This window comes from Amphiprion ocellaris, chromosome 7, assembly GCF_022539595.1.
Source record: "Amphiprion ocellaris isolate individual 3 ecotype Okinawa chromosome 7, ASM2253959v1, whole genome shotgun sequence".
In the NCBI taxonomy this organism is placed as follows: Eukaryota; Metazoa; Chordata; class Actinopteri; family Pomacentridae; genus Amphiprion; species Amphiprion ocellaris.
In genome coordinates, this window is record NC_072772.1 from 21,087,284 (window position 1) to 21,231,462 (window position 144,179).

The following is a 144,179-nucleotide window of genomic DNA, read 5'->3' on the forward strand; positions in this document are numbered from 1 at the left end:
GCTAACAGACAAATAAACAGACAAACCAACGCTGATCATAACATAACTCCACTGTGTTCTTTGGCAGAGTAAAAAAGTGAGTGTTTAACCTGCAAGATTTGGTGACTAACTTTGGCTCACTGAAACTGTAGACAGACAATGGAATGAGGATATTCTTCAAGAGACAGGCCAGTGTGGATGAAATATAAGGTCAAAAAAGCCAAAAAGGCAAAAGAGGGCAGCGACAGAAAGAAGAAAGCAAACAGTGAATATATAGTAAAGAAATATTTTCAACTGTGAAAACCGAAAAGAGTAAAAAAGTAGAAATAAGGGAGAAGCGGTGTGTTTATGTGCTTGTGTATGGATCAGTGAGCTTGTGTGTGTGGGTTTGTATGTGTGGGGGTGTGTAATGAATCACCATGCAGCATCAACTGCATCCTTTAGGCGAAACTGTATTGACAGGTGTCGTCAACGGGGGGTCTAATCTTGTTTGGATTTTTTGCCAGTGGCGTTTGTACCTGTGTGTTGCTGTGTGTATGTGTGTGGTGGAACGACAGACGTCTGTGGATGAATTTCAGTGTGCGCTCTACGTGTGTGGTAATGCAGCAGGTGTGAAGTTTTTTGACCGTCCGTGTGTGTGTGTGTGTGTGTGTGTGTGTGTGTGTGTGTGTGTGTGTGTGTGTGTGTGTGTGTTTGCGAGTGCTGATGCCTGTGGCGCTCCTCCCTGGCTGTGTTAACACACAGTTTGCCAGGTCTGGATGCATTTGCATGCAGCAGCAGAATGCTGGACATCAGTTAAATCTCCGTCTCGTCTCCAAAATACCAGACACGCTTCGACTGAGAAACACTCAAACTCCTCTTTTTAACGTAGCTGTTAACTTTTCCTTTTTATGTTGATTTTACACCCAATTAGTCATCGAGAACATTCAAACAACACCTGAGCTGAATTACTGACGAGGAAATCATGAGACAATTAACAATCAACAGGGGAGCAGAGTTATTAATTATTGGTATTTGGAGATTAATTGAAGTCTATGAGGGAGAGTTTGATCATCCGCTCTGCAGTTCCACCTAGTGATGCTCCATCTGAAACCACGGGGACCAACAAAGCACGGCAGGAGGAAGGACTGCAGCTCCCTGCGGCTTTGATCACCTCTTTTTGTTTGATGAGACTGAACTGAACTGATACAGATGACGGATGAAGAGGAGAACAGAACAGTGGCAAACACTGCCTGAAAGAAGCAACACAAATAGTTTAGAGATGAGCACTCTAAAACATAAATGACATGCTGTGAAGAAACTGTGTATTGATTATGTTTCGGCACCCTTAACCAGCTTCATCCTTTCAGGAGTCAGCACATTGTCATTATGCATCAAACAAACTGTTTGACATCTAATTTCTGGGAATTTCCAACAATCTGACAAACATTGCCCACTTCCAATATGTCAGAAAGGACTCAGGTCGCAGTACCATGAAAGTTTCCAAAGAAAGACTGTTCAAAACAGTGGGTCGTTGTCACCATTTGTGCAGTCCAGAGACAACAAAGATATGCAAAATATAGCAGGTTTTTGAAACCAATTAAAACACAGTGACATTTACTACTTTGTAAAAAATACACTGAACCAATAAGATCTCCACATACACTACCAGTCAAAAGTTTGGACACACCTTATTTTATACATTGTAGATTAATACTGAAGACATCAAAACTATAAAAGACTACATATGGACTTATGCTGTAAACGAAAAATTGTTAATCTTCAGTATTAATCTACAATGTAGAAAATAGGAGGGCAATAAAGCAGACTATATAAACCACCAACAGAATAAAGTCCTACAACAGTCAGATTTCTGATGGACAGTTAAAACATCAATAATCAATAAAGCAGAGCCAGCAATACTGTCTAGTTTAACCCATACATTCTTTGTCCCAGTCAAATCCTAGAGGAGACTTTACCCATATTACAACTACTACAGCTTGGTTGGAAGTGTGTCAAGCTGCGAGCCTCGAGGAGAGGAGATGGAAAGCAGACTGCAGAGGTCTGCTAAGCCGTCGTTCAGGTTATTAAGTGTAGATTTTAGGGGAAACTTCCAGTTTTATGCATTTAAAATTCTACAGCAAAATATGTGTAAAAGGTGAAAGGGTCTTTCTGAGGCGACTGTACACAAGTGAGACACAACATTACAATTAGTGACAGATGAAGTGAGAAACATCAATCATCTTGTTGCAAAGGCATCAAGTGAACAGTTAGTTCTTGAAGTTAAGATGTTGGAAGCCAAAATAACTTGCAAATTTAAAGAACAACTTAACAAGGGCCAAATGTTTAGGATGATTCTCATGAATTTCAGAGCATCTCCAATCCTGCAGGTGTTGTTAGGTGTTGCAGCAGTTAGTACCTACCAAAAGTTATCCAGGGAAGAACAACTGGTGAACCAGCAACACGGTCATGAGCTTACAAGACACATTTTTACTTTGCCAAGGAACATGGCAGAGTTGTGACAATCAGTCTGTTAGCAACATTACTGAAAAAAGGATAAACAGATTTGGATGAAATTTTCAGGGAAGGTCAGAAATGACACAAAGACAAGTGATTAGATTTTGACAGTGATGCAGCTTATAGTCTGGATCCACGGATTTGTTAAAGATTTCTGTATTGTGAGATAGCGGCACGGCATCACTGTAACTATGACAAGTGAACACTACATCAGCTGCCTGCTGACGATCACAAGTTTGTGATCCTACTACGAATCCACCACTGTGGACTTATCAGGAATTATCCGTTGGAAATGATACAAGGAACAACTCATTCAATTGTGGGGGGTTTTCTGAGTCCCATCAGTTTCCGCCACCTGCTACATATTTAGGTCACACGATTCGGTATCTGTACATAACGTACACATGCATAACACACGCCTGGGCTCACAAGCAAAGCTAATTATTTATTACAGATTTCATCCCTCGGAAATGATACAGCGACTGAGCAGCCTTGGCAGAGTACTGCGCTCTCCGAGTGCTTTCCTTGTTTATTATCTGTAAAGCACTTTGTGTTGCATTTTTGTTTGTATGAAACATCCTAGAAATAAAATCTGATTGATTGATTGATTGATTGATTGATGTGGAGAGCAAAAGCTGGCTCACGTGATCTGATCCTACAGAAGAACTATTGTAGCACATATTGTTGAGCGTCTTAATACTGAAAATGACAGAGAGGCGTCAGAACATCCAGTAAATCTGCTGCATGTGGGGCTGTGTAATCACTGATCAGTCCAGTAGGTTATGCTGACCCCTGTCTACTGCTAAAAGCATCTAAAATCAGCTCAGGAGCATCAGAACTGGACCATGGAGCAACAGAGGAAGGTGGCATGGTCTGCAAGATCACATTTTCTTTTACACCATGTGGATGCATGTGGGGAACAGATGACAACAGGATGCACTGTAGGAAGAAGAGCAGCCTACACAGGCTGGGAAAACCCGGCAAGGTTCACAAAACTCAGCACACTGTTAAAAAACAAATGCTATTTTAACAGTTTTTAATGGTAATTTCTTGAACAACTTACTGATGTTTTATAGATTTTTCCTGTTTTATTAAATGACACATAACTAATAAAATTGAATGAAAAAAGTATTAATTTATTAATTATTTATTTACATGGTAATTTGTTCAAAACAATTGACATTTTTATGTATTTAAATCAGCAAAAATATTATTTTGCAGATACTTCTCCATTATTTGATAACAAATATTAATTCAGTAGTGCAAAAGACATCATTTTTAAAGCTATTATTTTACAGATTCTCACAACTTTTTTTTTTTTATAAAGTTACAAATAACATCTGGCAAAATCACAGAAAATGTTCACAATTTTTAAAAAAAATGTTCACCAGAAAATCTATATTCTTATGGTAATTTGAGGTTTTACAATGTTTGACTGTAAAATTACATATTCTCCTAAAATGGAATTGAGAATACAGTTAAGTTCTATCAGAACATAATTTTGTGCAGACTGGGTTGACTGATCTGAGTTAAAAGGGTCATACAAAAAGTCATAAAAGCGTGACATAAAGGTCCCTCTTAAGGAGAGGAGCAGGATGATGTTTGCCACATTGTAAACATTGTTCAAGAATGGTTGGAGGAACATGTCGAGATCACGTTTTTGACTTGGCCTCTAGTTCCTCAGATCTTAGTCCAATCAAGCATCTGTGGGAATAAACATCTTGATCTATGAAACCCTCACCTTGCAGCTTCATGCACTTTAAGGATCTGCTAATAATGTCTTGGTACCTGATACCACAAGACACCTTATCTGTAGCTTTACAAATTTTCTTTCGGTGTTGAAAGCACTACTGAAACCATCTGAAAAACCTTGTGATGGTTTATTATCACACCTTACTGCAGTTACAATGAAGTGTACTCCAGAGTGTGTCGGTACACTGTGACATCACACAGCAAAACACTGCTTTGTGATCATTTATTCTGTGAGGGTCATCAGAGTTAAAATGTACTCTAATGTGTGTGCAGTGTTATACAAAGGAAGTCCCTCACAGGGGATTTCACAACATTCTTTGTAATGGGATGTTGAATTAATGATCAGCATCACAAATAAAAATATAAAGTAAATATTTACAAAATGGAAAGTAAAGGCAAAGCTAACTGACATTTGGCAGTACTTTCAAAATGTGAAAATTATTTTGCAACCTTTATGTAACAGTTTTGGTAAACATGACATTTATGTCTTGAATGTTTATGACTGTGATATAAAGTCCTGCAACTCTATGGAAACAGCACAACCATAGCTAGACGTAATAGTAGAGAGGGCTCAAAAAATGTTTTTTGTGCAGTAAAACAAAATTACAATACCATAAATCAGAAAATGTAAAAAAATAAAAAAACAAAAATTAGATAATTTATTTTACACAAATGTGCAACATTTTCCCAGAGAACACGTGTTATATATACACTACCGTTCAAAAGTTTGGAGTCACCCAGACAATTTTATGTTTTCCATGAAAACTCACACTTTTATTCATGTAGTAACATAACTGCACAAGGGTTTTCTAATCATCAATTAGCCTTTCAACACCATTAGCTAACACAATGTAGCATTAGAACACAAGAGTGATGGTTGCTGGAAATGTTCCTCTGTATCCCTATGGAGACATTCCATTAAAAATCAGCCATTTTCAGCTAGAATAGTCATTTACCACATTAACAATGTCTAGACTGGATTTCTAATTCATTTAATGTTATCTTCATTGGGAGAAAAAAACTGCATTTCTTTCAAAAATAAGGAAATTTCTAAGTGACCACAAACTTTTGAACGATAGTGTATATTTTACTATTTATATTTTAATATCTACAAACTAAGGACTTTTCACATAACTATGAATATTACATGTAGAAACATATTTCACCATGCTGAATGCATCTACGAACAAGTTACTGACAATTTGCTGATTTTTCTTGTTTTTTTTATAAATCCAGGTGGCTCAAATGCTTCATTTTTTGTATATGTTTAGATGAGATGTGTGGAATAAAATGATTTTCATGAACTGTCACAATTTTAAGTTTATCTTTGATTTGTTTTTTTCTGATGGAACCACAAATCACACATGATTAACTGAAAGACTGAAAGTTGAAGATCCAACGATTGTTTCTGTTTTACAGTTTCTGCTTCCAACAGGTGGTATAATTTTTGCAATTTATTTACAGACAACAAGGCTTTAAAACTTGCCAGCAGGTTCAGGGGGTTGAAGGATGATGCCGGTTTTTTGAACACCAGGTTATGTACCAGCCACTCAGTCTGGTGTCCCAAGTAATTACATCCATATTGAAGGATTTTTGCATCCCCTTTAGGTAGGTACAAGGCAAAATAAGCATGACAACCTTTATTGTTTTAACTGATTCCAAACATACCTTGAGTATAGTTTGTGGCCACAACCATGACCTCCCTCCAGCCTTAACATTACTGTAGTTATGTGCAGATATTACAGAAAGTGAGAATTGTTGCTGGCACTGGATATAATCCCATGTTTTGCAGATCTGTTCAGTGTTCTTGTCTGTCAGTAGGGCTGTAATCCATCACCACTGCTGGTTCTACATACTTCCTTTCATGGTGAAGACTTCTAACATCACTTTGATGGTTTCATGAAAGGACCAAAGAGTGAGTGCAGACCATCAGTTAAGATTATGATGATGCATAAGGTGCACACATATGTCAAACGAATGAATGCTTTCCTACTAAATATAGTGTTTCCTACACTCTTGCTGTCTTGCTGCCATGGGGAGGTGTAATGGCAGGTGATGTGGAATTAGAGTGGCGAGGAAATTGAATAGAAGTCTTGAAGGTGGCTCTTCATTATCGAAAAGGCAATTCCCATCCAACATAATTAAGGCACAACAATGCAATAACTGTCAGCTCATTACGGAGAATAATAAAATTCACATCACAGTGTCACTCCTACAAATGCCAACTTCAGGCGCCAACTGTGATCATGGAGCCAATCCCTCCCTCTTTAACGGAGAAATTACAATGGAGCTTTGGGTGGAGGCCCATCTGCTTAGATTTCTTATCTCCCAGTCCTGGCTGTCACTCTGTGAGGACTGGGCTAGACGAGAGGATGAGATGGTGTTAAGTTGGTATGCCAATTGTAATTAAAGGTTTAACTCCAGTGATTATGAAAAAGGAAGGAAACTAAGCGATGAGTAAGCAATATGTGACTTAAGTGTTTCCATCTATCTTTATCATCATAAATACTGCAGAACGAATCATTTGTCTTAGTAGTTTGTTTTTCCTCAAGATGTGGAAACTGGCTTTCACAGTTCACAGTGTATATATCTGTTTCTAGCCTGGGTCTATGTGTGTTCAAGCATATTCTTCATTTAAGGTTAATTATTTTTAGTGTGTACAGTTTCTCACACAAAAAATGCCCAAGCTTTTCAAAAAGACAGGTTGGCTTTAAGGATAAGTTTGGACATTTCCTATATTCTACTTACTTCTAATAAATCCTATAAATCCTAAATTAACTCCGAGGCTGCTTTTGAAAATCTCCACCTGCAGAAAAACATCCTCAGATTCAGTCAGCAAGAGTCCCACAGCTGTAAGGCCAAACGAACAACCTTGGGCTCCATGAATAAGAGGCACTTGGTAAATTTTAAAAAACAAAAACAAGAAACCTCCTCATTATTATCAAAAGGGGAGAGTGAGATCTGAAGAACATCACCAGATGTTTTTGCTTCTGCTTCTTTTGCTTCAAGTCACAAGTCATAAGTGAGGTGAAGACCAGACGTATTTTGTACTGAGAACACGAGCAAATCCTATGTACCTTTGGATTCCTTTTGAGCAAGCATTTGGCAACAGTGGGAGGGAAAAACTCTTCTATGCCTGATCAAAACTCTACCAAAATTCATGCAGTAGAAATGAACGCTACATCTATTTTAATCATCGTAGTACCAGATGACCTCTTCAATGAACTTCTTCTTTAGCTCCATTTCTGGTCTCTATTCACTCCTGAGATAAATGTCTGGCTCTTTAGCAGCTGAGTGCTCCTCTCTGTTCTCCCCCCACAGCAGGCAGTGTACAGTGGGGCTTTACAGCTACTCCACTGAAAACAGAAAACTGCCTGCTGTGGCAGAAAACAACTCTATGAGAGTGGTGGACCAGAACAGTACAGCTGAAACTCACTATGAAGCTCTGTAATGCCGATGGGAGCAGCAGATTCAGCCGATAATTCTCTGAGGGCTCATCACTATGAACGACGCCTCTCACATTACACATTGTCTTTTGATACATTGTTATTACAAAAGTATCCATTATAGCTGCTTTAAAGGGCGCACATCTGCAGAAGGACTGACATATTCTAGGATTTAGGTTGTAGACATTAAGAGGAATACAGCATATCACCAACCTTCATGCTCAGCAAAATGATTTTAAAAATCAATATATGTTCAAAAATGGGGTAAAGTTTATTTGCTCTGAGATGGTAGTGCTATAATCCAGTGTTCAACTTGATTTCTGTATCATTGATTTTTTTCTTTTTTTTATTGAATTCCCCTTTTTCAATTATATCTGCAACTAATGAGCCCAAAGTATGGAGTTTGTGTGTAATGTAACGTGCACTGTAGCTTAGATGCTGCATTACGGTTTGTATGATTCTGTTTCAGGACAAACAGAATAAAAATCTGTGCACACCAGCAATGTGACTATGGTCTGCTTAGAAAGAGAGAGAGAGAGAGAATAAAGGAGAGAGGGAGACGTGATCTCTGGAAGCACATACAATTTAATTATAGCTGCCATCAATCTGATTTACACACACACACACACACGCACACACACACACACACACACACACACACACACACACACACACACACACACACACACACACACACACACACGCACACGCACACACACACATACAAACATTCACACAAGTGCACCCAATTCTCTCTTTTGCTTTGCATAACATTCAACTTCTTTCTCACTTTTCCTTTTGTCTTTGGAGTCTCTGCAAAAACAAAAAGGCAGCTCTGTTTTCCTTTGGTTTCTAATCATAAAAGCTCCAAGTTAAAATAAGCATTCAGACACACATATATGCATACACATCTCCCAAGGGAGCAAAAACAAATAAAATTTGATGGATTGATTGACACATGCACACATGTGGATACACACACACACACACACACACAGAAGTATTGTTCTCAGCAGTAATGTAATCTTGCCTCAGCTGCTGCCTTCATCAGACTGATGTAATAGGAAACTGGTATTTATGTTTTTCAGAAAAGATGGATTGAGTGGAGGAGGAGAGGAGGGTGTGAGCAGGTTACAGCCCTGAACTGACTCCACTCAGCCTATCAAGCCTGGGGAGGAGAGAGAGGTGACAGAAAGAAGGGGGGAGGCACAAAGGGAAGATTGGATGAGAGATGGAGGATGGGTAAAGAGTTGTAAAATGGGAAGAGAGATGGACGGATTAGTTATAAAGGGAGAAAGATGGAGAGATTGCATCGGGAGAAATAGAGCGAGGAGATGAAAAAGAGATTGGAAGAGGTGTGGATTAAACAGATTAGAAGGCAAAAGATTGTTTTTCCTTTTCATTTCATGTTGGTTTTACTCGCCAAGAGGAGCTTTCAGGTCCAACTGTCTGTGTGTGTGTGTGTGAGTGTGTGTGTAGCCCTGAGTGCAGTGTAGCATTGGAGTGTGGTGTGATATGGAGCGAGGCTATTACATGCAGGAAATCCCCCCAGGAGGGAATTGTAATGTAATGTGTAAAGTAATGTAACACTGTGTCAATAGGAGCGCAGTGAATAGAACTATGTGTTACACAGATATAATAATGACAACGAATACAGGGAGTGAACATTGCTATCATCAGCCAGCTGTGGGTTTTCATATCTATACATACACATATATGAGTTATTGTTATTGTGTGTGTGTGTGTGTACGTGTGTAAATCTGTACTTGTGTGAGTGTAAAAGCATGTACACAAAGGTTCTTTGGTTTATATAGCTGTCCAGGTGTGATGATTCCTGAAGCTTCTTCATATGCTCTAATAAAGTAAACTGCCAAAGCATGATAGTAAAATTTGTGTGGTTCTTTAAGAGTTCTTTTATTGCAGCTGATTCGGAGCCCATAACCCTGCAGTAAACAGTAATTATTATAGCGTAAAATGGTCTAAAGGTTATTTATTGCATCAAAGGACAGGTCTGGATATGTAAGTCTATGTTGATACAATACACATGGGCCAAATGTACAACTTATGTCCATACTAGTCATGTAGGATTAAGTCTTTACTCAAAACAAACGCGTCTGAATAATATGTTTTCCAAGCACATCTGAAGATAAAAGTGTTGGTATAAGAATTTTAAAAATGGCAATCAGACCCTGCTTACTGGTCTCTACTATCCTCTCACTTTCATACATTTGGCCATTTGCTGTGTGGGAGAGCTTGTCAGTTTCAGAAAGTTGCAGAAAATGTCCTCCAACTTGATCAGCCACACAGGTCATTTGTCCCTGTCACTGACTACAGCCCATAGGAACATTTGCTGAATGAACATCCCTACTGGTTGCAGGTAATATAACATGCAGCTCTCTTTAGTTTAGCCATAAAACTAACTTGATTAGGTTTAGAGAAAGATTGGGGTTTGGGTTATAAGAGAGGACATTTATTACCATTGTTGCAATAATAAACACATGGTTTGAAGTCATGGAACAGAAATTGGTTGAACTGAGAAAGAAAGTCTGATGTTTTGTCGACCCATCCATCCACCCCAGCCTCCATCCTACACTGACTTTGTGGCTCTATATGTCATAGTTAAACCTGTGAAGGAAAAATCATGCTTTTCCCTTACCAAGATATTTCCTTGCAGCTGTTAGCTGACATCCTCCCAAATTATCCTACAGGTTAGAGCATGTTATCACCTTTGGTCCCTGTTCCCCTTTTACCTCTGCAGGCCTGACGCTGTGTTAAGGTTCAAAACTTATCTCGCCCTAATATGGCCATGTGACAGGCAGATGCTGTAGGAGGAAGATAAGCCAGGACTCTCTGCTCTGGTCAAGATTAGATATTGTCTATTCTGACGTGACGAGGCAGACGAGTTGTCTCCGTATTTGTCTGTAATCTAAATCTGACCCCTCTCCTAATTACAACATATACCCAAAGATCATAGAGAATCTTCAGAACTGATGCTGGCATTGCCTGTATGAACTGCTGCTCTGTCGCTGTCACTTCTCCTGATATCAGTAAACCTTACTGCCAGCCTAAGTCATCTAAGTCTCCAGTATGTCTCTATGTGTCTGCCTCCTCATCCTCACTTGACCTCGTTGAACTTCCACAACAATATCCATATTTTCAAACTATATAGTATGTCAGATAAAGATTTACTATGTCAAATGTAGTGTGCCAAAAAATTACCAGGATGTCCTATTATATCCAGTCAGATTTTGCAGTGTGCAAATCAGCGTGTCTTTCTGGCCATTCTGACCAACAATCCAACAAGTAAGTCATGATGGTGAAACATTATGAACAATAGCAGGACCTTTAAGTCAGCTCACTGACATGGAACACGGTTGTTATTAATGTTATCAGTTACACCTGTGACTTCCTGGCTATGATATTTCACAATTTTTGTATTAAAGCAGGTTTTTTTATAATTCTTTTACTGTACATATTTGCACAGTGTTCAATGACAATACATTCAATTTTGCTTTCTTCACTCAGTACATCATTAACATTTTACTTGTACATTTATTTAGGCAGTATGTTTAAAGTTAATGCAAATAGAACATGTATTTTTGCAATAACAACATATATGAAATGACTATGACAACATGAAAGGGGCAACTCGCTGCAATGAAGGTATCCAGATTTATCACTGAAATCCTATGAAGTTTTATAGAATCCATGTCAGCTCATCATTTAGCTGTAGGGTCTGCAACTTTTCTGTTTTGATTAATTTCGTAGGGTTGTTTTCAGCTGCAGCCAGCAGCTGTTTTCAGAGAAAAACTTCTAAAAATGTACTGTCCACTACTTGCTCAGGGTCAGACTGCTGACAGACACAGTGAGATAGTAGATGGTGAACATAGTGGAGCACTGAGCACCAAAAAAGTCTGATATGTTGTTTGTAGAGACAAAAAAGACAGTGAATATTGGACTTAGATTCACCAGGTGGTTAGAAACACAACTCTAAATGAATGATAATGCTGCTAATAAATTGCAGGAGGCACAAATACAAAAGTCAGATTATTATAAAGCCAGAATGTGAGCTTGATCAAATCTTTCAATGGAGTAAATGAGACATGGCTTCTTTACTTTCTCCATATCGACCAAAACCACCATCACTACCTCAACAAACTTTTAGTAGCCTAAATGTACCCTCATGCAGGATGTATGTGGACCCAGATGATTACCACAACTCTCTCAATTTACATATTGTATGTGAGTATTGTATTAGGACAGTTTGGGAAAATGACACACTTCCCTTTAAAGCAGATTTTGCAGTGCTGTCATTCAGGTAATTCAAGATTTTCCTGCCAATGGCACCCATGTTCTCTTTTTCCTGTATTTGCCCTTAAATAAATCAAAATAAAGCTGAATGGAGCAAGTTGGGATAATTTGCTGCTCTTTCTCTTGTCTGCACAGCTGAGCTCGGGGGCTATTTCTACTTTAAATAGTTGTATCTTTGTTCAGCACAGTCAGCATTTTCTCCTCTCACACTCCTATCTTTAGAATGGTGTTGCCCCTGGCCTTGTTTCATATAGTCTGTTCATTACACCATGTAGTGCTATCGACTGGCTAACACACCACTGGCAGGCGAAAACCCATTCAGCAAAAACATGGCAGGAAAAGTCAGGTGGGTTGCCATGGACACTGTGACAGCCACAGTTTGTAGTGCTTGTGCAAAACCAATGAAAGTAAATTTTCCAGCCACTTTTTTTGGCGGCAGCAAATCTGTTTTTTGAGATAGAGAGTCTTTAGGGTTTTTTCAAACACATTATCTCATTTTTATTGTTTGTTGTTCAACCAGCTTCACTCTCCCGTCTCCCAGTTTTCCGTCTGCTGCAGTCATGGAAAACAAAAAATACACGCTGAAGCCATGATTTATAACACTGAGGGTACAAGGTGCTTTTATGTATCCACAAGATAGATTTTCTACTGACATTTTAATGGGAAAAACTGACTCATGACTGCAATGTGTTGTTTTGTCATGCTGAAGCAGGCTTCAAATTAAGGACTGAGCCTTGTTAATGAAGTTGCATTTACCTGCAGTAAAAATTCACCTTATGAGTTTTCTGCACCACAAATCATTACTGTAACTGAAAATAACACACATTTTTTTCAATTTAACCCAAGTGGAAACACCAGAAAGTCTCAAAAATGAGAGAAAGCAAGATATAGTCAGATCCATAAATATTTGGATACTGACGCAATTTTCAGCATTTCGGCTCTGTACACCAGCACAATGAAATGAAACAATCGAGATTTGCTTTAAGTGCAGCTTTAATTTGAGGGTATTTACATCTAAATCAGGTGAACAGTGTAGAAAATACAACACATTTTAGATGTGTCCTCCACCTTTTTAAGGGACCAAAAGTAATTGGACAATTGGCTGCTCAGCTGTTCCATGGCTAGGTGTGTGTTATTCCCTCATTTTTTCATTTTACAAGGAGCAGATAAAAGGTCTGGAGTTCATTTCATGTGTGGTATGGTTGTTTGGAATCTGGTGTGGTCAACTTTGAATATGAAGACCAAAGAGTTGTCACTATCAGTGAAGCAAGTCATCATTAGACTGAAAAATCCAAACAAACCCATCACAGAGATAACAACAACATGAGGTGTGGTCAAATAAACTGCTTGGTACATTCTCAAAAAGAAACAATGCACTGGTGAGCTCAGCAACACCAAAAGACCCATAAGACTACAGAAAACCAGAGTGGTAGATGACAGAAGAAACCTTTTCCTGGTCAAGAGAAACCCCTTCACAACAGTTGGCCAGATCAAGAACACTTCCAGGAGGTCAGCATATCTGTGTCAGTCAACAATTAAGTGAGGTCTTTGGGGTCTTTTGGTGTTACTGAGCTCACCAGTGTGTTCTTTCTATCAGTGGATAGTGATGCTCTTTGCACTTCATATTGAGAGTTGACCTCACCAGATTCCAAATGCTACACTTAAAATGAACCCTAGACCTTTTATCTGCTCCTGGTACATCTATATTAAATGGCCACATTCTATGTTGCTGTGACATCTGCCACAATTTTTTTCAAGATTTCAGCTGTTGGAAATGATCTGATGGCCTTAGAAGTACTGCGCTCTGAGTGCTTTTCTTGTTAGTATTTGTAATCAATGAATTTGTTTTGTCAGAAACCAGCTGCACGGCCATGACAAACAAAGGGGAGATGCACACAAAACCATTGTAGCCAAACTTTTATTAAGTAACAAAGGATTAACTTAAACTAACAATGTGGTGGGTCATCAGTAAAGTCAGTAGTGTAGGTGAGTGCATGTGTGAAAGGATGGTGTATGCAGTGTTGAACGGTGCAAGAAAGCAAATCATACCAACGCAAAACAAGTGGCCATCTCAGGAGAGGGAGAGAGGGAGACTGATCACCAGGAAGGCTTTATAAAGGCCCTGGCACACACCAGGCCCAGGTGTGGCCAATGGCTGATTATCAGGCACAATTACTCCACCACCTACAGGGAGAGAACCACACACACACACACACACAGAGGCAAGATGGGGGAAGGGTCGTTTTCTATCCCTGCCATTGTGGTTACTCCTTAGGCCCAGTAACCAGAACACAACAAGCCAGAACCAACAGACAGTGACACTTTAAGTCCTTCAGGACACAAAAGAGGACAATAAATTTGTCCCTTAAACAAATGCAGAAGTCTCTTCTATCTAACCTGCTCCCTAGTCTTCATGTGGGTCAGCAGTGGGATATTTAAACACCAAGCCCAGTAGTGCAGTTAGGCCCCCAGCGAGCTGGTTACCCACCTGACAACTCTAGAGGTGTACCCGAGACAACTGCTCTAGCCACACCCCACACAAAAATAACTAACAAAAAAAAAACAAAACAAACCAGCGAGCCCAGATGGAACACATTGCTATACCTGCAGGGAAACTCCACAATGTTGAAACGTACCACAGTAGAGGACCATGCAATCACTGCTGATAGCTCAGGCCTGCACAAAAATTACCTCACAGCTAAATGCAGGACCAGCCTCACCTAATTGAAACAACCATCAAACAAAACCATCAAAGCAACATTTTAACAAAAATGCATCTCCCACCCAGGACACACCCAATACGAACTGCAGCCCAAATTCAATCCAAATCTCACAAAAGTCTCCAACAGTGACAAAACAATCAAATTAAGATGGACGAGCCTCCACTTGTCATAAACCAGCTGCACGGCACATGACAAACAAAGGGGAGATGCACACAAAACCATTGTAGCCAAACTTTTATTAAGTAACAAAGGATTAACTTAAACTAACAATGTGGTGGGTCATCAGTAAAGTCAGTAGTGTAGGTGAGTGCATGTGTGAAAGGATGGTGTATGCAGTGTTGAACGGTGCAAGAAAGCAAATCATACCAACGCAAAACAAGTGGCCATCTCAGGAGAGGGAGACTGATCACCAGGAAGGCTTTATAAAGGCCCTGGCACACACCAGGCCCAGGTGTGGCCAATGGCTGATTATCAGGCACAATTACTCCACCACCTACAGGGAGACAACCACACACACAAACACAACTAGAGGCAAGATAGGGGAAGGGTCGTCACAGAAACAGTTTTCAATAGAAAACATATTTCCTTTGTCGACAAAGATAAGGGCTCTTCCCAAACATTACCAGATTGTCCACAAAGTACATGCAAAAAGCAAAATATGACATAATTTCACTTACAGGCGAAAGTCAGGGTGAATCTCGAGACACTAAAAAGCCTGACTACAAAAGATGTTTCACCTTTACAGACTGAGGAAACCAACACATTCAAGTTGACACTCCATCAGACACTTGGTCAAAGAATTCACCGACATTCACAAGTATGCAGATCAAAAACACCATGTGAATGATCAACTTAATCTGCGCAGAAAAAATTCAAATGGATGGTCAAAATGTGCACTAAAGCACTGCTGCACTTATATCTGCGAGGGTTTGTTCTTTAATAAGCAGCAGTGTGACTGGTGAAGGTGGAGAGACGAGTAAGTGGTAGGTGTGAATGTGAGTGTGATTGTTTGTCTCTATGTAGACCTGTGATAGACTGGTGACCTGTCCAGGGTGTCCCCTGCCTTCACACTAAGTCAGCTGGGATAGACTCCAGCCCCCCATGACCCTGATTAGGAGTAAGCAGTGTATAGATGATGGAAGAATGGAACAACACTATTAACTTTTTGAGGTATTTATTTTTTTCCCCTAACCACTCAGTGGTAAATGAAGTACTCATTAAACCCATAATTTTCAGGCAGAAAGGAGCCTGTGGTAGAGGTTTCTACTGTACGAATGCACTCTTTTTTCCTACTGTAACATTTCATAGATACAATTAAGTAGCTATTAGAGAAGCTTACATGCAAAGCTCTGATTAGTCAGTTTCTTTAACCATAGGAAACTCCAGTTCATCTTATATCTGAGTTAGTTTTCTCTCTTATGAAGAGTATTTACATCAGCATACAATTACTAGTGGGAGGGTACATTTTTCCTGATAGCTCAGTTATACTTGGGTTGGCACCAAAAGCACTAAAGTGCCAGCATAGGTAAGAAAACATGGATGTCTCATGTTAAAGACTGTTGTCAAAGTTAATATGATGAAAATGAATAGATAGCACACTATTTTTTAATCCTCACACATAATATTTGTCTTTCTTGTTGTTTTGTTAGTGTTGACTAAGATAGCTGCAATATGCACTGCAGAATGAACATGAGCATGGCACAAACATCCATCCATTATCTATACACCACTTAATCCTCATTAGGGTCGTGGGGGGCTGGAGTCTATCCCAGCTGAAGGTAGGGGACACCCTGGACAGGTCATCAGCCTATCACAGGGCTACAGGTTAATTACCAACTAACCTCAGCGTGTTTTTGGACTGTGGGAGGAAGCTGGAGAAAACCCACGCATGCACAGGAAGAAAAACATGCAAACTACATGCAGAAAGATCCCAGGTCCAGATCGGGACGCAAACTGAGGATCTACTAGCTGCAAGGCAACAGTGCTAACCACTGAGCCAAACACACCAGACATATTAGCATTGCTAAACAAATCAAATATGTAGGTGTGTGATTCAAAAGTGAGTAATGTGTCTAGCACTGAGCCAAATTGGGGAAAACCACCCACAAAGAACTATCAATGCAGCTTTAAAGTTGTTCCGTGGCTCTTCCTAGTTAGCCCCAGATATGTGGCTGTAGTGTGGGGAGGTGTTGGGGGGAGGGAGCAGGTTAAGCCCTCGCTCTGGTTCCTCTACTTGTCCCTCTGGGCTCTTTAAGAAGCTCAAGGCTTGCACAGCCGAGAGCCAGAGAGGAAAACACAGACACACACACACATGCACACATGCACATACTTACACACACACTCACACACACACACTCACACATTGTCAAGGTGGTGATAAGGAGCTACTTATGGGTACTTGAGCTTTCCCACTTGAACACTTGTTTATAGGCTGTAAGCACACCTAGTCCTGCAGCTTGGCGCGCTGTGTATTCTTCAGAGTAAACTAAACCAGCACAGGAAGAAACAGAGGAGTACAACTGAATATACACATGACTGATTCTTATACACACATATGCTTACACCAGTTTTCATGGAAAGAGGAATTTAGTTCCTGGCAGTACTTTAACCTCTACTTTCTTTGTCTCTGTCTCTTAATGAGACGGTGAGCAGCGATCTGCTTAGGCTTTTGCCAGTAGGTGGCTGGAGCTGCACAGACAAATTAAAACCCAATTATGTTTTCATTTCACGCTCTTTTATTGGGCCTGATAATAAAAAAATTTGGAAGCAACTCGGGAGGGGAGACAGAGAGAAAAGGGGCAGGCTGGAGGAGGCTGAAGGGAGGAGAATACAGAAGGGGCTGTAACTGTAAACTCCCCCCATATGATTTTCTTCTATATTATACTCTCTGTTTCTATCTGTGTGTGTGCGATTCTGTCCTGAAAACTGCCATAAAACCTGCTAGGACGTTAAAATGAGATATTAAGGCCATACAGTCCTACACAGCTATAATGAAAATAATGTATAGTTGTACTTTCATCCATGGAAAATCATCATTCATACATATACTGTGCATCTGTGGCTCCAAAGCTTTTTTGTTGTTGTTGGATGGATTCTAGAGTTATTTCAGATGAACCCAGATACCCCGTCATCCACCACCCTACCTCGTTTCAAATTTATTCAGCTGAAATGACTTTAAATTCTATCTATTTTACTTACACAAAAGTAAATTTGTGACAATATTTTCTCATAAATATATCAGACAAAAATCAATGTTCAGAATGAACTGAGGAAGTTTACATTTGTGTTTACATTTGTGAATATTTTTTATTGTAATTTTTAAAATTATAATTATAATTATCAATGTTTTAGCTTGTACTATTTTGAAAAATATTGTACAGTTTATTACTTTGAGGGAACTCGTTGTGCATAAATTTTTTGGTGTTCCTTTACATTACAAAGCAATTCTCACCATAAATTGATGCAGGAAAGGCATCATTGTGTGAATAGAAATTCCCTAGAATGCAGAATATTAAGTGTTTCATGCTAGAATTTCCTGGGGGAGAAATAAGATCTACACCCATGAATTCAGCTAAGTTATTAATTTATCTGTTGCTTTTAGCTAACCACTAGCTGTGACCAAAATGTTATAGGACTGTACCTATAAAAAACAAGAAATGCACTCAGATAGCGCAGTACTCCGCCAAGGCTGCTCAGTCGTATGATTTCCGATGGATAAGTCCTGATTAGTCCGCAGTGGTAGATTTGTAGTAGGATCACAATCATGCAATCATCAGCAGGCAGATGATGTAGTGTTCACTTATTGTCATAGTTACAGTGCTGTGGTGCCGTTATCTCGCAGTGATACAGAAATCTTTAACAAATCTGTGGATGCAGACTATAAACTGCATCACTGTCAAAATCTAATCAGTTGGTCCTTGTGTCATTTCTGACCTTCCCTGAAAATTTCATCCAAATACGTTGGTCCGTCACAGAAAGATTAACAGACAGAAAAATGTATGTTCATCGCCACATAACTCCGCCGCGTTCCTTGCAGAGTAATAAAACTGTGTCTGAATAAAATTCGGCCACTATCTACTTTAAAATAGACTTCTTGTGCAGTGATACACTGCTCCCAGTGCTCCAGCCACATTAGGAGTTCTCTCTGGAAGCCCTGTTCTTAATACAAGCACCATTTCAGATGTACACTGGCTGTCCTGCACTGTGTCAAACCAGTGACCTTTCCACTTGAATTTTGTTTTGAGGAACAAGAAGTAGCCACAGGGAGCCAAATCAGGCAAGCAGGGTGGGGAGGGATGACTACTTTGCATCTGCATGCTTTTAACATGCTGTGAGCAGGTACATATTAGCGTGATGCCCCACAGTTCAGGTTGTCTGTGTCTAATATTCCCGCTGAGGTGCCGAGATGCTTACAGTCCAACCATTGAATTAACCAGTAGTTTTAGTCAGCTAAGTATTCTGTTTGTCCAAGACTTTTATCTGACTATTTCAAACATTTATCCATTACTTTGATTTTTAGCAACCGTTTCAAGTATTTATCCATTACTTTTAGCTAACTAGTAATTAACTGATTACTTCTATCAAAGCATTTAAGCCATTCATTTATTATGTTAGCTAATAATCAACTTATTCTTTACTTTTAGCAAACTATTTTAGATCTAAACATTTATCAAACACTTTTAGCTAACCAACCATTGCTTTTATTTTAACCATTTATCGTTACTTTATCTATTTAGCTTACTATTTGCAAGTAATTTAGCCGACTCAAAATGTGTATTTTCTTTGTTGTTGTCGTTTGAATTTTCAAAGCTGCTGAGCTGTTTCAAAATGGCCATGTAATCTCTCTGGCACACACTGCATTTCCCTTGGTGTACATGTATTTCTTGTTGGGAATCGCGGCTGTAAATTACATTGATGATGGTGATAAAGAAGCACAAACACACACACATCGTACAGCATACACTGTAGTGGTAAAAAAAAAAAATCAAAGTGTATCTTATGAGGAAAAAGGGATCACAGACACAGATGCACAGACACACATTTTCCTGTTGCCCTCCAGTACACTATCTGGGGTAACTGATTGATTGCACGAGACGACACAACAGACACAATTAGTTCACCCTGGTCATCTAGTTAGTATTTCCCTGGGGACCCTGTCGACATGTTAGACACCGTGGCTCTTCACACCCACACACACACACACACACACACACACACACACACACACACACACACACACACACACACACTGGCTTTTTTTTGTCATTCTTCGTCCACATTCCTCTTTCCAATCAAACCTGGTTCATGCCCCGCCCCCTCTCCGTCCATCAATCAATCACCCCACACCTCGTCACTCAGCACCTACCCATCATTACGTCTCTTCCTCTGCTGTTGCTGTAACACTTTTAATTACGAGGAGTTAAAAATTACGAGCCTGGAACACCGAGTCGCTTGGCAGGTTGGCTTTAATTGCCTCGTGTTGTAATTCTGGACAGAGGAAAGGAAGGGAGGGCTGTAAGGGTGGGTCACACATGGGTGGCAGAGAGAGAGAGAGAGAGAGAGAGAGAGACTGACTTTCAGATGACCTCCTTAATCAATCGACAGCCGATAGGGAAGTGGAGCGCTGTGGCTGTTTCCTCCCTGTCACTTGGTGTTCCCTGCCCTTTATCCAACACAATCCCCACAACACGCACTCATGTACACACACACACACACACACACACACACCTACACACACACACACACTCCCAGATCACTCCGTCTGAATATTGGCAATGCAATATGAGGACTTCCGGATGATCTGGTGGATTTCTTCCCCAGCTGATGTGAATATGTGAGTGTTATGTTTTTGCCTGTCTTCTTGTTGGCTGACAGTGTCTTGCAGCTAGAAGCTACTGTGATTATTTTATACCAGTGTTTGCTTACTGACACCTCTCTTGGTGGTCTGCGTGGTAATTAAACTGAAATCTCGGTGGCAGGCGCCTTTGGCCACCCTCCCTTTTTAACTCAAAACACAGAAAAGCAACACATGGCACCAGCCTCCTTCTCCCAACCATGAATTCATAATGATTTGAAATGATTTATGACTCCACCCTCCCTCACGTGGACGTCCCCAGCTGGAACCACTCTGATATATTAAAAAGGAACACACCCCTCCACCGTGGCTGTAAGTGGTACAGTTAGCCAGCCTAAACAAGCCATAAAGCTCTTCTCGCTTCAGTAGATCTCTGGCCATGGACTAGTGCAGCTCGATGAACACTCCACTCCTACCCGTTCTCTGCAGACTCCACCCCTCTAATAACACAGATATATTTGTGTCCTTTGCAGCAAATGTGCATTAAGATGTAGGTCGCTGTGGGGCTAAGTGGTTGTGTGTGTGCAGATGGTGACAGTGACAGAGATGTAAGCGACGATGGCATCTGACCAAAGGATCCATATAGGGATGACATCACCTTTGGAAGAAAAAAAAGAAGAGGAAGAGGAGGAGGGGTTCTTTAGCAAACTATGAGTTCAGAATATCAATGTAGGAGGACAGCTCTGAGCACTCCTGGCACTGAAGCTCCAGCCCTCTGCATCCCTCCACCCTCACACCCATCGGTGTCTATAACTCCTCTACTGCCAGCCTTTTATCATGGGGCCCTGACACCTGTCCTTTTCCCACCCCTCCCTCATGTTCACCCGTTTTTCTCTCAGAATTCAGGTTGCCGGCTGCTAATCTGGTCTGTGCCTTTTCTAATCACAGCGGTGCCACTTTCCCTTCAGCTCCAATCCTTGTTCCCTTTTTCTTCTTCTGGTTGGTTGCACTCATTCTGCACATTAAGCTCATAGAAGGACTCTTGCTCTGTTTCAGTCACTGACACAGGTACATCTAGATGCACCTCATCAGCAGAGCTCAAACTTATACCAAATTATTTTATTGCTTATTTTGGACATAATATTGGTTTTGTTTATTCTTCTGTTGGGACAGTGATTTGTTGCTTGTACGTGTCTTATATTCAGAACCCAGTAACCTCTCCTCTGTCTGAATGATTATAAAAGCCAAATTGAATGTATGCCCAATGATTCTGTCATCTTTGTGCCCAATAAAATCTAAGTTGGAAAGCTTCTTTGCCAGTTTGGTGTGGGGGACAATGACAAAGATTAGTTTTTCCGAGTATGTATCTTGATCCTAACAATGAGTTGGCCAGTCCGTCCACCACTTTCCACTTTTCTAGATTGAAATATCTCAAGAACTATTTGTGGGAATTTTCTACATAATCATGTTGCCCAGAAGATGGATCCTATTGAATTTCCAATGACTTTTCTAACCATGAAGTTGACAGTTGCGGTTTTGAGTAAAATGTCTTAGCTACTACCGGACAGATTGCTACGACATTTCGTGCAGATGTTTATGTCCTAGTTACGATGAACTGCTAGCACCATCATCACTTAATATTTATCAAATGTTTGCATGTTAAAATGCTAAAGGCGAAAGAAGGCAAAAATGGTATTATACCTGAACATCAACATGCTAGTGTAATCATTTTAAATATATTAGCATTTAGTTCAAAGCACCAGTTTACCTGAGTGCATCCTCACAGTCTATAAATCTGCTTTTTCTGATTTCTACAGTTTAGCACGAGAGAATGAGAGTAAGACCAGACATCCACTAATTCTTAGCAAAGTGGAAGATAGCATGTAGACAAATTAGTTTTATCGTCCAGAAAGACGCATGGAAACAAAAACATTTTCAAGCTGTTTTTAGTCGAAGTCCATTTGCTCACTTTTTTTCCCCCCAGAGCTTTACAATACATGGTCTGCTGCCTTCAAAATCATAAACTAGAAAAGTACTAAGAGAGCGCAGTACTTCACCAAGGCGGTTCATTCCTCCATATGGCATTGTCAGAAATGCAGCATTTATTAGTTATTGATGATCAGAAATCATGGCACCATAGAATGTGGCCATTTCATCTAGATGTACCTACAAACAAAATGACCTGAGCACAGGTGTGTGTTATGCATGTGTACATTATGTACGGATACCGAATCGTGTGACCTAAATATGTAGCGGGCGGCAGGAATTGATGGGACTCAGAAACACCCCCACAACTTAATCAATTGTTCCTTGTATTGTTTCTGACAGATAAGTCCTGATAAGCAGAAAGATCACCATCATGTGGTCGTCAGCAGGCAGCAGGCAGCTGATGTAGTGTTCACTTGTTGTCATAGTTACAGTGATGCTGTGACCCTATTTCGCAATGATACAGAAATCTTTAACAAATCCGTGGATCCAGACTATGAGTCGCATCACTGCCAAAATCTAATCACTTGGTCCTTGTGTCATTTCTGACCTTCCCTGAAAATTTCCATGATGTCCATTTTTGAGTGATGTTGCTGACAGACAAACCAACGCTGATCATTACATAACTCTGCCGTATTCCTTGACAGAGTCACAACCTGTAATACTGTGACAATGTGACAACAGGATGCCGGAATTATGTTCAAACAGGTGACAGTGTGAAGTGTTACCTAGGAGGACATCTGGTAGTGGGACCTGAAATAATCAAATTCTTCATCTACGATGTCCTGCAGCAACATCAAACCTGTTCACTTGATGCAAAATTGAAACACCGGAATGTTCCCTTTGTTTCAACAGGGACCCTCAAACACATCCTGAGCAGAAGCTCCAGGATATTAGTAAAGGGATTACAGACAGCAGATAGTAATAGTCTACATGCAGGACAATTATGTTTGTCAAAGAGGAAGAGCAGCCAAAGAAAAGACTTGCTATCCACAGCACAAAACTGGAAGATGACAGTTGAACTGGAGAGGCGGCTTAAAATTTAATCAAAAATTGAAACCAGATATATCAGATATCATCTCTTTATTTGAGCAGCGAACTGGGAGGAGAGGTTGGAGCATGTGGGAGAAAGAAAGAGGGTAAAGTACCATGTGGTGGTAGAGGAGGATGCCTTAGAAACTGGTAGGTGATGAAGTGCTGCCTCTGGGCTGGGCTGCCGTTTGCTCAGAAAGACCCACAGAACACTGGGCATCATGGGAGCCAGCAGGAGAAAGGTAATCAACAACAACATGCAGGCTGCAGAGGGAGCATCGACACAGCTCTGGTTGATGAGGAGTGTTAAGTGGGGTCAGTAGAACACAACTTGGGCACAGGCCAAGACTTGATCAACCTTGGTTGGATCTCCTGAATGAAGGAGACTCCCAGTAACTGCAGGAAACAACATAGATGATGTGTACAAGTGTGTGCATCAGAAGATGTATGTAAAACTGCATTGTTTTCATGCTTTTCTACATTCTTATTGTTGCTCCTCTTCCTTCCATGAAACTCTCTTCCTATGTTTTATCTCATGAGATGTTTTTTTTTTTTTTTAATTTTATGTGATGCTTTAGAAAACATTCATATGTTATTAAATTCATCACGATACCTTTCTTAAATGACTGGCAAATGCATTACAATATGATGAGTTTTACCACTTAATCACAGAAATTAAGAGCAAATCCACAGAAGAATGAAGGATGGTGCGTTCTTGTTTGGTGCAGTAAAGCCAGTCGAGCATTAAGTGGTTTTCATTGTGAAAGTCAGGAGGCTGGTGGAGGCTGCCAATCATCTGGAAAATCGGAGCATTTGTTTATACTAATTACAGCAACATCTCAAAGTTAATGTGCTGCTGGTTTACTGAAGTAAAAAGCCTACATGCACACCTTAAAGTTGCTCGCTGTGATTTTCTTCGCAGCTTCCTTTCCTGTGTTGTGAAGTCCGTTTGTTCTGCTTGTTTCTCCTCCACGCTCTCATCCACCCCTTCATCTCTCCTTCTCTCCATCTTCTCTCTTCGCAGCCGTCCAGCTCTTTCCATCCATCTCTTTCCCTCCAACCATATCTCTCCCCCTCCATGCTTCCCTCACTCCCTGGCTGTTTGAAGGAGAGCTCTTTGAGGGTCCACTGACTTAATTACTGTAATGGGGTTTCTGACACTTGAGACTAAAGAAGTAAAAAATATGGAGAAGAGGGACTATGGAGGGGGCAAATGAAAGGACATTGTTATTAGTTTTATATAGAGGGCTTGGTCCATGAGCAAATAGAAAACACTCCAGGGCTCTACAGAGACTTTTCAGAATCTTTTGCAGCAGTTTGTTGTACTTTACATCAGTACTTCATTATTGTAAATGCTTAATTGCATGTTTGTGTGTGGCGGAAGGAAAACACAGCTGTGTGTGTAGCTGTGGTTATGTGCACATTTGCATAACAGTCCACAATAGTGTTCAGAAGGGTTTTCAGAAAAATTATTAATTAAGCAATTATTGAACATTGCAGCTGTGACTCATGGGAGATAGTCTGGCGTGTTTTTTGAGGTTCTTGATTTTCAGGTTGTTTTCATGGCAGCAGTTCTTAAATTATGGTTCAAGGATTCCCAGAGATCCTTGAGGGGTTCAGTTGGGATTTTTGCAAGTTTTCTCATTTTAGCTATTTTAGGAGAAGTTAGCTCAACATTTTGGGATTTCTCCAGGGAAGAAACTACCACAGACGTCAATCCGAGAATGAGTTATTTGGTTTGTGTTCTTTACACGATGAAGCTTGAGATTCCTCTGGTTGATTAAATGAATCCAGCATCCCAGAGACACGGGTTCCCATGTTTGGCAGGAAAATAGAATTGACCTGTGTTGCCACCAGCTACACAATCTCAGGTTCGGACACAAAAGGAAGGAAGAGAAAAGGAAAGGAGGAGGAAGAGAAAGATCCACACGAGAAAAAAAGGAAGAGGCAGAAGAAAGCTGAGGAGGGGGAAACGAGAGCCAAGTTCTTGTCCATCTTCATTATAGTTCATTTCAATTTTTATCAGTCACAGAGACATCTCAGACGTCTGGCTCGATATGCTGGCACACACACAAACATGGAAAAGCACACGGATATTTAAATGAGGCTTAATTCAGTTTCAATTTAATTAAATCAGAAAGAAAAAAAATTCCTCGGGATTGTAAAAAGTGCGAAACTTTCTCCACAGAAAAAGCTTATTTTAATCTACAATTCCACAACTAAGTAGGAATTCTCTGCCACAAATAGGAAATGACATGCATGTTCAAACTAATTTTAAATTTAGGGAACTGATGGAAAGCTGGCTGTTACACTAATACACCAAATATTTACAGTCACACTACATTTCTGTTATATTGAATATAAAAATGCAGACACAGAGGCATTTGTCCTCATGCTGTTTCCATGGTAATCAGCTTCACTAGATTATGTCGATATGTGTGATATATGTTGTGTGAAGTTGACATTTAGGCCCGGTGGTGGCAGAGTAAGATTTATGAATTGTCCAAAACAATTTCATTGCAATCTACCCTGTAGATTTCCTGTTAGTAAGCGTTCCTCACAGTGACACCAGAAGAAAGGGCACAGTGTCTTCATGAACGTAAGAACTTGACCACTGGAGACAAAAACCATCTACATTAACTGTCATGAAAAACCAGAGTGGTTTTCAAGAAGTCTTGTCATGGAAACACTGGTTAAAGGTATGTTTTGACAGTGGATCAACAAAGGGAAAGGTTATATGGACTCCAAAGTCTTTGGAAATCGTCGTCTAGGGCCCATGGATGTCGATATCATGTACTCTTGGATTTTACATTCAGGGTCTGGAGCAGGTCCCAGGTCACTGATTTTTCTTTTTTTCCTTTTTTCAGTGAGGATAAATGCAAAGAATGATGAAATCAAGCTCCCACACATGTTGCATTTGTAGTTAAAATGAATAGTTGTGACCCTCATGGGGTCACAATATGAAAATTTAGTAGGCGTAATTTGTTTTCATGGAGAATGTGGAGAATATAATTTTCCTACCTTTAGGCTAGAGTAGAAAAATGGATATTTTAGATGGGCAGATGTCATGATGTGCAAAAAGCATGAATGTCAAAGTACAGGATGCCAACTGTGCAGGTCCTGTCAGAATAAGTTACACTCATTGAAGCCTAATTCTAATTCCTACCATAGCTGGGCTGTGGTTGATGTCAGTACGTTTTTGCTTGATATGCATATACGTCATTAACAGACAGAATGAGGCAGTACAGGCCCACTGACGAGTGTCAAACGTGTTGTCATTAACAAAATTACCAAAATATACCATTTATCAGTGGTACAAACTATAAAAACAGAAGGAATCATTTGATTTTCAATTTTTCAGCTATATTTCTTTAATTAATTAATCACAATTAATTAATTGCAAAGCCTGTAGTTAATTAGATTTTTTTAAAATCACATCTCACCACTAGTATATATGTATATAAAAAACATAAATAAAACTCATTACAGTATATATTTTTGGGATGTGTAAGTTTGAATTATTGTGATCCGTTTTGTATCTTTTAAATACTACCAGTGATTGCTTCCTTGATAAAAACTGGTTGACGTCTGAAAAATGAATGAATATAACAACGAGCCAGTCTTTTGAACGGCTCTTTAAAAGGAACAGCTCCTCTAGATCTGGCTCCCTTCAAAGAGCCATCAATCCCATCTCTAGCGGATAACTTTCTTGTACTGCAGACAAGACATTTTTGCCTTGTGTCTACTTCTAGAGGTGCAGAGCTTTATATTGCATTGAAAATGAGCCTATAGTGAGTGAAAATGTGACAAGAGCAAACAAACAACCAAAAAAAAAAACACACAGAAACTGCTTGAGGTTGAGAATGTTAATAAAACATTAGGCAATGATTAGTTGAAAAATATCCATCCATTATCTATACATGCTTAATCCTCATTAGGGTAGCAGGGGGTTGGAGTCTATCCCAGCTGACTTGGGGTGAAGGCAGGAGACACCTGGACAGGTAACAGTCTATCACAGGGCTTGATAAATATCTGTAAAGCATAAAAAGAATCACATCATTACAAATTTCTAAACTAATGCCCAGTCAGTCATTAGTAATTACTTAGTTTTTGTGCATTGCAGTGACACAACATACTGAGATATTACTAACTAGTTTCTCACCACTTCATGATATCAGAGTCATCATTTAATCAAGTACATGCTGAACACAAAAAGTGCAAAAATGTCTATCTATTATATAGTCCTCAGTACAAAGTGCAAAGAACAGAAGCTCCTTCTTAACGAATAATCACTTCATACTTCATTCACTCCTACTTTCTCTGTACCATAAAGCAAAGTGATCCCCAAAACGTATTTCTTTAAGATCAGAAGTAGAAGGACACACACACACACACACACACACACACACACACACACACACACACACACACACACACACACACACACACACACACACACACACACACACACACACACACACACCTATTTAACTCCTCTGGGGGGTAGAATCGGCCTATCAGACAGCTGAGGTAGGGTGCCAGTAGGGGGACGAGGAATATAAATGGTGCTAGAAGCTCCCCATTAGTCTGTCTGAGTGGAAGATGTAGGGGGTGGACACATGGGGTGGGGTCAGGCTCAGGTGCTGAGCAGACAGCAGAAAAAACATCCCCTCGTCCTCCTCCCTTCTCTTCTTATCTAACTTGTTGTACCTTTTAGGCAAACCACCTCCATCCATCTTAAGTCTGGCTGAGCCTGTGAGCTACCTGGAGGGCAGCTCTCTAATTCTATTACTGCCATCCCAGAGGAAGGTGGAATATATATATATATATATATATATATATATATATATATATATATATATATATATATATATATATATATATATATATATATATATATATATATATATATATATATATGGTCATACTGACTCACACTTTCCTGTGAAATCAGCTAACTTTCCACTGTATATCACTTAATTATTATCATCTGTGTCTCTGCTTTGACTTGCTTTGTGAGATGTCTGCTTCATCGGGGACCTTGATGAATCAAGTGAACCAGGACGCAAAGGATATTTTTAGATGTTCAAAAATAGAGTTGCTGTCTGCAGCTCATATAGCCTTCGATTATTATCAAGAGGAAGTGTTTGGGGAAGTTAGCGCGGATGTGTGTTTGCTTGCTTGCTGTGCTGTTGTTTGTATATGTGTGTGTGCATTAGAGCCAGAAGAGAGCGAGCTTCCTCTCCTGTCGCCGTGGCAGCAGGTGTGTAAATAACACCCTAATATAAAATGAGGACGAATCAAAGCGCTGAGGGACCGGAACGCCACTCATCCATACACTTCTTCCCCTTCTTGTCGTCAGACTCCGACATTGATCCCGGCTCATCTGTTCATCATCAGTGTCCCCCGGCTGCACAAGGCTCCCTCCCTTCCCCTCTTGTCTGCTGGGGCACTTGTTATAATTCTGGGTCTGTAGGCCGCGAGTGTTGTGGCATAATTTTGCCAAGTGTCCTGCTTCTGTGCAGGCTGACAGCTGAACCCAAATCCACTGCTTCACTGAGCCGAATTATGGGCCAGTGTGCCTGGTTTGCCTCATTTCCTTCACTGTTGTTACCTGTTAGTGAAATGAGCCCAGGAACTGGTGGGGAAGTGGGATGAAATGGCCCTGAGCTAAAGGTAAATTAGCTGAGGAAATCACATCTAGAAGAGGAGAGAAATGAAACACTCTGTACAAAGTCATTTGTAATCCAGGTAAATGAACAGGTGGGCAGAAAGTCAGTGATCACTAAGGTTTGTATCTTTTTCATTTTACAAAGGCCCAAATGTTCTGTATGTTAAAAGAAAACAGGCTTTCCTTTTTTAACTGTCTACAGTAGGATGGCATATACTGACTTCCTATAGACAGTGTGAGCCTTAAAGGTGGTGAACTATATGATCTGTAAAGCAGAAGGTAAACTGATTAGCTCAGTATCAACATCAAGCACTGAGCGGACTCAAACAGCTACATTTCTCACTGGACTATGGCAGTTAATTTATTATCTAGCTGGAGTTATTCAACACTAATTATATACAAATGCACAGTATTAATCCAATTATATTAGGACACATACTACATAAGTGCAAATGTTTTGGAGGTGTGATTGTTTTAATTCCCTGACAGATGAGACCTTCCCTCATGTGACTCCTCCTGTTCTCTTTTCCTGCATTTCCTGTCTCTCTCCGTTGTCCCTTTATAATAAACACAGACCGATCAGGCATAACATTATGACCACCTGCCTAATATTGTGTTGGTCTCCTTTATTCTGCTAAAACTCCTCTGAGCCACTGGGGCATGGACACAGGACCTCTGGGGATGTCCTGTAGCACTGGGATGGTGGCAGTGAATTCTGTGGATCCTGTGGGTTGCAGGGTGGGATCAACCTAGATCAGGTTTATCCTGGAACATCCCACAGATGTTCAATGAGATTTGGAAAGTGTGGAACCAAGGTGAACACCTCTGTCGTATTCCTCGCACCACTCCTGAGCAGTTTTTGCAGCGTGTCAGGGTGCATTGTCCTGCTGAGGGTGGCATCAAGGACTGCTGTTGCCATGGGGGGTGGAAGTTTGGGGGGTTGCTTGACCTGTAATGTTTAGGTGGGTGGTGCATGTCAAACATCCACATGAATGTCAGGACTCAAAATTTCCCAGCAGAACATGGCATTAAAACAAGATGATCAATGTTATTCACTTCCCCTGTCAGTGGTCACAATGTTGTGGTTGATCGGTGTTTATAGTTTAAATTTGTATTCATTTTTCTTTTGGCCACTAGGGGGCAGCATAACAGCAATTGTACCTTAACACGTTTAAAATGTTAGCAAAAACCTACCTGTATGGAGCCATGTTTCTGGTCACTGGATGAAGTAAGTGTGGTGGAGTAGGGGGAGTGAAACCTGATTGGAGCACATAGCTAATGTGAACAGCATCATCGGAATGTTAGTTAATGGACAGCATATACTGTATCCATTGCACTTAATATGAATATTGCATAGAAATCTGTATAAAAACTCTGAACTTTTTAAGCAGATAAACATTTACTTACAAAAAAAAACTTGGATGCTGGAATCCCTTGAAGGTATTTAAGTACAATTAACTAAAGGGAATGAGTCATGAAATAATAAAACAAGCTAACAATAGAACTCTAAACCTCCCGACTGCCTCGTCCAAACAGCCTGTCAATCACTTCAGATCCGACATGATGATCACACCCACACACAAACACACACACACACACACACACACACACACACACACACACACACACACACACACACACACACACACACACATACCTCTCTTTGAGGCCTAATATCTACCTAATGATAGGGTTATGTTCTAAATGACCAGCAGCTCACTGATCAGAAGGAGTGGTTTTAGTTAAAGACACCATTATGACCTCTTGGATGGAAATATTGACATAGTATTCCATGAGAGAAGGTGACACTTTCTGAATGGGATTCTCTTACTGCTACAGATGTTTTGTGGAGCCAGCCCCTGGTGGCCCTCGGTCTTATTGCACTTTAAAGGTACTTCTGGGTTGGTCTCAGTTTTGAAGTTTTTGGGGTTTTTCGGCCTTTTTGCCTTTATTATATAGGACAATGGAGAGAGACACAGGAAACATTGGGAGAAGAGCGGGGGATTGACATGCAGTAAATGGCCATGGGTCAGACTCGAGCCCATGACCACTGTAGCCCTTGTTTTTGGGTCGCCCGCTCAACCAGTTAAGCTATCTGGGCACCCGGTTGGTCTCAATTTTAAGCCAAACAAAGCTTAGTTGAGAGCCATAAAACTCAAACAGGCGCTGAGGGGATCTGCAGCGGCAGGTAGTCATTTTTTGTACTTATTCCCACCAAGAGTGACCTCTTGCACTTTTGCATGTAATGAATATTTGAAAGTTTTTTCATATAAAAATATTGCCTGGTGTAGCTTTAAATGTAGTTTAAATTGTCTATTCACCAAGCATTTCTGAGCATGGTCACAGGCCTTTCCAGATTTTGTCATTCATCATCTGCTCACCAGTTGCTTTCACAGAGTTCCTAACTTCATTACCCTTCAACACCAAAGCTCTGCAGCCTGTTTTGGTCTCTGTTCTATAAACTTGCTTGTTGCTTAGAGCCCGTGTGTTATTCTTAATCTTTTCTGCCTCAGCCTGTTGGATCTGTTTGTGTGTTTGGACCTCCCCCCTGTTGGTGACTGTAATCCTGTTCATTTACCACAGATTTCAGTCTCTCTATTGTGAACTTCTCCACGTTGGTGTCTGGTTGGGTGTCCTCTTTTTTCTCAGCTTTGCCTGACTATTACACACTAACGTAACTCCTTCTCCTCTACATTTTCATTTATTCTTGTGTCATTTTACCAAGCTTAAAAATGGCCACATTAGCAATTACATGCAATTTTGAAAAATGGCACCTTCCTTTGAGCATTTTCTTTTGTATTTATGAGTCAACACACAAAAGGTCAAAAAAAAAACAGCAATGTGGTTTCAGTCTTCAAAATCCACCTGTGCTCTTCCCCTTACAAGCTCTCTCCTCCTCTCACAGACCAACAGGGGTAATGAAATGGCCAGTTAGTTACTCAGCTGATTTGCATAATAATATTAGTCGACCTTTTTGGTTTGATTAGTTTGGTTTGTGTGACTTTCAGACTACATGGAGATTAATGTCGCCACAGCTAATGTTTAGCGGTTGCTTAGAACACAAGATTTATTAAAACAGACTTTGTGATGTGGTGGGGGCACAAAATGTTGCAGCCCAGTGATATCAATCAGTGAAATAGGCTCACTCATTTAGGAATGAGTTGATGTTCCCTCGCTGAGCTGCTCGCAGTGTGCAAATTTAATTCAAATCTCCTTCCACACAATAAGAGGGGAACTTACATTGCGATTAATATTACAGCAGGGACTGTGTCCAAGCAGCGTGAACGGTATACAGGAGGTCTGTTTTTGCTTTTAGCTGGTACAGATGGAATCATTTTAATGTGGATGAAACTGTGTGCAAATGCATGAGTCAGCAGCGGCTTTTCCTCATGAACTGAGGATGTTTTGATGCTCAATTGAGCATCAAATGTGCCAATTTCAGGTCCATCTTCTTGCAAAACAGAACATAAAAAAACAATTACAATTCAGCCAGTATATTAAAGTAAAGCATGTACCTAAATATATAAGAAAGAAAAAGTGCTTTTGGTTTAGTAATGACTCACTCACCAATTATGTTAAAGTGCCAGAGAGAGAAAATCTATTTTTTTGAAAAACAACAATTGGGCAACAGGATGAGCGTCTGTTTATGAGTGAGTGTGCACGCGTGTCTGTGGGTAGCTTACCTTGAAAATGAAGGACCCCCCTCCTCCTCCCTCCTTCCCCTCCTCCCTCCCTCCCTCCCTCCCTCTCCATACATCGGAGGCTGTGAGCTGCAGCGGCGGCAGAAAGCGGTGCGGATCCCGGTGTGTGCCGATCTCCGGAGGGGGGTCGGATAATCCAGTCGGACCCTCAGCGGTGTGGATCTGCTCCTTTTACACACACAGCAAAGGCATTTTTTACATTCCCACTGGGGATTTTGCTTCACTCGCCGCAGGTAAGGTCTTTTTGCACAAGTTTTCATCACTCAGTGGATATCCACACCAGCAATGAGCGAAGTGAAGCTGCTCCTCCTCCGGCCAGTGCACACTTCAGGCGTTTGGCACGGAAGGCTGAGGGCTTGTCTAATTCCAAATGGGATCGTTTAGTTTCTTTTTTTAATGAGGGAGAGCGGGGATAAAGCGGGAAAACTGTCACAGATTAACTTGGGAGTCACGTCTGAGCAGCGCTGAGGAGGGTTTCTCCTTATTTCTCCACGCACATGGTCCCTCAGCTCGGTGTCCATGTGAACGCCTTTAGAAGTTTTGATGGGGGACACTTTAAAGAGAGAAATGATGAAATTGGATGTCCGGATGCTGAGCCAGTCTGTCAGGGTGAAAATTACCCAAACTGGCTGCTGACTGACTGAGTGCGCTTTATTAAAGATAAATGATAATTCTGTGTATGTGCGTCTACTGTTCACTTCCACCTATTTACCACTTTGTTGCTGCTTCCCCGTAGCTTGTTTGCGTCTTTGAATGATGCTTTACTAGACAAACCGTAACCTATTTAAGGCTACTGGAACTCATTACTTATAAAAACTGGGATATAATAGGCTTAAAGATGCACAAAAGTAGGAATAAAGGTTTTTCTTTTTCTTGCGTCTTTACGCACAGAGAGTTTTGCATCACCAAAAGTTTGCATTGTGTATTAGCGCCTATCTGACATTCCCACTCTGCTTGAGTGTCTGTTAGAGAAACGCTGCTCTGTTCTGCGCATAATTCCATGTAAAATCATAACAAATGAATACTTCTTTGCGTACTGAATACGCGTAAAACAGAACCCAAGACCTTTCACGAAAATGTAAGATTATGATTTATTCGGCACGTAACAGAACTTAAAAAGATGCTTTTATCTGGATAAGATTGAGACTTTTTGCTTTTCTTTATTCTTTCCCTTTACAGAAATAGATCAAATTAATCATCTTAATAATTAAAGTAAAATAATAAATCAGGTTGAAGGTGTTGTTAAATATCAAAGCCGTTTAAATATATATATATATATATATATATATATATATATATATATATATATATATATATATATATATATATATATATTTTTTTTTTTTTTTTTTTTTTTTTTTAATTTATTTATTTATTTTTTATATAAATTATTAAAGTATTTGAACTGTATTTTTGCATACTGCTCTATCTAGAAAAGGAGTCTGGGGAGTCATTAGGGATAATAGAGTTACAGTATGTGAGCACTTTATACCTGCCAGTGTGTGTGTGTGTGTGTGTGTGTGTGTGTGTGTGTGTGTGTGTGTGTGTGTGTGTGTGTGTGTGTGTGAGAGAGAGAGAGAGAGAGAGAGAGAGACAGACAGACTAATAATTGTTCTAGAATATGACTCAAATGCTCCTGTTTTAATAATAAACTAAGAGTAAAGACCCCAGCATGCTCCTTAAAAGTTCTCCTATATCGCTGATGTGGGATATTTAATACATACACACAACAGCTAAATAGTTTTTAAGAGCGCCACAAAAGAGGTTCTTGTTGGGTACAAGTCTAAGTCCTGCTACTCTGCTGGACCATTTAGCTGTGTGTCCAAATCTGTAGCCCATACAAACGCACCGTAGCCCTCTACTGCAGCCTCTGGCGACCAGTGATAAGGCTCGAGGGGGCTGACTCTCACGCTCAACCCTCTGAGTGCCGTGAAGCTTGTGGGGCAGGCACTGTGACCACTTTGATTAGGGGATAATAAACCCATTTATAGAAGGATTTCAGATGATGTAACTCGTCTGAGAGGAAATAAAAGCAGAGGGTTTGCCTCTAAGCTGTTACTTCTGGGTACCACCAAATATCATCACAAACTGCAGTGGAGGGAGAAAAAAGTTTGCTGTGTAAATTTATGGTAATGTGAAGTTGGGCTGTGTGGAAAATGACTGTAACATCCAGGCGATGGATGCACATTGTTGTGATGAGTTTTTGAGGAGGACAAGTGAAGGATCTCACACTGATCCTATGCAAACAGTGTGTTTTCTGTGAGGCGATGAATGTAAGGGTGTGGCACTGAACAGTAAATAATACTGGCAGACTTAGTATTAAAGGCTTTAATCTTTTATTGTCTTTGTAGTGTGCCTTCTGGTAATCATTTTAGCAAATTTGCAACTCTGTTGCTAGACAATGTTTACCCCAGGTGACTTTCCATCTCTCCAGCAACAAATCTGTCTGCTTTCTCAGACCATGGGGAACAATTTAGATGTGTTGATGTGTTAACTCCCAAAGCACTGAGAGTCTCTGGTGATAATTCGTCACAGCTCATGCTGATAGATACAGCTTTCATTTGTAATGAGTATTTGATATGCAAATTTTAGGAATTAGAGTTTTTTTGGAAATAAATTGCTTCCACAATACTGAATTAATCAACTCACATCGCTACCAGCTCTACATTTAAAATAGGCATTGACTGATGTGTTTATTGTGGGGCAATACTAGCACATATTGTTACAAATCAAGGAAACCCTTAACCGTTTTTTGGAATTGACATGCATTTGTAGTAAAAAAAAAATATTGATGTCATATTTAGAACAACACAAACTACTGTGCAAAACTTTGGTGAAATGCCTTTGAATTTATATCCGTTTCATTAACCCTTAGATGCATAAGTGGATCAAAAATGACCTGGTGAGATTGTTTTCTTTCAATGTCTTTGTAATGAAAAGTTTTTATTGCTTAATTTTGCAGCTATTCCTCAAGAAACATATTTTTGATGTCATTCCATTTAAATTTTTAAGGTACCTTTATACGTTTAAAGAAATTGTAATATTTATATTACTACCCCAAGCTCTTTATCACTGATAATTTCATACAAGAGGTGATGCACAAACTTGGAGGGACGGAGAGCAGCAACAGCTGGAGGAACAGAGTGGAAAAGTGTCAACAAAATGGACATTTACACTCTTCTATTGCTGTTCTGTGTAATATTCTTCTTTTTCAATGATCAAAATCTGTTATAAAGTGAAAAATAAACATGTTTCAAACATGAAATCATTCTTATGTGGACAAAAATAGAATACAAACATTAATACAAATTATTATTCTGAACCAAAATGATAAAAATGACATAAAAACACATTCATTCTTAAACGGGTAATTTTTGGCCCACTTATGGAAGAGTGTAGGATCCAATCACTGGAGCATCTAAGGGTTAAAAGAGGATTTTTCATGTAATCAATCAGAATGGTCTGTGGGTGGGACTCTGCTTGAAACTACAGATTGGTGATTGCAGATAAAGAGGCAGCTTCATCAGAGGCTAAGTAGTGCAGTTTTAAATGGATTTATTTTATTGGGAATGCAGTAATTGGTGATTCTAAATTGTCCGTAGGTGTGAGTGTGAGTGTGTATGGTTGTCTATCTGTAGGTGTAGCCCTGTGCTGGACTGCTGACCTGTCCAGGGTGTCCCCTGCCTTCAGAGCTTAATCGCTGTGTATAGATAATCCAGCCATCATCTATACACCACTTAATCCTCATTAGGGACATGGGGGACTGGAGTCTATCCCACGTGACTCAGAGTGAAGGCAGGGACACCCTGGACAGGTCACCAGTCCAACACAGGGCTACACAGAGAGATAGACAACCATACACACATTCACACCTACGGTCAATTTAGAATCATCAATTAGCCTGAACATGTTTTTGGACTGTGGGAGGAAGCTGGAGAACCTGGAGAAAACCCACACATGCACAGGGAGAACATGGAAACTCCATGCAGAAAGATCCTGGGAAGTCTGCGAACCAAGGATCTTCTAGCTGCAAGGAGAAAGTGCTAACCACCAAGCCACTGTGCAGCCCTGGATAGATCTAGTAACTGAAAAAATAATACCACATCTAATAATTGGTTAATCCCTACTTTAAAGCCCAGATATAGTCCATTGAGCCATTTGTGCACAGCTGATCCTCAAACTGCACTGCCTACATTTATTGTAGGAGAAATGTGATCCATCTGCAGTGTTTGTAACAGAGATGTCAAGCTGATCCATCAGAGCTCTCTGTTTATTGAATACCCATTGATCATCTCTAAGAATTTATTATTTGTGGTTAGAGATGCCAGAGAAAGGTCCGTGTAGCTGTCAAAGTGTGCCGTTCACTTAAAGATCAACTCCATCAATTCAAAATATACAATCCCAATGAGCGCTGACGGTTCGGCCGTGAAGGTCATCAAACATTCATAGTTATAGAAGTAACTCCCGTTTTTGTAAAGACTGACATTTTTTCTCAAACAACCCAAAGCATTTTTTTATTACCAGCTAAAGTTAAAAGCAGCAGCACTGACAGTTCCGCCGAGCCTGCATGTTCACTGAAAGCTACAGGCCGAGGGCTTCAGGGTATACTTTAGAACTAGTTTGAACAACATGTTGTCTGGCAGCAGTAGAAATCAGTCGAGTTTATAGCTGTTCTGAACCGTCATTATAGAGAAGGAGGACATGGTACTGTTCAAATATGGAGAAACAGTTACATTTGTCTCATGGAAGACATTCTTAGAGTTGCAGAGACAAGTGAGTGACAGAACAGGGAACTTGATGTTTTCTTTGTGTTCCTGGGACAGGCTGTCTCAGAGTAGATCAATGATTTCTCACAGACTTCTCAGTGGCCAAGAACACATAATGGCCTGATTTTTCAGGAAAAAGAAATATAATTTCTACTGTAATTTGCAGGATTAATAGATATTGTCAGAAAGTGACTCCATAAATAGGTTACTGACTTAAAAGGAAAGGATTTAGTTTAAAGTTAAAGATCTTGTGGTTTGTTTGGATTAAATAGGACTGTCTGTCCCATTGGTACCATCTGAAGGACCCCTGGAGGTCCCTGAACTACACTTTGAGAACCGCTGCAGTAAGTGAACAAGTGACTGTATTTTGCCTGAAAGATATATGGGGAATGTTTGACAACTGACAAGGTGCGATGCATCAACAGGGGCGTGTTTCTGATGCATTTTAAGTGTTCATGCACGTGAAGTGTGCAAGAGAGAAAGAAAGTGTGTGTGTGTGTGTGTGTGTGTGTGTGTGTGTGTGTGTGTGTGTGCAGCAGCATTAGTATAACTCTCAGATATTAGGCCCTGTCATGTTCAGTAAATAGCCATTTATCATGCATGCCTTTCCCTGCGATGGTTCCCACTAGATCCAATCCATTAGCCGTACGCTGGATGTCCACTCAGTGTGTGATCGCATATGTGCGCATATGTGTATCATAATTTATTATAATGTTTAAAGAGTTGTGACACAGCTAAAGCGTTTGTGCATTCAAAAGACAAAAGGAGAGAGATTGCATTAAGAGACTGCAACACTTCGGGCAACATATCAATTTTATTTGCATTTTAATGAATTTCGTGCATGAAGTGCAAGAGGCTGACAGTGACCGGATACGCTTTCATAGATCGGGCATGTTTCTAATCACGTGGGTGTGTGTAACAAAGCAGAAGATTGATGGATGATATGCTGAATTGATAATGACACCGCACAGAGACACACTATCCTTGACTTTCCCCTACTTTTCACCCTTTTTCACTTACTTTGATAAGTTATTTCTGTCTGTGTCCACTGCAGCTATAAAATACACATAGAATGCCCACATAATAGTATTTTAAAAAAAACAGAACCATCCAGCAGTCTATACATCAACTATTTCAATGATTGATGCACATTGTCCACAGACCTGGACAGTATGGACACTTCACTCAGTCTTTATATTCTACTTTAATATGTGATTTGGGTGCTGCTTGTTGCATTGACACTGAACTAGAATCATATTTAAATTATCCAGTGTGAAGGTATAATAGGGTGATACAAGGAGAATCCCTGTCTGTCTTCCCACCAACACAGTCAACTGAATTGTATTTGCTGGAACATACATCAAAGCCAGAGTTATCCCTACTGGGACTGTAACTCCACATCTCTGCAGTGGTAGACAAGAATTTTGTCTCTGCACCACCTATGCACCCCTTTCCCACTAAAACAAAACACTTTAAGCCACTCGTCAGCCACGTGCCATTTGTAAAAGATTTGTAACTCCACCTCTCACAGTACAAGGAACTCACGACTCTGCTTTCCTATAAATACTGAACTTAAGCTTCCCTCATTTTTTTCTTCCTGTTCTGTTTTTTTTCTTGTACTTATCTACATACAGCACTCTCATAAGGCGAGGGAAAGCTTGTTACAGACATCAGAGCTGAAGCTTGCTGTTCTCAGTGGAGATAATGGGGATCAATTCTCACAGATAGCCTTCACAGCTTTCAGCAAGTTCACTGCAGCCAGACGCTGAACACACACACACACACACACACACACACACACACACACACACACACACACACACACACACACATTGGGAGTATCCCAAAAAATATTTAACCATCCGTCTCTCTGTTTAAAGGCTGGTGTTGTTGCTAACAGGCTACATGTAGAATGCAAACAATTCTGAAATATATATATAATATTGTGGGTCCAGTGTACTGTAATTCTTTGTGGAAAAAGATAGTGAAGCTCAGCTTAAATTAATTTACTTTAGGGTGTATGTGTGTATATTTTAAATTCTGGCAGCTGCTTGTCATGTAATAGCCTGTTATTCCTTTAAAAGCTCTGTTGAGGATCAGCTGATGCCCTCTGTGCTATACGTGTGTGCATGTGTGTGTGTGTGTGTGTGTGCATGTGGACCTCGTCGTGGTTACACAATCACTAACAGGCTACCGTTGAGCCAACACAGGACTTTCTGCCAGCACCCTCTCAGTCATGCTAAAATGCTAAACAAAAACAGTTCATATTTCCAGTTATTGTCGGGCGTGTTCGTTAATTGCTATTGAAGAACCAGTCAGGGTCAATGAAGACTCAGAAACAGATATTCAATTAAGAATATTTAGTAGCATTGGATAATCAGAATGTATGCATACAGATTCCCACTTGGTCTAGCTAACAGAAGTTATCTAGTCTAGCAGTGCTGTCACAAGAGGGAATGAAAACGTGACATCATACAGAGGTTTATATGAGGAAATGTGCTTCTATCTAATTGGTCTAGGCTAACGTCGCTCCCGCTCGTGTCTTCAGTCTTCGTCCAATCCGGTGCGTCTTCTTCCTGTAATGGCAATACTTGTGTACGTGTGGGCGTGCTGATTGTAAAATAACTTTAACCTAGTTGGTCTTATGCGTACGTGACCTGCTTCATATGGATCTGATGCTTCTGTGAACTATTATGCAGAAGTCATTTCCACGAACTGGCCTGCTGTCGCTTCTTCTCAGTCTATTTTGAGTGTGGGTAGATCTTATCTTGGGTAAGCGCTGAGTAGCATCTTCTTGTCTTTCTGCATCTGGTATGTGATGGGTCAATTACACAATATCCTCATTTGCACTCTGGTATATGCTTGTCTTTGCACAGTTTATTATAAGCGATAACACATTAATATTACTATGATAAAATATGTTGTGATTAATTGCGATTAAAATATGATTAAATGTGGTTATATGTGATTAAATGCAATTATAATTATATGTAATAAGAATATTCCCAACATTATATTATGGAAAAGATCTTTTAAAATGTTCTTTTTTATTTTTTGTTTCTCCAAAATGACCAGAAACAATGGTCCACTCTTAATTAATTAAAGTCCCCTGTATGTAAGGTTGGAAAGTGTGTGTTTCTTTAGTTTGGAAATACAGAGGTGATAAATTCTCGCTGTCCCTCTGTGATAGTACAAAGTTTCACATCAGTTTACACTGTCACAAGCTAAGTTATGGTGATTGCCGCACCTCTCCTTGCCCAGCTGATGCTCAACTCTCTCTCCATTGATCTGTCTGAAGCCGCGAGTCGCTCGGAGGACATCATCTCCCTGAGGGATGACTATCACCAATCAGTCCAGCAGCTTTAGCTGACAAACAGAAGGAGACAAAGTGGAGAAAAATGTGGCAAAACAGACACTATTTTGTCATTCTTTACTGCTGTAATCGTAGATTCAATTTCGTATCTCTCAACTTACAGCCCTCCTCTATCTCATTTCTATTTTTATCGACAGGTGACCTGTAACTGGTTGGAGAGAGGGAGGAAAGGAGAACAAATGGAGCAGAGAGAAAGAGGATGAGAGAGAGCAGGACCCGAGAGATTCCAAATGCACAATGGGAGTCCCTTGCTCTGCTGACTTTTGAATTGAAAAGAATAAAGGGAACTTTGCCTAAAGAAGGCCAACAGATTTTTGACATCACTTCAGTGTTTTGCCCTGTAGTGGGAATTCTCCCTTTTGTCTCAGTAGGAGTAGTCATGACAGCATTCTGAAAACAGAAATAACTCATTTTCATCCCTTTCTCCTTGAACCCTTCTGCTACTTCTTACCTACAAACATTTCTTTGCCATGGAGAAGACATACTCATTAACTGCCCACTATGATGAGTTCCAGGAAGTGAAATATGGCGGTCGCTATAGCAGTGATATCCTCAGCAATGGCATGACCCTTCACCTCGGAGGCAGCCTGGACCGCCATGTGGGGCGAAGCCGGGGAGGGACCTGGTCAAATGGCCGAAACAGAGATCTGAGCAGCACCAGCAGCAGCGGTGGCCTTCCCCGCTGGAGCCGGAGGGAGATCTGCCTCCTCTCGGCACTGGTCTTTGCAGCAGGTATGTGCGTCATTTTGGGAAGCATGCTGGCGCTCAAGTACATTTCCCTGGATGCCCAGCAGGACCCACAGTGCCGACAGGACTGCCAACGCAGGCGCTCCCTACTGCGGGCAGCTCGCTTTGTTCAGGCCAATATTGACCCAACCATCCAGCCCTGCCAGGACTTCTACTCTTTCGCCTGTGGTGGTTGGCTGAGGCGTCACGGCATTCCCGAGGACAAACTTAGCTACGGCATCATCACCGCTATAGGAGAACACAATGAGGAGAAATTACAGCGCCTCCTGCTGGAGCCAATTAGGAGGCATGGTCCCAACTCGGCAGAGCGCAAGGTCAAAGAGTTCTATCGATCCTGCATCAACATTAAGGAGATTGACAAGCTGGGGTCGAGCCCCATGACGGAGGTCTTGGACAGCTGTGGAGGGTGGGACCTGGTGGGTGCTCCTCCTGGTGCTGCTGGGTGGGAGACTGAGGGTGCCCCTCAGAGGCCAGACTTCAATGAGCTGCTCTACAGGACACAGGGCGTGTACAGCACTGCCGTATTCTTCTCCCTGACTGTCAATGTGGATGACAAAAACTCCTCCAGGAACGCTATCCGGGTGAGAACTTATCAAAGAACTGAGTATACTTTTCTAAATGCATGATGTGTGTTTTTAAGGACACAGTGTTTTAAGTCTGTGTATTGATTATTGTTGTTTTAAAACTTTCAGAAATATTGTGGTAATGACAAAAAAGTCTGGTGGCACTTTTTGAAGTGTATTATCAGTTATGTAAGTTAGAGACAAACTTGACTCCCTCCCCCTCATAGTCATGTGACCATCAAGGTCCCTGCTCAATTATGTAAGATCACGTCATTACATTTTAGCAAGTTCCTGCAAGACAGCAAGTGAGGTCACTAGACGCAACTCTGTTTGGGCCTAAAGATTAGAAATAAAAAACTGGGGATGTGGTGTTAGAAATAAGACCTCTGTAGCCCAGTCCTCATGTTTGTTTGAAGATAGCAGCTCAAGACTAAATTAGCAGCTAATGGTGATAAGACATCAATATCTGTGTGTGAATAATCAGCAGCCAAGTTGAATAGTTGGTCATGTGGGTACCATCTCTTGAATAATAGCAAAATCTGCGGTTTTGAACTTTTAGTTTAACATATTTTAAAATAATCTACTAGGTATACCCACTTGATCCTGTAGGGGGTTCCAAACGTTGGAGCCTACCTTAGCTGATATGAGGCAAGGGGTGGCATACAAAGATTAAACCTCTTACACATTAACCCAGCATGTATGTGTTTGGACTGTTGAGTGAAGCCACAGCAACAGAAAACCCATGCAGGCAGGAGGAGCACATGCTAATTCCACACAGAAAGACCCCAGTGGACAAGCAGGTTCCAACCCAGACCATCCTTGCTGTGAGGTGACAGTACTAACCACATGTTTATAACATCTAATATTATACCCACAAGCCCTGGGACAGACTGGCGACCTGTCCAGGGTGTCCCCTGACTTCACCCTAAGTCAGCTGGGAGAGACTCCAGCCCCCCCGTGACCATAATGAGGATTAGGCGGTATATAGATAATGGATGGATGATACCCACAAGACTTAAAATAACCAAAACATATCCAGTACCTTGACGTAGCTGTACGTAGAATAATCAAGGCATAAAAATGTCAGTTTTTCAGAGAAACAATCATGTTTATATAGCTTTGTGGCACATTTTAAGGTGTTTTTGAAATGGTTATCTTAGCTTAAGTGTTTTTTTGTTAACCAACAACACACCCCTCAATGATTTAATTGGTCTGAACAAACAAATCAACACACTTAGAAAGGTACAGTTTTCACAAGACAGTGTCAATATGAAAGTCGGGTAACATTAGTTGGCTTAATAAAAGATGAATGGTCTTAATAAAAGATGAATGGTTTTAGGTATATGAATTATTCATTAAAGGTTATAAATAATTCAGATGTTAAGCATGCAGTGTGTTGAATGGTTTGTAAATGTTAGCAATAGTGCAGAGCATTAAAATATTAACTAACCCTTTGAATATACATCTGTTGAATGCTTAGCAGCACATGTATGACTCCAGACCAGTTACAGTCTGAGCTCTGACTGTGTGTGTTTGTGCAGATTGATCAGGAGGGGCTCACCCTGCCGGAGAGAAGTCTCTATCTGGGACAGGATGAGGATAGTGTGAAGGTGAACATTCCTCCTTGCCTCTGTCTTTCTCTCTCTGTCATCCCCCAATACCCCTCAATTTCTATTTTTTTCCTTCCTCCCTTCTTTTCCCCTTCTAGTCCACCCTTTTGCCAACTTTTTCCTGTTTTTTTCTCATTTTCTCCCTTACTTCCTTCATAACATTGCTTTCTGTTTGACCTCATCCGTGCACTTTATTGCTCTTCTCTGCCTCCCTCTCTCCTTCCCACCTTCCCCTATTCCTTACTTTACCTCACTGACCTCCTTTTCCTTCATTTTCTGCTTTCCACCCTCCCCTCATCTGACCCGTCTTCCCCCCCTTTCTTCCCTCAATCCTTTCCCCCTCGCTCCTCTCCTCTTCCCATCTGTCCCGTTTACTCTTCGCTCGCTCCTCTTCATCAATCCACCTGTTTTCCTCTGTCACCCGTTGTGTTTTTGTTATCCTGTCCACTTTGCCACATGTCACCCCTGTCACCGGCTATTACTGATGATGTCGCAGCAGCACCTCATGTCCGTTAATGCTGATGTCACTGCGCTTTCCAGATCTTGGCGGCGTACAAGGCTCTGATGGAGCGCTTGCTGAGCATGCTGGGAGCTCTCAACCCTACAGAGAACTCCAAGGAGATTATAGAGCTGGAGACCCGACTGGCCAACGTGAGCCGTTCCCGCGTATATGTGTGCACAAGCACATGTGTGTGCGTTCATGTGCATGTGTGTGCAGTGTTGAGTAAAATCTGCTCTCTCTCCAGATCACTGTGTCAGAATATGACGACCAAAGAAAGGACATCAGCACCATGTATAACCGCATCACCCTCAGGCAGCTACAGCGCATTGCTCCCAGTGTAAGTACTGCACGTGCACACACACACACACACACACACACACACGCACACACACTCACACAAACATCATTTACAAGTATGTGTGTGTGCACATGCATCTGGGGTAGAAGCAGACGTGATGGATTAAGATTTGAACTCCAACTGAGCATTTTAAGTAGTGTGGCGAGTGTGTGAGCGTGTGTGTGTTTCAGGAGGGAGCGGCAAAGCACTGCACACACACACACACACACACACACACACACACACACACACACACACACACACACACACACACACACACACACACACACACACACACACACACACACACACACACACACACACACACACACACACACAGAGAGAGAGAGGCCTAAGTGACTCACAAAAGCTGTCCGCCCTGCAGGGGTAGGCGAGCAGATTGAGGGACGGAATGAAAGAAGTAGGTAGAGAGAAAAGGAGAAAATGAGGAGACATTGGGGGGTGTTTGAAATGAGGGAGGGAAGGGACAGGAAAGAGGGAGAAACACTGGAGTTGGAGGCAGGGAGAGAAACAGAAGAAGAAGGAAGCTCTTCTCTGAGGCAGCGCTAACAGTGACAGAGAATCTCAAGGCGTTTCATGGTCGAGGGAGGGATAGATGAAGAGTGAAGCGGGAGAGATGGAAATTGGGCATGTACTGAGAGGAAGATCAAGAGTTCGATTTTTACTTTTTCAGCCAAAAAAGGGGGTAAAAAAGCTATACACACAATGTGAACATGAGTGAGAATAGAAGGGGTGTGAGCGAGACGCATGGAAAGAAGTAGATTAGAGGATGGAGATTCGATCAGAGAAGGACAGAATGCTGCTAAATGGCTTCAGTTTGTTCCTGCAGTTTATTTGCTTTTACTTGAATCTGAAGCCCAATTACATGAAAAACACTGGAGCTCCATCACTTGAAATTAGAACTCGGGATAAAAAAAAAACACTACATACAGTTGGGATGCTGGTGTGCAATTAAGTAAGAACCAACACACACGTTGTGGAAGGCCTAAATTGACAAACCTAAACAAGCATGAATGAGGTGTTGCCAGAAAGAAGTGTCAGAAAACCTGGAGGTGATACAGAAATGGAGGATTGGACTTTTGAAGTCATGATTGAAGTTTTTTTGTCTGCTTAAAACATTTCTCACTATAAATAATTTATATACTGTTTGTTATCTTGCTGAAATTGACGGTATTTTTGTGGAGACGAGGGCTTCCTGAATCATGTGATTCCAAACATGTCCATGTTTAGTGATTAGTGTGCATGGGAAACCACAAAGAAGGGGCGGCGAGGGGACTGTGGATGTGGGCATCCTCGGGGAGTTACAGCGGTTAACATGGACGATCTAAAGCAGCTGGTACAAACCCCTCTGGCATGAATGCAAAATGTTTGGATATTGACTGCGCTTTGGTTGATACCGCACACATTATTTATGCTTTATTGAGCCACCAACAGCATAGAGATGACAGGGAATGACAAGAGAGACAGAGAGATGAGCTCTGACATGAATCAAAGGCCCCTCCCAGATGACAACAGTGCTGTTCAGGGTCAGCACCTTAACCTTCTGTACCACCAGGGTGCCACATGCTTTGTGTATTTTTTACATTTATTAACAGCTGCTGTGTACTTCATGACCCTGTGTTGCTTTTTTTTCTACTGTAGGCCTTTCTCCAGTAGCAAGCTCTGAAACTATTTGGTTACAGATCACATCACAGATCTCACATTAATGTATTTGCACTACAGTTGACTTAAAGAGGTCAGTTTTAGTGCTGAGATTTGAGTTTACAAGGTTCCTGTCTGGAGATTATAAGTAGTATTAGTATTTGGAAGTTGTATGTTTTTCATAGCAAGTAGGATGTTTAAGTACAGATGAACTGACTACCATAAAAAAAAGACTTTCCCATAGGCTGTATGTGCACCCAGCTTATTGCAACCCATCTTTGTGCAGATTCTCAGTCATCCAGGTCATGGTAACCCTAAGTGCTTCAGTAGAAAACAACTCTTTTGTGGTTGTTGAAAATATTTCACCTCCCATCCAAGAGGCTTTCTCAGGTCTGACTCTAGCTAGTAACCAGTTAGAGCTGAAAACGCCTCTTGAATGAGAGGTGAAATATTTTCAGCAACCCAGAAGGGAAGGTCCAGTTGCTTTCTACTGAAGCACTTGGATTGCGACCCATAATACCGTCTTGTTGTGAAGTGGCCTCTAGCCGCCATGTCAGACAGCATCAGTAATGCCAGCAAAACCAATATGCCTACATTCAAGTAACAGTGCTGTCTAGTGGCTGTAATGAGTTTAATGCAGCAAAGGAGGAATTTAGATAATATTGTTGTAGAGATACAAGTCAGGATGGGGAGGAGGTCAGGTGGATGGATGGGTTGGCTAAAAATACGAGACCATTGTTACGACTGTCCACGACTCTTCTTGAACCATAACCACAATATTATTATTGTGGTTACTATGGTAGTTACCATGACAACAAAAGTCACTGACCTTTATGCAAACCGCAACCTTTCCTTAAGCATAACCAAATAGTTGTTGTGCCTAAACCTAACCAAAGGCTTACCATTACATTGTCACATCATTCATGTTTCAACAGTGATTTTGACCTTTTCTCTGTGGCATACCTCCTGCTAGCAGTAAGGCTCCTATGCACTATTGTCCATGACATGTGAGTCCCCACACTTCCACACTGGGTAAAACTAATCTGCATGTAACAATTAAAAACAAGAGAGAGACTATGAAAAAGTCTGATCAAATGACCATTACACTGCTCCAGTTCAAGCAAAAAGATGTTGGGTCATTTACAATACTGCCTACAATGAACGTTTTGTTGCTGACAGGGTAAATTGTATGACTCTAAAATCTAACCCAACGTCATTTCTCCTCTCATGGCAGCTTCACTGGAAACGCTTACTGGACAGAATTTTCAATGACAGCTTCTTAGAAGACGAAGAGATTGTGGTGCTCGCCACCGATTACATCCAGAAAGTCTCCGACATCATCAAGACCACTTCGAAGAGGTAAAGAAATGGAGAATGGGTGCTGGTGGTGGGTGAAGGTTGTGGGTGTGGAGCGAGGAGAGAAAGATGAGGGTGCTGAAGTGTATGGAAAATCGATGAGATTAGATGCATGCATTTTTGAAGCGGTACTTTTTGAGCATGAGTAAGCGCTTTAGTTTGAGGTTGTTTTGTATGAGTGTGTGTGTTGGCTTTGGTTTGGGGCTGTCACTGTAGTTTGGGCTACAATGCAGTGTCATGAGGTGTATGGATTGGTTTTTGAGTGCTGCTGTGCATGTATTTGTGTAGGCATTTGTGTGCGTGCGTGTGTGTGTGTGTATGTGTGTGTGTGTTTGATGTGAGTCACTGTTGGGTGAACTTCCAGTTCTACTGCAGCTGATTATTATTGATCTACACCCACACCTTTCTACCTCCTGCAGACTCAGACAGACGCACATGGATGGAGATGGACACACACACACACACACACACACACACACACACACACACACACACACACACACACACACACACACACACACACACACACACACACACACACACACACACACACACACTTTCTTTCCCCTTCTTCTTCTTGACAGACTCCAGGGGAGGCCTTAGAGGGCTGCTGCACGTCAGGATGTGTGTTAAAATCACTGACAGCTCGCCAATAGTCACTGTGCTCTACACAAATACACAACAGCTCTCAGCCTGCATGCATGGCTGGCTGGCCTGATGAGTGGCAGGTGGATTACTTGCTTGTCATTTATGTCTGGCACTGGATACATGTCTGTCTGTCTAACAGCGTAACCTATTCAGACATTTTGGTAATTTCATGACTCGCCAGTTCATGACATTACGGCGACATTCAATGTTGGTAATTTCATTGTCTCATCTCGCCGTTTTAGATTTACCAACTCAACATATTGTATCTTGCAGCCTCTGATTGATTTTGTGCAAATCTAGGCCTTCACACCAGTGTGATATTGATCAGTCTTATGCAAGATAGGGTATGTAATCAATTAATCAACAAAACTGCAACAGATCCACTTTATCAAAGGTCATGAAATTACATTCCCCGACTGACAAAGATCTGATTTGTTTGTATGAGGTCATATCATTGTGTTTTTATGAACCTAAGAAATCATACTGTGGATAATTGAGATTATGGTGGGGATGAATGAATGATTGCTTTTGTTTTGTTTTGTTTTGAGACAGCTCTCATACAAAGTAATCTAATAATGAAATAATAGAGTACGTGTTGGGATCAAGTTTTTTCTTGATCTACACTATTGTTCAAAAGTTTGGGGTCACCCAGACAATTTCATGTTTGCCATGAAAACTCACACTTTTATTCGTGTGCTAACTAACTGCACATTGGTTTTCTAATCATCAGTTAGCCTTTCAACACCATTAGCGAACACAATGTAGCATTAGAACACAGGAGTGATGGTTGTTGGAAATGTTCCTCTGTACCTCTATGTAGATATTCCATTAAAAATCAGCTGTTTCCAGCTAGAATATACATTTACCACATTAACAATGTCTAGACTGGATTTATCATTCATTTAATGTTATCTTCATTGAAAAAAACTGCTTTTCTTTCAAAAATAAGGACATTTCTTAGTGACCTTGAACTTTTGAACGGTAGTGTACATAGACTTGATATGAGTCAGTGCAATTCAATTCAAATCAATTCAATTCAATTTTATTTATAGCGCCAATTACAGTCAAATTGTCTCGAGACACTTTACAGAACCCATATGCCTGACCCCCAGAGCAAGCCAAAAGGCGACAGTGGCAAGGAAAACACCCTTTTAACAGGGAAAAAAAACCTCGAGCAGAACCCGGCTCTAATGTGGGGGGACCCATCTGCCTGAAAATGTTTCTCATATGAGGACATTTCCCAGAAACTCCACTTTGGGCAGGTCAGCTGGTAGGTCGAGGTGTTATGTTCCCCTAAATCAGTAGCAACAGACCTATTTCTTCTGCAAACATCAATTTCTAGTTTCACACTTAGATTTTTCATCATAATCCAACAAATGTATCAAGGTAAGACTTATTGTATTGACTTAGTCTTTACAGCTGAGTTCCTCATACTCTTCATCATTCTTGCAGCCATCCTAGCAGCTTTAGTGAAAAAGCCACTCGGACTTGTCTTAGGTTCTCCAAGACATTTCACCTCTTGCTTCTTCGGTTTGTAAAAGAAGTGAAAGAGAATCTAAAGGAGAAATCCAGCTGCTTTTTTTCATGTGGCTATTTTTACATTCTTGATATTCTGCTTTTCACAGTTGTAGCAAATGGATATGACACTTAATGCTGATTACAAAGCTTTTACTGAGTAACTGCTGCTCTGTCTCAACCAGATGTATGAGGCTGGCAAAGTTCTGGAATCAGGGACTCCCACCTACTGCAAAACAGTGTGACATAAATATTATAGGTGGTACAGTTACATATAGTTCATACTTCAAATTCAGCTTTGGGGGAAATAATTTGATTGTTAATTTATCTGTTGCAAGGCTATTTAGTTCTTGACTATATAAACCAAGACTAACTGGCTATGAATTCTGAGTAAGATCATGTTTTTGAACCCAGTAATTTGGCTGACTGTGCCACAGCCTCAACCTGCTCATCTTTGAAACACTTCTGAGGATATTTTCCTTGGAAAATTCAACAAAGACTGTAACCATCCCAAAAAGCCCTCAAAAATATTCAGTAAAACTTCAAAAAGACTCAAAGAGAGATCCAAAGTCTTTCAGCTGAAAGGCATTGATGATGATACCACAAAAACAAGCAAGTACCACAACAAACAAAACAGTTCTCATCAGTGCTGAGTGTATCTGTGTGTTCAAACGCAACTTCGTACAAAAAACATGGCTGAAGGGAAGCTGTGTTTAGGATGAAACTAGTGAGGTTTTTTTTCCATAATTTTACACAAAATCTTTAACTGCAAACAAGTTTCTGTCTTTCTTTCTTTCTAGTCTTTAATGTAATAACTACAGAAGAAATCATATTATAGATGGACTGAAGACCAAGTCCAGGCCTTGTTAGGCATTTATGCAAAAAAAAGTCCAGCATTAGCAAATCGCGATAAAAAGGTCAACCTTAAAGTTTTATCAGGGTCATTACTGTATTTTGAAGTGACCGCTGATGAATTTGTCTTACCTTTACTGAACTTTAGACTGTGATGGAAACACAGATGCCAGAGGGCTGAAGGAATTCTTCATTTCTTGAAAGGTTCCCAGACTTTAAATTGAAAGATGCAGTTCAGTCCAAAGTAGGGATCAAGCTAAAAAAAATAGTTCCCACAACTCCCACAGTGCAGCTCAGCAGTATCTAGACACTATGTTCCATCCAAAGGTTGTCACGTGGGAGTTTTAGGTCTAATATGAAGTAACACTCCTAAATTGTCTTAGTGACTTTCTCAGACTTTCAGAGACCTGACAGATTTGGAGAAAGATCCAGACATACACTACTGTTCAAAAGTTTGGGGTCACCCAGACAATTTCCTTTTTTCCATGAAAAATCACACTTTTATTCATGTGCTATCATAACTGCACAAGGGTTTTCTAATCATCAATGAGCCTTTCAACACCATTAGCTAACACAATGTAGCATTAGAACACAGGAGTGATGGTTGCTGGAAATGTTCCTCTGTACCTCTATGTAGATATTCCACTAAAAATCAGCCGTTTCCAGCTAGAATAGTCATTTACCACATTAACAATGTCTAGACTGGATTTATGATTCATTTAACATTATCTTCATTGAAAAAAACTGCATTTCCCTTCCAAAATAAGGACATTTCTATGTGACCTTAAACTTTTGAACGGTAGTGTATCCATAGACTGTATATAAACAGTATATCAAGTTAAACAACATCAATAATGCCATAAAAACATACTTTTTGTAAAACTATGCTGCAACAGTGTAGTACCACTATTTTCAGATGCCCACAAACAGCCTGTGCTTAGATGGAAGTTTACTTTACCTGATTCTTCATGCAACATGCAAAATAGTTGTTGACCAAATATTTAGGAACCTTTTACTTAAATTATCTTCTGTTTTTGTTTCCTTTTTCCATTCACATTTTTACACAATACAAACAAAGGTTACTCTGTACTGTATGACTCTTTTGTGTGTTCTTCTGCTTACTTTCATCAGCACAACAAAAGATGAGACCTTGTTGCAGTGATTTAGTCAAATTCCCATCAATGCAGACATCTCTTTCGTATCGTATCAAATCTATTTGCTCCGTCTTTTTTTAAAACAGGTTCTTCGTGTACTCTTTTATCTGGTCTACCGCTGCTCTCTGTTCTTTATGAAATGCACTTTTTAATCACAACACTCCAGCATGCATACGCTTTGAGTTAGGGTTATATCATTAAGGGATTCTTAATCCCCTTTGTAAAAGTACGGTTACCCTCGCTATAGTCACATCCATTAGCCCTGGTTCACTTCTCCTCAGGCTGCAGAAGCCATGTTTGATGCTCTGTCTCTTCCCCTGTTGTTTACCAATCTTCCATTTCAGTTGTGTGTCCATCCATCCCCCCTGATGGCTTTAGTAATAGATTCTACACAATGTTCCAATCATCCCCTCTCCCTGTCTTTTGTTCCCTCCACCAGTGTCCATATGACATCCTGTGTTTTTTTCCTTTTATCACTCATTCACTCACTCAGCTATGATATTTGGCAGATATGTTCGTTGTTGGAGAACTACACACACACTACTCTGTACTCAAAACATGCAGTATTTATCTTGGAAAATCTGCCTCAGTCCATCCTCCACTGGTTAAAAAGACCGACTGGTGTTGAACAACACTGCGTTAGGGTTATTTTATTTGTACAAAAAAAGATCCAAACTTAAGCTCACTTGACCTAAAAAATTGTGACTTACTAGCTACTCCTCACTGATGCATCTCATAATTTTAACTTTGCATTTAGAATTGCACTTTTAATGGGTTTGCTGCTTGACTCAATCTGACTAAATGTCACATTTCCATCACAGAAACTTTCCCCACAGACTGGGAGGGATGTAGCCTCTCTACCTTCATTTGCACCAGAGGAGCCAGGGTCTAAATGCATTCACAGGGACATTGTTTTATCTGCTAAAAATTCCCTGTACAGAGGATAATAATTCCTGGAGACTCAGGACCTTTTGGAACCAGGGCTTCAGTGCTGAGCGTTGTGAAATGGTTGACTGTAAGTTCCTTTTATGACATGACATGGAGCTGCAGCAGAAACTCTGTGATATACACCCATCAGGCATGACATTCTGAGCACTGATAGGTGATGTGAACAACACTGATTATCTCTTCATCACGGCACCTGTTAGTGGGTTGGATATATTAGGCAGCAAGTGAACAGTTTGTCCTCAAAGTTGACGTGAAGCAGGAAAAATGGGCAAGCCTAAGGATTTGACCGAGTTTGACAAATTATGATGACTAGATAACTGAGTCAGAGCATCTCCAAAACTGCAGCTCTTGTGAGATGTTCCTGGTCTGCAGTGGTCAGTATCTATCAAAAGTGATCCAAGGAAGGAACAGTGTTGAACCAGTGACAGGGTCATAGGAGGCCAAAGCTCAGTGATGTACATGGGGAGTGAAGGCTGACACATGTGGTCCAATCCAACAGACCAGCTGCTGTTGCTCAAATTGCTGAAGAAGTTAATGCTGGTTCTGATAGAAAGGTGTCAGAATACACAGAGCATCACAGTTTGTTGTGTATGGGGCTGCAGACCAGTCAGGGTGTCCATGATGACCCCTGTGCACCGCTGAAAGCATCAACAATGGACACGTGCGCATCAGAACTGGACCATGGAGCAATGGAAGAGTGTGGTCTGGTCTGATGAATCACATTTTCGTTTACCTCACATGGATGATCGGGTGCATGTGCATCGCTTACCTGGGAAACACATGGCACCACGATGCACTATGGGAAGAAGGCAAGCCGGTGGAGGCAGTGTGATACTTTGGACAATGTTCTGCTGGGAAACCTTGGGTCCTGCCATCCATGTGGATGTTACTTTGACATGTACCACCTACCTAAGCATGGTTTCAGATCATCTACACCCTTTCATGGACACGGTATTCCCTGATGGCTGTGGCCTCTTTCAGCAGGATAATGTGCCGTGCTACAATGAAAAAATGGTTCAGGAATGGTTTGAGGAGCACAACAACGAGTTTGAGGCGTTGACTTGGCCTCCAGATTCCACAGATCTCAATCCAATCGAGGATCTGTGGGATGTGCTGAACAAAGAAGTCCGATCCATGGAGGCCCCACCTGGAACTTAACGGATCTGCTGCTAACATCTTAATGCCAGATAGCACAGCACACCTTCAGGGGTCTAGTGGAGTCCATGCCTTGACGGGTCAGAGCTGTTTTGGCAGAAAAATGGAGACCAACACAATATTAGGCAGGTGGTCGTAATGTTATGCCAGATCAGTGTATGGTCATCACTGTTTAGTATTGTTGACTGAAAAAATTATGTAGTAAAACAATCTCCATTTTTTGACAGTTGTAATGCTAAAGGAGCCCTCAGTTGCTTGAAAAGTTCTTGAACATTACAGGCTTGGTGGAAATGCAGCTATAGTCCTTAGTAAGGATCAAGCTGCTAAACGATTCCCATAATGCACATCAGCTGCGTCTTCCACTAGACACTACACCATGTCTCAGGTTTGTAAAATGGACTTTCTGTCTCAGGTCCAATCTGAAACATCCCTGAAGATTTGTCAGGCTTATTTTCTCAGACTAAAGGAAGCTGCTCACAGAGCCACAGAGGACATCTTCCCAGACCAGGTAGTTAATAGATCTGTACGTGTGTAATCAGTGGAGTGTTCAAGTAAGAATGCATAAAGATAATTGTGACAGCGTGTTTACTATTTTTGACTATGAAAACCAACTTTTTCTCTCAGACTATTATGATACTGTAATACATTACCATGAATCTTATTTTTGCCTCTATCCTGACAGTGGAAGCAATTAGAACTTTTATGGCCTTTTCTCTAACTCTGTCTCAAACCCTCTGACTCACTGTGTTTTTCCTTCTCACTCATTCTTTCATCACCAAACTCTTTTCTCTTCAGTCCTCTCCTCCCCCTGCTCTCTCCATCTGTCTACTTCTCTTCCTCCTCTGTCAGTGCATCTCTTTCTAAACTTTGCCTGACAACCATTTCTTTCGCCCAGTCTCAATCTCCCAACACCTCTCCGCTCTTCCTTCTCTCCATCTGCACCTTGTCCATTGTTCCCCATCCATCTCTGCCTCTGTCACTTCTTTACCACCTCCTCAACTGTTCCTGCTCTCTCACTTCTGCTTTGTTGTCACGCTTTTTTTTTTCTCATTCTCATTCTCCATCTTCCTCCCACCTCCAGTCCATCTCCAGGTTCTGTCTCCCAGGAACTTTATTACTGGGGTTTAAATAAAGGTTGACATTGCTAGTTCATGCACACACAGTTATATCCATACAAATGGAGGAATAGAGCGAATCCATTTCCTGAGAGGTGTTGCTCATTAGCACAGCTGATCAGACTTGGTTTAAAAAGCTCCATTTCCTCACATCAAGGGGTCTCTCCAGTCCTGCCTGTTATTCACCAGTTATTCGGCTTGTTGCAAACAAAAAAACACACAAGCATACTAATAACAAACACAGGCACCAGGAAACTGAAGTTAGCACTCATTCTGGGAAAACACTGATCTGAACCTGAACTTCCCTCTTCTACTGCTTCATCTGTTGGCTTGTTGTGTGAACAATATGTTTACCAACCATAGTCATTCACTGTGTCTGGGTCACTACACATTAATTTTGGAAAATGAAAACAGAATGTTATTGTCTCTACTACGAAGGCCATAGCAACAGAAGGCCATTTTACACTGCAGAAACTTGCAGGCCGGTCCCAAACGTTGAGCATATTCTGATGGCAAGAACTGTCACTGTAGAACCTCTTTGAGGCCAGCTTTTGTAAGAAAAAAAGTACAGAATAGGTACCTTGGAGCAGCCCTTAAGAAACTGTTTTGTTCATATACACAAAAATTGGTTAAATTTCCAGAAGACAACAAGTGCCATCATTCTGCCCTCTCAGTGTCTTTATCAAGTAGCGGTCTTCTCCTCTCTAGCATCACCATCAAAAATGTAAAATTCACCATGTGGGCTAACATAACAAAGTTCAACTCACCATTTCCTTTGTGCTCATAGAACTGGAGTTATGCACAGTAACCATTACTGGTTGTTGAAATTGTGGTTCAAGCCGTCAGATCCTAAACTCAGACTGCTCCTGTAAACATCAGTGCCACCTCATTCAAACTCCAGTCTTATGACTGCAGGGCACTGAATTTTTATATATATATATATATATATATATATATATGTGTGTGTGTATATATGTTACGTTTCCCAAGCGGGACCCCAGGAAAATACCCAGAACCCCAAACTTTATTAAAGTATCAAAAGGAAAACCGTAACAAAACAAAGAACCCCAACACAAATAAACCAAACAAAAGGTCACAAAATGGGTTCAGAAAGGTGATAGAGGTAGATTGCCTCTATCACCCACTAAGCCAGCCAAAATGGCTGGAAGAATTACAATAAACAAAACCAAACAAAGGAGGGGAGAGTGAAATAAATGTGCTTAGGGTGTAAACACAATTCAAAGGGGCTTTATTTCTCACAAGAGAGCTATTTGACACACGCTCTCAAACGAACAGAGAAATATGATGTGCAGTTCTCTGAAGTCGGAGTCCATCTGAACAGCTCAAGAGTCTGTCTTTTAAAGGAGTGTCACCAATCACTCCAGCAGGTGCATCGGATGCAGCAGCTGTAGCCACTCAGCCTAATCAACCAGTGTCCCAACAGTGATCACATAGACACATATGGAAAAACAGCAAAACAACACAAATTTGCAGTCACAAAGCCACAAAACAAGTTTGAAATGGCCAAAAATACAAGACACAAAACTCAAGTGAACTGATCAATGTGTTTTAAGCATTATTTCCTTCACTGTGGTCACTCATGAATTAAAAAGTCCCCTCACAAACATATGGCCACCAAAATTGGGCAAGACACCACACAAGCTCATAACATATATATATATATATATATATATATATATATATATATATATATATATATATATATATATATATATATATATATATATATATATTTACAGGTTTATTCACAGGTTGACAGCAATGGCCTTTGACAACAGGCTAGTATTTATTATCCAAACTACAGGAAGCACTGTGGCTCCTAGCAAGACTACGCCAGGTTACTGGTTGATTTTATTTTTTATTTTACCTTAAACCGAACAGAACCTTGAGGACATCCAAACCAAATCATGCTTTGACAACAAACTTAGGAAATTCAATGGCTTTTTTTAAAAAAAAGAGGTTATAGTCACTGACTGCGGTCATCTCAAAAGATGTCATTGAAGATATAATTTACTCATTAATAGCAAATCAATAGTTGATTTTTCAGAACGAATATTGACATGCTTAGCATAAAATGAATAATTAGACTGGCTCCATATCAGCTCTATAGTGTTTAAAAGTTTAAAAATGGTATTTCCACATTATCATACATTTAGGAGGTTTTAAATCATCGATCAGACAAATGCAGTAATTATTGTACAGCTGCTAAAGTTTGCGAATTTATACCAAACACAATATGCAGCTGAGGAACATAGTGATATCTTCAGCTTTGTAGGTACCCATCAGAAACCTAATTATTATGTAATAAAAGATTTGACCTGACCTAAAATGAAAAATTTAAATAACCAAAGTGATTACCATCCATACTGGGAGGAATATACAGTTACACACCCAACTACATGGCAAGCCACTGTGTGTTTGTTGGGATATTTCTCTAAAAAAAACACAAATGTCTCTCTCATGGTAGCCCCATAGGAAATGTCAGTGAATCATCAAAGTTATCAAGATTCATCCTATATTTTTAAAATGTGCCAATCCATTCATTGTGGATTAGAAGAGTTCTTACTTGAAACTCAAAATTTAGAGGAAAATCTCAAAATTTTAAAAAAATTGTTTTTTTTCCCCCCCTGAATAAATAAACATTTTGAGCTGCTGGAGGCATCAAAAGTCATCAAGGGCCATTTGAATCATCATGGCTTACACTTGGCCTTAAGCGAAGTTTGGCGTAACTTGGCGTTCTGAGTCTGATGTAATAGTTATGCCAGCTGCTTCATCAAGTCTTAAGACCTTCTTTTTGCAAAGACATAAAGGTTATTTTTAGTAATGGTTGGAGGTAAAGTCAAAATGTAGGCATTTCTAGGTCTATTCCTGGGAAATAATAAATTACTGTAGAAAAAAATGGTGCTAATCAATCCAGGACTGTCAATGTGGACATATTTCACTATGCAAAAATGCTGCTTCTGCTGGGTGCACCAAAAGTCACCTGATAACAAATGTCATCAGGATTCACCCTCTGAGAACAATGAAAACTGTGGATGTACCATTATTTTAATAAATAAGTAAGTTTGAACCTTTTGAAGGCACAAATGTAAAGTAAGACAATCGAAAAAGTTTTTAGGGTTTATCTTCTGACAACCATAAATATATATTTTAAAAATGGTGCCAATCCACCGAGTACTGTGGATATAGTGTTACAGTATTTTTTTGAATAAGTAAAGATTTTAACCTGCTAAGGGGAATGAAGTGTAAAGTCAAAAGATAACTAAAGTCATAAGGATTCCTCTTGTGAAGACAATATCTGTAGAAAACTTGTACCAATCCATTCAGTGCTGTAGATGTAAAGATACACTACCGTTGAAAAGTTTGTTGGTCAATTAGACATGTCTTTATTTTTGAAAGATAGCATTAAATTAATCAAAAATCCAGTGTAGACATTGTTAATGTGGTAAATAACTATTCTAGCTGGAAATGGCTGATTTTTAATGGAATATCTACATAGGGGTACAGAGGAACATTTCCAGCAACCATCACTTCTGTGTTCTAATGCTACATTGTGTTAGCTAATGGTGTTGAAAGGCTCATTGATAATTAGAAAACCCTTGTGCAGTTATGTTAGTACATGAATAAAAGTGTGAGTTTTCATGGAAAACATGACATTGCCGGGTGACCCCAAACTTTTGAACGGTAGTGTATGTCAGTGAATAAGTAAAACATTTTACCTGTTAAGAGTGTCAAATGTAAGTCAGAGGATCACAAAAGTCGTAGGGATTCGTAGGATCCTTCAAACGCATGGCAATCTGTAAAAAAAACAAAAAAGTAAAAAGAAAGATGTGCCACGATATACTCGTGTGGGTGTAGAGATAGTTGACTGAATATGAAAAAAAATTATTTGCTGGGGTGACTAATGTAAAGTCTTAAGATCATCTTAGTACGATTTATTAAATAGGGAGCACACGTGTCTAGAAAACATCATGGCAATCCATTCAATAGATGCTAAGAGATATGAGCTTTCTGACCTTAAAAAGCAAACACCACCATTCCTAAAACCATGCTGCTCTCATGTCAAAAAACATGGTAATGGCAATCACAACATGAAAACTGTAACCAAAGCCACATCTGACAGTTGTGTTCAAGGCCAATCACCACAGTGAAACAGCTTTCAAAACAACTTTATTTCCCACAAGTACAATTACATGAGCACTGTGTTGTAGAAAAAGCAGACCATGTTTTCGTCGTATAAACTCTTGCACTTGTATCACACTCAAAGTCTGAGTCCTGTTAGCCCACACAGAGAGCCATTGTGTGGCTTCTCGCAGCAGGAGTCAGGGGTCGAGGCTGAAGTGTTGGTCCGTTGTAACATTGTCCAGTAGAGCGGATGGAGAGGAGGTTTTGTTTCTCTCAGGGCCACTAATGGACCACAGAAACACTCTTTTGTACTCTTCTACACTCTGATGGACTGTCACTCACTGACACGCACACACAGTCCAGAAGTACAGTTGAAGATGACACACAGCTGAAGAAGCCAGTACAGGCTGACATTCGTATAAACACAGAAACACAGAGGAAGGTCTGGCTGCTTGTTAAAGTGGAGGAGCAGTGTGAAGACTGACTCTGAGAGGTGAAAAGGTGACTGATGAATAAGAAGAAGACAGCTTCATCTGCCTCTAGTGTGTGTCAGATGGCATCATGGTTGTTTAAAAATGAAAGAACCATCTTTCCTTCTATTATATCTCACAGTTTTCCTATGTTACTTGGCCCATTCCTTCCATTTTCACCTGCTTCTTTCCTTCATCGATTCTTGCCATTTCAACTCCCTCCTTCACTCTTTTTGCTGCCTTTCTGTTGCTCCATTTACTTGCCAGTCTTCCTCACATCCTCCTTTTCTTACCTCCACCCAGCTCTCTCTTTTTTAGTCGGCCTTTCACTCATTTTCACTTTCCCTCCCAGATGTTTTACTTCATTCATCCATCCATCCGTGCACCTTTCACACTCCGTGCTCCAACCTGTTCTTTTACTACCCATCGTTTTCCCTTTCACTTGTCTCCTGCTCTGCTCTTTATTCTCGGGCGGCTTTAGGGCGCTATTGTCAACTCAATCTATCATTTTTTCTCTCTCTAACCCTCTATCATGCTCTGGTCTTTATAGGCACCTATTCACCACGTTCTTCTCTTCGTTCTTGTTTCCATCCATCCCTCCCATGTTCTAGCATCGATTCCTTCCCCATCATACTGTCAAGAGCAGTCAACTCCACGTCTTCTCATCCTGTATCCATGTTTCTTTTCTTCTTCATTCTCCCTCCACTGTGTGTGTGTGTGTGTGTGTGTGTGTGTGTGTGTGTGTGTGTGTGTGTGTGTGTGTTTGTGTGTGTGTGTGTATGTGAGGTCTCTGAGCACTGTGGTGACTGCAGCCAATCCCATTAGCCAGATGAGCAGGCCTCCAATGAAGGGGAAAGCATAATGACAACACCAGCGCCTCCCTCACACACTCTTCCCCTGCCGCTCCCTGTCTTTTCTCTCTCTCCGTCTGCTCCCTCCGTTCATCCGTCACTCTCGAGGGTGTGCGAACGCCAGTGTGGGAATCCAGTGTGTGTTTGGGTCGTGCAATTTAAAGGCGAGCAGTTAGAGTCTGTCGTTTTAGCGTTTATTTAGGTGAGCTGCAGCGCACAATGTGAGCGTCAGCGAGTAATCCAGAGAAGTGGAACAGCCACAGTAGACTGTTCGCTTCCTGCTGGGTCCACTGCCTTTAAAAATATACACTCGATGTCGCTGTAAAGCATTTTCAGATGAAGCGCTTCACCAAACAGTGGATTTCATGGCGCTGTAGCTTTAAGCAGTTGAGGTTTGAATCCCAGCAGGGCCTCCTGAACTGAAAATATGTGCAGTCAAGCTACTATGCGGTACTTTGGATAAAAGTCGACAATAAAAAGCATAAGTGTATGTGATTTTCTGTCTCCGTGGTGTTTGAGTTTGTAATTTGAAAACTGGTGCGCGTCACATTGTTCCACTTTCACTTTATTATTTAACACTCAAATCTGTACATTTGTCCTGACTGTCAGTCTGAAATTACAGTGTTCCTCTTGTAAAGTTTGGAATAGAGGCGGCCCTCCCTCGCCTCTCCATTACCTACAGGGTCATTACCTGCAGTAATGTGTTGATGCAGTGCAAGGGGACAGTGTCTTTTCATCTCCCTAACTAGCCCCATTAAAATCCGTTCAGCTAATGAGCCTTCACTCAGTCCTCCGGTGATTAAGACCTACCACTTGATCTGTACAGCGCTCTCACTCACACTGCTTTCATTTAGCCCTGCTGTGACTCCATTACTGCACAAAGTACACACTGACATATCCACACGTGACCATGAAGGGGAGAGTGGGGAGTTCTGACACTCTAAGGGAGTTTTAGAACGCCAAGGACAAGGTGATCATGTGTTACAGTTCACATGTTTGAAAGAATCAATTTCATTACTCCGCCAAGGAACGGTGGAGTTATGTGATGATCAACATACGTTTGTCTGTTTGTCTGTCTGTCTGTCCGTCTGTCTGTCTGTCTGTCTGTCTGTCTGTCTGTTTGTCTGTTAGCATTATTACTCAAAAACACACCAACAGATTAGGATAAAATTTTCAGGGAAGGTCAGAAATGACACAAGGACCAAGTGATTAGATTCTGGCAGTGATGCAGCTTAAAGTCTGGATCCATGGATTTGTTAAAGATTTCTGCATCATTGCGAGATAGCAGCACGGCGTCACTGTAACTATGACAACAAGTGAACACTACGTCAGCTGCCTGCTGATGATCACATGATTGTGAACCTATTACAAATCCACCGCTGTGGACTGATCATGACTTATCCATCAGAAATCATACAAGGAACAATTGATTAAACTATGGGGGTGTTTCTGAGTCCCATCAGTTCCCGCCATCCGCTACATATTTAGGTCACATGATTCAGTATCCGTACATAACGTACACATGCATAACACACACCTGTGCTCAGCGCAAGGCCATTTTGTTTGTGGGTAAATCTATATTAAATGACCACATTCTATAGTGCCATTTTAGCCATCGAAAATATTACAATGACAGCAGCCTTGGCGGAGTACTTTTCTTGTATTCTTCCTGTGATGTGACTGGCTGTTTTAGTACTGCTCCTTCTTTGTGCATGCTCTGACCTGCCCCTGCTGAAGATCTCGAGGAGCCAATTTCAGGGCAGGAAATGTCCGCCAGGTCTCGTGGCGATTGGTTAAACTTAGGGAAAACTAAATGCTAATTGGTTAAATCCAGAGAAGACAATAAGCAGCATTTTTCTGCCTTCTTTATGTCCTCATCGAGTAGCAGTCTTTTCTCTAACATCACCACCAACAATGTCAAATTAACCCTATATGTTAATAGAACAAACTTCCATTGTTCCTGACACCCAGTTCCTGCAGTGGAAAGCTGTCTACTGTTTATAAAAAAAATCTGGTACTATTACGATTAATTTTGTATGTTGAAGGAAATGTGGATTCCATGTAAAAACAAAAACAAAAAAAACAAAAACATAATAATAGCTCAAATAATTTTAGGTAATTGCATTTTACTTTTTTTTAAATTTCTTTTACTTTGAACCCATCACATTTCAGACACAAATATTGTTTCATACCACTACTTTTATCTGACAGCTGTAGTTAGTAATTACTTGTAGTATTAAGATTTTACATTAAAAACAATTAAATTTAAAAATTGTAAAACAAAACCCCCTTAGAATAAAGCGCTTGGGGCCCTTTGTCACAGGTTTCAGATATCCACAGATTCATCCAACCTTTAGTTTTTCTCTAAACCTCTGAGGTAGTTTCTGTTAAATATGTTTTTGAGATTTCAAAAGGTTAAGTTCAATATTCACAAAAAGTGTAAAGTTCAGAATTAAAATAATAAAAATTGAAAATACAAATTTGTCTTGCAGAACTTTGATTATTTTTTCTTTCTCCAACTCTATGAAGTAGTAAAAAGTACTTTTTCTTCAGTAAACTACTGGATGAAGGGCTTTAACTTGTAATGGAGTACTTATTATTTTTTATTGCTGTAAATGTATTTTTATTTAAAGTTCCTCTTTGGCTGTTGATATAAACCCTAAAACTCATCTCTGTATATCAAAGTTACATATTTAGATAACTCCTTTCTGACTGAAAATGGTTTTGATGTAACTCTACGCCGTTGCTTTCTCTGGAATGTGCAGATCTGTAAAGTCCTTGCTCCTCACTGCAGCTCAGCACACCAGCTCACCTACAACTCAAACACTGTCAAACTCCTGTATGCTACACAATGGCCACTTGTAATACTGGAGTAATTCAGCTGTACATATTTGAACAGGAAACCGATTCTCAACAAGCAAAATGATACAAAAAGCCCCACCCTGCAAGCTGACACGATTGGTTCCTTTGGTCTGTTATATATGAAACCTTGGAGATCAGAATCTGTGATTTAGACTGTCATCAAAACAGTGCAGTTTCAAAGTGGAAATCCTCAGTCATGGCGTTGACTGCTTATTTTGCTTATGATGTGTCTTTCAGCATATAAAAACGCCACGTGGGCATGTTAATAAGGTAAAAAACAGAGGGTGTCTGTAAATAAAGTAGCTGACTTTTTCCAGCACAATGTTCCTCACTGTGCAGCCATGAGGATGACAGCAGCTAACTAGCAGACAGAAGACACAACGTGACCATATCCTCAGAGTTTGTGTTTTGTCTAGCCCGTCTTTCAGCCCAAAACATCCCTTACTGATCTCTTTATGAATGGAGACAGATCAAATTGATACAAATCCTGAATCAAACTTGCAGTGACACAGCAAACAAGGAGCGTTGCTGGGATTAGTAAGAGGAAATATATGCATCACTGCTCAAAAGGTGTTCATGATTCTCAGATAGCAGCCTCATCACTGTTCTAAATGAGTACTTGTCTGGAAGGCTCCACGTCTCAGGGATTACTTGGCTACTCTGTTTCTCTCTTACCTGTTGTAGAAGCTAATCACTATTTAATCCAAGGCTGAAAAATGTACACACATCACAACATTAGGCCCCACTAATGCCTCCAAAACAGCTGGCACATTGAGATATGGACTTTAGAAGAGCTCTGAAGGCATTTTGATGGTATCAGGCTCCAAGAAGTTAGCAGCAGATCCTTTAACTCCTGGAAGCTGTGTAATCCATTGATGGAGCTGCTTTTTCCAACACATCCTACAGATAGAAATACAGAAAAAACTTGCTGAAGCAGTAACTGTGACTTGAACTGAAGCAAGAAAAGTCCGAGGCACTCTGTACTTACTCAATTAAAAGTCCTTTATTAGCTACATGGACACCACCAACATGTTTCGACACCAAGTCTTCGTCAGGGCAACATTTGTAAATGAACTGAACAGCAGGAAGTCTACTTTTAAAAAACACTTAACAGGAAGTCACATGATCGTGTGTGGTCATGTGACTCCACCCAAGTATTCATTCATAAAAGACAAATAAAATATATACACTTTGGAATATTTTCACAGAGCAATAGGCAAGCATATCATCCATAATGCATAAATAAAGCTCATTATGTAACACTATATTTCAATAATAAACCATGATGCATCATGTTAACATATAGAAGAAAATAAATAATGAAAAAAATGAAAAAATTACTGACTGCAAGGCACTGTGTGTAGAATAGGAAACAGTGGCATGAAACAGTGAGTAAACCCTCATCATCAAAGACAATCATTCAGAACACATTAATATATTTACAGAAACGGAGAAAAGTCTATTTCTTCATTTAGTCCAGGGAACACAGTTGCTTTCAAAGAGTGGATCCAGAAGGTTTCCCTCTGCAATAATCTTTTCAACCTGTCACCCCCTCGGGGAGTGTTCTCAATAACTTCAATTGCCATGATTGTGAGTTCATTAATGTTTGTGTGGGTCATGTTCTTGAAATGTTTTGCAATCGGATATTCCATGTTTCCTTTACGGATAGCATATTTGTGTTCTGCAAAACGCTCTTTCAGTTTTCTTTTTGTGCGACCAATGTAAAAACACCCACAAACACAGTCCAGTCGGTATACCACATGTGTTGTATTACAGTTTGCAAAAGAACGACATTTAAAAGTGTAGGTGCATGTAGAGTCCATAAAATGTGTAGAACGATTGATCTGTGTGCAATGGACACATGCCCCACATCTGAAGGTGCCAATGGGTTTTTTGAAAAAAGTCTCAAGTTTTGATGCTGGCAAATAGTTTTTGACGATTTTGTCCTTGAGGGTGGGGGCTTTTTTAAAGGCAAACCTGGGGGGCTCAGAGAACAAGGGGCCCAGTGAAGGGTCACAAGCCAGTATGGACCAGTTTTTTGTAATGGCGTTTTTGATTTTGTATGCCATGTTGCTGTACTGTAAAGTACAGAAAATTCTGTTTTTTGTTTGTGATGGAGCTCGCTGTCTCCTTATGAGAAGATTTCTTCTGTCCAAAGTTTTTGCTCGTGTTAGAGCCCCACTCAGTGTCTTTGCTTTGTAGCCCCTTTGAACGAACCGCTGTTGCATTTCCGTAGCTTGGGTATTGAAGTCCGTTTGAGAGTTGCAGATGCGCTTGAGACGTTGAAATTGCCCAAATGGAATGTTTTCAATGAGACTCTTAGGATGGAAGGATTCAGCATGTAAAACAGTATTTCGATCTGTACTTTTTCTGAACAGAGATGTGTGTATTGAGCCTTGTTCATCCAGTGATATTAGAAGGTCCAAGAAGTTTATTTCTTTGTTGCTGAATTCCAAACTGAGTTTGATGTTAGGATTAGTGCTGTTTAAATATTGATGAAATTCTTGAAGTTGTTCTGTTGTACCAGTAAAAATGAAGAAAAGGTCATCAATGTAACGACCATAGTATTTGATGAGCTGTTTGAAGGGGTTTTCAGTGCTGTGCACATACCTCTCTTCCCATAGCCCCAAAAATAATCCCGCATAGTTGGGGGCGTATGAAGCCCCCATGGCAGTCCCCTTGGTTTGTTGGTAGAGACGATCCTGGAATAGGAATATATTATTATTGAGGGACCATTGGGTGAGAGAAACAACAAATTGTGTCGGAGGAGTCTCGGTGTTTGATCTTTTTTGTAAAAAATGTTCAAGGGCCTCTAGGCCTTCCTGGTGGTCAATATTTGAGTAAAGTGACTCAACATCCATGGTTGCTAAAATAGCATTTGGGGCTTGTTGCATTTCTTGAAGGTCCTTGAGTATATGTGTAGTATCTTGCAAATATGCTTTCAGTGACATTGTTAGGGGTTTGATAACAAAGTCTATATATTGAGAAGCTGGTTCTGTAATAGTGTCAATTCCGTTAATTATTGGTCTACCTGGGGGTGAATGAAGGTTTTTGTGTATTTTGGGAAGAAGATAAAAAGTTGCCAGTTTAGGGTTAGAGGGAGAGAGAAATTCAAATTCATTCTTGTTAATCCACTTATTTTCCAGTGCAGGGTTCAAAATTGCAAAAAGGTCTCTTTTTATGTTCTCAGTGGGGTTCGATTTGAGTGGCACATAATACTGTCTATTGTTTAATTGTTTTTGGGCTTCCATGATGTAATCATTCTTACCCCATATTACTGTAGCTCCCCCTTTATCCGCTCTTCTCACCACGATGTCTTCTTCTTTTTTAAGCCACACCATAGCTCGTCTTTCACCTGAGCACAAATTTGACGTAGTTGCTGTGTTATTTTGTAGAATCAAGTTGACATCATGATCGACTTTCTTCATAAATGCGTTTAAGCATGAGTTGTTACTCAGTGGGAAGAAGGTTGATTTTCGTTTAAAGTAGGATAGGGGCTGTGAAGGGTCCGTGGATGAAGTGGTACAGGGCGAGGGGTGTGTGTGGTACCATGTTTTTAAATGTAGGTTGCGGTAGAATTTATAGAGCTCTATTCTAGTTTGAAAACTATTGGTTATGTGAGTAGGTGCAAAAGATAATCCCCTTGATAGGAGTTTTTGACAGTCTGGTGGGAGAGGAACATTAGATATATTGATTACCGTTTGTGGTGGTGGTGGTAATTTTGATGGGGCTGTCGAGGTCTCAGCTGTCGTTTTCCTCCTCCCCCGTCTGCCCCGCCGTGTTTTCTTCCTGCGCCACTGTGAGGTGTCCGGGTTTTGTCTAAAAAATGAGAAGAACCAGCCAGACTTGTGTCAGAGCGGTCCTCGTCCTCACTTGTGGTGCTGCCCGGTAAGCTGAATGAGACTGTACGGCCGCGTCTCGGTGGTCCCCGGGTGTGCCGGCGCTGCCAAGAATAGATGGCTCCTTCATCATAATCTTTTTTGTCTCTTTGAAACTTATTCATTTTTGTACTTGTGATGGTCTTTGTCAGCTCACGTATGTCGTCGTTTATTTTACTTTCAGTGATAGCTGCTTCCTCCTTCTGTTGTTGTGTCACGTTGACAAGTGACAACTTCCGTTTTACTTCCGGTATCTTCTGTTTGATTTCTTCTCTTTGATTTTTTGCCTCATCAATCAGTAATAGCATCAGGTCAAAAGAGCATTTATTTAGTACGGACTCCCATTTTTGTTTAAATTCAAGGTTATCTTGTCCAAAGGATGGAAATTTATTTATCCGGAGCCCACGAGGTATGATGTTCTGCCGCCAGTAGTCGGATAGCGTTATTGCATGTAACTCCAGTTTCTTTTCTTTCTCAAGAAGTCTTTTAAGTTCATTGTAAGAAGGTAGTTCAGGTGAGCACCTGCTTTTTACCCATTGTTCACACCTGTTTTGGAGCCATAAGCAGCACTCAACAATCCTCCCTTTTTTTGCAAACATCCTACAGATACTCAGTTGGTTTTAGATGTGGAGAATTTGGAGGTCAAGTCAACACCTGGGATTCTTTCTTGAGATTCTCAAACCATTCCTGAACCGTGTTTGCAGTGTGACAACAAGCATTATTCTGCTGAAAGAGGCCACTGCCATCAGGGAATACTGTTTCCATAAAGGAGTGTACATAGTCTGCAACAATGTTTAGGTAGCTGTCAAAATAACATCCATAGGAATGTCAGGATTGAAGGTTTCCCAGGAGAACATTGATCAGAGAATCAAACTGTCTCCCATCAGCTTGCTTTCTTCAGGGCATAATACAATTTAAATGTAATGGTCACTTCACAGCTTGAAGGTTCTGAATTCAAATCTGTTGGTCATCTGGGGTATTTCAGTGTGGAGTTTTCATGTTCTCTCTGTTCCTGTGTGGGTTTTCTGTTTGTGCTCCATCTTTCTCCCACAGTCCAAACACATGCATGGCAGGTTAACTGGTGATTGTAAGTCCACATAGGTATGAGTTTAGAAGATGTTCTGACCCAGTCATGTAGCCATCCCAATTTGCTCCCAGTCAAAGTCACTCAGGTCTTTATTCTTTCCATTTCCCTGCTACCACTACATTCACTTGAACTGACTGTTCACTTGCTGCATAATATATCCCACACCATGACTGGTGTCTTTTTAAAAAGATAATCAAAGTCATTCACTTCACCTGTCAGTGGTTTTCACTCTTGGTGTAAAACAGATAGAAATGTCCCACATATAAACAAGAAAAGCACTCAGCGAGCGCAGTACTCCGCCAAGGCTGCTCAGTCATCGTGTGCTTTCCGACTGATGAGTCCCGGTAAGTCTGCAGCGGTGGCTTTGTAGTAGGATCACAATCATGTGATCGTCAGCAGGCAGCTGACGTAGTGTTCACTTGTTGTCATAGTTACAGTGACACCGTGCCGCTATCTATCAATTATACAAAAATCTTTAACAAATTCGTGGATCCGGACTATAAGCAGCATCACTGCCAAAATCTAATCACTTGGTCCTTGTGTCATTTCTGACCTTCCCTGAAAATTTCATCCAAATCTGTTGGTGTGTTTTTGAGTAATATTGCCAACAGACAGACAGATGGACAAAAGTACGCCGATCGTAACATAACTCTGCCGCGTTCCCTGGCGGAGTAATAAATGTTTGAAAGATTCATAACAAAAGTCATAATGTGATGCAAGTAAGTGCCTTACTCCTCCAGACTAAAGAGACATTACAGGTTGTTTGAGACTGCCTTTCTAAACCATCCATATTAGTGTTATCTAACCTCTACTGGCTGTACATCATTGTCTGACAAGGCCTTCCAACACGCATACTGTTATATTCACACAACTCACTATTTGCATGATTGTAGGACTTTTCTTATTCTGAAAATGTAAAAAAAAGAAAATGCAGTTTTAAGTGTTGTAAATGACCAGCACTTTTCCAATTTCTGCTGAGTACAATCTTGAATAATCAACTCTGATCCATGCTGTTATGAAAAATAACACTCACCACAAATTAATTGGCATTGCGAGTTTGGTTTTCAGCAGCCACACAGCTCATTGTGGATTATCCCCTCTTACTCGGAGAGATTACTGTCATTACTTTTCCTCAAAGATGCCTCAAGTCAAACAGCTCACCCATCTCTCCCACACATGCAGCCAAGTGCTGTAGTCTCAGTTGGTTTTAGATGTGGAGAATTTGGAGGTCAAGTCAACACCTGGGATTCTTTCTTGAGATTCTCAAACCATTCCTGAACCGTGTTTGCAGTGTGACAACAAGCATTATTCTGCTGAAAGAGGCCACTGCCATCAGGGAATACTGTTTCCATAAAGGAGTGTACATAGTCTGCAACAATGTTTAGGTAGCTGTCAAAATAACATCCATAGGAATGTCAGGATTGAAGGTTTCCCAGGAGAACATTGATCAGAGAATCAAACTGTCTCCCATCAGCTTGCTTTCTTCAGGGCATAATACAATTTAAATGTAATGGTCACTTCACAGCTTGAAGGTTCTGAATTCAAATCTGTTGGTCATCTGGGGTATTTCAGTGTGGAGTTTTCATGTTCTCTCTGTTCCTGTGTGGGTTTTCTGTTTGTGCTCCATCTTTCTCCCACAGTCCAAACACATGCATGGCAGGTTAACTGGTGATTGTAAGTCCACATAGGTATGAGTTTAGAAGATGTTCTGACCCAGTCATGTAGCCATCCCAATTTGCTCCCAGTCAAAGTCACTCAGGTCTTTATTCTTTCCATTTCCCTGCTACCACTACATTCACTTGAACTGACTGTTCACTTGCTGCATAATATATCCCACACCATGACTGGTGTCTTTTTAAAAAGATAATCAAAGTCATTCACTTCACCTGTCAGTGGTTTTCACTCTTGGTGTAAAACAGATAGAAATGTCCCACATATAAACAAGAAAAGCACTCAGCGAGCGCAGTACTCCGCCAAGGCTGCTCAGTCATCGTGTGCTTTCCGACTGATGAGTCCCGGTAAGTCTGCAGCGGTGGCTTTGTAGTAGGATCACAATCATGTGATCGTCAGCAGGCAGCTGACGTAGTGTTCACTTGTTGTCATAGTTACAGTGACACCGTGCCGCTATCTATCAATTATACAAAAATCTTTAACAAATTCGTGGATCCGGACTATAAGCAGCATCACTGCCAAAATCTAATCACTTGGTCCTTGTGTCATTTCTGACCTTCCCTGAAAATTTCATCCAAATCTGTTGGTGTGTTTTTGAGTAATATTGCCAACAGACAGACAGATGGACAAAAGTACGCCGATCGTAACATAACTCTGCCGCGTTCCCTGGCGGAGTAATAAATGTTTGAAAGATTCATAACAAAAGTCATAATGTGATGCAAGTAAGTGCCTTACTCCTCCAGACTAAAGAGACATTACAGGTTGTTTGAGACTGCCTTTCTAAACCATCCATATTAGTGTTATCTAACCTCTACTGGCTGTACATCATTGTCTGACAAGGCCTTCCAACACGCATACTGTTATATTCACACAACTCACTATTTGCATGATTGTAGGACTTTTCTTATTCTGAAAATGTAAAAAAAAGAAAATGCAGTTTTAAGTGTTGTAAATGACCAGCACTTTTCCAATTTCTGCTGAGTACAATCTTGAATAATCAACTCTGATCCATGCTGTTATGAAAAATAACACTCACCACAAATTAATTGGCATTGCGAGTTTGGTTTTCAGCAGCCACACAGCTCATTGTGGATTATCCCCTCTTACTCGGAGAGATTACTGTCATTACTTTTCCTCAAAGATGCCTCAAGTCAAACAGCTCACCCATCTCTCCCACACATGCAGCCAAGTGCTGTAGTCTTACCATTATCATATAGATGACTTCCACACATTTAGTTGCACTTCTGGGCACACATTTCCAAACACACACACATACAGAGACTCACATGAATATCGTTAAAATTCAAACTCACACCTGTCTAAGTGAGGCTGTGCAAACGAATATCGTGCAACAAGCATGCGACAACAAAATCAGCTAATTAAGCGAAGCAGCCACACCTGTAACACATGTTGATTAGCGGATGCCACCTGAGTCTCTCATTCATTTATTTACCCTCCCTCCCTCCACCTCCTGCCTTCCTCTCCCTTTTCCCGTCAATTAAATTCACTTCACAAGTGCCATGTTGGCGGGACCTCGGGGTGCTGTTGCCAAGGCGCTTTTGATTTAATATCTGTCATGCATAGGGAAATGATTACAAAAAGGAGGGCAAAAAGAAACAGGGAAAACAACAACATGCCTTGAGGTTTGCATGGAGTCTCGCAGTAGGTGAAGGGGGCATTTGTCCCTGCAGGGCAGATTAGATGTGAGCACCCAGTGGGGGCACGAGGACACACCAGCTCTCCATTGTCTGGGGGAGAAGACACAGCTTGAATACATAACTGAATGATCCATTTTCTTCACTCGTGCTCGACATTTTCCTCACCCCTCTGCTGTCGCTCTGCTGCGGCTCAGTCTGGATTGTAGAGAGCTGTTCTTTAACTGTTGGGCCTCTTGACTCCTCACTATTCGCTCTCCATCACTGTCTCCCCATTGCTTTCTCTCTGACTTTTAAAGGGCTTACAGGGCAGATGGAAAAACAGCTCTCTGGGCCAGATGGGACAAGATAACAGTTAGACACAGTAGATGTCACTTTACAAAGAGAACAAAAGAGCGAGCGTGCTGCAAAGTGTGCTAATATTACAGCAGTACTATGTAACTTTTCAGAGTAAAAATAACACAACCTCACTCTTCCAAGAGCAGAGTTGAATTCCTAAGACATTAAATGCACTCTTATTCAGTTCAGTGCACTCAGAGATTTTGCTGCTACAGCATCTCTTAGTCTGATATGACTAGCAGCTAAAAATTAAAGTTAACCAGTGTTAGCAAATTTACTTAAAACTGATTTTGTTATTCTTTGCTTTTCAGTTTCTTTTTTTAAAAACTGGTGTATAGTGACACATAGAGGCTTCATTTGCAACATTGTCAGGTTAGCAAATAAAAGATGTATTTGCACAAATAATAAACTTTGACAGCAATACAATTTTATAAAGCAAGGTTAGTTAAAAAAAACAAACAAGCAAAAAAAAACATTATTTTGAGCATTTAAGATGTAAAAAGAAAGGAATCAACTAAAACAACAACGACTGGCTGTAAAATACAATTAAAGAAAGGATGAAAATGAGTTAAGGGCTGCACAGTGTCTTGGTTAGCACTGTTGCCTTGCAGCTAGAAGATCCCCAGTTCATGTCCCTGCCTTCCTGGGATCTTTCTGCATGGAGTTTACATGTTCTCCCTGTACATGTGTGGGTTTTCTCTGGGTACTACAGCTTCCTCCCACTTTCCAAAAACATCTATCCATTATCTATACAGCACTTAATCCTCATTAGGATCGCGGGGTGTTGGAGTCTATTCCAGCTGACTGAGGGTGAAGGCAGGGGACACCGTGGACAGATCACCAGTCTATCACAGGACTACATATAGAGGCAAACATTCACACATACAGGCAATTTAGAGTTATCAATTAACCTGAGCATGTTTTTGGACTGTGGGAGGAAGCCGGAGAACCTGGAGAAAAGCCACGGAGACACAGAGAGAACATGCAAACTCCATGCAGAAAGATCTCAGGAAGGCCGGGACATGAACCGGGGATCTTCTAGCTGCAAGGTGAAAATGCTAACCACCAAGCCATTGTGTAGCCCAGTCCAAAAACATGCTGATAATTCATAAATTCATACGTGTGAATGTGAGTGTGATTGGTTGTCTCTGTATATATCCCTGTGATAGACTGGTGACCTGTCCAGCGTGTCCCCTGCCTTCGCCCTAAGTCACCTGGGATAGACTCCAGCCCCCTAATGAGGATTAAGCATTATAGATAATGCATCCATTATAGATAATGGATGGATGGATGGATGGATGGATGGATGGATGGATGGATGGATGGATGGATGGATGGATGGATGGATGGATGAAACTGAGTTAGGCTTTGCTCTGCAGGTTATTGCAGGATGCAGGTGAATACTGAGTAAAGCTGGATTTTCTAAGCTCAATCAAACATCAGTATCTTCAGTGCAATCAAGTCATTTGGTAAGTGTCCACATTAACAGACAGTAATAAAGTAATGTGAGGGAGCAAAACACAACCAAAGTTTAAATAAATAAAACCCAGTGTCTATCACACCTGACAGAGAGGGAGGGCCACCCAAGTTGTATAATTACATTCCCACGTATTGTAATTATGACCAGTAATAAATCTCAGTGCAGAGTGATAAAGCATGTCCAGGGGCGTCACAGTCTCTGCTGAGGCATGCATGTAGAAAATGTCACCGTAGCCCAACACTGATAGAAAAGTTGCCGCAGTAAGCTTTTTTTTTTTCCTTACAAACATGATTTATTTTCTTACATGAGAAACCAATTTGTTGTCGTAATTTAGTCACCAGTTTGGTCAAGTGGTGCTAAAATGTCAGCTTCTCGTCGTTATTTGCACTCTGTGACTTTTAATATTTGTACCATTCATAGTAGAGATAACAAGAATGTCATCATCAAGTTTTTTGACTTTGCTGGAGATCACGAATGTTTTATCTGCATTAAGAAATTATTCTTGCTTATTCAGTGCAACTTTAGGATTACATTACAAAACTGTATCATCAGCAGAAAGATACACATTAGAACCAGATACAAAGGAGACAATAGCATCTATATAAAGACTGAACAGAGCAGGCCCCAGGACTGAGCTTTGTGGGACACCTTTTGTAATTTTTACAAATTCTGATTTAACATGAGGGAAATCTGAAACCATTAAAAATCACTTATTATAACTTTTCTCTTATTGTGCTACTATCAGACTATGTTTTAGCATTCACCACTGTCTTGTAAAGTCATCTACGAGTGCAGCTATTTCAAGACCTTTTCTTCACCAGTATGCATGTATGATTCTCAGGCAAATTCTAAAGCATCTTTTTCCTTGCTATCTAAGGCAGCTGTTACACTTTCTCCATGAGTATGTAAGTTTCTGCATGGGCTCCTCTGCACACATCTATGTACAGTCCAAAATTTGTGTCTGTCTAACCACTACAAGGGAAGTATTATTCCCACGTGGAATCTGTAGATATGACCATGGATGTCTGCAGCTGTGCTTGTACGTATTCACAAGGGAGTAAAATCACAGCTTATGCAGGACTTTAATTCACTTCCTTATTTTGGTTTGTCCCCCTGAATATCCATGTCAATTACAGACCATATACTGTACTTGCATGAGTTAAATTACCTGGTGTCAGTGGGAATATTTTATCCTCTGTCCACAGTGTTGAGTCCATCCAACTGAAGCTGGAGCTTCACTTTTAAGGGCTCACATTGCACAACAATGGGTTCTTTGGTTTCAAACCTTTGCTAGTGCTTTCATTTATAACTGGAGTCAGGTGTTCTTTCGGAAACAGTTTTTCAGAGCCTGTTTTTTAACTGCTTAGCTCTTGTTTCCTCTGCCCTAGGGTTCTCCATAACTACATGCTGTGGCGCATCGTGGCAGCGCTAAGTGAACACCTGACCACCGCCTTCAGGAGCACCATCCACGAGTTTTCTCGAGAGATTGACGGCACCGAGCAGCAGCTGGAGCTGGGCAGGCTCTGCCTCACCCAGGCCAACAAACACTTTGGCATGGCCCTAGGAGCCCTGTTTGTCCAGCAACACTTCTCCTCACAGAGCAAGGCCAAGGTCTGTGTGTGGGTGGACTGATGGATGTTTGGTGGGGCAGTCAAGTGGTGTATATGAACGGGATGGATGAATGAATTTTTTATTTTGTCCTACCTTCAGAAGAAATGAGCCTCTTCCTTCCATTCGATTCAGTGTACTAGACAGTAAAAAACTGCCCAGTAAATCTGAAGTGAACTTTATAAACTTCAAAGCACAAAACCTGAATAATAAGTGAAGTTTTGGATGGCAGTTATTGGTGCCCAGTAAGATGAACCAGACTGTCACCAACTTTGAGACCAAGAAACATAGATTTATATTATTTCATTAATTACTGGCTGTTAGTTCACAAGGCTAATGTGGTACATTACATTTAGTCTAGTTGTGTCCCAGTTCCATTCTTAACTATAAACCACATAACAAACTGTATGCAGGTTTTGACTACATAGTGTGTATTTAAAACTGCCTGATTGTTGAGTGTCCTGCTGATGAAAAATCATTCCTCTATAATATATTGCACAACAGAGATAGAGAAGCTATTTTCTGCTGCAAACGTTAGATTTATTCTCAAGTGGGTGTTTAACAGCTACAGAAAAATCTGAGATTAAGGGATAGAACAGTGAAGTCGGTGACATTTTTCCATCACTGTTTCTGATGTTTTTACAGACCTTTACTCTCACATTAGGATATGTAGTATAGAAACTAAGAGCTGCATTTTATAAACAAACAAAATTAATCATTTGTATTTTCCAAAACAAGAAATCGCATAAAGATGACCATCGAGTAGCAATGCAGCTACAGATGACTAAAAAAGGATATTAATCTTCTCACACTATAGGGGAGTATTGTCTAACAGCAAATACTTCAACCTTTCAACTACAGGTTAGCTTAGGAGGACACATTGGACTCATTATTTTAAGAAATGGTAGTTTAATCAGTTTTATATCACCAGCATACACAAAGAAATCCTTTCTAACATTTAAATGTGTAAAGATTTTAGTTTGCTACTCTAGCTCTGGTGCTACCACTGTGGACATTCCTCTTTAAATTAATTGTAAATGTAGCCTAGCGACAGTGTGTAATTACATGTGATGTGAGCTGTTCTCCACATGGAAGCCAGTGAAGTGATTAGCTACACCATGACATTAATATACAGCATGCATTGTATGCATTCAGTACAGCATGTGAGATAAATTATCTGTTAACCCCCTTCCCACTGGGTATTCAATTTCTACCTGCAACACAAGAGAAAAATGCACACAGTAATGAGCAATTAATGTGCAATTCCCAATGGCTGCATGAAAAAAATACTTGGACTGGAATCTCACTAATGTGAAAAAAGTGACCTTCCAAGACAGCACGAGGAAAATTCACAAAACTGACCTTGGCCTTTAATTAAATTTCTATGACTGCACATGAAAACACATTTTCCACATTCTCCAGAGCTGTGGCAAACACTTTTTTCTTTCTTTCTTTCTTCCCTTGTCCACTTGTGTGGATCTGCAGACAGTGTCCAGCTCTCTATTTTGGCATGGCTAGATGATTTTGATTGATTCCTGAACTGGGATTTGGAAATCCCATCCATGCCAATCAGAACTGTCTCTAGTTTCTACCTCTCATTCACTGCTTGTTGTTTCTATTTTGTTCTTGGCTGAGGTCAGTCACAACTAATACCCCCACCTCTGCCCTCTGGTCCCCCTCAGTTTCACCTTAATCCTTCCCCATATGTATTCTCATCAGTCTCTTGTCCATTCTAGGACATGGGGATATGGTTCCCAATAGGATTTCTAACCCCTGTAACCCCATGCTCCTTCTTTAAGCCCTCCATCATCTCCCTTTCACCTTCTTCTTCTAATACTCTCGTTGTTCACCCGACTCTACTTCTACCAGCGAGCCATCTGTCTTTCTCCCTTGCAAACTTTTAAATCTCTGCCAAAGCTCAGGACCACAAAGCATAAAGCACGTTTGACACAACTGGATAAGTTCTGGGTGCTAATTACTTTCTATATACTGTACCTTAATTGAAATTTAAGTTCTTAAACTCCAAATGTTCCGTTTAAGATTCAAATAAGATACTAAGGGTAAATTTCAATAATGCTTCAAGCTAGTGGAGCCTTTCTGATTAATAAAAGACTAGAGAGGAAGGATTTTTAGGATGAAGCCTACAGTATGACAAGTTTTTGTCAGAGGACGTGGGTGCTATTTCCATAAGTATTCCAAAATCATTTAAAAATCACTCAAAGCAGCAGTTGTGTCTGTGCTGAATGTATGTAGCGCTCCTCGTGTGTGACAGGAAGTTTTCACCGCGTTTTCAGCATTGTCCACGTCAACGCTGATCTTTCTACATTGTTCGTAGACATCAGTCTGTAAAATGTTGGCATGTTCACACAGGTTGCAAACCTCATTATCAGCACAAGAGGGGTATCACACCTCCAGCCAGCGGCGACGTGTGCAGCCTTGACTGACTCACTGATGTTGCTTCCTTCAGCACGAACAGGAATTAATGAGTCTCAAGAGCTGAAGCTCAGTGGCAGGAGACAGAGGGAGGAGACAAGTGTTCTTGTTATCCTGAATCGCCAACGTATACAGAACTGAAGGACACATGTCATTGTGTCGTTTAAAGGTTTACAGTAGACTATAGTTTTAGGAAGCAGAAATATAATTCCTAGAAATTTACTTCAAGTTTGGACAGCAGATGTTAACTGGGAGGAGATCCCAGGGCAGACCCACAATACGTTGGAGAAATGACATCTCTTGACTGGTATATAAATTCCTCAGTATAGCCCTGGAAGAAGTGGGTGGAGGGTAGGTCTCAGTGGGCTATCGTCATGATGGATGGATGGATGGATGGATGGATGGATGGATGGATGGATGGATGGATGGATGGATGGATGGAATGGGCTCTAGTTTCTAATGAAGATCTAACTGTCATAGACAAAAGATGATCTTACCAATCATCATTTAATCAGTGGCGGTCATGAGCACCCTCACATTTTGAAAGTCTGCATGTTATCGTCCTCCATGCAGAAGTTTGTGACTTACACATCTTGTGTCCTATTTATTTAGAAAACAGCACTGTGTGAGAAATTCAGTGATGGTTGAACCGGGATATGTTTCAGTTGCACTTTAGGGTCAGTGGTAATTACAAATCAGACATCAGAATTTGCTTTACACTACAGTTACATCAGAAACTGCAGCAATAGAACTACAAAGGTGGTTGGAAAGTCACTGTTGTGGGCAATCCAGTCCAATTAGCTATAATTACACTAGCATAAGCAGCGCCACTCACAAAAACACAAACCATATCTTCTGGATTTGGAGAAATCCAATTTAAAATGCCTAAAAAAAACTGTCAAATGTTCAGTATTTCTCCAAAACAGAGGTTTGTAAACACTGACAAGGCTGAGGAAAGGGCATGGAAGAAGACACATCAACCATGTAGAGTGATTTGTGTTACATTTGGCCTTCTTTAAGTCACAACCCAGTCAAATCTCAATATACTGACATAGACAGATCTTTTTAGGTTCAGTTTGAGTCACACGTTGTGCAGGAACCTACACATTCCTGCACTTTCGGATTTCTGATGGCATGCTGTGTTGATACATTAAATTTTTTCTATTTCTGTCGGCTTGGATTTTGAAGTTCAGTTTAGCCAAATGTGTTGTCGTCTCCAAGACTGGCTAGCCATAAACCCAAGTTAGTGTCTCTTACACAGACTTGCAGTATGTTTAGCATGATCAGTCTTGATGAACACTTACTTTTCCACAGTGACAGTAAAGACAGCATATACTCCCACTGATGACTGTGCTGCATTCAAAGCTTTACAAGACATTTGGAGGTGATGGACGGTAATGTCAACCATCATAAACAGCAGGGCAACGGCTACGACACTCCTCCAAAGGAATAAAAACCTGAAAGTCTCTCATGGCCCCTCTGTTACAACGCAGGTACCCACATAGTTGACTTAAATGTGCTTCTACTGACTGGCAACCAGCTCTTTGTCCATGCTACACTGAGTTGTGGTAAGTCAGTCTCTATCTCTTACTGTATATGCTTAGAGAGTGGGTTCTAGCTAAATTTGAGGGTGCAGTTACCCTTTAAAGTTCTCTTTTATCCACACCATGGCAGCATTGCTCCTCCTTCTTACATCCCCCACAGTATTATGGAAATTCTGTTTTCAAAGGTTAAGTAAGGCCTTCAAAGGCTCTTGAATATATCTTAAGGAGCTTTAAAGACTCCCTCCAGTGAAAATTCAGTTTTTCCTTTGTTAACATTTTCATGGTATTTTTTTTATGTGCTGAAAAATGCATCACGAGCAAAATAGGCAGCTGACACCACGACTGAGCATTTAAGTGTCGAACCTGCAGGTGTACTGGTGACAGTTTTTTTTTTTTTTTAAATGGTTTCAGACAGCCAGAGTTCATGTAGAACAAACCTAAGGAACCAATCCCTGGAGACAAATTTTCAAACTGAACCCAATGTGCTGCGATCTCCTTGCAGGTACAGGAGCTGGTAGAGGACATAAAACATTCCCTGGATCTCCGGCTGCAGGAGCTGGACTGGATGGATGAAGCCACTAAGGACGCTGCCAGAGCAAAGGTTTGGAGCTTAACTGAACCTCTGCATCACAAACACGACTGCTTTCTAGATCCGATTAGTATTTGAAAAGGATTTAATTATTTCTTTGCGATTCTTTTCTTTCCAGGAGTTTGATTGATTGCTTGGTTAGATAGAAGTGTGTGATAGAATACATCAAAGGCTTGACATTGAGGAGTGAGGATCGCCTAATCCAGATCTCTCTGTGGTGCTGATTTAGGGTCTGCACTGCAAGATATCTCTTCTAATACTTTTACAATCTGAAGTTATAATCCTTTTAGAGGGCCATGCTGAATATAAAGAGCTTCCCTGTAATCCTATTACATTGGGTTTGCTTGATTAGCTGATGTGTGTGTGTGTGCTCAGATGGCGCCTGGGTCCAGAATCAAGTGTGCATGAGTGGTTATTAGTTGCAGCGAGTGGATGTGGGGTAGTGTTGGACAGGTTTGGTTGTTTCTCCTCCACTCCCTCCTCAGCTCCATCACCCTTTTCTTCTTCTCCTCTCCCAGCTGAAGCACATGATGGTGATGACAGGATACCCAGACTTCCTGCTCAAACCTGAGCTCATTGATCAAGAATATGGGGTGAGTCATGAGCCTCCCATTTCACTCTGCATCGTACTCCAGACCTGTTTCCCAGCATCCCTTTCTCTCTCTCTATTTGGCTGTAGAATGATTTTCCATCAGGTGTTACTGTGCATCCTGGCTGATTGAATTCAGACAGAGAAAATACATCATCATATACAGGAGTACATTCCAAGACATCCTGATGAGACCATTCAAAAAAAAGACATGAGGAATAATATATGAGTATGTTGATCCAACCACAAAGTGCACATAAAACCTGGGAGCAGGCAGCGCACTTGACACTAAAAGATTTGATTGAGGGAAATTTGTGGTTGCCAGATACATAAACAAAGGTATATACTGCACATCTGGGGACAACTGTGGTGAGATTCTGACTAAAAACAGAAACCAATTCCGAAAACTATAAACACATCTAACACACCATGAAGACGGTACTTACAGCGGGAGCAGTCTATGGGGCAACAAGTGTGAAATTCACATCTGTACTAAAACACATGTATGTATGTAGCAAGTACTTGTTCTCTACTCACCAAATTTATATAACAATTAGCTACAGGTAGATTTTTTTGTGCAGATTTGGGCTTTTCATAAACCTATGATCAGCTCATAAATTCAAAATGATCCAACATGATATAAAGAAGACAATATTAACCGTACCTTGACCAAGAAACATCCAACTATTGTCTATGCACTGCTTAATCCTCATTAGGGTCGCGGGGGGCTGGAGTCTATCCCAGCTGACTTAGAGTGAAGGCAGGGGACACCCTGGACAGATCACCAGTCTATCACAAGACTACACATAGAGACAAACAATCACACTCACATTCACACCTGCAGACAATTTAGAATCACCAATTAACCTCAGCATGTTTTTGGACTGTGGGAGGAAGCTGGAGAACCTGGAGAAAATCCACACATGCACAGGGAGAACATGCAAACTCCATGCAGAAAGATCCTGGGAAGGCCAGGACGTGAACCAGGGATCTTTTAGCTGGATGGCAACAGTGCTAACTATCGAACCACTGTGCAGCCCTGACATATACAAAAAGCTTAAAATAAACTAAAAAAAATTATAAGACAATACTGACAGTTCACAAAAAGAAATGTACTTAAAACATGTAAATGTGTATTGCATTTAATAATTACAAAACTTTTTCTCAACCTGACTAGACTTTAACCCAAGTGGTTACATGAGCTGTTAATGACAAGAGTGACCACATAGCAGCTGGAGGGAACTTTGATGTTTGTATTTGCTACAGTACAGCTTAAATTTGATGTGAAAACGCATAAAATGAACTGTTGAAGCTTTTCAATTATGTATCTTAGTGTAAGAAACACTTAGCTTAGCATAAAGTCAAGGAACAGATGGAAATAGCTAGCCTGGCTCTGTACACAGATAACAAAACTCAGCTACCAGCTCCTTTTAAAGTCACCAAGTAACATGCTTTATCCTGTTTTTCTAATCTAAAACACAAAATATATGTTTGTCAGTGGGTTGCTGAGCTATAAGTGGCTCTTGGTTTCATATGTAGCAAACAGACATGAGAGCAGGGACAATTATCTCACATAAGACTTTGCAAGAAATTCAGTTTGCTAAACAAAATAATCCTTTAGTGTCAGCTATACTCATAAGCAGTGTGTTGTGTTTTTAGTTTTACCCCTTATATTCAAAGTGCACAGACACAGCGGTGGCTGCTGGTTGTGGAAGTTTACTTTCTTTCAGTGGCAAATTTCCGTCCATCTGCTACCATAATTTCTAATAGAACTCTGTACAGATGCGTATTTTTGTCACAAACTGACAGAAGCTCATCAGGCCCTGTGAGACTAAACAAGCAAAAAAAGCAACCAAGACAGATGAAGTGTTTACTGTCAGTTTAAAGGATGGAGATGTTCTGAAAGCAAGTTATATAGAACTCTTTTGGCAAGTGAACAAAACTACTTTTCAATCGGTGTACAATAAACTACTGCAAATGCGTTTTAATCAGGAGTCAGACACCTCTGCAGAAGGAACAGTCCTCCCATGTACTGGACCACAACTAAAGTGTTGGCCCAGTCATTACAGATCACTTCTATTTACAGCATAATGGACAATTAATAGCAGACCTTGTAGTTCTGTTCACCTCACACATCCACAGACACACCACTGATTAAATGGACAATTTGACATTTGGAAAATACATTTGTTTGCCAAGAGTTTGATTAGAAGATTAATATCACTCTCACATCAGTCTGTAAATACGAGGCGACAGCTATTAGCTGTTTAGTTTAGCTTTGCTCAAAGGCTGTAAACAGAGGACACAGCACTTTGAAAGTTCACTAATGAACATGTTATATTTTGTTTGCTTATTCTGTACAAAAAACAAGTTTCTTGCAGGGTTATGTGCCTACTATTTCCTGGCTGGGACAGGTCACCGTTCATTTTTTTTAATCCAAAGTGAGTTTGATTGGTGTAAAAAGACACATTTTGTAACCTGTAACCAGAGCTAGGTTTGCTGTTTCTCCACCGTTTACAGTGTTTTCACTATTACCTGGATTTTACAGGCATGAAAATACTTAGAAGATAAACTTCTGTCTTCCAGAAAGACAATAAGCACATTTCCCAAAATTTCAAACAATTCTTTGCAAGGTTCTGCGTGCCATATTTAGAACCACTGGATGCCACCAGAATCAACATCTGAGACAGAAATAAACAGGTTTGTTCCGCTCCATGTGTGTCTGCCTCCACAATTTGTCGGACCGGAGTGAAAAATATATGAGCACAGAGGGAGGAACAGAGGAGAGCCGCAAAACAGCAGTTTAAACTCTAATAGACATTAATGGAGTGTACATAATTCAGGTAAGCAATACAGGTAAAACTACTATCTTCACACAGTAGATGGTTATTTGCTGCAATACTGATTTTATATTTATGTTTAAAATCGTGCATATTGCACCTTTAGTACCTAATGTGGGCTGCACAGTGGTTTGGTGTTTAGCACTTTCTCCGCGCAGCAAGAAGATCCCAGTTCGGGTCCCGGCCTTCCCCAGATCTTTCTACATGGAGTTTCTGTGCTCTCCCTGTGCATGTGTGGGTTTTCTCCAGCTTCCTCCCACAGTCCAAAAACATGCTGACGTTAATTGAAGATTCTAAATTGTCTGTAGGTGTGAATGTGAGTGTGATTGTTTGTCTCTATATGTAGCCCTGTGGTCTCCTGCCTTCACCCTAAGTCGGCTGGGTTAGACTCCAGTCCCCCGTCCTCCCTAATGAGTATTAAGCGTTGTACAGACAATGGATGGATGGATGGATGGATGGATGGATGGATGGATGCATGGATGGATGGATGGATACCTAATGTTCACCAGAGACATTCCCACTCAGATGCTTCATATCTGTGTTTGCAGTTTGATGTGGATGAGAAGACCTACTTCAAGAACATCCTCAACAGCATCAAGTTCAACATCAAGCTGTCTGTCAAGAAAATCCATGAAGAAGTGGACAAGACAGCGTGAGTGTCGTATCTCCTCATATAACACGGGCTACACCAGTCAGCCATCTCAGCTCGCTGACATGCAGTGGCAGCCATTAAAACACGGTTAATGTATTTGAGATCCAGCCTGAGCTCGTGCAGCTGAGGCTCACACCAGACGCTGCAGTTCCACCACTGTGTCTCCCTAATATGTTTGACATGCCTAACATGTGTCCCTATGAATCCCTTTTTAGTTTGACATATTTGTTGATGTGCCTCTAAATTAAACCAACAGATACCAAATCGGCACACGCAGCTGCAGAAAATCCATTTGATTTACTTATCTATAGCAGCCAGACAGCAGAAAAGTGCTGTGGGACATGTGCTTCATTTTTCTAAAATACAGCCCGGTATGCCTGGATTGAGTGGCTCTCTGCTATGACAACACATTACAGTCACATTAGTATTCCAAGGTGCTCAAAACAACTGTATCATTAGCCCACACTCAACGCCCTGAAGAGTTACATCACATACTCCCCCTTTATCACCAAAAAGTGAACCTTTCATCGCTCACTGTGTCTTGTCACAGTGAAATAAAGAAACACTCCCCCCCCCCCCCCCCCCCCCCCCCCTCGTGTTTGTCTCTCCTCATGCCTTGCGGTCCATGCAGAGCCATCAGTCTTTCACTCCCAGAACAAGGGCATCTCACACTTTCAGCGTTAGTCATTTGGGGGGATTTTGTGCCAATCGATTGGACTGGCTTTAAGTGGATTACCATAAAGGAACTGTCCACGTTTTCATATGCAGGGAGGAACTTTGGCCGTGGGACCACACACACTGAATATTTCTCACCAGGGGGTTTACAGAGAGATACACGGAGGTGTTTGGGATTCTGTTCAGGAGCTGGGTGTGTTTCGAGTAGGTAGATTGGTGATTTAAGAGCGTGAAGGATCCCATCTCTAAAACCCTGTTTGTTTGACACTGTTTTTCTCCTCAGATGGCTTCTCCCCCCTCAGGCTCTTAATGCCTACTACCTCCCTAACAAGAACCAAATGGGTGAGTGCGTGACTCTTCATTGTACATACTGATATTTGTGTTCCTGCTGTCATCCGTTTCCACACACACACACACACACACACACACACACACACACACACACACACACACACACACACCCAATCCCTCCTCCATTTCCATTCTGCACCACAACATGGGCCACGCATTAGTTACACACAATTACACCATGTTGCCATGTGTTTTCAACAAGTCAAACGCAATAGCCGCAAGAAAAAAAATAAAAAATAAAGTGTCCACCTCCTCATATCATATTCCTTCTCATCGCTCACTTTCTATTTTCGATCTCCACCTCACATGCTTAATACCCCCCTGGAGGAAAAACAAGCAGTAACACCTTCCCTGAGTTTTAACAAATCTAGCTGTGCGATGTCACCCCTCCTCCCCCTCCCATCCCTCCCTCCTCATCTTCTCCCTGATCGGCCCTGCTGTCGGTGGCTGCCTGCCTGCTGGATTAAATCTCTCGCAGAAAAATCAATGGTGTGCTCGCGAGCTGATGCTGGAGGATAGGAGGAGTCAGTCAAACACAGTCATCAAGGCCCTCTGGATCATTTTTTTTAAACCCAGACGATTTCTTATTTCTCTCACTTAATCCAGCTACTTCACTTCCCTGCTCTTCCTCATTTCTTTTGTTCATTTTAACATTCTCCTTTTTTTTCTTTAAGCAAATTAATGTAGCCTACTTAATTCCTACCTCAGACTCTTTAGCTTTCTTTATTCCATTAAGTAGAATCAGGTTCTGCTTGAAGACAAGGATGGCGGTTAATTTAATGTTACTCTCTAATATACATAATCGGTGATTTTTGCAGAATCACTTTTCATGTTCCTGCACCAGGTACAGCTATGGCTGGAGGAGTTAAGTTTACAGGTTGTTCATCCATCCATCTTATTCTCATAAATGTAAAATCTCTTAAAGACTCTGACTTCAGATTTGACACAAATGTTCACTTGGACTGCAGGATGACCTGATTAGAGTTTGGTGGTTCACTGTAAGTTCACAAAGCACATTTCAAGAAAATGCCTAATATGGTAAAATAAAGGAGTGGTGGCATTGTACATTCAAAAGGTGAAAGATCAACTTCACTGTGACATGCGAAAACCCTTTTTAGGATACTGGGGACACTGAGTGTATTTTACACTACCGTTGAAAAGTTTGGGGTCACTTAAATATGTCCTTATTTTTTAGAGAAAAACAGTTTTGTTTCAATGAAGACAACATTAAATGAATCAGAAATCCAGTCTAGACATTGATAATGTGGTAAATGACTATTCTAGCTGGAAACGGCTGATTTTTAATGGAATATCTACATAGGGGGACAGAGGAACATTTCCAGCAACCATCACTCCTGTGTTCTAATGCTACATTGTGTTAGTTAATGGTGTTGAAAGGCTAATTGATGATTAGAAAACCCTTGTGCAGTTATGTTAGCACATGGATAAAAGTGTGAGTTTTCATGGAAAACATGAAATTGTCTGGGTGACCCCAAACTTTTGAACCGTAGTGTACATTTGGTCAGATACTGAGTCTGTGATACTAAACTTGATCATCTAGATCATCTGTGGTGCCGGGATAAAGAAGCAAGTGAAGCATCCATGTTTAAAATCTGTAGTGTCTGTGTGAATATGTTACATGAATTTGGACAGACCTGGATGTAAGCTGCAACTTTACTAATTCACTGAATGTTTCTTAGATTGTATAAATTAGATAAATAATATGAACAATGTATGGCTATGCTTTGAGGCCATGCTTTAAATGCTAACATCAGAATGCTAACTATTTGAGCTCTTTGGCTGCTCTGACCGTATGTTTAGGAATACTGTCCTCCTGAATGATGAAATGCTGTCCAAAGAGTTTTGATGCATTTTTCTGAATGTGAGCACAGAGAATGTTCCTGTGTACCTCTGCATTCATCCTGTTATTTCCATCAGCAGCAGTAAATGCCAGTGTGCCAGTTCCATTGGCAGCCATACATGTCCAAACTATAACAGAAGCACCACCATGTTTGACAGATAAGGTGGTGCTTTGGGCTGTTCCCTTTTTCTGTCAACACTTTCGTCTTCCCATCACTTTGATTGAGGTTTATTTTTGTTCCATCAGTCTAGAGAACTTTCTTTCACAACTCCACCAGTTTGTTTTGGGATGTTTTGTGAACTGCAGCCTAGTCTTTGTGTTTCTCTCTTTCTGTGAGGCTTACTGGTGACGACATCATCATGACGTCTTCTCTTGATTGTTAAAGAAGAAACATGTTCACCTGCAGTCTGGAGAGCATTTTAACTTACTGTGCAGTCATATTGAGCTTCTTTAACATGCAAATGATGTTGCTTTCGTACACAAGATGACAACACCTATTGATTTTGGCAATATTTTTCATATCTTTTAGTTTCTTACTTTTTTCAGCACATACATCATCATCAGCTGCATGGTCACCTATTTACTCCTCATATTGACACACAACTGCACCTCATTGAAAATGGCCATTCTCAACAACACTTTGCACTGAGAATACGGACATGCCCATATTCTTGGCACAAAGGCAAACAAGTTTTTAGTGGGTGTTGAACTCTGCCAAGGTTGCCCCTTGTGTCTGATCTCATTGTTGTGATATTTATAGACAGGATCTTAAGGTGCAGCCAGACTGAGGAGGTCTTCAGAGTCAAACTTTAGGGTCGCCTCTCTGCTTTTTGCATATAATGTGCTTCTGTTGGCTTCATTGGACTGTGACATTAAGCGTGCACTGGGGCGACTGGAGTGTGAAGTGACCGGCAAAGTCAGCACTGAAAAGTTTGAGACCTTGGATCTCTGCTAGAAACTGGTGGATTGCTCCCTTCGGGTTGGGGGGAGTTGCTTCCTCAAGCAAAGGTATTTAAGTGTCTCACGATCCTGTTCACGAGTGACAGAAAATGGAGCATGGGATGGACATTCAGTGCAGCATCAGCAATAATGTGGGCGTGCAAAGAGATTGTCATAATGAGCCAGAAGAGAAAGCTCTAGATTTACCAGTTGATCTACGTTCTACCCTCACCTATGGTCATGGTGATTAGAATGAGTGTCCTTTGTAGGGTAGCTCAGAGATAAGAGGAGGAGCTCAGACATCCAGAGGGCATTTTGAGTAGAGTTACTGCTCTTTTGTATCAAAAGGAGCCAAATGATGAGGTTTGGGCATCTGATTAAGATGCGTTGTGGGTGCGTTCCTTTAGAGGTTTTCTGGGCATATAGCGTAGATCCAGAACTCACTGGAGGTATTACATATGTCATCTAACCTAAAAAGCCTTGGGATCCTCCAGAAGGAACTGGAAAACATTGGATAGGTGGAACTCTGAACAAGAAATGGATACACAACAGGTACACAACATCATTTTTTTCGAAGTGTGCTGAAGCAGGAGTGATTGTGTGTTCACATAGGACACCATTGGTAAGGTCCTGATTGACAAAACAGGCATTCAGAGCCTTTAATGCTATGACCACAGACAACATTCAACGGACATCCTGTAAACAGCTCCTCATTGATAACACAGATATCTGATGATGTAAAGCTGGATTAACTGCAAGGACTGACTGCAGCAAGGGGGAACAAGAGATAACCATCTGTCTTAGGTCTGAAAGACTTCAGAAGATAGCATTGATTTCAATAAAATGAATGTCTTTTTCAGGGTGTACAAAGGTGTAGACGAGGTAATGAGGTTAAACCACTGTCAGTGAATCCAGCTTTCCTGAATGAGGCAAGAACTTGCTGTTGCTTAAGAGACTGACTTGTATGTAGAATTATATTTGACCAAACAGGGAAACTCTCTGTCACTGTCCTCTATAGCAGCTGCACTATTACATTTGGGCTAGTTGTATGGATGGCTGTATTGTAGATTAAAATCCTGGCTAGGGCTGCATGAGGCATCTGTGTTTTCCATTTCCTCTGCACAGTTTTTCCCTTTGAAGGAAACTAAACTTGCTGATTGTGATATTCTTATGACTTTTAGGCTGTTTGAATATCTGGACAATTCATTTTCCCTCCTTTTTTTCTTTATCTGTCTTATAGTGTTTCCTGCTGGCATCCTCCAGCCCACTCTCTACAACCCTGAGTTCCCACAGTAAGTAGCCCTCCCACTCTCCCTGCCCCTCTCCGCTGCTGTCTGTAGGGAGGCAACAACATCTCCACAGCCACAACAACAAAGGTTATTAAAGGCTACGTTAGTCTGGCAAGCCTCTGCTTTCCTACAAGTCCCAACACTCCTGATTAAACCAATTTAACTACCCACCAAGAGCTCAATTACTGAACAAGGTCCCGCTAATGGAGCAGGTGTCATTGAGAGGTCGCTTTCCTATATTTGAGTCCATTGAGTAATTTGATGGTGCATGAAAGTAGATAGCCTCCCTGTCTGTCTTTGTCAGCACTCCTTCATCCAGTTGTTGTCATTTCTTGCTCTCAAATAAGATCTCCAAGATGAAAATGTATGAATTACAGTCACCGCAATACTGGACAAAACTACTCATAATTTTAAATTAGTAGATAGATTTAAATTTAAATTAGAACACAAATTAATCCTTCCTCAGTTGTGCATTATAGATAGAGATTACCTGTATTTTTTAACTAAGGTCAGTCAGATACAAGGTATTTCATGGCCTGCAGGAATAGAATGCAGCAGCTGATAGGTAACATGGCACTTTGTGACAAGAACCAAATATTGTCCCCACAGTTTTAATAATCCTTTCAATTAATATTCATACATAATTATATACCACAAGTTAAGAAATAAAGCTCTTCACTGAAATCCAAATGAAAATTTCTAAAGCAACATCATTATAAAATGAATACCATACTTTGAAAAATAAAAACATGCTAATCCAACCAGGAGCCGCGTAATAAAAGTGTTAATTTTTTATTTATTAAATTATGTTTAATTCAGGAACTAACCGATCAAAAAATGACTCGTACTTTATACAAACTTAATCTCCAGACACTTTTTAATACTGAGTGCTACAGAAAGTTAGAAAAAAGGTTTTTGTTCACTTAACAGTGGTATGATGAGAATAATAATATAAATAATTCCAATTTTGTATACGTAGACATATGTGTGTAGAAACTGATGAAAATCGATGATTTACATATTTCTGGGCCTCTCACTGACAACCAGGGTCATTTTATCTTTCCCGAATATAGCATCATAACCATGATTTCCTAATTACAGTCACATTCCACTCAGTCAGTCAGGCTGCAAATGACGACATCTTTAAAGAAACTGGCTCAAGGGAACCGTCTGGGAAATAGTGGAATATTAAATGTAGGATAATCCCAGAAATGCCACTTGTGACCATTGCTCAGCAAAAGTTCCAGATTCTTTCTTTGAAGTTCAAGTGTGTCACATCCAGACCCTTGCCAAACAAGGTCACTAAATGATGATAAAGACCCTCAGCATCAGCTAAATCTCTCTGAAGTTTACAGCACACAGGACTTTTACATGTGGTTTCCGTGGTGACAGACCGGTGCTGGCACACCAGTAGCTATGAGTATGGCAGAGCTTAGCAGAAAAAACTAGGAGGCTTCCAAAAAAAGTTTATAATGCTCCAGATGAAATAAAAACATGGCAATCAGAGGAAGAATTAAAGTTTAAAGAAGAAAGTGATCCACAGCGAGGCATTCGTCTCTAGTACATGCCAATGGTGTTTGTGTAATTACTGTCAGAAGTTCCACTCTGCAGGTTTAACAGATCATGCTGTTTTACACATTTTACACTGTTGATTCCAAATTTTGTATCATTAATGATTTGCAACCGTTTAAATTTATAATACTGTAGGCTCATCATTAAAGCATACCATAACTTTTACATTCCAGGCCACTACTGTTTACTGTTCAGTACAGTACAAAAATCCATTTGAGACTCAAATAGCATAACAGTCGAGTCTTAAAACATGATTAAGAACACGTTCATGAATGAAAATTAAACTGAGAAGACTACATTCAGCATGTATGTTGCATAACTAACAGGAAAAGCACTCAGAGAGCGAAGTACTCTGCCAAGGCTCCTCAGTTGTTGTATCATGTCCAACGGCTGAAATCTTGAACAAATTTGTGGAAGAAATCACGGCACCATAGAATGTGGCCATTTAATATAGATGTACCCGCAAACAAAATGACCTTGTGGCGAGCACTCGTGTATGTTAGGCATGTGTACGTTATGTACGGATACTGAATCGCATTAACTAAATATGTAGCGGGCGGCGGGAATTGATGGGAATCACCCCCACAATTTAATCAGTTGTTCATTGTATGTCCCAGTAAGTCTGCAGTGGTGGATTTGTAGTAGGATCACAATCACGTGATCGTCAGCAGGCAGCTGATGTAGTGATCACTTGCTGTCATAGTTACAGTGACGTTGTGCTGCTATCTCACAATGATAAAGAAATCTTTTAACAAATCCATGGATCTAGACTATAAGCCACATCACTGCCAAAATCTAATCACTTGGTCCCTGTGTCATTTCTGACCTTCCTTGAAAATTTCATCCAAATCCGTTAGACCGTTTTTGAGTAATGTTGCACACAGACAGACAGACAGACAAACGTACCCCGATCGTCACGTAACTCTGCCGAGGATCCGCCTCTTTGGCCGAGTAATTACAGTGTTTATGCCAAAAGTGTCATGTGTGGGAGTGTGCAGGAACACACCCGTCAACGAATCAAGCTTTAGAAAAAAGGCAGCATTGTCACTGTAAAGAGAGCATTTTCAACTGCTATCTCAGTTAAATGTAACTTGCTGCTCTCTGCAAGCTGATATTCATATAAAACTGACATGAAATAAAACAAAACGACTGCCTGGAAGGAAGGAAATCAATGAAAAAAGTTTCGGTTGGGTCATAAAGAAAGCAGTGCAGGACTGCATTGAGAAAAGAGCAGGTAAACAGCTCTTTTTCCACTCAACATACTCTTTGTTAACCAAAGCAATTTGCTCAGGAGCAACCCGCTGCTGCCAGTACTGAGCATTATTCTAAGCCTCTGCATACAATACAGTCCAAGTAGCTACACGTTCTGCATTCATACAACTCCCTGAGCAACCGCATGCACACACACCCCTCCTCACAAATATAAGATAATTAGACCTAGCAGTTTGTATACCCAGCGTTAGCCAGCACTTCTACGTCTTCATTAGAGGTGATCACCACTACTTCCAATACCTACTACCATGCATTGCTAATCAATATTAATTAATGATTCTAGGAAAGTGTGTGTGTGTGCAGGCACCTGTCCCCTTGAAGTTATTACTGCAGTAGCCCTAACCTCCCAGAAACTCTCTCCTCTCTCCCTCTCTCTCTCTCTCACACACACACACACACACACACACACACACACACACACACACACACACACACACACACACACACCCCTCCGCTATCACGTCGACTATAATGAAGCTTCAATCAGCCAGTTAGTTTAGCAAGGGAGTCGGGCCCAGTGTGAGGCAGCATATCGACTAGCTGTCAGAAAGTCATTTTCAGACGTAGCCATGTGAATAGCCCTGAGTCTGCCCTCTCATCACTCTCTATATCTGCACATGTGGCAAAGACGCCCCTCCATCCCAGCGCAGAGGTCCAGGAGAGGTGAAGTGACCTGCTGCTTTTTGGTGGCGTACGCCGCTAGTAGAGACACATTCAGGCTGTTCGCACTCACACATGGATGAGATGTGTTACAGGGGGCTCAATTTTTTATCAGCAACTCAGGAAATTAAGATTTATGTTCACGTTGCATCTGAGAGGTCCCAGTGCACATTCTTATCCTCACGTGAAACACACATTTGATGTCTTTTCATCAATGTGAACAAGAAAAATGTGGCATTGAGCTGATTTTTATTCAAAACCAATCTGAATCACATAGATCAGAAATTAGTTCTCAAGTGCAGCTTTTTTAAATTTTTTATCTAGCTTGGCAGAACAGAATTTGCAATGAGAATAATGGGACAAGGGAAAGAAAGCCAAATAGTTGTAATGAGACATTTCAAAGCAGTCTAAAGGCATCCTGCTTTGTTCCGAGCTGTTCTGAGAGGATAAGCATGCTGTCCTAACTTTGCATATATGTAATGTCAATCTCAGGATAGAAGATTTTAGATGTGATTGCCGTGTACCCTACAAACGTTTATTTTTCTCTTTCATTATTTTATCATTCTATGGACCTCCGTGAGCTGTGTGCTCAATAAAATCTGGAAGTGAAGGTGAAAAAACCCTGCTCTTGCGGTTTGAGCAGCTCTAGGTCAAGAATTGAGAGTGGCAGTGATAGACAGCAAACAAGAACTAGAGGAGCTGGTAGCTGCATAGAAACATAAATGTATTAAAGCCCAGTCCCGACCTCCATCTTAAGGCCAGCATTATACCTTGCACATTCGCACGAACGGTCCGCTGAAGTGCACCAAAGTCCACAAGGTCTGATGTCCACATGCAATATGTAGAATACATAGATACAAACTACTGCACATGTATTGAACAGAGTCAAGAGAACTCCATCAGACTAGAAAAAGTGTCTGTGACAGACCACCAGACTATAACTCTCCAAGAGTTTGTTGAAATTGTAATCTAGCAATTTAAATATTACACTTCTTTAAAGCTGGGGGACAAGGAAGAGATGGATTAAAAACAGAATGGTCAGAAGTGAAACAGGTATAGCGAGCTTCAAAGAGCATTTTAACAATGTTTTGAATCTTCTTGCCTCCCTGTGTAAGAAACATGACCGTATGATCATAAAAGATAAGCCAAGGCACAAGTGAATTAAACCTACATTCTCTGTAACAGCCAGCAGGGGGCGACTCCTCTGGTTGCGAAAAGAAGTTTAATTGTATGGAAGTTAGAGAAAATGGCCCTACTTCGACTATTCACTTGATTTATTACCTGAGTAAACATTTTCCTAATGAGTTCATGGTCTTATCTGCTAGTATGAAGACTTTTTGTAAACTGTATCATGTTCATTTAGTAAATTATGGTCCCATTTTGAAGAAAATAGGCAATGGAACAAGCTTTGGTTTAGAGTGTGGCTACCTTGTGTTTCCCAGATTGGTACTGTTTTACTGTACGTAGCTTGTTCAAGTTGTCAGTCAGATCCACCTCTCACACGTTATGTTTCAAATGACTGAGGTGGTGACCGTGGAATTAAAAACTCAAGGCTTCAGATTTATAGTCCACAATTCAATGGGTGATGTCAAGGTGGCTACGTCTATCTTTTATATGAAGTATATGCTCTAGCTTCATATTCAACAGACAGCAGAATGCCATCCAACTTCTGATCTGACTTCAGGGAAAGCAATGTACTTCCCAGAGTTTCTCAGTATTCTTTACAACAAAATAAAAACAGCAAAACAGTAGCACAAAGACACAAAGCCAGCAAACTGAAGCAACAAATTTAAAGTTTGCTAACATTAACCACAACAGGCCTAAAGCAAAAGCCCCTATTGTATGTAAAACAACTTATGAACTTTACATAAGGAAAGTTAATGTGTTATGCTTTTTTTTCAGTCTCAGTTTAACAGTAAACAGTGTGATACTATTTACGCATCTGTAGAGACCAAGAAAGTCTCCACTTTGTGTAATGTTCCATATTCTTCCTTTTGCCAGGTCTCTGAACTATGGAGGAATAGGAGCAATCATTGGCCATGAGCTAACACATGGATATGATGACTGGGGTAAGAATGATAACCTCTTCACCCATAATCCATTGCAACAAAGTCTTAACACCCACATTTTTATGTTGTACTGCCGAAAGGTTTCCCTGATGCTTTTTTTTTTTTTTTTTTTTTTTAATTGAATGAAATTTGTTGGGCAACTGTGCAGCAAAGGCTATTTTGAGCCACAACCCGGAACTTTGATTTCCAGTCTAAAGTGCTGCCCTTCAAGATCCATCAAAAGAATTTAATGAAGACATGACATTTCTTTCAACCGCCTGCCAAAAGGCTGGAAAACCTTGAACTGACTGGTAGGTTTGTGCACTACCAGCTTCTTTGCCAGAGAGTCTACCACCATTTTTATCCTTCAAATTTAGTTGGCTGGATGTGCTGTTCTGTTGGCTCATGCACAGAATTTATCAGCCAACACCAACTCTGGATTTACTAACATTTTTGCCCTCTTATGGTTTGACCCCTGCAGCTACCAAAGAGTGTAAGAGATGGCATGCTGGGCAGTTCTTTGGGCTGTGAAGGAAAGTTGCAGATTGTGTTGTCTCCATGCTAACACTCGCCCCCCCCTGCCCTTTTGCCCCTCATCTTAGTGATGCAATGGTTCATGTCCCTAGGGGGCCAGTACGACCGCCATGGCAACCTCAAGCAGTGGTGGACCGAGGAGTCCTACAGAAAGTTTCAGAGGAAGGCTGAGTGCATTGTCAAGCTCTACGACAACTTCACTGTTTATAACCAGAAGGTGAGCATGCACACACACAGACACACACACACACACACACACACACACATCACTGAGTCATCACTGTACACATAATTTTACAACAGCATGACATGGATATATGGGCTCTCTGATGTTCTAAACTGATATTAGGTTTATATTGAAAACCATATATCAGAAAGTCAGTGTTCACCTCTAATATGATGCAGTTTGATTTATTACTTCTGATTGAATCAATAGTACTGATTGAATGAAACTTTTGCTATATTTTGTACAGAATAAATGCATGATTATAAGTATAAGTAGTTAAAGGTGGGCTCCGTCAATTTCCCATAATAAAGATCCACTTATTATTTTAAGACTTAGCAACTGTTAAAACAGTTGCATGTGTTTTGTGGCTCCAGCAGACCTTTGTGTCATCAGATTGTGCTCAAATATCCCAAGTTTTCTATTTAAAAAAAACAAAAAATCATGTTAAAAAGTCAGACTCCATAAATGGATGATGGATGGATGGATGGATGGATGGATGGATGGATGGATGGATGGATGTACGTACAAATGCCTTGACTTTTAGAGGACTCTACACACAGAAAATACAGCAGCAACCCATCCGTCCCAAAACATACCCTGCTTTATCATCTACTTTCAATTGGAAAATGATTTACCAAATAAACATGCTGTTTGTAAAAACACTATTGAAACAAGCAGTTCAGGTCATAAACTCATGAGAAAAACATTTACTGAGGTACCAATTTAGGTGAAAAGTCAAGCCATTTTGCACAGACTTTCTGTACAATCACAATTCTTTTGCAATCAGAAGTGTCGCCCCCTGTTGGCAGTTAGTAAGACTAACTCAGACTGTACTGCTTTAGACACCATGGTCCTATTATCACACTGTATCTACTCCCAGAAGTATGTCGCTTTGGATAAAAGTGTTTGCTAAATGAAATTGTACAATTGTAGATGCAGACTTACAGCATTCTACGTTGGCTTTGCTTTCCTAACTCTGATGCTATTTATCTTGTATATACAACCTGTGGTTACAAACCATGAGCAGGGAAGCAGGATGGCTCTAAAGACAGTGTAAATGGTTTTTGAAATTTGCTGTTCTACTACTACTAGGAACTAAAAGTCCAATTATGTCATTTTCTGCTGCTTCAGTTCTGACCATTCTGTTTTTAATCAATCTTTTCCCAGTCCCCCAGCTTCAACGAAGTGTAATACCAAGTTGGTGGAGTAAAAAACGCTGAAGATTCCGAATTTTTGCACTTCTCAGATATAAAAGAAGAGACTGATATTTTTGAAAATATGCTTTTTGATGCAAACATTAATGCCACTCTTGTGAAAGTATTTGCAAATATGAAGCTGGTCATTAGTTTAGCTTAGTGTAAAGACTGGAAGCAAGGGAAACGGGTAATCTGCTGCAACTCCAGGAAGTCATTGCAGCTAACCAAGAACTAGCCAAGCACGAATAGGATGATGAGGTATAAGAGTCGTATCAATTTTACTATCCCACAGAATGTTCTGAAAGCAAATAAGCACGGTTTCCAAGTGCCAACATTTTTCTTAAACATTGCTGCATCCGAGGACAAGATCTGTACACTGCAGTAATCTGCAGAAAACAATCTGTTTTATAGTAGAACTTAAATCATGTGCCAACAGAAATACACCCATGAAGTACATGTAATTACAAGTATAACTGCAGATTAGGAGTCGTTTAGGAGATTTGAGTGTTTCAGCAGCTTTCCTTCTGTATGTCTAGGTGAATGGTCGTCTGACACTGGGGGAGAACATAGCAGACATGGGAGGGCTGAAGCTGTCATACTATGTAAGTAACAACTGATATAATCATTGTCCAAATACTGTGACTATGCGGCTTTGCAAAATTCAAACATTAGAATCCAGCCCTATCAGTACACGAAGCCTCTGTCTGCTCGGTGTCAAAAATCTCCTTCTCTATATTCTTCTAAGCTTTATTTGCATTAAAGTAAAGACTACGAGTGCTGCAGAATCAAGTTAAAAGATAAACAATTTTAATATATATTTATGTGTGTGTGTATGTTTTCATGGACAGCAGAAAACCTACGCTGCATAATTCAGTTCCATATTGAGCATGTCGATAGTCTACACAGATGTGTTTTGTGCATGCAGATGCAAAAGTACAAAGGGAGTGAATAAAGACTTTTAAATAAATCATAATATCGAATGCATCAACGTGCCATAATGTCTGTTAGTGATGTCAATCATTAAGATTGACTGAAGGAAACATAAGTCAGTTTCATTAGGTATCCTGTTTGGTGTCAGATCTTATTTTAACTTAAAGAAAATACACTTCTTTGGACATGAGTTGAAGGATCATAATTTCATTTGCATCTCCTGCCTGTCATTATTCCCTCCTTCCACACCTCTCCCTCTCTCCTCAGGCATATCAGAAGTGGGTGAGGGAACATGGTCCAGAGAGGCCTCTGCCTGGCCTCAAATACACTCACGAACAGCTGCTCTTCATTGCCTTTGCTCAGGTACAGAAGCCTCTCAAAAGAATTCACACTACTGTCTTTCATTACATTTACATATTAAATCCTTTTAGCTGCCACTCTCAGCTGGAGCGGCTGATCATAGAGGGCAGGTAGGAGTTGTATATGATTCCCAACATTAGTGGATGGATGCATTAACTATTTGAAGCGATCAAAAAAGGAAAGTGTTGATGACAATACAGTGTCTCTGAGCACCAGACCACCCCTGCTCCTTGTAACTATTACGACTTGTCATTGAAATTCAATGGTTTCATTGAAATTCATGGCTTAATGTAAGAGTGGCAAAATCTAGACACACTTTAAAATGCAACATGGAGTGTTTTAGCCCATTTTTTGAAAGTCTTGCCACAGGGAAGTGATATGAAAATCGTGTATACGTGCGTACATTCATTTGAAATGTCATATGTGTGTGTGTCCATGGTGAATAAAAAGCATAATTTCTAGCTTGGGGCAAGTCAGCCATGTCAACCAAAATTAATGTGGTCAAGTCTACAAATCTGCACAGCAGGCCAACAGAAAGGATTTTTGAACATAGTAACTTAAATAACTAAATATCTAACTTTTAACATATTTGGCTGCAAAAAAATATTTTACTGCCCATTAATACTGATTGTTTTGCCAACAAAATGACAGAAAAATGTCCTTGGCAGGACATCCTATGACTTATGATGGCCCAAAATCTTAATACTCTCACTTTGTTAGTGCAGAAGATGAACAAAACATGCAAACAGTCACATTTTAGAGGACTAAACTGGAGGAGAGATGGCACTTTTGACTTTTAATATGATGATTAATCGGTAAATATAGACTCCCTCTGGTGATTTTCATTTTTTCTTTGCTGGAAGACAATGAGTAAAATAAGCAGTCGGCATCATGGATGAACATTTCTACTTTGAAACTGCAGTGTACTGATGACAGTATCAAATACATGGATTCAGACTTCTGGGGTTCATATACAGCAAACATTAAAAAAAACAATCCTGGTGGAGAATTCTGTATAAGTATTCCTCTTAAGAATCGGCTTCCTGTCTGTTCCAATACTGCAACTTGCCACTGTGTAGCGTAGAGTAGTTTTACAGTGTTTGAGAAGAGTCCTAGGTGAGCTGTTGTGCTTGAGTTTAGGGAGAGGTTGGGATTAGAAGAGCTGAAACTCCATATATCTGAACAACTGCAACTCAGTGACTAACACCGCTGACCTTGGCACGGGAGATCGGTGGTTCAAATCCCAGTCGGGGTGCAGTTGTCCAGTGAGGACACTTAGCAAGCTCCTTAGTGCTGCCTACCAACCTACCTCATGTTGCATCTACTCCTTGATGTATGTTTATAGATAAAAGTGTCTGCTAAATGAAATTGTAGAATTGAACAAGGCAGCAATGATGTAGAGTTACATCTAAGTAATTTTAGGGTATGAAGTGACTATTTTCATCAAAAAAAGACAAATAAGTATCACAAAGATGAGTTTTTTCACAAGGGAGGGACTTATTTGCAGATTAATTTACTATCAATAGTTGTATCAGGTAATTGCATAATAATTTTTATTCCAAAGAAAAAGCACAGTATTTTCACCAAAGAGAATTTTTAGGATGCTGTTGTAATTAACAGGCCTAATGAGTGTCTGCTTTTGGCTTATAAAATCAATTTCTGGCAAGGATTTGTTTTACTTTTATGTCCAAATTTAGCCAATCAAGATGCAAGAGGTGTTGAAATTGACGTGTTGCATTGCAAATCTTACTTCAGTAAAAGTACAAAGTATTATCAACAAAATGCAATGGAAGTACCAAAAGTAAAAGTTGTTTAGCAGAGTAATGAGCCTTGAGTGACATATTACATATTAAATGATGAAGTAGGCATTAAGAATTTATGTTGTGGGTAGTCGACCTGGAGCTCATTTGAACTACTTTATATACAGTTGGGTATTTTAGTCCAGAGTTTCCCAGTTTGGGGTAAATCTGACACAGTTATTATAGTTAATAAACAAAAGTAGAAAAAACTGTTCTGTTATTTAAGTAGTGTGTTATACAAGCTTGTGTTGTATTGTATAACTTTATCTCCTCTGGCCTTCAATGGGTATTTTAATGAAGCCATCTGAGACATTTAGAGAGGAAGTCACTCTTTGGTGAAACTGCTAACAACTCACATCTGGATAATGGCATAATGGGATAATGTTTTGTTTTTTTTTGTAAACAGCAGCTAAAAAGATTGCAACCACTGGCTTATCTGTCTTCTGAAATTACCTATTACAGCTCTTAAGACAAATGCAGTGCCATAAAAAGTGCAATATTTCCCTCTGAATTGTTGTGCAGAAGCACTATTAGAAATAAGTGAAAATATGGCAGAAAATTTACATTTTCTAAGTGCAAGCAACTCAGAGTAGTTCTTGACTGAACGTACTTTGATATTTTCCAGCTCTGGGAACAAGACCGTCCCTCCTTGTCCTGTTGTGGCTAAACTATGTCCACTTTCGGTCATTGTTGTGCTATTATTGTCTTTTCAGAACTGGTGTATGAAGAGGAGATCTCAGTCCATCTACTTGCAGCTGCTAACTGACAAGCATGCGCCAGAGCACTACAGGTACAACACACACATACACAACACAAAACACTCAGCAGCTCGTTCCTGTCATGCATTTGTGCAAAAATGATTTTACATGTTGAGAGTCTCAGCTGTAAAATAGTATTCGAATCCAAGACAGTTTAAAAAAAAATGAAACCTGGCTGCAGTTAAGGGTGCAGAGGTTGTGGTCTGGTGGTTTCTGTGTTGCACACATACAGACACACATGTATCTCCACATTGCTTTCTCTCTTTTTCCTCCCCCTGTAGAGTGATTGGCAGCGTCTCCCAGTTTGATGAGTTCGCCCGTGTTTTCCACTGTTCCAAGGGTTCCCCAATGAACCCTGTGGACAAATGCTCTGTTTGGTGACCTCTCCGTCCAGCCTGTTGGGATAAACTTCGTCTTTAAAGCCACCACTCTCCCCGCCCCCCTCTCTCCTACATCCCATATTTACCAGAGCTAACAGGATGATACAGACTACATAAATCCCATCCACGCCTATGAACGACACATAAAGGAAATGTATCTTTTCATTCTCATTATATTTCTTAACTTTATACATTGATTGTCTATTAATAACTGTCTGTACTAATCAAACTAAGCATGGCTCACATGGCTATTGATTGTGTACATATATAATTTGATTATATATATTTTTCTATGTTTAAATTTATTTTCAGATCATCTATTTTTGTATTTAGCAGATATTTCACATACATTACGCCTAGGATTCATAAGCTATTTGTTTTTTAATGACATTACATGCAACATGTTTACTCACTTGTTTCTCTCCTTCACAGCATCATCTATTAAAACTCCAGCATATGTAAAGAGTACAGATTGGCAACAGAAGTGATTTCAGTCCATAATGTAAACTGGACAAGGACCAATTTAAAATGAACTGGGATCAGTAGCATCCTTGTGCCTGCCAAAACATTAGCGTTTCAGTCTCAGTTTGGGATTGGAGTTTGATTTGTACAATGCTGCACTCTTGTGGCTGCAGAGAGCAATGGTCAATGTTGAGCTGTCATGACTGTTGTATTGTTTGCCCGCACTGGTCTCTTGTCACTGTGAGTGTTTGTACGGTTTTTAAGATTTGTCAACTTTAAAAATAAGAAAAAAGAAAAGAAAAAGCTTGACTCATGGTGGATGTTTTCTCAGGATTTGTAGCACAGTGCAGCGCCAAGTGGAGCATCTTTGTGTCTCTATCTACATTCAGCCGACAATACAAACACGAAGAATGGTTTATCAATCAAAGATGGAAAAAAAAAAAAGGAGCCAGTATTGATTTTCCTGACTGGAATTCAGACCCTAATGGACAAGCTGATGGGATGGTCCTTTTGATTAGAAACTGAAGAACTTCTGGATTATTCACATATCAGTATTTCCTGATGAACTCTGAATGATCTTAAAACACCCGGAATAAAGTGAGTGTGTGACCTCACCTCATATATTCACAGTTAACGCACCAAATACCACAAAGCAACACTCTGTACATATTAAAGTGCAACTATGGTAGATGGAGAATCATACATTTGTACACAGTGTTATTTAAAAATACTTTTGTATAAAGAATCTGTTGGTACAAAAAAATGAGAGTCTTTGTACAGAGGAGAAGTATATCAGATGTTTAGGTTGTACAGCTTGTTTTGAAGAGAGTGCATGTTTCCATCTTGACTGACATTAAATTCTGATCGATAAATGTGGAGGATATCACACACACACGTCTGACTCTACAGCTGTTAGTTCACATGTGGCTGCTATCTCTTCCTCTCTGTTGGTCGCTGTTTAATGTTTGAATAAATACAAAGGATCACTGTCACGCTGTCTGTGATCAGGTGTGTGCGTTCAAAAACTGCTGTATGTGCTGGTCACCATCAGTGTGGTTGTGTTATCAGCTGTGTCCTCACAGGCTTGTACCCTCCAGCGATCTGAGCCAGCTCTCTCTTGGCCTCCCAGCGTTGGATGGTAGAAGTCCACCTCTCCAGCTCTGCCTCCCGTTTGCTTATAACCTGTAAAACCCAGCAGGAACCAACAGGACTCATTACACAGTGCAGCATCAACAAGCTGTGTAAACCAGGTGGCTGTTTCATACAAGATTATCTGTTAAACCGGTTAAAATCAATCTGAAATCTAAACACGGTGGTTTTTCCAAAGGAAAGAAGAAGAGCTGATGCACAGCATGGGCTCAACTTCTTGTAGATTTGTTAAATTTTATCAGTTTTAGGGCAGAAAGGGTTTACTTTCACAGAAAAACATCAGATTATGTAACTTTCATGAGTTTTTAGAGATTAAATCAATGACTTGAGACAGACTTTACAGACTGGCCAATATTTGTCAAACATTATAGTTGATTATTCTTAAGTATGAAACTTAAAAGCATAAAAGTTCTTTGCCAAATGCGAGCAACAAGACATTTATCAAGTGACTTACTTCTACTAAGTGAGTTATAAGAGCAGCAAGTGATCACGTTTGCACTGAGAAGGACAGAGTTATATATTCTTTTAAAAATGTTTCAAGTTTTTCCAGTGATGTTAATTTGCAAAGGGTCCTTTTTAAGGTTTTTCTATATGTATGCAATCCCAAATAAACAATAATCTAAACAAAAATAATCTATAAGGACAAAATCATATCCAGCTTTCATCTTTAAAATAACAGGCTGCACAGTGGTGTAGTGGTTAGCACTTTCCCCTGGCAGCTAGAAGATCCCTGGTTTGCGTCCCGGCTTTCCCGGGTTCTTTCTGCATGGAGTTTGCATGTTCTCCCTGTGCATGCGTGGGTTTTCTCCACATTCTCCAGCTTCCCCCCACAGTCCAAAAAATATGCTGAGGTTAATTGATGATTCTAAATTGACTGTAGGTGTGAATGTGAGTGTGATTGTTAGCCCTGTGATAGACTGGTGACCTGTCCAGGTGTCTCCTGCCTTCACCCTAAGTCAGCTGGGATAGACTCCAGCCCCACATGACCCTAATGAGGAACAAGCGGTGTATAGATAATGGATGGATGGATCCTTAAAATAAACCCAAAGGAATGAGAATCTTCTGAAGTCCCTGAAATTCTTTATTTGAAGTGAAGCAGACCTAGCATGCAACTCAACCCCACATTTGTCTGCTCTACACAAATCAATAGAACATGTTATTCACATTGATTATGATTATCTGAAGATTTGGACTCGGATACCTTGACTGAAAACATCAATAGCAACTGAAAATATCTTCCACTTCTTCTACTCCTACAAAGGGCACATCAAAGGGAACAAACATTCAGCCAGCAGTGCTTTTAAAGATCAACAGTTCTCTGAAAGTCTGCAGGGATTTAGTATAAAAAAAAAAAAGATAAAGATGTACTTAAAGGCTTATTCCTACACATCAAATCAGGAGTTCCTCATGACTGTTCTGAAATGCCTACGATACTTAATACTTTTTCTAACAAGCCTCAAGGTTTCAGTGGCTTCAAAGAGTAGCAACATTTAAAAAATATGACTGAAGCTTCACCTTGAACCAAAAGAAAGTCAAGGCAGCATGAATCCTATTTTTCACTGAAGAATACTGGTAAAAATAAAGATGGCATAAAAAACACAATGTGAAATGAGACATTTTCAAGACACTCACCTGTTCAGATTCCATCCTGACCTCTGGGAGTTTACCGTCGGTCTGCTCCTTCTCAAGCAGATTCCTGATCCTCTCTTCTAACCTCTGCTGAAAGCATAGCAGACTAAATATCTATACAGGCTAATAGTGACAAACATATCAAATATAATTACAGCCTGAAAGATGCAACATTTCTGTCTAGAAATTAATATATACTACCGTTCAAAAGTTTGGGGTCACCCAGGCAATTTCATGTTTTTCATGAAAACTCACACTTTTATTTATGTGCTAACATAATTGCAAAAGGGTTTTCTAATCATAAATTAGCCCTTCAACACCATCAGGTAACAGAATAATGTTATCTTCATTGCAAAAAAATGCTTCTCTTTTAAAAATAAGGACATTTCGACCCCAAACTTTTGAATGGTAGTGTAAGTTTAAGATACTCCTATTGTGAATCTAACTTTGCTTCTATTGCAGTACTTGTATTTAAAAGACAGGTTTTAAAAACAATATGAAACTACATATTATAATCAATACTGTATTTCAGTATCTCCTGAAGAACTGTAGTGTCAACAGTTGGTCACCTTTACATTTTTTGGAACACTGAAGCATATTAAATTATCTTAGGTGACACCATTAGTTGTATTTCTTATATGGCCTAAAGGTAACTCAGCAGAAGTTACTGAAGGAATAAAAAAAATGCTAATCATACACTACTTCTACAGCTTCTTTCTTTAACATCTACAATATTTCTGTGTGCAGTAACACTACCTCAACTTTCTGACAGCTGTCCTGTAAATCTCTGCTCTTCTGTTGCTGCCTCAGTTGGCTCCTCTGCTCTCTAATACAGGCTTTCTGTTTGGACACTAGACGCTCCAGCTCAGACACCCGTCTGTGCAGATCCTCATTGGTCTTGGACAGTTCACTTGACTTGGTTGATGAATCTTTGACTGTCATTTTTAGCTAGAGAAGAAAACAGGATTCACACACACATGCACACAAAAAAAAGAAAAGATAAACGTGTGGCATCAGGTTCCAGAAGAGTGCTTGTGTGTTTTATTATTACTTCACATAGACGAATGATTAGCTGACGCATTCTGAGAAAAGTATAAATGTGGTAAACAAAACAAAACTTGTGATGAGCAGCCTGGCAGTTTCTACAGTTTTTTGCTGTGAATCAAAGAAACTCAGCAGAGTCAGAGGTGAGAATTTTCAATAGAGATTATGTATATCCATACATATTTACACACTTCAGTAAATCTCTCTGAATGTTTTGGCCAACTCTTACTTCAGAGTCATACTTGGAGGTTTTTCACTACATGTTTGAGACTGAGATGGTGTTTACTCAGAGACGTCAAAAGATGGGATCTTTTACAGTGGAATATTTTGCACCTGCACAGAATTTAGAGCTGAAATGATAGTCATTATTTTTTTAACAACAAAAAAGATTTGCACCATTTGGTACCTCTGATATTTCTCGATGCAGCGTCTTCATGGATGATTGATAGTCTTCCCTACTTCGTTGCTTTATAGCGCTCAGATCTGTAGATAAATGACTTATCTTTGTCTGAGCTTCACGTAACTCGTCATCTCTGCAATATATGGTGAGAGCATAGAAAATATTGTTATTACATGCTGTATAGGATGTCCTATTTATCCACATATACCATGTAGCAGAGAGCCACCAGGCTGCTTCCTGACTGTACCTCAGCATGATGGTAGCCTGGTACTGGTCTCGAGCCTGTTCCAGCTTCCTGTGTAAACTGCTGTTGGTCAACACAGCCTGCTCCAAACTGTGGGCCAGCTTCTTGTTGTCGCCTCTGGCTGTAACAAAGGCCTTCTGCAAGGACTCCAGCTGGAGGATTTTTACATACACACACAGAATACACACACATTTAATTATACAAACATTTTGTGAACACATGAGGGGAACAAACTTCCCAAGTTCCCACAAAACACACAATAAACTACACATGGCACCTTCATTTTATGTAGCCCAGAGCCCAGTGCCCCAAGGCTGCAGTTCTATATGCTCCCATCATTGTTCCCCTTTAATTAATTAGGAAATTATTTAGGAATATAAGCCCCATAAGCAAAACTAAAAATATTATTGGTATTGACACTAGATTTTGTTAAGGGACCCTTGGGGCTTCAACATTAAATCATAATGCACAGGAATAGTTTAACATTTTGGTAAATATGCATATTTATTTTCTTGCTAAAAGTCTGCTACAACCAGCAGCTGCTTAGCTTCGCTTAGCATGAAGACAAAGGCAAACAGAGAGCTTAGCTCCACGATAAAAGAAAAAAATCTGTTTACAATCACCTCTTAATTTCATTAATTGACTCGTCATATCTAGTTTGTTCTGCAGAAATGCTGAAGTGGACAAACAACTGGTTGTGGTTTAATAGAGGGTTATGTCTCTAGGAAGCTACAGCACATTAGCCTGACACACCAAACAGACATGAGAGTGGTACTAATCTTTTCATCTACATCTTAGTAAGAAAGCAAATATGCCAGGTACCCCAAATTTTAAATTATTCCTTTAAGGCCCTTTTAATTTCTTTTGATGTTTTGCTGTGTGTATGCATATTCTATCATATTAATCATAAAAAACCTACTAGCAAGGTTTGGAACCGCTTTTGTTTAGTCATTCATCAAGTGTTGTTCTTGGAGGTAAGAGTAAATAAAAGATAATCTGATTAATAAAATTATAAATTATATCTCAATGGATGGAACCAAAGGATGACAAAGATTTTGATGATTTCTAATCCTCCCTCATATACAGTATATCAAAGGTCATCAGAGCAGAAAAAACTCCTAAAAGTACACTATATCAGAATTTTATTTATAAATTAAACAGCCAACAAGCTGCACCTCAGAGTGAAAACGGAGAACACTGAAATACCTCATATCTAGGACTCAAAAATGTTTTATCCAAATTATCAGTTATTAGCTCAGCTGCCACTGCAACGTGTCTTTAAAAGCAGATGTTGAATGTAAAGTATTTGTACTGGAAAAAAAAGTTGGTGACCTTCTAGAAAAAGTATAACCAATAAATCTCTATAAATCATGTTTATCATAAAATAAATCATGTCAATTTTTAGAACGGGGTTCCTTCATTTTTTCACATTTGCCAATTTTTAACCAATTTGCATATTTGAAAATTGTTGTTTGGCTTTCTTATCATAGTCACCTTCACAAACCTGTGCTTCTCATTGTTTTTATAACAATGACAATAAAGAACCTTTGAACCTTTTGAAACCTACTGTATGCTGCTAAGGAAACTATGAATGTAGGTATTTAATATAAATAAATACAAAATATGAACACTTTTATCTCAAAATATCAAAGATGTATGTGTGTGAATTTGTGATTGGCTTCTCTTGTAACAAAGCTTCTCACATAGCTCCTATAAAGTGTGTGATTACGAGCATCCGTTAAAGAGTGCCCTTACAGCTCTGTTGTTCTTCCAATGAGCAGATGTTAGGAGTTCCTGGAGTTTCTCCACTTCAGCCTGATGTTTTCTGATTTCTCTCTGAGCCTGCATCCTGGCACAGAGGAAAGCAACACAAAGTATCACCAGTGACAGCTGTATATGACCCAGACATGCATATTTTATGCACACTAATGTGTAAATAATACTCTCGTAATATGTGCATGTTCCCTGGAGGAAAACAAACTTTGACTCAAATCAGTTATATTGCTTTAGGTACTCTTGACAAGCTTAAATCAATAATTCCATTATACTAATAACTCCTATTTAATGCTTCGTTATATGTTTTATTCTCCTTTATTGTGTCATATATATGGTACAGTAAAAGAGCAGCAAAACAGCGTGTCTTTTAGCTCATCTAAAATGCCTAAGATGTCTTATCTTTCAAAACATTCATACATAATTACAGTCACAAATAATTGCATTTACAGATATTTCACTCATTTACTTTCAGGTTTCTCATCTTAACATGCAGGGTTTTTATAACCCTTTTCAGCTCTGACCTGTCCTTCTTGAGAGTGACCAGCTCCTGTTCTCGTCCCTCCAGCTCCTGACGAGGTGTCTGGCTGTTGAGCTGGAGTCTGCTAATGGAGGTTGGTCTGACAACACCCTCTGCTGGTCCACAAATACCCAGCAGCTCGCTGATCTGCAGCACAACAAAACTTATCTTAGTGCTTCCAAGGTTTGTTTATTTGTAAGAACACATCACAGGTGCATTACAAAGATGTGCTACAGTCAGACAAATATTTGGCCATTTGTAAAAAAGGAAATGTGGATCTGAAATCTACAACAACTGTGCATCAGTTTGTTAATTTCTTCCTGTTGCCTGCAGTCATGAATGAACTTTACTGCCTTTTCTCAATTTAGACTCTTCCAGACTTACTAAAGCCTTTTTCAGGAAACTGGATTCAATCTTTTCTAAGTTTTTTTTTTTTTTTTTTAATCTACAACTTATTCTTTTAAAAATGAGAAGCTAACACTGATCTTTAATAAGTGTTTTTGTGTGTGCTGTACCTTAAGTTTCCTGTTTTCAAAGGTCAGCTTGTTCTTGTCAGATAGATCCTTCAGCGTCTGGTCAACATGCTGCACTGCATCCTGTATACAACCACCAAAACATGAACAGAGAATCTGAGCATCCTAACTACTTCTCTCAGTCAAGATTTTGGTACCACTGACTGACTTATATGCATAAAAAATTATGACACCAATGGTGTTGGGAATAATATTTCAATAATAGTTTTAATGCTATAAATATTGGGTGTTGCATGTGAAACTAACTATATGATGAATTAATTTAACGGACTGCATAACAGAAGCTGAATAACTGAGTATTTAACCGCTACTAATGCACAACAGCTACAAACTAACAGACAGAACATCATAAAGGTTAAAGCTTCTGCTTGCCTGCAAGGTTCCACAACAACCTTGACAGGAAAAACAGAGAATTCTCTGCACATGGACAAGACACCACATCCACCTCACTTCTGTGTTATCAGGAACTCACATACACACCACATTCAGTCCTTACAACACAATAGAAACACTTCTACATTCACACAATGTCCTTCAAGGTGAAGATGGTTCAGATTGGCTGAGACAGAAGATGTCCAGGGGGGTTCAAGTTTAAACTGCGGATTCCCCCAACTATAGACCAATCATGGTGACTTTTCTCTTACCTGCTGCTGTTCTAAAGCAGACACCTTTCCCATGAGCCTCCTGTTCTCATCCTGTTGGTTCTGTAGGTCAGAGCTCAGAGATCCCACCTCCCGCTGCAAATCAGAACTCAATACTTTCAATAACAGACAATTAAATAACACATATGAGGTGGGAAAGCATTCTAACTAATCCTACCCTGGCCTCCCTCAGCTGGGTGTCCAGATCACTTCTTTCAGCCTCCAGCTTAGTGACAACCAGACATAGCTGTAAGTCAAAGAAAGTTGGATATACTTGAGGACAGAGACAGATGAAAGGGGGTTGTTTTATGTCTTGGTGCAACATTATCCATCACACAAATAATAGCATTGCATTTGTAGAAAGTACCTCATTTTTTGCAGCCTCCAGGTCTTTTCTCATCGCCTCCTCTGCTTCCCTCACTGTGCTCAGCTCTTCCCGGAGTCTCTCAATGGTTTGCTCTAGTAGCTTCTTCTGAGTGGCCGCTGTTTCTTGAGTGATGGAGGAGCTCTGCAGGAGGTGAGCATGCTCTCCTTTTAACTTCTCCCTGAAAAAACAGGGAGAATTCAATATATTAAAAGGTGCTTCTAAAAACTTTGTACATTTTTCTCATACTTCTTTACGTGACTGTTTTATCTTTTAAAAGGTTAAATGTATCACTAGCATCAGTGTTTCTGGCAGCCTGCTCTGAAGAAAGTAGTACTGTGAAGCAGCTTTTACACCATCAGATGACAGATCTCTCTCCTGAATGTCACTTATACCACTATTTTAGGTGACTGTATTCGCAGTGCAGGGAGACAGATTTCATTAGATAATTACATTAAGGCAGAGAAATGGCTGGCAGAGACTAAAATAGTTTTTTTTTTTTTTTTTTTTAATAAAAGACATCAAATTTCTGTCTGAGACACAGCAAATCAATTTATATGACTGACCTACTCTTCTTAAATGTTAATATTTTCTCCTAACAGACCAACTAACTCAGCATGACATGGTAGAAACTAAATAAAAAGAGAGACATAGGGGACTGATAACTATGGTATAATGCATAGTTCAGTGTTTTTCTGTTCCATGTGGAGTTTATTTTAAAATAAAACTATAAAAATGTCTATTTTTGTTCGTATGCATTAGAATTTTGAATGTGTGTCTTCAGGATTTCATCTCATCAAAAGAGCAAAACACAAAGGAAACTATGATCAGAAAAACAAACCTTTAAGCACTTCAAATTTACATCAAAAATGCAAACTGTGGAGAATTTGTTGCCCTGAAATGGACGTGGGTTTTTTGTGCTGCCGAGGATATTAAGATTTTGTTGGAAACAAAGTTTTTTGATCTGTTTTCCTATGTTGCATTTTATGGTGGATAAAAAAAAACAGTTGTGTTTCACCATAAAGCAAAAAAATCACGTGACATCCTCACCAGCAACATATAGTGGGCAGATATGAAAACGAGGAGACCGAGTGAGTTATAGTGAATTTTAATGATAACACTTAGATCTGTTTAAGAACTCCAGTCATTGTGAGCTACAGTCGAGGTATTAATTTTACTAGGAGCTACAGTCAAAGTCTATTTCTGTCCTTGTGATCTACTGATGTTATTGACAGCAAAAGTAGAAATCTACTGATTCTGTTGTGAACTCTTGGTATCACTGAGATCTACGGTAGATCTTTCGTGAGGTCATTGTAAGCTGCAGTAAAAATGTGGTGATTATTTTGTGAGGTACACTACAATTCTACTGAGGTCACTGTCAGCTACAGCAGAACTCCTGTGAAGTTCAATGTGATACAGTATAATTCTAATAATTTAATTGTGACCTGAAGTAGAACTCTAGTGATGTCCTCGTCAGATACAGTGGGACATTTGTGATGACACTAAGAATCAAAGTAGAACCCAAGTCATGCCTTTGTGAGCTGCTACAGTAGAACTGTGGTGAAGTCAAAATGACATACAGTTTATCTGGGAATGTGCCAACTAGGCTGCAAAAAGCAGGGTAAATATTTATTACAAATACTATTAGCACAAAAGCAATAACCAGGAAATGGCTTTGTAAAGACCCGCCAACAGTCCCTGAATGGGCAGAGATGATTCAGGAAATCTATATTATGGAAGAACCGACTTTTCCTCTGCAACATACCGGGAAAAGTGCAAAAGTACTGAAAAATCTGGAAGTCTTATTTGAATCTGGAATGACTTTACTGCATATTCATTATGTTTGGAGATGATTGCTTAATTTCCTGCTGCACTAAAGCATGAATGATACACAAAAAAATCATACTGTGAGTGTTTTGACAGATACTGCTATATGAGTAACGATTTTAAAACAGGTGTTAGTTTTTATAATCTCTTTTCCTTTGAAAAAAAATAGAATGGTGATGATTTATTCTGCAGTCTGTACTCAACAAGCATGTCCCCTTATGTCTGGAGAGCATGATTTTTACGCCAGGGCATCTCCGTAGCACCACAATGCTTCCATTTATAACGGTATATCGAGACACATTTTAGCTTAATCAAAAATTGGAGCTCCTGTGATTTGGAGATTTGTCCAGATTTTTCTCAAGGAACAATTAAGGACAAACAGGTACACTGTCATGTAACCCAGCTTCTTTTTGTATTCTGTTGTAGGAAACTTGAAACAATTCACATTACCTATTCTGACCCTGCCTGCTATCCCTTGGACTGTTGGTTTTCCCTAAAAAACAAAACAAAGTTCAAAAAGAGAAATAAGAGACGTAAATGACAGCTACAGTTAAGTGTAGTTCCAGTAATGTAACTGTAAGACACAGACCAAAACAGACAGGGAAAGACACAAATAAAATGCCTGAAATGCACACTATCTGCCCTTGAAGAATTCAGTGCTAATCAGGGCTGTGTTATGGTCTCTCAGAACTAGTTCTTAAGAAGTGCCGTCTGCCCACATCAGAAATCGAACGTGTTGCAATCATTCCTAGTAAAAAGCTGGCTTTCCTCGAGACAGAGATAACAGCACACATCTTGAGACAATCTCTATAGGGAGACATTGATATAGATTCATGGGGTTGTACAGAGGAAAAATAACACAACTATTTGAGCAGTAAAACAAAAAAGACAGACCTAGAAGGAGAACGACACCCAGTTCTTCTCTCACCACTACACAGCTGAGCAATCATAGTGTGAAGTGGGTGTGAATGTAGGACTGTTAGTTTTGGAAAGTTACAAATGGACTGTATAATACAGTAGAGATCGACAGCACTCCCAACAAAAACAGCTTCTACGAAAACTGACAACTTTACGAAAAGAAGATTTTTTGCGGGGTAGGTGTACAATATAAATGAACACTTGGCTATATGTAAACTATACAAAATATTCCTCTTATCATGTCCATTTTAATTTATTTAAACTGCTCCAATCCATCCAATCCATCATAGTTTAGAAGATTTCTTTTCTTTAAAGTGTCACATAATAACATCAGAATCTTTAATTCACATACCAGTATGTCAAACAAAACTTTCCATGTGTGAGCCCTGCAATAAGACATTTTTTAACACTTGAATACAATCTGTCAGCTGTTGATTTGCATGCCATCTATGACGATTAAAGCATTAGGAGGGTGGAGAGAGTAGCAACAGCAATCTCAGCTGTAAACGATCATTGTGACTTTGCAGCTTTGCAAATAGATATCACCTATCAGTGAATGCATATGTGTGAAGTTAAGTATGAAAAGCTACGCTGAGAGACTCACAGCTCCTTCTGGAGGCGAACGCTGTCTGTTACCGCCACCTGCAGCTCAGTCTGAACGTTGCATCGGGCTGCCTCCAGCAACAGGTCTTGCTCTTGAAGCTGCTTGAACACACGACTCCTCTCGGCCTGAAAGACACGCAGAGAAGCAAAAAGTCACATTACGGTTTTGTGTGTGAGTGTGTGTGTGTGTGCGCCTGCGTGTTTGTTTGTAGTACCTACCATCAAGCAAGCCTGATGCTCAAACTGTTGCTTCTCATTCTCTGCTGTGAGTGAACGCAGGGCTGAGCTGAGCTGTGAACACTGGCTTTGAAGGTGTTTATTCTGGATCTGTTTATTATATAGAAATATATGAAGAAAGCATTAGGAATGAGAGGTTGTTAGCATCCCTATTACACTTCATGATAATTGTTGTCAAAACGGCACCAAAACAAAGTGATACTCCTTCAACTGTTAAAATTGAATCATTTAACTAAATTCTAACTTAATTTTACTTTTAACAGTATCTGTCTCTGATCTCTTTAATCCTCCTATTACCTTCAAATTTATAAACATCTTCTATCCTTGGGGTCAATTTGACTCCAGCAATTCAAACCTCCATAAAATTATGAGAATTAAAATTGTTCCCCAAGTTTGCACTATGTGTCAGGTACTTTATGTCTGTTTAACTACTTAAATAGCCCTTAAATAAAACACCCCCCAACCCACTCCCCTCATACATCCAGAATACTTGTTACATGACTATGGAGAAAGTTGCAGATCACAATAAAATCTCACTGACTGACCTGCAACTGGAAAATTTGGTGTTTCAATCATATTTTGTTCTCTGTAACATCTGGAATGAAAAACTTTTTCTGTTATCAAGAATAGCAATATGGATTATGTCTGGTGTCAATTTGACCCCAGGTATAACAAACACATTTTCAGAAAGTTTAGTGCACTAAAGCTTTTTGAATATTATAAAACTGCATGTTATAATGACCTCAATATCATCCCAAACAACCAAAACAAAGTTGTGTAAAATGTTGATGTCTTCTATATTTTGTACAGCTAAAAGCCCGGAGTCAAATTAACCCTAAAGAACACTGATGCGTACAACACGTGTACAGGGCAATGAAAACATAACATCACGTTAATTTTATGTGTACCCAGTTGTCGCTGTAAAATTAGGAAAAGTCATTTAATACAAAGCAAAAAAATGATGTCAATCATTTATTTAGAGATGTTAAACATTGAATGGGGTCAAACTGACCTCAAAGATAATAGGAGGGTTAATATTGGGAAGGTTAATATTGGGAAACCTGCTATTTGGGTTATTGTAATATATTAAAACTTAGTCATATACCAAAGCTTGGAAAAAAATACGGTAACTTTCAGTTTATTTGACATTTGGATTCTTCTCATAGCTGTGGTGAAACTGGGAGCAACCCTGGAGTCTAAAACAGTGGCACAAGTTAGTGAAGACAGAAATACTTCAGAGGGTCCTGACCTGCAGTCTGTCAGCAGCAGCTCTCAGTTCTCTGGCCTCTTTCAGCAGTTTATTGTTCTCTATCTGCTGCCTCTGATGAGCCACATGAACGCTCTGAACACAACACACACAATATTCACCCACAAAGAAACATTCTATCCATTACTAATCACATACTAAAGAAGATGAAAATTAAAATAAAATGGTTTTATTTACTAATTTTTCACTATCTACACTTACTTTCACTTCAGTTTTCAACTCAGACACAAGGGAGTTCTTCATTGCTGTGAAAACCAAAGAGAAAATGTAGTTCAGCATTTAAAAATCACGTGTAACAGTGGAAATTTTAAGAAAAGAGACCTGTTTTGTATAGTATTTTGCTGTCCATAAAGGCCCTCTCTGGACATTTATTTACACTATGTAATCACTCGGGGTTTTTAAAAGTTAATTTTACACTTTACTCCTCGTAGAAATAGGTCACTTGATTAACATTTTACTGCTCACACTCAGCGAAGAACAAATTTACTTTTAAGTTGGTACTTTAGAACATTGTAAGCAATTCTGAGTTTAATAAATATGGTAACAGATTTAAACTCCTCTCTGGTCTATTTTTAGTAATCTATTAGAAAAATATTAAATATTACACAGCTCCAGGTACCCCAGTAGCTCAACAGGTTGAGTCAGTGACCCATACACAGTGACAATAGTCCCTGATGCAGTGGTCATGGGTTTGAATCCAGCTTGTGGTCCTTTGTTCCCCTACTCTTCTCCACACTTTCCTGTCTCTCTCACTGCTGTACTATCAATACAGCTGAAAAAGGCCCAAAAAATAACATTATATATATATATACATTACACAGTTCCAGATTTTCAAATTTACCATTTTTGTATTGCAAATTTTAAATCTTTTTTTCCTCTGACTTTACAAAAGACGCAGCTGTGAACACCTGAACCCATGTTCAGAAAAACTGAGTCAGGGATTTTCTACTTTGTCCCTGCCTCAGCCCACTTTGTAAAACAGGCTGACAGGGAATACTTCTCCGTTAGGATCTTGACTTTCCCAGTGTGCAGAGTGGAGGTGGGAACAGCCAACAGGCCAGTGAGAGAGGACTCCAGGTGAGCAGAAATGGCATGTAGCTGCTGAAATCTACTGCATTTTGTATGATTTATATCTACCTCTTTCCTGAAAAGCCTTGCAGCAGTATTTTGCGATGGGTGTAGCACAGTCACAGCAGACTGGATATGTACCTCTTGATTCTCCTAACCTGCCTGTTCTTTGAGCTGCTGACAGAGCTTCTCCAGCTGTCGGCCTCTGTCTTTTTCTTCTGCCAGTTGCTGCCGGCTAGACTGGACCTCCACACGCCGGGCCTGGCAGTCGGTCTGCAGCAGCAGAGCCTGGCAGGCCAGAAGCAGATGTCATGTTAGCTGCTGCTGATACATGCTCATCACCCTGTGAGGTCTCCTAACAACGTACCTGTCTTCTCTCCATCTCCACCACTCTCTCCATGTCTTCAACCCTCCGGAGAAGCTCACTGAAAGATTTTATGGCGTCATTGGAGCGGGTGGATTCCTGCATCATCTGCTCTGTCATCTGGTCCATGGAAAGATTAGATTATAGTTATTGTTCACTTCAACAGCGCTCATAAAATGTAAATTCATGTGGAAAAGTCAGTACAAATTTGTTGTTTTTTTATATACCTTTTATGACTAAACATTCAATCCTCTTTGAAACAGTGTCTACAGCTAAAAGTGATATACGACATGGAAAACTTTCCCTTTAAATCATTTATTATACGTGAATATTCCCAGATGGAATATTCCCCTCTGGTAAATATAAGTACACTTCTTGCTTTAGAAGCTAGCAAGGCCTCCTTCAGCAGAAATAACTTTTTGTAAGTGTCCACCAGATTCTGGGATCAGCTTGCAGAAGTTTTGAACAACTCTTTCATGGAAAAATCCCTCAGGTGTAAGATGTTTGAGTGTTTTCCAGCACGTACAGTCTGTATCAAATCCACCCACAATCCCATAACCCTCCATAATCCTCTTCTTTTTGAACCATTCCTTGAAGGATTTTCTGTGTTCATAGAATCATCATCATGTTGAAAAGTCTCCTTCTGGTTCAGCTTCAAATTTTAAACACTTGGCTTCATATGATCTTCAAGCGTTTTTTTAATTGATGTAGAATTTAGAAATGAATGAATGAAACTAATGAATCCTTGATTTTAAGCTGCCCAGTCCCTTATTGTTGTTTGGTTCTTCTCCTGAAAAGCTGCAACACACATTTCTACTGTTACTGTGAATAAACATCTCTATCTTCATTCATCTGTCCAGAACACATTACTTTGAAAGACCTGCTCTTTGCCTGTATTTTCACTGACCAACAAGCTAACTGCAGATCCTGTGATAAATGTTCAGGGTTCTTGGAGAGTTTTCTTGCAATAAAAGTTCTGCTCTTGGGTTGAATTTGCTGAAGTGATCATTCTTGGACTGGATTTTAGATCTAGACCACTTGTAGCTGATTTTACTCAGTGTTTTTTAAATCCTTTTGAGATCTTTTTAAATTTCTTGTCAGACTCACAGGTATCCACAACCTTTGTCCTAAGTGTCTTAGAGAGTTCCCTAATCTTTGCATGATGACAAAGACTCAATGTAGGAGGCTTAAATATGACAGATTCCATTTGTCACCTCCCAAGAAGATCTTAATGATTGGCATCTTACTGTAACTTGGAAGTCTTGATTCTACTACGACTACCTGGTCACTATGAGACTATTCTTTACTTATTTAAAATATGAAAAAGACACAAAATGTCCATTTTATGTGTCACTTGTTTGACTGTATTACCTTTTTCTGTAGGCATCGTTTTAAAGAGAATCAAATGTTCAAATATTCACAAAAAGTCGACAATTTCAATCTAACAATATATTTACTTTTTTAACATCTCTTGAAGCTTGACAATGGAGGAAAGGGGATATAAAGGGTTAAAAAAAGAGAAAGAATTAGCCACTCACCTCCATCAGTTTCTGACTCATCTCTAATTTAACAGTTTTCAGCTCCTCAGCTGCCAAAGCCACATCCAGCTGGAAAAAAAGATGAGGTAATAATCAAAACCCCCACACAATAACCAGTACACTGCTCACTGCACAACTAAAGCATACAGTTTAGGAGACTCTACCAATCCTAAACCATCAGATTTTTAAAAGTAGCACATCTGATAAGAAAGATTTTCACCAACATTTCATGTCCCATGGGTTGTTTTTCTTGTAAGATAAACAAGAAAAAGTTTTTGTCATGTGGCTTTTTTATAGTTACATTAATTTTGTAGGATCTAATTTTCAAGATCTATATAGGTACGTGTGTTTTGTTTGCAAAGAACACCGTGTTCACAGTGGACACGCACTACTAGACATCAGTTGAAAAGCTGAGCAGATAAAGCCAATTAAGTTTTTCGTTTTCAATGAGTTATAGTGACACAAAATATTAAATGACTATCTATCTAATAAAACACTAGGATGAATTTAAAAAATTAAAACTTTATTGTGGTAATTCTCAGTAATGATGTTTGATATTCAGATCCAATACAATGTAAATCCCAGATTGGTATATGATATTTCAGTTTCTCTTTTAACATGAATTTTGAAAAACTTCTCAAATTCTGTTTTTGCTTTTCTATTATGAGGTATTGAGTGTAAACTAATGAGGGAAAAAATATTGAAAAAGATTTTTGCATAAGGCTGCAACATAACTCAATGTGATAGCACAAAGAGGTCTGAATAGTTTCTGAATATACAGTATATCTTTACCACTGCACTAAAGATAATGAGGAAAATGGCACCATTATTAATAGTAATGGTCAACTAGTGCACAAAAATAAGAACTAAATTGTCATTATAACATTACCTTAGCAGCAGCAGCTGCCTCCAGTGTGTCCTCCAACCTCTGCACCTGTGTGCGAGCTTCATCTCTCTCCTGGTAAGCCTGTAGAAGTTGATCCCGGAGCTTGATCAGCTCCTTCCTGGATGCCTGCTGCTCCTCCTGACTCTCCCGCTGCAGTGCTGCCAGCTGCTGCTTCAAATGGGCTGCACAGGGAAAAACAAATCAGGAAAATGGAACAAGAACATCCAGTTCTGTCCCTTTTCTCACAGTACAAGTGTTGTAATTATGACTTGTGTTAGGATTATCAGACATTACCTGTGTGAGAGGGATCCAGCTCTCTATCAGTCTCAAGGCGGAAGACAGTGAGTTTGAGGGTCTGTAGCAGACTTTCAATGCGACACATCTGATTCACTAGAGAGTCATATTTTTCCCAAAGGATGCTCTCATCTCCAAGAGTCCAGCGCATCTTCAGGGGACTTAGAGAACCCAACCTCTCTGAAGATTCCAATATTTGGTCCCTAGATACACCTAGTTCACACAAGTCTCTAATAAGGCCTTCAGTCTCCTGCTCTGCCAGCAACAGTCGCTGGTGCAGGAGGATCAGAGGCTCCGGGGCCCCAACACCGAGGAGCTGGACAGCTGGACAGGACATTACCAGACGGGAGGACTGGAAGATACTGAGGGAGGAAGTCACATGTCCACTTCTAAACTAGATTACATGTCATGCTTCCTGAAAAACAAGTTAGTTGAAGAAATGTGTCGCATAACGTAGCTTGTTCAGTCTCATGTAACCTCTTTTGACAGCAATATAGTGTCGACATAAGACATACACAATACAAGCTTTCACCAATATGTTGAACTGACCCCACTGTAGCTTCACTTCAGTAACTAGTGTAAAGCTCCACAGGTTGTAAATTTATTGAACTTACTTATCGGTCTCACATGTCAAACTTAAAAAGGTTTCAGGATACGGTGAACGTCTCCAAAATGAGGCTAGATGCGAATTATTGCGAACGAGTGGTTTGTTTTTGCGGCCATATTTACCAGGAATGAGCAGCAAGGCGCGCGGAAAAATCACAGCAGCAGCGTTTCACCGCTCGTGCACGAGACTGGACCAACCGGACATGAACGAAATAAATTTAAAAACAAAATAAATAAAAACAACAGTAACGCTTCGGGTTAAGAGACACGACGTGAGGAAATGCTGCTTCATTTTGTTTTACAGTTAAACTAAAGCAGTAAATATAACCTAACTGTCCTCACTGTAGCAGCGGCCGCTTCCGGAGTCTGTTTCCATAGCGACGCTTCGTCGTAACGCTTCCTTCCTCAATAACTGTTTCTGTGCTGCGTTCAATAACTGTGGGAAACATCGCAGTAATCGCTTTATTGTCCCACACAGCCTTGAGTAAGTAAATGTACTTTTAGAGCATAAAGGGGAGAGCAAATGGAAAGAAAAGTCCTTTCTTTTAGCTGGGCAGGAAATGTAGGGAGAGATAAATGAACGACTGCTAATAAAGGCAGCATGTATGACAGTAGTGTTAGAAGTGAGCGATGGAAAAGGTAGATTTCTGGAAGGCTGATCCAGCTGCTGGCCATCTTAAAACTGTCACATATTAAAGTCAACACTCCGAACCAGCTGGAAGAGTGAAAGTTTCCTGGTTTATAAGAAACCTTTTTATTGTGCTGATCCAGGAGCAGGATGGATAAAATTCATTCCACCTCTGACCAACAGCTGAATTAATGTCTGTGTCTTTGTTGAATGAAATAAATCTCTTTTTATTCTTTTAAATTTCTGTTTTTCTCCTCTACTTTCACCCAGATTTGGGGGCAGTTTTATTCGTTGAGGGCATGTTTAGGGGCAGTTTCACTTGTTGAGGGCATTTTTTGGGCTTTTTTTTACTTGGTGAGGGCAGGTTTGGGGGTAGTTTTACAAGAGGATATGAGGTTTTGGGCTACTTTTCACCCAGGGTGGTAGATTTGGGGACAGTTTTCCTTGGTGAGGAAAGGTTTTGGGCTGTCTTTTGCCCGGGGCCGGTAGATTTGGGGGTAATTTTTCTCATTGAGGGCAGGTTTGGGGGTAGTTTTTCTAGGTAAGTGTCAATTAGGAGTGAAATTTTGGCCCTTTTTTTTTTTTTTTAAATCCAGGGGAGGGCAGGTTTGAGGCAGTTTTACTTGGTAAGGGTAGATTTGGGGGCAGTTTTACCCAGGGAGAGCAGGTTTAAGGGTACTTTTACTTGAAAAGGGCAGGTTTTGGGGTAGTTTTACTTGGTAAGGCTAGTTTAGGGGGCAGTTTTACCTGGGGAGGACAGGTTTTGGGCTGTTTTTTTTTTTTTACCAGCGCCATTAAGTTATGTGAACTTGTTTGTGTTCTTTATCTCAAATTGTCATGGTAAGTTTTGAATGTTGAACTCAAGTTTATAAGTTTTAGAAAATTAAAGTTAAAGTAATTAATTGTCTTAACTATTTGTAAGTTTTATCAGGACCTTCAGTGTTGATTTAACTTATTTCTGTAAGTTATACCTTGAAAAAAGAAACGGGGTGCTGGGTGGAGGGAGAGGAGGGTCCTGCAGAAGAAATACCATAATTTTGGGATTAGTCAAAAATAAAACTGTAAAGCTATAATATCTAATAATTATCGTGCTCACCAGTTCTCTAAATTGGACAAACCATCGTATTTCAACCACAACTTAATTATTGACAAACAATATAGAAAACAGCGTGGACTACTTCCAGCGGTGGAGGGACACCTTTTTCCCGCTAGCTGCAATCAGACGCAGTGACGCAGCAGAGTGCAACTGACCACGGCGGAGGGATACGTCATTCTGCTGGAAGAAGAGACACGGCGAGGAGGTAAGTTATCTTCTGAAAGTGCATTTGAGTTTTTGTCGATAAAATTTAAAAACAATGTCATTTTCTTCTGTGATAAAATGGAGTAAAGTCAGCACATTGACAGAGCTTTGCGAATATGACTACATTTTCGTGTTTTTCTCTGTGCTAATCCATCCCGTTAGTCGAAGTTTGAAATGGCGCATTAGTAAATTACACCACTGTTGTCCATGGGGGACGTATTTTAGTTGACGGGCGTTCATTTAGGTTACAAATGCTTCCGACATGACAGGAGCAATTAAAAAAAAACTTTTGAACTCAACATTTGCCTGCAAGGAACTGCTGGCTAACGTTACCCATTTGTTAGTTAGCTAGTTTGGACACAGTCACGGTAAAATAGTGCTGGATATATTCTGGTATGCCCGCGAAAGCTGAGTCACGTCACGCACCCCCTCCCCCCACCTACAGTCAGGGCTCGCTTTTTAGCCGTCGGCGCCGTAAGTTTTAACTTATGTAATAACACGTTAATAAAGTCTAAAGACTTGGACGCTTATATTTACTGCATATAGTCAACGTATTTGTCGATGGTCCGAGTGTTTGAGGGGAGGCATTTGTGTTTGTACGGCGTATCGTAATGAAACGAGCTGAAATACCGTTAATTTCTTGCATTGACGCGCCGCTTTTTATCCACCGCCGCGCGCGCTCTCTATTCATCCTCTTGCTCGCGCTATCACAACCAAGCTCCCTCTCGAGACCGCAGCTGCTCTGTGAATGAACATCGTTGTCAGGTTGCAGCACTGTCTGAATTGTGTGTGACTTGTCGAGTTTATTCTGCTTTTCCTAATGACCCTACAATCTACAGTTAATTTTATTTTTCATTCAATCTGGTGGTTATTAGATTGATTATTCCATAAAAGGTCAGAAAATAGTTGGTGAGTTTGTGCTGCTCCCGTCAGGCCGCAGGTACATCCTGCCAAGATGCAGGACAAATAGACTCAAGCATTCTTTTGTCCCTGCTGCAATTGTCCTGCTAAACAAGTGACTGACTAATCTGTTCGTCCTATTTATTGTTGTCGTCTGTGCTTTATGTAACTGGTACTCCGCGATTGTTGTGACTCTTGTTCTGCTGACTGTAGAGTGATTTGCCCCACGGGGACAATAAAAGATTCCTTGATCCTTGAATAATATTGATAAAATTCTTAATCACAGCTTCATTAAGTGCATGGTGACACCCTCAAATTTGTCCCAAATAGATTATTTTCACTCACATTAAACAAAACATTGGAGCACTTTTTTTTTTGTTTTTTTTTTTGTTTTAAATTTGGAAGCTTGTAAAAGGGAAATTTGGGGAAATTAATTTTCTTTATTTTTATTGATTGAAATACTGGGATTTGTTTTCTATACGACTTATCTAATAATGTCAAATATTTGTTAGATCCAATCCCTGCATCTTTTTAAAAATGTACTAGATTTTTTGGTTCTTTGTAGAAATACTTAATAACGTAAATGCAGTTTCATGTAGAAGGACCCAAAATATCTATTTCTCTCACTCTTAGTCACTCATGTGATATAAGATGATGCAGATAGGTTAAAAATTGATTCACATTATCCTTTTCAAAACATGCAGCTCATTTTAGGTTTTTTTTGTCTTGCAGTTGTATAAAGCAGTCATTTCATCAAGCAGGAGGTTGACCCTTCAAAGTGTTATGCAGTACCTTGATAAAGAGGTATGTATAGTGTGAATTTGTCAGTGTGAACTTCCATAAGAACTGTAGTATTGCATGAGCTCACTTTTGTCTAACTTTATGTAGGACACAAGTCAGAATAGGAGGACAGCTGCCCTTCTTGGTCTTCCACGTTTCTTCTCGGAGGATACTTCAGAGATCATCAGGATGTGTGATGTAAGAAAATATGTTAACATGTTTATATAATAGTAATGATTGACGAGATTTATTGGTATTCATTTTAAACAGAAGCACACATTCCTTTTTTCCACAACATTGCAGAACCTTTTTCATTCAACGTTTACTACATCATTCAAAACTTACTGGCAATTCAAATGTTTTAAAATTAACTGATAGGCAGTTTTAAAAAGAGAATGTGTGATATGATATAGACTGCTGAACTTCATAAGTCAATCACAATAAATGCATAGCTGACTATGAGGTGTATTTTAATGCAACCACAATTTTTTACCACTTTCAGACAGTTTTTATTAGGTCACCTGAGACAAAGTCAAAGACCTTAATTAATTACAAATTTCAAAGATCTTCGTAACATCCAGATATGGAAGAATCAAATACACTTTGTGGATGGAAGAGTCCAGGCCCCAGGGTTTCACATTTCCCTGTAGGGAGTGGGCAAAGTTTATCTAAAAATAGTAATCTTAACCTTGATGCAGTAGAAATTAAGGTCTCGATAAGTTTGTGAAGTTTGCATTCAATCCTCAAGTAATGAAGCCGCTTAAGTGGTGGCAAAACCTCTCTAAAAATTGAAAGAGCTCTGAATTAAAAACATTGGCTTAATCTATGATGGAGCTGAAAAATTCTGACCTACAAGCATTGGGTGTTTGCTTCTGATATGACTGTAGCTGTATGAAAATCCCAAAGTCACAAACTTTGTTGAATCTAAATTGATTTAGTTAAGTGGTATACCATTCAAAACATGGATTCATATTTTTTTTCCATAAACAGCAAAACTGACTACATCAAAAATTCAGGTGACCGTCAAGGCCCATGTCCTCTTGTTTTTGTTTTGTTTAAGCTTTGCTCTCCATGCTTGTAGCCGGCTCCTCGGTACCTTTAAGGTAGGTAGTCCAGCGCTGCAACTCAATGATAGGAACTAAAACTAAGTCTGAACGGGGTTGTGTGGGGATCTTTCTTGCATCAAAAGTATGTCAATAAAAGTGTTTATTTTGTGACTAACCAGCTCAGATTGCTATGATAAGTATCTGACAACATTATGGAGACAAATGCTTCCTTTTTATTTACGTGACGTCGCTTCTTGCCCTTGTTTACATCCTGTTATGTAGTCTGTCATTTGAAGCAGGGGAGTGTGTGTGGATCTACAGACACAGAAACCTGTAATTTGTTTCTGAAGTGATGGCTGAATATTTAGAAGATTTTGAACAGTTGGATGAGGTATTTGAACTTGGTGGCCTATATTATGTATTTGAACTGATGAGAAGCTGCAACAGAAGAAGAGAGGGACAGGGAGAAGGGCAACAGGCTGCAGAGTTTCAGCCAGCCATGCTGTTGTGATACTCAGGAGTTTGTTTTGTTACTCATAGTGTTTTAAGTATTTGACAACATTATGGAGAGAATCCACAAATCAAATTCAAATACTACATCAAAGTATTCAGAATCGTCTAAATATTCAGCCATGTCTTCAGAAATAAACTATGAATTCCCCGTTCAAACTTACTTATGGTTTCAGGCAAAAATGAAACAGTGAATACAGCATGGATCTGCCTGATTTTGGTTCCAATCATTCAGTTTCACCCCAGGACAACCCTAAATACAGCCAAGGTTCAAAAATCCCAAAGTCTTCCTTGAAGGACAGACAGAAGTTCCATGGGTTCGACAGTTGTCACAATCAAGATGAGAATGTCAAGATCAAGATGAAGACGAGGGTCCTGCAGGAAGATCTGAAGTTCTGAACACCAGAACCCTCATCTTCATCTGAAGACCAGGACTCTCGTCTTCATCTTCATCTGAACACCAGGACCCTCGTCTTCATGTCCATCTTCATCTGAAGACCAGGATCCTCATCTTCACCTGAAGACCAGGGCTCTCATCTTCATCTGAATACCAGGACCTTCATCTTCACTTGAACACCAAGACTCTTGTCTTCATCTTCATCTTTATCTGAATACCAGTTCTCTAAATTGGACAAACCATCGTATTTCAACCACAACTTAATTATTGACAAACAATATAGAAAACAGCGTGGACTACTTCCAGCGGCGGAGGGACACCTTTTTCCCGCTAGCTGCAATCAGACGCAGTGACGCAGCAGAGTGCAACTGACCAGGGCGGAGGGATACGTCATTCTGCTGGGAGAAGAGACACGGCGAGGAGGTAAGTTATCTTCTGAAAGTGCATTTAATTTTTTGTCGATAAAATTTAAAAACAATGTCATTTTCTTCTGTGATAAAATGGAGTAAAGTCAGCACATTGACAGAGCTTTGCGAATATGACTACATTTTCGTGTTTTTCTCTGTGCTAATCCATCCCGTTAGTCGAAGTTTGAAATGGCGCATTAGTAAATTACACCACTGTTGTCCATGGGGGACGTATTTTAGTTGACGGGCGTTCATTTAGGTTACAAATGCTTCCGACGTGACAGGAGCAATTAAAAAAAAAAACTTTTGAACTCAACATTTGCCTGCAAGGAACTGCTGGCTAACGTTACCCATTTGTTAGTTAGCTAGTTTGGACACAGTCACGGTAAAATAGTGCTGGATATATTCTGGTATGCACGCGAAAGCTGAGTCACGTCACGCACCCCCTCCCCCCACCTAGAGTCAGGGCTCGCTTTTAGCCGTCGGCGCCGCAAGTTTTAACTTATGAAATAACACGTGACAGGAGCAATTAAAAAAAAAACTTTTGAACTCAACATTTGCCTGCAAGTAACTGCTGGCTAACGTTACCCATTTGTTAGTTAGCTAGTTTGGATACCAGGACCTTCATCTTCACCTGAACACCAAGACTCTCATCTTCATGTTCATCTTCATCTGAAGACCTGAACTCTCATCTTCATCTGAATACCAGGACCTTCATCTTCACTTGACCACCAAGACTCTTGTCTTCATCTTCATATGAACACCAGGACCCTCGTCTTCATCTGAAGACCAGGACTCTCGTCTTCATCTTCACCTGAACACCAGGACTCTCGTCTTCCTGTTCATCTTCATCTGAAGACCAGGATCTTCATCTTCATCTGAAGACCAGGACTCTCATCTTCATCTGAATACCAGGACCTTCATCTTCACTTGAACACCAAGACTCTTGTCTTCATCGTCATCTGAAGACCAGGACCCTCGTCTTCATCTGAAGACCAGGACTCTCATCTTCATGTTCATCTGAACACCAGGACCCTCGTGTTCATCTTCATCTGAATACCAGGACCTTCATCTTCACTTGAACACCAAGACTCTTGTCTTCATCGTCATCTGAAGACCAGGACTCTCGTCTTCATCTGAAGACCAGGACTGTTGTCTTCATCTTCATCTGAACACCAGGACCCTCGTCTTCATCTGAATACCAGGACCTTCATCTTCACCTGAACACCAAGACTCTCGTCTTCATCTTCATCTGAAGACCAGGATCTTCATCTTCATCCAAAGACCAGGACTCTCATCTTCATCTGAAGACCAGGACCCTCGTCTTTATCTGAATACCAGGACCTTCATCTTCACTTGAACACCAAGACTCTTGTCTTCATCTGAACATCAAGACCCTCGTCTTCATCAGAATACCAGGACTCTTGTCTTCATCTTCATCTGAACACCAGAACCCTCGTCTTCATCTTCATCTGAAAACCAGGACCTTCATCTTCACCTGAACACCAAGACTCTCGTCTTCATGTTCATCTTCATCTGAAGACCAGGATCTTCATCTGAAGACCAGGACTCTTATTTTCATCTGAAGACCAGGACTCTCGTCTTCATCTTCACCTGAACACCAGGACTCTCGTCTTCCTGTTCATCTTCATCTGAAGACCAGGATCCTCATCTTCATCTGACGACCAGGACTCTCATCTTCATCTGAATACCAGGACCCTCATCTTCATCTTTATCTTCATCTGAGCACCAGGACCCTCATCTTCATCTGAGCACCAGGACCCTCATCTCCATCTGAACACCAAGACTCTTGTCTTCATCTTCATCTGAACACCAGGACTCTCGTCTTCATCTGAAGACCAGGACTCTCATCTTCCTTTTCATCTTCATCTGAAGACCAGGATCCTCATCTTCATCTGAAGACCAGGACTCTCATCTTCATCTGAACACCAGGACCTTCATATTCACTTGAACACCAAGACTCTTGTCTTCATCTTCATCTTCATCTGAACACCAGGACTCTTGTCTTCATCTGAAGACCAGGATTCTCGTCTTCATCTGAAGACCAGGACTCTCATCTTCATCTGAAGACCAGGACCCTCGTCTTCATCTGAATACCAGGACCTTCATCTTCACTTGAACACCAAGATTCTTGTCTTCATCTTCATCTGAAGACCAGGATCTTCATCTTCATCTGAAGACCAGGACTCTCATCTTCATCTGAAGACCAGGACCTTCATCTTCACTTGAACACCAAGACTCTTGTCTTCATCTTCATCTAAAGACCAGGACTCTCGTCTTCATCTGAACACCAGGACCCTCGTCTTCATCTTCATCTGAATACCAGGACCTTCATCTTCACTTGAACACCAAGACTCTTGTCTTCATCTTCATCTGAAGACCAGGACTCTCGTCTTCATCTGAAGACCAGGACTCTCGTCTTCCTGTTCATCTTCATCTGAAGACCAGGATCCTCATCTTCATCTGAAGACCAGGACCCTCATCTTCATCTGAATACCAGGACCTTCATCTTCACTTGAACACCAAGACTCTCGTCTTCATCTTCATCTGAACACCAGGACTCTCGTCTTCATCTTCATCTGAACACCAGGACCCTCATCTTCATGTTCATGTTCATCTGAAGACCAGGATCTTCATCTGAAGACCAGGACTCTCATCTTCATCTGAAGACCAGGACTCTCATCTTCATCTTGATCTGAAGACCAATACTCTCATCTTCATCTGAAGACCAGGACCCTCGTCTTCATCTGAATAACAGGACCTTCATCTTCACTTGAACACCAAGACTCTTGTCTTCATCTTCATCTGAAGACCAGGACTCTCGTCTTCATCTGAAGACCAGGACTCTCGTCTTCATCTGAACACCAGGACCCTCATCTTCATCTGAATACCAGGACCTTCATCTTCACTTGAACACCAAGACTCTTGTCTTCATCTTCATCTGAACACCAGGACTCTCGTCTTCATCTGAAGACCAGGACACTCGTCTTCCTGTTCATCTTGATCTGAAGACCAGGATCCTCATCTTCATCTGAATACCAGGACCTTCATCTTCACTTGAACACCAAGACTCTTGTCTTCATCTTCATCTGAACACCAGGACTCTTGTCTTCATCTGAAGACCAGGACTCTCGTCTTCATCTTCATCTGAAGACCAGGACTCTCATCTTCATCTGAAGACCAGGACCCTCATCTTCATCTGAATACCAGGACCTTCATCTTCACTTGAACACCAAGACTCTTGTCTTCATCTTCATCTTCATCTGAACACCAGGACTCTCGTCTTCATCTGAAGACCAGGTCTCTCGTCTTCCTGTTCATCTGAAGACCAGGACTCTCATCTTCATCTGAAGACCAGGACTCTCATCTTCATCTGAATACCAGGACCTTCATCTTCACTTGAACACCAAGACTCTTGTCTTCATCTGAACACCAGGACTCTCGTCTTCATCTGAAGACCAGGACTCTCGTCTTCATCTGAAATCCAGGACCCTTATCTTCATGTCCATCTTCATCTGAAGACTAGGACTCTCATCTTCGTCTGAAGACCAGGACTCCCATCCTCATCTTCATCTGAAGACCAGGACTCTCATCTTCATCTTCATCTGAAGACAAGGACCCTCGTCTTCATCTGAATACCAGGACCTTCATCTTCACTTGAACACCAAGACACTTTTTCTTCATCTTCATCTGAACGCCAGGACCCTTGTCTTCATCTGAAGACCAGGACTCTCGTCCTCATCTTCACCTGAACACCAGGACTCTCATCTTCATCTGAAGACCAGGACCCTCGTCTTCATCTGAAGACCAGGACTCTCGTCTTCATCTTCATCTGAACACCAGGACCCTCATCTTCATGTTCATCTTCATCTGAAGACCAGGATCTTCATCTTCATCTGAAGACCAGGACTCTCATCTTCATCTGAAGACCAGGATCTTCATCTTCATCTGAACACCAGGACCCTTGTCTTCATCTTCATCTGAATACTAGGACCTTCATCTTCACTTGAACACCAAGACTCTTGTCTTCATCTTCATCTTCATCTGAAGACCAGGACTCTCGTCTTCATCTGAAGACCAGGACTCTCGTCTTCATCTGAACACCAGGACCCTCATCTTCATCTGAAGACCAGGACCTTCATCTTCACTTGAACACCAAGACTCTTGTCTTCATCTTCATCTGAACACCAGGACTCTCGTCTTCATCTGAACACCAGGACCCTCGTCTTCATCTGAAGACCAGGACTCTCGTCTTCATCTGAAGACCAGGACTCTCGTCTTCATCTTCATGTGAACACCAGGACTCTCATCTTCATCTGAAGACCAGGACCCTCGTCTTCATGTGAATACCAGGACCTTCATCTTCACTTGGACACCAAGACTCTCGTCTTCATCTTCATCTGAATACCAGGACCTTCTTCTTCACCTGAACACCAAGACTCTCATCTTCATGTTCATCTTCATCTGAAGACCAGGACCTTCGTCTTCCTCTGAAGACCAGGACTCTCGTCTTCATCTGAAGACCAGGACCCGAGTCTTCATCTGAATACCAGGACGTTCATCTTCATTTGAACACCAAGACGCTTGTCTTCATCTTCATCTGAACACCAGGACCCTCGTCTTCATCAGAAGACCAGGACTCTTGTCTTCATCTTCATCTGAATACCAGGACCTTCATCTTCACTTGAACACCAAGACTCTTGTCTTCATCTTCATCTGAAAACCAGGACTCTCGTCTTCATCTGAAGACCAGGACTCTGGTCTTCATCTGAACACCAGGACCCTCGTCTTCAGGTAAATACCAGGACCTTCATCTTCATCTGAACACCAGGACTCTCGTCTTCATCTGAAGACCAGGAATCTCGTCTTCCTGTTCATCTTCATCTGAAGACCAGGATCCTCATCTTCATCTGAAGACCAGGACTTTCATCTGAAGACCAGGACTCTCATCTTCATCTGAAGACCAGGACTCTCATCTTCATCTTCATCTTCATCTGAGGACCAGGACCCTCGTCTTCATCTGAATACCAGGACCTTCATCTTCACTTGAACACTAAGACTGTTGTCTTCATCTACATCTGAACACCAGGACCCTCGTCTTCATCTGAAGACCAGGACTCTCGTCTTCATCTTCATCTGAACACCAGGACTCTCGTCTTCCTGTTAATCTTCATCTGAAGACCAGGATCCTCATGTTCATCTGAAGACCAGGACTCTCATCTTCATCTGAATACCAGGACCTTCATCTTCACTTGAACACCAAGACTCTTGTCTTCATCTTCATCTAAAGACCAGGACTCTCGTCTTCATCTGAACACCAGGACCCTCGTCTTCATCTTCATCTGAATACCAGGACCTTCATCTTCACTTGAACACCAAGACTCTTGTCTTCATCTTCATCTGAACACCAGGACTCTCGTCTTCATCTGAAGACCAGGACTCTCGTCTTCCTGTTCATCTTCATCTGAAGACCAGGATCCTCATCTTCATCTGAAGACCAGGATCCTCATCTTCATCTGAAGACCAGGACTCTCATCTTCATCTGAATACCAGGACCTTCATCTTCACTTGAACACCAAGACTCTTGTCTTCATCTTCATCTTAACACCAGGACTCTCGTCTTCATCTTCATCTGAAGACCAGGACTCTCATCTTCATCTGAAGACCAGGACCCTCGTCTTCATCTGAATACCAGGACCTTCATCTTCACTTGAACACCAAGACTCTTGTCTTCATCTTCATCTGAACACCAGGACTCTCGTCTTCATCTGAAGACCAGGACTCTCGTCTTCATCTTCACCTGAACACCAGGACTCTCGTTTTCCTGTTCATCTTCATCTGAAGACCAGGATCCTCATGTTCATCTGAAGACCAGGACTCTCATCTTCATCTGAATACCAGGACCCTCGTCTTCATCTGAAGACCAGGAGTCTCGTCTTCATCTTCATCTGAACACCAGGACTCTCGTTTTCCTGTTCATCTTCATCTGAAGACCAGGATCCTCATGTTCATCTGAAGACCAGGACTCTCATCTTCATCTGAATACCAGGACCTTCATCTTCACTTGAACACCAAGACTCTTGTCTTCATCTTCATCTGAACACCAGGACTCTCGTCTTCATCTTCATCTGAAGACCAGGACTCTCATCTTCATCTAAAGACCAGGACCCTCGTCTTCATCTGAATACCAGGACCTTCATCTTCACTTGAACACCAAGACTCTTGTCTTCATCTTCATCTGAACACCAGGACTCTCGTCTTCATCTGAAGACCAGGACTCATCTTCATCTGAACACCAGGACCCTCATCTTCATGTTCATCTTCATCTGAAGACCAGGATCTTCATCTTCATCTGAAGACCAGGACTTTCATCTGAAGACCAGGACTCTCATCTTCATCTGAAGACCAGGACTCTCATCTTCATCTTCATCTGAGGACCAGGACCCTCGTCTTCATCTGAATACCAGGACCTTCATCTTCACTTGAACACCAAGACTCTTGTCTTCATCTTCATCTGAACACCAGGACCCTCGTCTTCATCTGAAGACCAGGACTCTCGTCTTCATCTTCACCTCAACACCAGGACTCTCGTCTTCCTGTTAATCTTCATCTGAAGACCAGGATCCTCATGTTCATCTGAAGACCACGACTCTCATCTTCATCTGAATACCAGGACCTTCATCTTCACTTGAACACCAAGACTCTTGTCTTCATCTTCATCTAAAGACCAGGACTCTCGTCTTCATCTGAACACCAGGACCCTCGTCTTCATCTTCATCTAAATACCAGGACCTTCATCTTCACTTGAACACCAAGACTCTTGTCTTCATCTTCATCTGAACACCAGGACCCTCATCTTCATGTTCATCTTCATCTGAAGACCAGGATCTTCATCTTCATCTGAAGACCAGGACTCTCATCTTCATCTGAAGACCAGGATCTTCATCTTCATCTGAAGACCAGGACTCTCATCTTCATCTGAAGACCAGGACCCTGGTCTTCATCTGAATACCAGGACCTTCATCTTCACTTGAACACCAAGACTCTTGTCTTCATCTTCATCTGAAGACCAGGACTCTCGTCTTCATCTGAAGAGGACTCTCGTCTTCATCTGAACACCAGGACCCTCGTCTTCATCTTCATCTGAATACTAGGACCTTCATCTTCACTTGAACACCAAGACTCTTGTCTTCAACTTCATCTTCATCTGAAGACCAGGACTCTCGTCTTCATCTGAAGACCAGGACTCTCGTCTTCCTGTTCATCTTCATCTGAAGACCAGGACTCTCGTCTTCCTGTTCATCTTCATCTGAAGACCAGGATCCTGATCTTCATCTGAAGACCAGGACCTTCATCTTCACTTGAACACCAAGACTCTTGTCTTCATCTTCATCTGAACACCAGGACTCTTGTCTTCATCTGAAGACCAGGACTCTCGTCTTCATCTTCATCTGAGGACCAGGACTCTCATCTTCATCTGAAGACCAGGACCCTCGTCTTCATCTGAATACCAGGACCTTCATCTTCACTTGAACACCAAGACTCTTGTCTTCATCTTCATCTGAAGACCAGGACTCTCGTCTTCATCTGAAGACCAGGACTCTCGTCTTCATCTGAACACCAGGACCCTCGTCTTCATCTTCATCTGAATACCAGGACCTTCATCTTCACTTGAACACCAAGACTCTTGTCTTCATCTTCATCTTCATCTGAACACCAGGACTCTCGTCTTCATCTGAAGACCAGGACTCTCGTCTTCCTGTTCATCTTCATCTGAAGACCAGGATCCTCATCTTCATCTGAAGACCAGGACTCTCATCTTCATCTGAATACCAGGACCTTCATCTTCACTTGAACACCAAGACTCTTGTCTTCATCTTCATCTAAAGACCAGGACTCTCGTCTTCATCTGAACACCAGGACCCTCGTCTTCATCTGAAGACCAGGACTCTCGTCTTCATCTGAAGACCAGGACTCTCGTCTTCATCTTCATGTGAACACCAGGACTGTCATCTTCATCTGAAGACCAGGACCCTCGTCTTCATGTGAATACCAGGACCTTCATCTTCACTTGGACACCAAGACTCTCGTCTTCATCTTCATCTGAATACCAGGACCTTCTTCTTCACCTGAACACCAAGACTCTCATCTTCATGTTCATCTTCATCTGAAGACCAGGACCCTCGTCTTCATCTGAAGACCAGGACTCTCGTCTTCATCTGAAGACCAGGACTCTCGTCTTCATCTTCATGTGAACACCAGGACTCTCATCTTCATCTGAAGACCAGGACCCTCGTCTTCATGTGAATACCAGGACCTTCATCTTCACTTGGACACCAAGACTCTCGTCTTCATCTTCATCTGAATACCAGGACCTTCTTCTTCACCTGAACACCAAGACTCTCATCTTCATGTTCATCTTCATCTGAAGACCAGGACCCTCGTCTTCATCTGAATACCAGGACATCATCTTCACTTGAACACCAAGACTCTTGTCTTCATCTTCATCTGAACACCAGGACCTTCGTCTTCCTCTGAAGACCAGGACTCTCGTCTTCATCCAAAGACCAGGACCCTCGTCTTCATCTGAATACCAGGACGTTCATCTTCATTTGAACACCAAGACTCTTGTCTTCATCTTCATCTGAACACCAGGACCCTCGTCTTCATCAGAAGACCAGGACTCTTGTCTTCATCTTCATCTGAATACCAGGACCTTCATCTTCACTTGAACACCAAGACTCTTGTCTTCATCTTCATCTGAAAACCAGGACTCTCGTCTTCATCTGAAGACCAGGATTCTGGTCTTCATCTGAACACCAGGACCCTCGTCTTCATGTGAATACCAGGACCTTCATCTTAATCTGAACACCAGGACTCTCGTCTTCATCTGAAGACCAGGAATCTCGTCTTCCTGTTCATCTTCATCTGAAGACCAGGATCCTCATCTTCATCTGAAGACCAGGACTCTCATCTTCATCTGAATACCAGGACCTTCATCTTCACTTGAACACCAAGACTCTTGTCTTCATCTTCATCTGAAGACCAGGACTCTCGTCTTCATCTGAAGTCCAGGACTCTCGTCTTCATCTGAAGACCAGGACTCTCATCTTCATCTTTATCTTCATCTGAGCACCAGGACCCTCATCTTCATCTGAGCACCAGGACCCTCATCTCCATCTGAACACCAAGACTCTTGTCTTCATCTTCATCTGAACACCAGGACTCTCGTCTTCATCTGAAGACCAGGACTCTCATCTTCCTTTTCATCTTCATCTGAAGACCAGGAACCTCATCTTCATCTGAACACCAGGACCTTCATCTTCACTTGAACACCAAGATTCTTGTCTTCATCTTCATCTGAAGACCAGGATCTTCATCTTCATCTGAAGACCAGGACTCTCATCTTCATCTGAAGACCAGGACCTTCATCTTCACTTGAACACCAAGACTCTTGTCTTCATCTTCATCTAAAGACCAGGACTCTCGTCTTCATCTGAACACCAGGACCCTCGTCTTCATCTTCATCTGAATACCAGGACCTTCATCTTCACTTGAACACCAAGACTCTTGTCTTCATCTTCATCTGAAGCCCAGGACTCTCGTCTTCATCTGAAGACCAGGACTCTCGTCTTCCTGTTCATCTTCATCTGAAGACCAGGATCCTCATCTTCATCTGAAGACCAGGACTGTCATTTTCATCTGAATACCAGGACCTTCATCTTCACTTGAACACCAAGACTCTTGTCTTCATCTGAACACCAGGACTCTCGTCTTCATCTTCATCTGAAGACCAGGACTCTCATCTTCATCTGAAGACCAGGACCCTCATCTTCATCTGAATACCAGGACCTTCATCTTCACTTGAACACCAAGACTCTCGTCTTCATCTTCATCTGAACACCAGGACTCTCGTCTTCATCTTCATCTGAACACCAGGACCCTCATCTTCATGTTCATGTTCATCTGAAGACCAGGATCTTCATCTGAAGACCAGGACTCTCATCTTCATCTGAAGACCAGGACTCTCATCTTCATCTTCATCTGAAGACCAATACTCTCATCTTCATCTGAAGACCAGGACCCTTGTCTTCATCTGAATAACAGGACCTTCATCTTCACTTGAACACCAAGACTCTTGTCTTCATCTTCATCTGAAGACCAGGACTCTCGTCTTCATCTTCATCTGAAGACCAGGACTCTCATCTTCATCTGAAGACCAGGACCCTCGTCTTCATCTGAATACCAGGACCTTCATCTTCACTTGAACACCAAGACTCTTGTCTTCATCTTCATCTTCATCTGAACACCAGGACTCTCGTCTTCATCTGAAGACCAGGTCTCTCGTCTTCCTGTTCATCTGAAGACCAGGACTCTCATCTTCATCTGAAGACCAGGACTCTCATCTTCATCTGAATACCAGGACCTTCATCTTCACTTGAACACCAAGACTCTTGTCTTCATCTGAACACCAGGACTCTCGTCTTCATCTGAAGACCAGGACTCTCGTCTTCATCTGAAATCCAGGACCCTTATCTTCATGTCCATCTTCATCTGAAGACCAGGATCTTCATCTTCATCTGAAGACTAGGACTCTCATCTTCGTCTGAAGACCAGGACTCCCATCCTCATCTTCATCTGAAGACCAGGACTCTCATCTTCATCTTCATCTGAAGACAAGGACCCTCGTCTTCATCTGAATACCAGGACCTTCATCTTCACTTGAACACCAAGACTCTTGTCTTCATCTTCATCTGAACGCCAGGACCCTTGTCTTCATCTGAAGACCAGGACTCTCGTCCTCATCTTCATCTGAAGACCAGGACCTTCATCTTCACTTGAACACCAAGACTCTTGTCTTCATCTTCATCTGAACACCAGGACTCTCGTCTTCATCTGAAGACCAGGACTCTCGTCTTCCTGTTCATCTTCATCTGAAGACCAGGATCCTCATCTTCATCTGAAGACCAGGATCCTCATCTTCATCTGAAGACCAGGACTCTCATCTTCATCTGAAGACCAGGACTCTCGTCTTCATCTGAACACCAGGACCCTCGTCTTCATCTTCATCTGAATACCAGGACCTTCATCTTCACTTGAACACCAAGACTCTTGTCTTCATCTTCATCTTAACACCAGGACTCTCGTCTTCATCTTCATCTGAAGACCAGGACTCTCATCTTCATCTGAAGACCAGGACCCTCGTCTTCATCTGAATACCAGGACCTTCATCTTCACTTGAACACCAAGACTCTTGTCTTCATCTTCATCTGAACACCAGGACTCTCGTCTTCATCTGAAGACCAGGACTCTCGTCTTCATCTTCACCTGAACACCAGGACTCTCGTTTTCCTGTTCATCTTCATCTGAAGACCAGGATCCTCATGTTCATCTGAAGACCAGGACTCTCATCTTCATCTGAATACCAGGACCTTCATCTTCACTTGAACACCAAGACTCTTGTCTTCATCTTCATCTGAACACCAGGACCCTCGTCTTCATCTGAAGACCAGGAGTCTCGTCTTCATCTTCATCTGAACACCAGGACTCTCGTTTTCCTGTTCATCTTCATCTGAAGACCAGGATCCTCATGTTCATCTGAAGACCAGGACTCTCATCTTCATCTGAATACCAGGACCTTCATCTTCACTTGAACACCAAGACTCTTGTCTTCATCTTCATCTGAACACCAGGACTCTCGTCTTCATCTTCATCTGAAGACCAGGACTCTCATCTTCATCTGAAGACCAGGACCCTCGTCTTCATCTGAATACCGGGACCTTCATCTTCACTTGAACACCAAGACTCTTGTCTTCATCTTCATCTGAACACCAGGACTATCGTCTTCATCTGAAGACCAGGACTCATCTTCATCTGAACACCAGGACCCTCATCTTCATGTTCATCTTCATCTGAAGACCAGGATCTTCATCTTCATCTGAAGACCAGGACTTTCATCTGAAGACCAGGACTCTCATCTTCATCTGAAGACCAGGACTCTCATCTTCATCTTCATCTGAGGACCAGGACCCTCGTCTTCATCTGAATACCAGGACCTTCATCTTCACTTGAACACCAAGACTCTTGTCTTCATCTTCATCTGAACACCAGGACCCTCGTCTTCATCTGAAGACCAGGACTCTCGTCTTCATCTTCACCTCAACACCAGGACTCTCGTCTTCCTGTTAATCTTCATCTGAAGACCAGGATCCTCATGTTCATCTGAAGACCACGACTCTCATCTTCATCTGAATACCAGGACCTTCATCTTCACTTGAACACCAAGACTCTTGTCTTCATCTTCATCTAAAGACCAGGACTCTCGTCTTCATCTGAACACCAGGACCCTCGTCTTCATCTTCATCTAAATACCAGGACCTTCATCTTCACTTGAACACCAAGACTCTTGTCTTCATCTTCATCTGAACACCAGGACCCTCATCTTCATGTTCATCTTCATCTGAAGACCAGGATCTTCATCTTCATCTGAAGACCAGGACTCTCATCTTCATCTGAAGACCAGGATCTTCATCTTCATCTGAAGACCAGGACTCTCATCTTCATCTGAAGACCAGGACCCTCGTCTTCATCTGAATACCAGGACCTTCATCTTCACTTGAACACCAAGACTCTTGTCTTCATCTTCATCTGAAGACCAGGACTCTCGTCTTCATCTGAAGAGGACTCTCGTCTTCATCTGAACACCAGGACCCTCGTCTTCATCTTCATCTGAATACTAGGACCTTCATCTTCACTTGAACACCAAGACTCTTGTCTTCATCTTCATCTTCATCTGAAGACCAGGACTCTCGTCTTCATCTGAAGACCAGGACTCTCGTCTTCCTGTTCATCTTCATCTGAAGACCAGGACTCTCGTCTTCCTGTTCATCTTTATCTGAAGACCAGGATCCTCATCTTCATCTGAAGACCAGGACCTTCATCTTCACTTGAACACCAAGACTCTTGTCTTCATCTTCATCTTCATCTGAACACCAGGACTCTTGTCTTCATCTGAAGACCAGGACTCTCGTCTTCATCTTCATCTGAGGACCAGGACTCTCATCTTCATCTGAAGACCAGGACCCTCGTCTTCATCTGAATACCAGGACCTTCATCTTCACTTGAACACCAAGACTCTTGTCTTCATCTTCATCTGAAGACCAGGACTCTCGTCTTCATCTGAAGACCAGGACTCTCGTCTTCATCTGAACACCAGGACCCTCGTCTTCATCTTCATCTGAATACCAGGACCTTCATCTTCACTTGAACACCAAGACTCTTGTCTTCATCTTCATCTTCATCTGAAGACCAGGACTCTCGTCTTCATCTGAAGACCAGGACTCTCGTCTTCATCTGAACACCAGGACCCTCATCTTCATCTGAAGACCAGGACCTTCATCTTCACTTGAACACCAAGACTGTTGTCTTCATCTTCATCTAAAGACCAGGACTCTCGTCTTCATCTGAACACCAGGACCCTCGTCTTCATCTGAAGACCAGGACTCTCATCTTCATCTGAAGACCAGGACTCTCGTCTTCATCTTCATGTGAACACCAGGACTCTCATCTTCATCTGAAGACCAGGACCCTCGTCTTCATGTGAATACCAGGACCTTCATCTTCACTTGGACACCAAGACTCTCGTCTTCATCTTCATCTGAATACCAGGACCTTCTTCTTCACCTGAACACCAAGACTCTCATCTTCATGTTCATCTGAAGACCAGGACCCTCGTCTTCATCTGAATACCAGGACATCATCTTCACTTGAACACCAAGACTCTTGTCTTCATCTTCATCTGAACACCAGGACCTTCGTCTTCCTCTGAAGACCAGGACTCTCGTCTTCATCTGAAGACCAGGACCCTCGTCTCCATCTGAATACCAGGACCTTCATCTTCATTTGAACACCAAGACTCTTGTCTTCATCTTCATCTGAACACCAGGACCCTCATCTTCATCAGAAGACCAGGACTCTTGTCTTCATCTTCATCTGAATACCAGGACCTTCATCTTCACTTGAACACCAAGACTCTTGTCTTCATCTTCATCTGAAGACCAGGACTCTCGTCTTCATCTGAAGACCAAGACTCTCGTCTTCATCTGAAGACCAGGACTCTCATCTTCATCTGAAGACCAGGACCCTCGTCTTCATCTGAATACCAGGACCTTCATCTTCACTTGAACACCAAGACTCTTCATCTTCATCTGAACACCAGGACCCTCATCTTCATGTTCATCTTCATCTGAAGACCAGGATCTTCATCTTCATCTGAAGACCAGGACTCTCATCTTCATCTGAAGACCAGGACTCTCATCTTCATCTTCATCTGAAGACCAGGACTCTCATCTTCATCTGAAGACCAGGACCCTTGTCTTCATCTGAATACCAGGACCTTCATCTTCACTTGAACACCAAGACTCTTGTCTTCATCTTCATCTGAACACCAGGACCCTCGTCTTCATCTGAAGACCAGGACTCTCGTCTTCATCTTCACCTGAACACCAGGACTCTCGTCTTCCTGTTAATCTTCATCTGAAGACCAGGATCCTCATGTTCATCTGAAGACCAGGACTCTCATCTTCATCTGAATACCAGGACCTTCATCTTCACTTGAACACCAAGACTCTTGTCTTCATCTTCATCTGAACACCAGGACTCTCGTCTTCATCTTCATCTGAAGACCAGGACTCTCATCTTCATCTGAAGACCAGGACCCTCGTCTTCATCTGAATACCAGGACCTTCATCTTCACTTGAACACCAAGACTCTTGTCTTCATCTTCATCTTCATCTGAACACCAGGACTCTCGTCTTCATCTCAAGACCAGGACTCTCGTCTTCATCTGAAGACCAGGACTTTCATCTGAAGACCAGGACTCTCATCTTCATCTGAAGACCAGGACTCTCATCTTCATCTTCATCTTCATCTGAGGACCAGGACCCTCGTCTTCATCTGAATACCAGGACCTTCATCTTCACTTGAACACCAAGACTCTTGTCTTCATCTTCATCTGAACACCAGGACCCTCGTCTTCATCTGAAGACCAGGACTCTCGTCTTCATCTTCACCTGAACACCAGGACTCTCGTCTTCCTGTTAATCTTCATCTGAAGACCAGGATCCTCATGTTCATCTGAAGACCAGGACTCTCATCTTCATCTGAATACCAGGACCTTCATCTTCACTTGAACACCAAGACTCTTGTCTTCATCTTCATCTAAAGACCAGGACTCTCGTCTTCATCTGAACACCAGGACCCTCGTCTTCATCTTCATCTGAATACCAGGACCTTCATCTTCACTTGAACACCAAGACTCTTGTCTTCATCTTCATCTGAACACCAGGACTCTCGTCTTCATCTGAAGACCAGGACTCTCGTCTTCCTGTTCATCTTCATCTGAAGACCAGGATCCTCATCTTCATCTGAAGACCAGGACTCTCATCTTCATCTGAATACCAGGACCTTCATCTTCACTTGAACACCAAGACTCTTGTCTTCATCTTCATCTTAACACCAGGACTCTCGTCTTCATCTTCATCTGAAGACCAGGACTCTCATCTTCATCTGAAGACCAGGACCCTCGTCTTCATCTGAATACCAGGACCTTCATCTTCACTTGAACACCAAGACTCTTGTCTTCATCTTCATCTGAACACCAGGACTCTCGTCTTCATCTGAAGACCAGGACTCTCGTCTTCATCTTCACCTGAACACCAGGACTCTTGTTTTCCTGTTCATCTTCATCTGAAGACCAGGATCCTCATGTTCATCTGAAGACCAGGACTCTCATCTTCATCTGAATACCAGGACCTTCATCTTCACTTGAACACCAAGACTCTTGTCTTCATCTTCATCTGAACACCAGGACCCTCGTCTTCATCTGAAGACCAGGAGTCTCGTCTTCATCTTCATCTGAACACCAGGACTCTCTTTTTCCTGTTCATCTTCATCTGAAGACCAGGATCCTCATGTTCATCTGAAGACCAGGACTCTCATCTTCATCTGAATACCAGGACCTTCATCTTCACTTGAACACCAAGACTCTTGTCTTCATCTTCATCTGAAGACCAGGATTCTCGTCTTCATCTGAAGACCAGGACTCTCGTCTTCATCTGAACACCAGGACCCTTGTCTTCATCTTCATCTGAATACCAGGACCTTCATCTTCACTTGAACACCAAGACTCTTGTCTTCATCTTCATCTGAAGACCAGGATTCTCGTCTTCATCTGAAGACCAGGACTCTCGTCTTCATCTGAACACCAGGACTCTCGTCTTCATCTTCATCTGAATACCAGGACCTTCATCTTCACTTGAACACCAAGACTCTTGTCTTCATCTTCATCTGAAGACCAGGATTCTCGTCTTCATCTGAAGACCAGGACTCTCGTCTTCATCTGAACACCAGGACCCTCGTCTTCATCTTCATCTGAATACCAGGACCCTCAACTTCATCTTCAACTGAATACCAGGATCCTCATCTTCATCTTCAACTTCATCTGAATACCAGGACCTCATCTTCATCTGAACACCAGGACCCTCATCTTCATCTGAACACCAGGACCCTCGTCTTCATCTCACAGGCCAATAGGAGTGCAGGTTTTAGGCAGTTTTCCTTGGTAAGGGTCGATTGGTGGGCAGTCTTACCCAGGGAGAGCAAGTTTGAGGATACTTTTACCAGAAGAGGGGAGGTTTGGGGGTAGTTTTCCTTCGTAAGGGTAGTTTAGGGGGCAGTTTTACCTGGGTAGGACAGGGCCTGGATGGTGAATTAACCTCATAAATGTTGCAATTTTAATGATTTTCTCATAAATATGACTTCTTCCTGCAGTTTCAGGGCTCTCAGGGTGAATCTCTGCCTGATGAATGTTACAATTCTGATGTTTTTCCTCTAAACTTGATGTCTTCCTGCAGGTTTTGGTTTAATTTCTCATATTTTCCTCTAAATTTAACTTCTTTCTGCAGGTTTCAGGGCTCTCAGGATGAATCTCTGCCTGATAAATGTTATAATTCTGATATTTTATAAATTTAGCTTTTTTCTGCAAGTTTCAGGATGAATCTCTACCTGATAAATGTTGTTATTTTGATGTTTTTCCTCTAAATTTAACGTCTTTCTGCAGGTTTCAGGGCTGTCTGAAAGAATCTCTACGTGATAAATATTATAATTTTGATGTTTTCTTTTAAATTTAGCATCTTCCTGCATATTTCAGGGCTCTCGGGATGAATCTCTACCTGATAAATGTTATAATTCTGATATTTTTCAGATAAATTTAATATCTTCCTGCAGGTTTTGGTGTAATTTGTCAGGTTTTCCTCTAAATTTAGCATCTTCCTGCAGGTTTCAGGATGAATCTCTACATGATAAATGTTATAATTCTGATGTTTTTCCTCTAAACTTGATTTCTTCCTGCAGGTTTTGGTGTAATTTCTCAATTTTTCCTCGAAATTTAGCATCTTTCTGCATTTTTCAGGGCTCTCAGGATAAATCTCTACCTTATAAAAGTTGTTATTTTGATGTTTTTACTCTAAACTTGATGTCTTCCTGCAGGTTTTGGTGTAATTTCTCAGTTTTTCATCGAAATTTAGCATCTTCCTGCAGGTTTCAGGGCTCTCGGGATGAATCTCTACCTGATAAATGTCATAATTGTGATGTTTTTCCTCTAAATTTAGCATCTTTCAGCAGGTGTCAGGGCTCTCAGGATGAATCTCTACCTGATAAAAGTTGTTATTTTGATGTTTTTCCTCTAAATTTAGCATCTTCCTGCAGGTTTTGGTGTAATTTCTCTGTTTTTCCTCTAAATTTAGCATCTTTCTGCAGCTTTCAGGGCTCTCAGGATGAATCTCTACCTAATAAAAGTTGTTATTTTGATGTTTTTACTCTAAACTTGATGTCTTCCTGCAGGTTTTGGTGTAATTTCTCAATTTTTCATCTACATTTAGCATCTTCCTGCAGTTTTCAGGGCTCTCAGGATGAATCTCTACCTGATAAAAGTTGTTATTTTGATGTTTTTCCTGTAAATTTAGCATCTTCCTGCAGGTTTCAGGATGAATCTCTACCTGATAAATGTCATAATTCTGATGTTTTCCTCTAAATTTAACGTCTTTCTGCAGGTTTCAGGATGAATCTCTACCTGATAAATGTTGTTATTTTCATGTTTTTCTTCTAAATTTAGCATCTTCCTGCAGGTTTTGGTGTAATTTCTCTGTTTTTCCTCTAAATTTAGCATCTTTCTGCAGGTTTCAGGGCTCTCAGGTTGAATCTCTACCTGATAAATGTTATAATTCTGATATTTTTCTCATAAATTTAACATCTTTCTGCAGGTTTCCAGTTTCTCAGGGTGAATCTACCTGATAAATGTTATAATGTTGATGTTTTTCCTCTAAATTTAACGTTTTCCAACAGCTTTCGGGCCACTTGGGATTAATCTCTACCTGATAAATGTCATAATTCTGATGATTTTCCTCTAAATTTAGCATCTTCCTGCAGGTTTTGGTGTAATTTCTCAGTTTTTCCTCTAAATTTATCATCTTTCTGCAGGTTTCAGGGCTCTCAGGATTAATCTCTGCCCGATAAATGTTATAATTCTGATGTTTTTCCTCTAAATTTAGGATCTTCCTGCAGGTTTTGGTGTAATTTCTCAATTTTTCCTCTAAATTTAGCATCTTCCTGCAGGTTTTAGGGCTCTCAGGATGAATCTCTGCCTGATAAACATTGTTATTTTGATGTGTTTCCTCTAAACTTGATGTCTTCCTGCAGGTTTTGGTGTAATTTCTCAATTTTTCCTCTATATTTAGCATCTTCCTGCAGGTTTCAGGGATCTAAGGGTGAATTTCTGCCCGATAAATGTTATAATTCTGATGTTTTTCTTATAAATTTAGCATCTTTCTGCAGGTTTCAGGGATTTAAGGGTGAATTTCTGCCCGATAAATGTCATAATTCTGATGTTTTTCTTATAAATTTAGCATCTTTCTGCAGGTTTCAGGGCTCTCGGGATGAATCTGCCAGATAAATGTCATAATTCTGATGTTTTTCCTCTAAATTTAACGTTTTCCTGCAGCTTTCAGGGCTCTCTGGATGAATCTGTG

General features: G+C 40.6%; 3 protein-coding genes across 8 annotated transcripts; 1 reads left to right on the forward strand and 2 right to left on the reverse strand.

Moving 5' to 3' along the window:
- The first annotated feature begins 32,963 nt into the window (after positions 1-32,963).
- On the forward strand, positions 32,964-101,503 carry LOC111582477 (endothelin-converting enzyme-like 1). 2 transcript variants are annotated; one of them, XM_023291155.3, is made up of 18 exons: positions 32,964-33,124; positions 41,168-42,358; positions 43,882-43,950; positions 44,491-44,601; positions 44,697-44,789; positions 47,686-47,810; positions 75,022-75,244; positions 79,721-79,819; positions 80,326-80,400; positions 83,785-83,888; positions 84,847-84,905; positions 88,955-89,006; positions 94,509-94,576; positions 95,158-95,306; positions 97,048-97,113; positions 97,709-97,804; positions 100,314-100,390; positions 100,640-101,503. In XM_023291155.3, the coding sequence occupies exons 2-18, from the start codon at positions 41,501-41,503 to the stop codon at positions 100,737-100,739; spliced, it is 2,424 nt and encodes an 807-aa protein (XP_023146923.1). In that variant the 5' UTR covers positions 32,964-33,124; positions 41,168-41,500; the 3' UTR covers positions 100,740-101,503. The 2 variants fall into 2 exon arrangements, with proteins under 2 accessions (XP_023146923.1, XP_035813545.1); XM_035957652.2 differs by having other exon boundaries at positions 32,965-33,124; positions 95,182-95,306.
- LOC111575603 (uncharacterized) lies at positions 64,857-67,915 on the reverse strand. 4 transcript variants are annotated; one of them, XM_055012244.1, is made up of 4 exons: positions 67,222-67,915; positions 66,792-66,878; positions 66,134-66,225; positions 64,857-66,038 (listed from the first exon to the last, which is right to left on the reverse strand). In XM_055012244.1, the coding sequence occupies exons 2-4, from the start codon at positions 66,794-66,796 to the stop codon at positions 64,963-64,965; spliced, it is 1,173 nt and encodes a 390-aa protein (XP_054868219.1). In that variant the 5' UTR covers positions 66,797-66,878; positions 67,222-67,915; the 3' UTR covers positions 64,857-64,962. The 4 variants fall into 4 exon arrangements, with proteins under 4 accessions (XP_054868219.1, XP_054868216.1, XP_054868217.1 ...); XM_055012241.1 differs by lacking the exon at positions 66,792-66,878; XM_055012242.1 differs by having other exon boundaries at positions 64,857-66,225.
- A 290-nt stretch (positions 101,504-101,793) lies between the features above and the next one.
- Positions 101,794-119,452, reverse strand: ccdc150 (coiled-coil domain containing 150). Of its 2 annotated transcripts, none has more exons than XM_035957650.2 (20): positions 118,500-119,452; positions 118,209-118,387; positions 117,320-117,388; positions 115,785-115,901; positions 115,576-115,705; positions 114,551-114,594; positions 114,332-114,424; positions 113,065-113,172; positions 112,847-112,971; positions 109,501-109,678; positions 109,312-109,380; positions 109,137-109,229; positions 108,475-108,555; positions 107,964-108,106; positions 107,422-107,515; positions 105,670-105,818; positions 105,429-105,555; positions 104,735-104,926; positions 103,982-104,068; positions 101,794-102,382 (listed from the first exon to the last, which is right to left on the reverse strand). In XM_035957650.2, exons 1-20 carry the CDS (start codon positions 118,834-118,836, stop codon positions 102,248-102,250), a joined length of 2,550 nt encoding a protein of 849 aa, XP_035813543.1. In that variant the 5' UTR covers positions 118,837-119,452; the 3' UTR covers positions 101,794-102,247. The 2 variants fall into 2 exon arrangements, with proteins under 2 accessions (XP_035813543.1, XP_023146924.1); XM_023291156.3 differs by having other exon boundaries at positions 103,982-104,065; positions 118,500-119,451.
- Between the last annotated feature and the right edge of the window lie 24,727 nt (positions 119,453-144,179).

Coding starts and splice junctions, on each gene's coding strand:
- LOC111575603 (XM_055012241.1), bottom strand. CDS start 67,709: ATGCTATTACTGATTGATGAGGCAAAAAATCAAAGAGAAGAAATCAAA. Junction 66,226..67,221: donor TACCACCACCACCACAAACG/GTAATCAATATA, acceptor TTCCTATTCCAG/GATCGTCTCTACCAACAAAC. Junction 66,039..66,133: donor TTGGGGCTATGGGAAGAGAG/GTATGTGCACAG, acceptor CTGGTACAACAG/AACAACTTCAAGAATTTCAT.
- ccdc150 (XM_035957650.2), bottom strand. CDS start 118,836: ATGTCCTGTCCAGCTGTCCAGCTCCTCGGTGTTGGGGCCCCGGAGCCT. Junction 114,425..114,550: donor AGTTGAAAACTGAAGTGAAA/GTAAGTGTAGAT, acceptor TGTTGTGTTCAG/AGCGTTCATGTGGCTCATCA. Junction 104,927..105,428: donor TGCATCGAGAAATATCAGAG/GTACCAAATGGT, acceptor TTTCTTCTCTAG/CTAAAAATGACAGTCAAAGA.
- LOC111582477 (XM_023291155.3), top strand. CDS start 41,501: ATGGAGAAGACATACTCATTAACTGCCCACTATGATGAGTTCCAGGAA. Junction 89,007..94,508: donor TACAACCCTGAGTTCCCACA/GTAAGTAGCCCT, acceptor TCCTTTTGCCAG/GTCTCTGAACTATGGAGGAA. Junction 97,114..97,708: donor GGCTGAAGCTGTCATACTAT/GTAAGTAACAAC, acceptor CTCTCTCCTCAG/GCATATCAGAAGTGGGTGAG.